The sequence below is a fragment of the Vitis vinifera genome, chromosome 11, assembly GCF_030704535.1.
Source record: "Vitis vinifera cultivar Pinot Noir 40024 chromosome 11, ASM3070453v1".
NCBI lineage: Eukaryota > Viridiplantae > Streptophyta > Magnoliopsida > Vitales > Vitaceae > Vitis > Vitis vinifera.
This window is the reverse complement of record NC_081815.1, coordinates 12,700,179-12,842,872: the sequence shown is the minus strand read 5'-3', so window position 1 is coordinate 12,842,872 and position 142,694 is coordinate 12,700,179. Positions and strand designations below refer to the sequence as shown.

The following is a 142,694-nucleotide window of genomic DNA, read 5'->3' as shown; positions in this document are numbered from 1 at the left end:
GTATCTGATTTCTTTCCTTGAATTATTTGTTGGAATTTTATGTTATTTCTATGATTTCATAAAATCTTTTAAAGTGTCATTGCATCTCGGTTTATTGCATTGAAATGTTACCATGATGTTGGAACTTATATTGGTATGAAGATTCGTGGGTTTGTGTTGTCGAAATGGTTTATGGTGTGATTGCATTGCAAGAAGGATATGGAATTATCACAGATCATATTCAGAGAATTTATTGGTGGCGAAGTGCTTATGTGATGCTACAGGCCTTATCATTTGATATATTGTTTATGTGGGACCGTGGGTCCTTGGGTGAAAGTCCCTAAAGCCCTCGAGGAAGACACTCCGATGTGGGTATATGGGGTTGGTCCTGCCCTTGGGTTTTAGTCCCTAAAGACACGGGGTTGGTCCTGCCCTTGGGTATGAGTCCCAAAAGACACGGGGTATGACTTGCCCTTGGGTGATGTCCCAGAATAGTCATTATTATATTGATCGAGTTTCTTGTGGAGCATTGTATCTGCCGTGTAGATTGTTGGGAGTCAGCAATTTATCAGTTGTGAAAGGATGGATGAGGAGAAGCAATAAGGAAACCAACAAACACATGCATACATGTTTGACATGATTACATATTTGTTAATGGTTATGAAATGTTTATCATGCATGTTCTTAAACGTTTAATTCAAGGTTTTTAAGGGTATACTTAGGATGGTTATAAACTTTCCTACTGAGTTGTGAACTCACCCTATTCCTTCCACCTATAGATGCAGGTCAGAAGACCTATGCAGGAAAGAATGCTTGAGCAATGCTTTACTGTGATTGGATGTTGTTTGCTCATATTGAAAGTCTTTTGAGGCCATGCCTTTTGTATCAAGACTACACCTTTTGTTGGAATGATGTAATGTATATATTTGTTAGATACACTTGTAGTATGGGCTACCCATAGTAAACAATGGGGTTTGGTATATGTAAATTAATGTTGTACAAGTTTCTTTTGTGAAACAAAACATATTTTGTTAACTTAATAGTCACAATGTTTAATACAGGATGTACTCTTTATAACAGGTTTTCCATATCCTCTTTTTGAACAAATTCAAGTAGGAACTCAACATTTAAATTTTTGAGAGCACTTATACTATATTTGAGTATCAATTCTTTAGTTGAAGAATAAATAATAATCATAAGAAGAAAAAAAAAATTGGGGTGTGACAGTATTGTTGGTGTTGGCATGAGGAGACCTCTGTAGATTGCTGGTATGACTGGAGAAGAACTGACCGTATTCAATTCAGAATCCATTCTTACTGGGTTTGAGTATATAATTTCATCAACAAAGGCATTTCATCCCAACTCTGGCTTCTCGGAGTCACAACTTGTATTGCTAGCAGGAACTTGTGGCGAAGCGATTAAGTCCAGTTCCAAATCAGATTACCTTGATGCCACTCATTCTCCGGTTTCAAATTTTTGCTTAGAATTTTGGTTTTCAGCCTTGTAACTAAAGAAACATCAATTCCTCTTTCCCACTATGTTTTCATCATTTGAAAGTACCAATATTTCTAGGTTCTCGCTCAAAAGTTCATCTGATTCATCTATTTTCTCACAATTCACTTATAGATCTTTCTGTAGCTCAGAATCTGTGTTTTCCGGCTCACCGTGAGTATACCTCTTCAATAGCACTAACTGATCAACTGTAGCTTGCATGAGAGAGCTCAACGATTGACACTCATGTAGCCCACTTCAGTTATTCAAAGATGTAGTTGTGGCAAGGGCGTTAATTTCTAATCCAAGATACCACTGTGCTAAAAAAGAGCTCTCAGCTCTGTCTTGTGTTGTTGGTGTCGACATTAAAACTAACTTGGTAGTAACAAGGCTCCATTAAAGATCACTTTCTTGACTTCTCTAACTCTACAAGATGTTTTTCAAGTTGTAGCTCAAAAGACCCATGTCTAGAGGTCTTATTGCCAGTTGTTGCTACTTGGCTTGCAACTTCAATAGATTGGGATTTACAGGATTTTTGCTACTGAGTGCAATTCTGTAGCATATTCAAAATACTGTCAGCAAGGTTCCTCATGTGCTCTGAGCTCTAAGTGCAACAACAGTAGGGAACACCTTCAAGATTTACAGAACGGTGTTGTCAAATGTTGGATTATCAACTCAACTGCACACTGTGTTCAGGATGGCTGTTAAGTAATGGTGTTTTTTTTTGTTTTTTTTTGTTTTTTTGTTTTTGTGAGCAATTGGATGCTTCTTGATTTTCACCAATGAATATAATCGGAAACAGGGTAACTTCTTGTCCTGAGAGGCACCTCCAAAAGGAGTTCAGATTCCTATAACTGTTTGCTCCTTCGCCCACAAGCTGTTGGATAAGTGCTTCCTGCTTTATGTAAACCCCGTAGGTTTCCATCTTCACACCCGAAAGCTTAGGAATTAGCATTTCCAGCCAAAACAGTGACTTTCTAGATACGCTCTTGGTAGCCATGGCAGAGGTATGGTGTTCAAGTTTCAACTGATTCAACTTCTGTTGGACGAACTTGGGACGGTTTTTTCTTGTAAGTAGTGGATCTTAGTAGCAAGAAAACTAGAGTGAAGGACTTTAATGCACTTGATCTATCAGCTGCAACTTTCTACAAATCTTGAACAGGTTCGAAAATGTCTTGATTAGGGTCATTCTTGGGTATAGTTTCTTCACTGAGAATCTCGCCAAGTGGTATCTAGCCATCAAAAGGAGATTGGTGCAATTTGTGAATTGAAAACGATAGGAGACATTTGAGACAGGGTGAAACTCTCTGTGGTGGGACTGAATTTGGATCCCTTAGCATAGGGCTTCATTGTTGACTTTTCTGGGGGAAACGAGCCCACCTATGAACTTGGACTTTAAACCGAGGAAACTTAGCATTTCCTCAGATACTTTATGGACAGAAATATATCTGTTCCATGAATTTCAGTTTCATGACCAACATAATTTTCAATACTTCCTCCACTGATTCCAAAACTGAGCCCATCTTTAGCGCAAATAGTCGCAAATTCTACATTGAAGATTTCTTTGCCATCATTAGTACATGTAGTCCTCCTTTCTTCTTGAACGGCTTTAGCAGCAAATGGGAAAATGAATGCTCTGCTGTGCTAGACTACCGTCATTAGATAATTCCAACTGCAATTCAATGATGATAAGAGTTTGAGTATTGCACTTGTCACTCCAGAACTTTGGCCACCCAACGAAATCCCATCTAGACCTTGACCTGTAGCTGCAGTACATGTTGCCTTTCTGAAGTAGATGGCATATTCTGGAAAACTGTGTTTCTCAACTGGACCAATTTTTCCCATTAGCCTTCGAAAAGGTAAACGACAATGCAAATCTACCTATTCCATTGCTAACTTTGTGTCTTATGATCACCTGTCATCTTCCTTGAGTGGTTTTGTAGCCTCTATAGATTCTATTTCAGCACCTAAAACTGTTAAAGAGGCCTTGAATCATCTTGGTTGGAAGAATGCAATGCTTGAAGAAATTCGTGCATTGGAGGACAATCATACATGGAAACTTGTTGATTTGCCTCAAGGAAAGAAAGTTGTTGGATGCTAGTGGGTCTTTGCGGTAAAAGTTAATCCTGATGGCTCTGTGGCAAGACTAAAAGCCAGGTTTGTAGCTAAAGGATATGCTCAGACATATGGAGTAGACTATTCTGATACTTTCTCTCCAGTTGCCAAACTGAATTCAGTTTGACTATTTATTTCTATTGCTTCTTCCCAACAGTGGATGATCCATCAGTTAGACATTAAGAATGCTTTTCTTCATGGTGATCTCGAAGAAGAAGTCTATATGGAGCAACCTCCTGGGTTTGTTGCTCAGGGGGAGTATGGGAAGGTTTGTTGTCTAAAAAAAGCCCTCTATGGATTGAAGTAGAGTCCCAGTGTTTGGTTTGGAAAATTTAGTAAGGAGATTCAAGAATTTGGCATGAACAAGAGCAAGAAAGATCATTCCATTTTCTATAAGAAATCAGCTGCTAGTATCATACTTCTTGTGGTTTATGTCGATGATATAGTTATTATAGGAAATGATCATGCAGGAATCTCTAATCTTAAGGCATTCATGCATTCCAAGTTTCATACAAAGGACTTGGGTGAACTGAAGTATTTCCTGGGAATAGAAGTATCAAGGAGCAAGAAAGTGATGTTCTTATCATAGAGGAAGTATGTGCTTGATCTGCTTGAAGAGACTAGTAAGATAGAAGCAAAGCCATGTGCTACCCCTATGGTTCCTAATGTACAACTTATGCCAGATGATGGAGATCCCTTCTACAACCCTGAGAGGTATTAGTGGGTGGTTGTAAGCTGAATTATCTCATCGTGACGCAACCAGATATTGCATATGCAGTAAGCGTTGTTAGTCAGTTCACATCTGCGCCTACAGTAAAGCATTGGGCAGCTTTAGAGCAGATTTTGTGCTATCTGAAGAAAGTTCCTGGTCTAGCCATACTATACAGTGGTCAGGGACACACTCGCATTGAGTGTTTTTCTGATGTGGATTGGGCTGGTTCTAAGTTTGATAGAAGATCCACTACAGGTTATTGTGTGTTCTTTGGTGGGAATCTAGTGGCTTGGAAAAGTAAGAAGCAGAGTGTTGTATCCCGTTCGAGTGCAGAATCTGAGTATAGGGCCATGGCACAGGCTACTTGTGAAATCATATGGATACATCAACTCTTATGTGAAGTGGGAATGAAGTGCACAATGCCAGCGAAACTTTGGTGTGACAATCAAGCCGCTCTTCATATTGCTGCAAACCTAGTCTATCATGAAAGAACCAAACACATTGAGGTCGACTGTCACTGCATTCGTGAAAAGATTGAGGAAAATCTAGTCTCTACTGGCTATGTGAAGACTGGAGAGCAACTTGGGGATATTTTTACAAAAGCTCTAAATGGAACTCAAGTTGATTACTTTTGTAACAAGCTGGGCATGATCAACATCTATGCTCTAGCTTGAGGGGGAGTGCTAGCTGTATATATTTGTACTCACCATAATTAAGTTGTTTCCTTACATGTAGGCTGATTTCTTAGGGATAATACCTTCCTAATTTAGGACTCTCAATTGTATATATATGCGTATTATTCCTCTAATAAACATACAGTAATTTCTCCAAAATACCTTAGTTGAATTACAAAAAGCAATATTGAAATGGAATATATGAATGAGTCTTTCAGATGGTTCTGTTTTCACCCAGTTTTGGACACTCTAAATGTTTTTGCGAAAATAAATTATTAGACGACTTTGTAAATTTGTTTTGATATTTTTCCTAAATTTGTGACTTCCTGAAAATGAATTTTGATACCTACAATATTGAAATATATGTTTTCTAGAGGGAGATGTGTTTTTTTAAAGTTGCATCCATTGTACATGATTGATTCTGGACAGCTAATGAGTTTTGAGTGTTTTAAAAATAGTGTTGAGTGCTCCTTGACCTTGGCTTTATTTTTTGTGTAATTTAGACACTTAAATGACATGTATGATTTTAGGAGACATATGCATGTTTTTTAAAATTCGGTATATGTATGTCATTGTTTTTTGCCCAATTCTGGACCTTTTGGAACTTTTGGGGGCTTTTGTTTAAATTTGTTATTTGAATGATTGCTTGGCCATGTGGATGATAGACTAGACATGCAAAAGATGTTCTCTGGAATTTTTTTCAATTTAATTCGCATTCTAGATGTATATATATATATATATTTTTTCATTTTTCATTTTTTTTTGTGAAAACTTCTATTCTGACAACATGCTAGAAATTTTGTATCGTGTTTAACTTATATTTTAACCTAGTATTGTTTGACATATCTTGACTTGATTTTGGCTTTTATTCTTTAATGTAGACATAATGAGGATGTTGTTTGATTTTTTTCATAACAAAATAATGTTTTTAGATATTTGTTAGGATTTTTTAAGTGAATACGGCTATTCTATCCCTTTACTGCATGTTTTTGTCTTAGTTACTAACTTTGATACTTATAGGTATCTAGAGCATTAGTTTAAATTTAACCATGAGTCCATATGCATGTCCTATGTGATAGTTGTTGTTTCTTTAAACTCATGCCATTTCATTTGAGTTGTATATTAGGGTTTATTGTTATAGTTATTGGTTATTACTTGTGAGCTAACCCTCTCTATCCACATGTAAGTGCATTGTAAGTTGTACATGCTATCTAGGTACGTCCCATACAACCTTTCTCTTTTTAATTTTGTAAATAAGCAAATTTTGTTTGTGAATACTCTCGTGTTTGATATTGTCTTGATTGCTTTGATTTATTGCTTGATTATTTGAATGGATTGAATGCATGAGGTATGTTGTATTATATTGTCAAACTAACTTTGATGTCTTGTGATAGCACCTAAGAAGCAATCCAAGTACACACCCTAAGTTTTCTTTATGATTGTGATTGGCTTTCTTGTTCGGCACGTTAATTTTGAAATCGTCTTAGCTTATCTAGGTATCCATAATTAATTAATTACTTGTCATATTTCCCTTGACTTAACCAATAGAGACTTCTTTAGGGTTAAGAGGGGTGTTATCTCTTTGAGGTACCTTCCCGATAGGTAACCTGATCTTCGGACTTCGACTCAGGCTTTTCGAAGACATACTTTTCCAAAACTATGGAGTCACATTTTTTTTAGGGTTTTTATTTCTTGTTTTATTTTTCCTTTTAAAATAAAATAAAATAAGTGGCGACTCCAATTTTATTAAAACTAATTTTTCACCATTAAAAAATAAGTCTCATCGACGAGTGGAGGCACACGTGAAAAATGTGAGTCTAATCTTATTTTCATTCTTTTGATAAGAAGATGGCGTAAACCAATCTTGACTTTTCTGGTTAAGTTTTCGCATGCCTTTGGACGTTAGGTTCAATATCTTCTATGATGACAAGGCTTGTTATATTGCTGATGTATTTGTGATGATGTTTTCATATTGACAATTGATATGTCGTGTTTTGTCCTGCTTGCATTTTAGACTTAGATTTTTTGTCAGCATTTGTTTTGTCCAGCATTTTGGTTTGGCTTTGTTAGCACAATTTTTCGTTTTCGTGATGTATGGTCCTATGTGGCCATTTGATGATTGAGGCTAGTTATTTTCATTGCGTGATTGTTGAGCATATCCTAAAGTGTCTTGTGTGGTGACATTCTCTTACACTAAGGCATACCCCATTTTTGAGTTCATCATATCTCTTATTGATTTCATGATCGTGCGATCTGTTTACTAATACTAGCGAGTCATTATACTGGGGCATACCTCCTTTCTCATTAAGTTCATCATCCTAGTCACTCATTCTTTCAAGGTTCTTCTGATTGTCTTTAGTTGCAAACCACATTTCTTGGTTCTTGTTTTGCTTTAAGTGTTCTTAATTACAAATCGCATTTCATTCCTATTTCTTTGAGTTTGATAAGGCATTCCCTTTCTGTCATTTTATTAAGGGCATCCTCCTTCCTTTAATTTGTTTAGGGCATTCCCCCTTCCTCTAGTTTGTTTAGGGTATTCCTTTTTCGTCAGTTTGTTTAAGCCATCCTCCTTCCCTCAGTCTATTTAAGGCATCCTTCTTCTATCAATTTGTTTAAACCCTTTCCGTTAGTCTGTTTAGGGCATCCCCCTTCCTTCAGTTTGTTTAGGGCATCCCTCTTCCTTCAGTTTGTTTAGGGCATCCACCTTTTGTCAGTTTGTTTAGGATATCCCCCTTTTGTCAGTTTGTTTATGGCATCCCCCTTCCGTTAGTTTGTTTAGGCCATCCCTTTTCCGTCAGTATTGTTTAGGGATCCTCCTTCCATCAATTTGTTTAGGGCATCCTTCTTTTTTTAGTTTGTTTAGGGCACCCATCTTTCTTCAGTTTGCTTTGGGCATTCCCCTTATGTCAGTTTGTTTAGGGTGTTTCCCTTCTTTCAGTTGTTCTCACCACTATGGATTGGACATCCATGGACACTTCAATTATTTCACTACCATAGATTAGACATCTATGAGCTTTTGAGATTGAGTTTATTCGCCATCATAGATTGGACAACTATGGGCTTTTGAAATTGAGTTTTTCACCACCATAAATTGAACATCTATGGGCTTTTGAGATTGAGATTTTCACCATCACAAATTTTTATCTGTGGGCTTTGAGATGAAATTTATTTACCACCATAGATTGGACATTTATGGGCTTTTGAGATCGAGTTTTTCACCACCATGGATTTCTGTCTATAGGCTTTTGAGATTGAGATTTTCACCACCATAGATATTCGTCTATGGGCTTTTGAGATTAAGATTTTCATCACCATAAATTGGATATCTATGGGCTTTTAAGATTGAGATATCATCACCAAGGATTTTTATCTTTGGGCCATTGAATATATCACCACCACAGATTTTTTATCTATGGGCTTTTGAGTATATCACCACCATGGATTTTTTATCTATGGTCCTTTGAGTATCACTACCATAGATTGTGTATCTATGGGGCTTTGATGAGTTTCACTATCGTAAATTTTCATCTATGGGCTTTCCAGTTTAACATTTAGAGCTATCTTTTTGGTTTAGCTTCCAAAGCCATTCTTTTCTTAGTTTAGCTTTTAGAGCTAGTCTTATCATTTAGAGCCACAACTCTTGACATTCATGATCATTAGCATTGCATGTCTTGTCCTCGAAGCATCACACTCCACCTCCTTCTCATTTTGTTACTTGTGCTTCTCACTTCATCATATTATTATGGGGTTTCTCCTCTTCCATTGCGCATGATATAGTCCTTTGAGCTCATAGCATGTGTTCTGGTCATATTGTTGGGTTCCCTACACCTTGTGTTCTTATATAGCACATGTATGGTTTTTGCCTTTGTACGTATTAGTTCCTATGTTCCTTGATGAACTGACTGCTACTCAACTTTGACATTGATTTTCAAGTCATTTTTTGAGACATTTTAAAGATAGTCTAGATCCATAGTGTAGCTTTAGAGGCACCTCAGGAGCTTCTTTTTCTTGCCCTATCTAGAGCCCCTTTTGTTGTTGTTTTGGTTTGACTGAGATCTATCCCACTAGGACACTTTTGGGGGTCTCTCCTATTCTTTGGTAGAGTTCACTTCATTCTACTCATTATTCGCACTTTTATTTCATTCCAATTTTCAAATTCCTTACACTTATGAGCTCTACCAAAGAAGGACATATTTGTAGACCCTTTCATTTGGCGAATTTTTAGGTCACACTCTTTTTTTTTTTTAAAAAAAAAAAAAAACTTATTATGCAGATTTGTTAACTAGAAGAGGGGAGTGGTTGTTTTTTTTTTTGCATAGGTTTCCTATAAAGCTGGTGTTTTTAGAGTGAGAGGTGAGTTGTAAAGGGGCAGTAGAGTTGGTGGGTTTGTTTTAGGGAGAGAAAGTGGTAGGAGAGTTGCTGGGTTTTTTAGAGAGAGAGTAGTAGAAAAGTTGATGGGTTTTAGAGAGAGAAGAGGAAGGAGAGTAGACTTTTTTGGAAAACTATGGGGTTGTTTCCCTGTAGGAGGTTTTGAGAGAGTTGTGAGCAGAGGAGATTCTTATTTTTTTTAGTTGATTCTTTGGAGTCACAGAGGAAGTTCAACGGGTTTCTTTGTTAGGAAAGGGAAAACCAATAGAAAGGGAGCATTTTTTATTTATTTTTGGTTGGTGAGGTTAGTTGAAAAAGGAGGAGATAAAAAAAAAATCAACAAAAAAAGAGAAAGAGGGAAACAGAGGATACAAAGAAGAGACATCAAAGATGGCGGAGGATATCCTTCTTCTAGTGCTTTTTGGTTCTGGGCAGAGAAGAAGGAGAGCAATTTTGGATTTTCTTAAAATAATAAATTTTCATGAGTTTTATTTCCATTATTATTTATTTAAGAAATTGGTTGTTGTCATTTGGAATTTCAAATTCCATTTGGGACTTTCCTTTATTTGGGTTAATTTTGGATATAGATTGGAGAATATTATAAGATAGTCTCACTATACACAAGATACTATGGATTCAGTACCAATCATTCTCATTTCTTGTACTCTGATGCCTTGTCGTAGTGGGAGGGTTGTTAAACAATTAAACTGATTTATGTATTTGGAAAGGTCTTTCGAGGCCATTCTAAAGGAACATGAGATCGATCCCATAGATTACAGATGCAGAGTTAGAATCCTTGTGATTCTAATGTATTATGGGTTCCTGCAGAAGCACCTAAAGTGATAAAACCCATAGGTGTAAGTTGGTCTACAAGAGGAACAAAGGAGTATATGAAAAATGTTGAGATTTATGTGGCTAGGTTGTAACTAAAGGTTATAGTTCGAAACATTGTTTCGAATATAGGAAACCTTTTCACCAGTAGCCATATTCAGATCTATCGTAGTACTCTTACCTATTGTAGTGTATCTTATTTATGAGATATTGTAATAGGATGTCAAGACATTGTTCTTAAACAATTATCTTGATATTAGCATCTATACGATGTAACCAGATATTTTCATAGCAAAGGGCCTTATGAGTACAAGAAATTGCAGGGAAGCATGGTGGTGTTTTAGGATCTTGTAAGTAGATAACAATCTACTCATTGGTAATGATGTAAGGTTATTGTCATCAATCAAGATCTAGTTTTCTACTTAGTTCCAGATGAAGGATTTGGGAAAAGCATAGTATATTATTGGGATTAAGGTCTTTAGGAACCGCAAGAATAGGAAACTAATGTTATCTTAAGCTACTTATATAGATAAGCTTTTGGTCAAGTATGTGATGTAGAATTCCAAGAAAGGTTTGTTACCTTTTAGGCATGGAATTCCCTTTTCTCAGGATCAGTGTCCTAAAACACTTGAGGAGAAAGAGCATATGCAGTTGGTACCCTATGCCTCTATTATGGGTAGCCTTATGTATGCAATGTTATGTACTAGGCCAGATATTTGCATTGAAGTGGGTATGGTGAGTAAATATCAGTCTAATCCAGGTCCAAAACATTAGATAGTTGTCAAGCATAAACTAAAGTATCTTAGGAGAATAAGGGATTATGTGTTTGTGCTCCAAAGTGTTGAGATAGTTTGGAGGGTGACATGATGGTCGACAAGATACCTTTTGTGGAGTGATTCGTGCCCAATTGGTGTGCCAGCTGATTTGTGTCCAGCTGGTGCTCCTTGAATGAGGGAGTAATCAACAAAATTTATAACCTATAACACCATATACTAGGATAGCAAAGACAAAGCTACTATAGTATAGCGGCTCTAGGATCGTTCACTGGGAAGGATTAACAAGCTATCAATGATACCAATTCAAAGTGAATTGGCCTTGTTTCATTTCAAGGTTAGCTTAAGAAGTAAAACACAAACTTTGATTGGTAAAGGTTTAGACTTAAACTAACTATCATAACAGAAGTTTGGAATAATTTAGGAAGAAAAACATTCCTTGGAGATTTAGGTTCACTGGGGTGGTTCCTCATGCAAAAGACATAGCTCCGGTCAGATGGTTCATTTTCTCGTGTTAGAGATTCAACATATAGTCAAATCTCTAACTGGTGTTGTACAGAGACTCCTTCAATTAGATTTCACTTTAATTCTCTCACTAATGCAACTTGCAATGGTTCATGCCTCTCACGAGCACTTACCATTCAAGATGATCTTTAACCTTGGACTTCCCTTCACAAACTCGCAAGAGATAACTAATGGATGTCTCGTTGGAGTCCAAAAGCTTACCAAGTGTTGGTAATTCCAGAAAATCCTACCTTAAAGTCACCTCCCAAAGGCTCGCAAGGGGTAAACTAGTGCATTTCCAAGGTAGGAAATCACTTGCCTTACCAAGTGTTGGCCCAGGTGACTCTAAGGTGTTTTAAGTTAACTAAAAACATAGAAATCACTAAAGGATTTCACTTCCTCTTCATTACTAGCTAAAACCACAAAGCTCTGCATTCTTGCACTTGGAACCTTCCCCGGCAACCTTAGCTCCAAGGAATTAGAGGTTTAGTTACTCATTCTCTGGGGAAAACTCCTCAGAGAATTCATAACTTAGAAATAAAATAAAAATACAAAGTGAGAAGGTAAGGCAGTAGAAAGAACTGAACTTTACTTGCTTACCAAAAACTTTACAAAAGGATCTCCTCCTCCTGAGAACAGGCTCCCGAGAGGTATATATATGAACATAATATAAAACTAATTATTACATAGATATTTAGTCTTTTTACTAACTTAAAAGCTAAGGAATCTTGTAATTGGTGGTTTACAAGGAGTATTTTGGGATTTAGACAACAAAAATCTAATGGAAAATATCTCCCAATGTCGGTAGCAAATATCGGGAGGCTTCAGGAACCATTTCGCAAGAGAAAATGGTGTCTGCGAGATTTCGCAGACACTCAAGAGGGCTGCGAAATATTTTCGCAACAATAAGCTAAACTCGCAGGGCTGCGAAGTTGACTTCCACCTTGAGGTTCCTAGCTTCCCTCTCGCGGTATATGTCGGGCAACTTCAGAAGGAGATGCATCACACTGTTCAAAAAGGCTGCGAAATCACTTCGCAACAAAAGGGTGATTTCGCAACACTTTGCAAAATGCTTCCTTCAGCTCGGAGTGATTGGATTGTAATGGCTACAACTTCTTCGTTTCAACTCCAAATTGCACACCGTTTGAAGAATTGGATTGTTGACTTCCTGAGCTTTGAAATGGTATATAGCATGCATCATTTGGACTTCAGAAAGTGCTCCAAAAGTGGCTGCTACGACTGTCATCAAGAATAGGCTTCATGGCAGATTCTCTTTGCTTTTTCTCCTTGCAATCCGAATTTACTCTTGGCAAATGACTTCTAAGCTTTGCCCAAGATTCCTCATAACTCTCCTCAGTCTTGACTTGCTTTGGTGATCAAATTACTAACAAAAACACCAAAACTTACAAAAAGTGATTAAAATTCCTTTCAAGGGTCCTTAACATGCCAATTGAGTTAAAAGGCCAAAACTACTACTCAAAAGTGTTTAAAAGGATTAATTATAGGCTATCAAATAACACTTTTTGAGTAGTAATCATGGAGAATCTAGTGGATCCTTTCACCAAGACATTGACAGGGAGAGTCTTTGTTGGTCATAGAGATAACATAAGTTTCAGATAAGTATTTGACATGCTTTATAGGCATGATGCTTTGAGGGCTAGTGGGATATTGTTAGTATAGAGCCCTTAAAAGCATGAAATGATGTAAAAAAAAATTGGAATTCATTATTTATTTAATGATGTTTCAATTTAATTTTTATCTATCTTTATTCCATGTATTATACTTTATGAGCATTCTTGCCTACATATTTTGCATTGTATGTGACTTTGGTGCATTAGCAATTGCACATAAGACTAAATCGTGGGTTTCTTGCAAATAGATGACTTGTTCATAGTCAGTTCATGGGCTTAAGCAACCCATTAGAGGCTATAGTGCACCACCTCCTAATTACAGAGATGGTTGGTCTTGGCTATTGGGATGAGTTTCCCATGGTGAGTGCACTAGTGTGTATGGTTACACATTGGACAAGACCTATGGTGAGTTATGACTTAACACTATCAAATAGTCATGACTCCACCAAGCTACTTCATTGTATTATCTCTCAATTTTGAGAGAATATTGAGCTTGTGCTGAAGTTAGTAGTGACTTTGACCTATGAATGAGATTGTAAGCTGATAATATATTCCCTATGGATTGGGTCACTATTAATGGAAGCTGGTAGCAATTTGTATTCTCAATATAGACACCATGATATCTCTTGGGATTTAAATAGTGTGTCTCTTTGGGTGATCCTAAGGAGGTGTGTTCATGGAAACTATGGTCATAGTAGTTTCTTAAGTAGAACTTGACATAGGCTCCTTGAGAGCTAAGATATGTCAATTGAACACACAATAAGAGGATTTCTAACTCAGGATGGTAAAGATAGTCTTGAAAGGCTGATAGCTTTCACATTGTTAGAGTACGGACACTAGTTTATGGGGAGATTGAACCTATAAATACCTCATAGGGGTTAGGGTTTCTATAGCTTCCACCATTTAGAGAGATTGAGAGATAGAACCTCTACCCTCTTTTCCTTCCCACTGGAAGTGTGCCAAGATCAAGGTTCGAGTCATTAAGCAAAAGACTTCGGGTTTACGAAACTTCTACGATTTTGATCTTCATCTTCATCATGTGGATTTGATTTGGGAACATCCGAATATGAGATATGGGTTTCTTTAGCACTTTATGAATCTTTTTAAAGTATAAAAATGTTATTTTTCTACTGTGCATAGGATTTAGAAAAAGTCTAGGATAGTTATGCATGTTCTTAACTTGATCTGGACTTGGGAAATAGAAAGATCCGGGTTTTTCCCTTCAATAATCACTTAAAACTTGAAGAAGGATGGGATTCAGTCGCAATGATCAAAATCACCTAAAATTGAGGAAGGAGATGGTACGTGGTGGCCATGATCGAAATCACCTAAAACTGAAGGAAGAATGAGACAGAGTCGTAATGATAGAAATCAATAAAACCAAGGAAGGAGACAAGATGTGGTTGTGACTATCCAAATCACCTAAAATTGAAGTAAGAACGGGACACGATCACGATTATTGTAATCACCTAAAACTAAAAGAAGGACTGGATGTGGTTGCTATGACCGAAATCACCTAAAACCGAAGAAGAAGACGAGATGCGGGAGCAATGACATAAATCATTTAAAAATGAAGGAAAAATGGGATGCGATCGTAATGATTGAAATCACCTAAGAAAGAAGGGATGCGGTCGCTATGACCAAAATTACTTAAGAAACGTGGGATGTGGTGGCAATGACCGAAAAAAACTAAAATTGAAGGAAAGACGAGATGCGATCAAAATCGCCTAAAACTGAGAAAGAATATAGGACGCGGTCGCAATGACTAAAATCACCTAAAACTAAAGGAAAAAAGCGAGACGTAGTTGCGATTATTGAAATCACCTAAAACTGAAGAAATGATAGGACCTGGTCGCAATGATTAAAATCACCAAAAATTAAATAAAGGAAATGATGCTTTCGAAATGACTAAAATCACTTAAAACGGATGAAGAATACAAGACGCGATCGTAATGATCAAAATCATCTAAAACTAAAGGAAAATGACGAGACACGATCACGATTACTGAAATCACCTAAAATTGAAGGAATGACAGGGCATGATCACAATGACTAAAATCACCTAAAATTGAAGTAAGGATAGGACGCGATTGTATTGACTGAAATCGCCTAAGAAAGAAGGGATGCGATTGTAATGATATAAATCACCTAAGAAACATGGGACGTGGTCGAAATGACCGAAAAAAGCTAAAATTAAAGGAAAGACGAGATGTAGTTGAAATGACTGAAATTACCTAAAATTGAAGGAAAATGATGGGACGTGGTCGCGATTACCGAAATGACCTAAAACTAAAGGAAGGATAGGATTCAATCGCAATGACTGAAATCACCTAAACTAAAGAAAGGACATGATGCTTTTGGAATGACCAAAATCACCTAAAACTGAAGAAATGACATGATGCTTTCGAAATGATCGAAATCACCTAAAATTGAGGAAGGATACGAGATATGGTCGCCATGACCGAAATAACCTAAAACTAAAGGAATGACAACATGCGTTCCCTATGTAAAGTAATATGAGAAATTAATTACTTATACAAATTTTAAACCAAAGTGCAACTAATTTTAAATATTATAATCAATTAAAATTTGTAGGAAGTAATTAAATATAAGAATAGTTCTTCATGTGGGTTCAACTGGTGTAACCCAATTTTAAATGAGTTTGAATAACACCTTTTATAATTTGAATTGAGTTTGGAATTTAGGTTAAGGTCTCAAGCAACTCGTAGTAGTGGAATTCGAATTAAGTATTTAATAATTTTATTTAAATAATTATATTTTATTATATAATTATATTTGAAAAAACCCACCTATTACCATTCTTAAATCTTAGGTTGAGATTGAACTCACTCTCAACATCATCCTCTAATACCCGACCCTACCCATCCAATCAATTAAACAATTCTAAATGGTATTGTACTACCACTTCATTTTATTAAATTTTTTTACTCAATTTGATTATATTTATTTCTTTTAATTTTTATAATTTTATAATTTTTTTTAAGTTTTTAAATTAACATATTTTCCACACCGTTAGACACCGATCCGGATGCTGAGATCAACGCACCTTATTGCAGCCACATCGGCACAATGGGTCCCCTCTTTGAGTTTTTATTTATTTATTTGTTGTCTTTTACCTTTTTAACAAGGAAGATGGGCTAAGGGATGAAAGGGCAGTGAGGAGAGGAAAATGAGGAGCGAAAGGTACACCATGCGGTTCACGATGTAGGTGGGCCACGTGATGCAGGTAATTTATTAATTCCAATGCTTTATTGTGAAAAAACATATAAGAAAAATGTGGTAAGAAAGGAAAGAAAAGACAAAAGGTCATGAAAGTGAAAGGATAAAAAAGTAGAAAGTTAGGTTTTAGGCTGTTGATGTGGAAAATATATGATTTTGATAACCTAAATATACAAAATATGAGATCCAATTATTAATATGTAAAGTAATATCCAAAACGTGCACTATCTACTGTTTATTTTTCCTCTTCCCAGATTGCCTTTAAATCTCTCCATTTCATCAGTAAATCATCCCATGTCAGCAGAACAATTTGAAACTTTCATTCTCAAAGCACAAAGAAACCCGACCCGAACAACTTTCCCTACCAATTTGGCCAGCACCACCCTCATCTCCTGCAACTTCTCTGCTCTCCCATTTGTTTCTCTCAAAACCCGCAACTCCAACTCCAGAATCTCATTTATCAGAACCCCAAACCCAAACCCTCCAATTCTCAGTAAACCCAAACACCCAATTTCTACATTTCAGAAAATGGGTGGCCTTCAAATCTGTCAAAGCTCCTTCAACACTCAGAATCCAGAAAATCCAGCTGTTGAAAATTGAGCTAAATTGGATAGTGAGAACGGAGATGGTGGGGATGGAGGAGACTGGACAACATCAGCTTTTCTTTTCGTGTTGTGGGTTGGACTCATCTACTATGTTTTCAACCTCACTCCTGACCAGCCATGGACTGCAACCATTTCATACTAAAGAGAAGTGTTTTTGTTTTGCTTTTGTTTTGCTTTTGTGTTTGTTTAATTTGATGGGATATGGTTTTGTTGTTGTTGTTGTTGTGCTTATTTCATTAATTTGGAAAATCTTGATGAGTACTAGGGCTAGAAACCCATTTCAAATTCTAGTCATAGTTCTATGGTACCAGTTATTTTATATGGTACACATTGAGGTATAATTGATCGAGTAAATGAATATACCTGCTCCATATGTTCTTTTTCGTTTTTCTTCCCCACTATTTGATCACTCTAAGAAGAGTGTAACACATTATTTTGTGCCTTTGTTAGTCAAGGGATGTGTATTTCTTGAAAAAGTTGCCGAATTTGAAGGGAGATGATGGGTTCAGGATGAATGATGTGCTTGTGTCTCTGTGGTACATCATGGGTTTGTGGCCCTTGGTGTTATTTTAGGTTTTAAAAAATAAAGGAAGTGGATGGGGTGATATGTGTTCGTTCTTTTCTAAGAATGATTTTTGGTAAAACTGAAGTGAAATTGTCAGCAACTAGATGAAGTACAAATATTTATCCCTTGCTGCCCATATGGGTACAGGTTAATTTTGAAACATATACATATTGTTGAAACAAGAAGTTTTTCATATTGTATATAATATCTTAGTGACCAAAATAATAAGTATTTTGCTTTCAAAATTTGACACGATTACAAGTCACTATTTTTCTACATAAACAAAGGAATTGCCTATTCTTTAGTTGCTAAAAAGTGTATTCAATCTAGAAAATGTTTTTTGGTACTTAGTTGTTTCATCTCTTTGAAAGAGAACTTCTGAATTTTAGGAGTTCATTTATTTCAATGATGATTGATTTGCAATGATGTAAGTTAGTTCCCATGATAGAAACCGGTCCAAGAAGCTAGCAAATATGTTAATAAGATTGCTTCCACTAGGGGAAAAATATTTTTCTTGCCTACATGTAAAATGTAGTATTAAAACATTGGTGTTGGACTTGTTGATAGTGTTGGAATGATATATGGTGCTGGTACTTACAAGATATTGTTGTCAAAAATGGTTTCTAGATTTATGGATCAGTGGTAGAGTAACATATTATAAGTTGTGATTATGGTTTCCATCAGGAGCCACTTGAATGTAAGAAAATAATGAAAGTGGATGAGTTGAGATGTGCTAGTTTCTTTGTTTGAAAGATTTTTAGTATAATTATAGTGAAACAAAAAGTTTGTGAATCTAGTTTATAATATCTTTTTGTATAAATATTATATTAAGCCTATCATACTGTCGATTTCTCTGAAATAATCATTTAGGGTGTAATTGTCTTTACATAAGCAAAGGAATGCACTACTCTTTAGTTCTCAAACAAATAGATTTTACTTAGAAAAGTTCATTGAGTACTTGGTTGCTTCATTTCTTCGAACAAGATAGGAAGGAAGAAAGGAAAAAAAAGTTGGTATAGATGTTAGGATGCCAATTTTTTTGGAACAAAGAAACTGGAATATGGGCTTTGTCCGTTATTGACCAAACTATTATTCTTTTTGTGCACTTAATACTGTTTCAGTAAGCTAAATGTGAACTCTACCTCTCCTAAGCCTCGGTCCTTCCTTTGTGACCCTTAGACCATGCCATTATGTGGTTTTCTTGAGTGCTCAAGTGGTCCACCAATGGTTTTTTGGGACTGTACCTTAGGTACTACCTTAAGAGCCCTTAGGTACTACCTTAAGGGACCCTAGGTACTACCTTAGCTGAACCTGAACCCTACCTCTCCCAAGCCTCAGGCCTTCCTTTGTGACTCTTAGACCATGCCATTATGTGGTTCTATTGAGTGCTCAAGTGGTCCACTAATAGTTTTTTGGGACTGTACCTTAGGTACTACCTAAAGAGCCCTTAGGTACTACCTTAATGGCCTTCAGGTACTACCTTAAGGGACCCTAGGTACTACCTTAGCTAAACCTCAACTCAACCTTTCCCAAGCCTCCGACCTTCCTCTTTGACCCTTAGACCATGCCATTGTGTGGTTTTCTTCAGTGCTCAAGTGGTCCACCAATGCTTTTTAGGGACTGTACCTTAGGTACTACCTTAAGAGCCCTTAGGTACTACCTTAGTGGCCTTCAGGTACTACCTTAAGGGACCCTAGGTACTACCTTAACTAAACCTCAACTCAACCTTTCCCAAGCCTCAGGCATTCCTTTCTAACCCTTAGACCATGTCATTGTGTGCTTCTATTGAGTGCTCAAGTGGTCCACCAATGCTTTTTAGGGACTGTACCTTAGGTACTACCTTAAGAGCCCTTAGGTACTACCTTAGTGGCCTTCAGGTACTACCTTAAGGGACCCTACGTACTACCTTAGCTAAACCTCAACTCAACCTCTCCTAAGCCTCCGACCTTCCTCTTTGACCCTTAGACCATGCCATTGTGTGGTTCTCTTAAGTGCTCAAGTGGTCCACCAATGCTTTTTAGGGATTGTACCTTAGGTACTACCTTAAGAGCCCTTAGGTACTACTTTAGTGGCCTTCAGGTACTAGCTTAAGGGACCCTATGTACTACCTTTAGCTAAACCTCAACTCAACCTCTCCCAAGCCTCGGGTCTTCCTTTCTGACCCTTAAACCATGCCATTATGTGTTTCTATTGAGTGCTCAAGTGGTCCACCAATGTTTTTTAGGGATTGTACCTTAGGTACTACCTTAAGAGCCCTTAGGTACTACCTTAAGGGACCCTAGGTACTACCTTAGCTAAACCTCAACTCAACCTCTCCCAAGCCTCCGGCCTTCCTCTTTGACCCTTAGACCATGCCATTGTGTGGTTCTCTTGAGTGCTCAAGTGGTCCACCAATGCTTTTTAGGGACTGTACCTTAGGTACTACCTTAAGAGCCCTTAGGTACTACCTTAGTGGCCTTCAGGTACTACCTTAAGGGACCCTAGGTACTACCTTAGCTAAACCTCAACTCAACCTCTCCCAAGCCTCAGGCCTTCCTTTCTGACCCTTAGACCATGCCATTATGTGCTTCTATTGAGTGCTCGAGTGGTCCACCAATGCTTTTTAGGGACTGTACCTTAGGTACTACCTTAGTGGCCTTCAGGTACTACCTTAAGGGACCCTAGGTATTATCTTAGCTAAACCTCAACTCAACCTCTCCCAAGCCTCACGTCTTCCTCTCTGACCTTTAGACCATGTCATTGTGTGGTTCTCTTGAGTGCTCAAGTGGTCCACCATTGCTTTTTATGGACTGTACCTTAGGTACTACCTTAAGAGCCCTTAGGTACTACCTTAGTGGCCTTCAAGTACTACCTTAAGGGACCCTTGGTACTACCTTAGCTAAACCTCAAATCAACCTCTCCTTAGCCTCACGCCTTCCTCTCTGACCCTTAAACCATGCCATTATGTGCTTCTCTTGAGTGCTCAAGTGGTCCACCATTGTTTTTTATGGACTGTACCTTAGGTACTACCTTAAGAGCCCTTAGGTACTACCTTAGTGGCCTTCAGGTACTACCTTAGTGGCCTTCAGGTACTACCTTAAGGGACCTTAGGTACTACCTTAGCTAAAGTTGGGGTTTACCTTTTCCAAGCCTCTGGCCTTCCTTTGTGACCCTTAGACCATGTCGTTATGTGGTTCTCTTGTGTCCTCAAGTGGTCCACCTTTTTTTATTGGGATTATTATTATCAATGTTGTTAAATTGAAAATGATCACTCAAGCGTTTGAAGCATAAGACAATTTGTTTGTTAAAGGTCACAACATAAGAGAAATTGAGAATTTTTGACATATTATAAGCTTTGGAATAAATTTTAGTTTAGATGTAAAGCTAACAACTATATTTAGGGAATAAAATTTTATCATTTTTCAAATTTAAATTAAAGCTAATATGTACAAATTTTGTCAATATAAGCTAAAATAAATGTCCAATTATTTAAATTATGTTAGTTTTTTTGTATAGAAATTATATTTGCATAATGCAAAATTAATGTAATTAAAAATTATAAAAAGAGAGAAGAAGGGCTAAGAAATTTTCTATATCTATAATTTATTCATGGACAATAAAATGATAGGAATTTTTTTGTCTTTATTATTTTTGTGTGAAAATTTTCAAAACCTTAAAAAAAAAAAAAAAGAAACCGAGAAAAGACGTCACTTTGGAAGTGAAGTCTATTTGCCATATCAGCATCACACGTCCGCATTTAGGGTTGGCCCCTCATGCCACTCCATATTCACCTCAGTTTTTACTAAATTTACCTTATTTTCCTTAATTTAAAATTTCATCAAGATGAAAATAAATTAAAACAATAAACAATATTCAATAAAATTTCAAACAAATAAAATTAAATGTATTTAATTAAAATTCGAGAAAAGATAAATGAAATTAATTCACATTTTTTTCATCTACCTTTTTTAATAAATATTAAAATCCCATGTATACTATGTTTTTATCATGGATTTGACTAAAAAAACAAAAAACTTTTGTGAAAACAAAATTAAAATATTGATTTAAAAAAATTAAATTGATATTATAAAATGTTTTTTGGCCCATGCAGGTCTCAAAGTATGATGTGAGTGGAAGGTTTGGTAGGGAGGGATACCACATTTTTGTCAAAAACTATAGTCATCTGCATATGTAATGAATAAATCATGAGACATCAACAATTCACTTTCATTACAGAGAATTGGAGGTCTTTTTTACTTTTTCTCTCATGAGTCCCATCCCAAGGACACCAGCCAAATGTATGGGGGAAGATGCAGTGAAAAGCACTATTTAAACTGTCGTTTGTAAAGCTCATGCCTAATTATTAACAACTTAATGCTCTTGTATCCTGTCAAAGAATCAGGGAAATTCCCATCATGAGAAACAGCCTTAGCAGAAAGCTAAAGCAGATAACAAATGAGAAAAAGACCATTTAGTTGGTGATCATACACCCTTCAAAGTTGGACTGTAATGAACTTAAATGCTAGCATGTTACAAGTTTGAATATATGCTGGAGATGATGATTGTCTCAAGAGCACAAGGATTGGATGGAGAACAAGGAGCATATAACCATTCCCAAATGAAAACCATAACACAAACAAAATGTCATTGAAATACAAGTAGTAATTAATACAAGAAAACTCACATTCTCATAGTTTCAGTAACATATGTAATCAAAAAATGGTTTGAAATCAAAGCAATGGATATACCCTCTTCATATAAATTAAAGACTTGACAAATCCTCTCTTATAAGAACAAGACCAGCCCACCTAAAATGGCCAAAACCAACTGGCTCCAAACACCTAAGCTGATTACCCTATAGGAAGAAGATGGGGTTGAAGATGCTCGTGGAGACCCAACCTCATCTGAAGCAGTTGGAGCATCAGCAGTAGGGCTGATGTTAGGAGCTGGTACTGGAGCTAGGGTAGGAGGAATGTCGGTGCCAAAGATTGCTTCAAGGAGAAGGACCTTATCAACTTCATACACAGCCACAGGATCGGTCGAATGCCCGCTGCTACTCACCTTGGTGTTAGTCCATCCTGAGCCAATGTGGACAGTCCCGGCGACATCTGTAAATATCATTCAAGTGAAATAAAATCAGGAATGCTTCAATATCTCTATAAAGACAAGCATAGTCACTTCATACCGAAAACTAAAACCTTAACCAGAATAGAAATAGCAGCAAAGAACTTCAAATAATCATGTCAACAACTGAAGAAACAAATAGGGGGAAAAAGAAGCAAACAATAACTGCTTTAGTTGCATGTATTAGGACATCACTATGAGTATTGTAGGCTTAAGCCCCATGCCACCTCAAATTTAGATAACTGCATAAATTATTCCCTCAAAAGAAATGTATTGGTCATGTGCCAAACTCTAGGTTTTAAGACTCAAATTAAAATAACTGAATAAAATTTCTGAAGCATTATAAAATTTCACACCAATCAATTGTCTGTCATAATTTAGTTTTGTACAAGTGGAATAGTTTCAGAAACGGAAGAAGAAAAGCATGTTCTAGAAAAATATAATATTTTATAATTAGAGAACATAGAAACCTTTTCCATTCTCCAGAGAGTACAAAAAATCAGTAAAAGAAAGAGTTATGAAAATATTGTTCTGTCTAGACATGAAGCTTTTCATGTCCCCACTAGCACATAGCTCAATAGTAAAAACATGAGATATGAAAAGATGGAGGGTTCACAGTGTATCATTCAATATCAGAGCTTTTTATGGCCCAGCCTATTGAGAGTGTATTATTATTATTATTATTCAGTTTATTGATAGTGTATTATTATTATTCCTTCCTCCTTTCTGTCATCTCAAGGTTCCTCCAAAATTAACACTCTTTTTGGCCTAGTTCATAGTCTATTGATGGTATATTACAATTGTTATTATTTCCTTTATTTAATCATATCAAGGTTCCTCCAAGATTAATGCTCTTTATAACCCAACTCACAATCTATTGATAGTGTGTTATGACTACACTCTGACTAAGATAGTTCCATTTCCATTTCCTTTCCTTTGGATAAGAAATTCAAACTTAAATGGTGGCAAAACTATGATTCAATCGATTGCATTTGTAGCAATGAAGTTCAAAATTGGTTCATACAACAGTCAAAAATGAGAAAGCACATTAAGTATCCCCTAAGAAAATAAAACAGATGATCCACCCTACCAAAAGAAAATAAAAAACACCACTTCTAAGAGTTACAAAAAGCATTCCAAGTGATCTACATTCCAAGCCAGAATTTTGAAACTAAAAATAAATAACAAATAAAATTCACTTGAGATATGAGGCAAATCCGAAACCAGTACTTAGAGGATGAGCACCTGTCTTTCCAGTTTCCACATATAGGAAAGCTTTAAGTAGGTGCTCACCTTGCTTTCTAGACACTTGCTAAGTCGCCTCTAACAGTTCAAAGTTGTTGCATTGTAGGTTGACAAAACTCCCACATTTAAATTTAAAATGTATCTAAACATAGAAGTTAGTAATTATCCATATATTGAACAACCCAAAAAATAAAAGATAGAAACACATACAACTATAAAGTAATTACCACAGATGCACTGCATGGACATTGTTATACACATCCATACTCAATGGCTAAATGACTAGCCCCAAAATGGGCTTCTATTGAATAGTACACAAAGAAATTAGGTATCATGATGTTTATTTCTAGGTAAACAGACTCCCACTAACTAAAAAATATGAAGGTTTTAACCCCAAATTTCCATATATCAGATCACCAACCAACAGGGTCCAAGGCTTAGCTCCGGATAATTTTTACTTTGAAAAAAAGGAGAACAAGATAAATGATGAGCTTTCAAATTTTCTCTTCTATTCCTCACTTTTTCTGTTAAAAAATGATTCCTTCACATCATTTTCACATTCAATTCCAACATGAAATACTAAATCTTAGAAGTCAGAATCACCAAACAGGAGCATATTAATAGATAACCACAAATGGAAACAAATAGAGATACAATGGCATTCATCAGATATTAGCTAACCTAAATAAATGACATTTTTTCAATATATATTTTTTTTCATTTATGGGAGTGCCAATTATTATTTTATCATGGGGTGCTGAAAAAAATTTAAAGATTATATCATCACAACCATAATTATTTAAAAAAAAAACTATAAAGTTCAATACTCTTTAATTTTTTTTCAGTGTCGTTTTTTCACAAATTTTTCACAGTGGATTATCAAAGTAGTAAACCAATGGCACTTTCTTAGTCTAACATTGCTATAAAGGACAAATCACTACGAGTTTCCCAATTAGTAAGCAATGATATGTGATTTGATACAAAACAAAATACTGCAAAGAGAAAATCAGGATTCAGTCAATCATATGAAAGAAAAAAAAATAACTGGAAAAGCTTGACAAGCAACATACAACTAAAGAAACAAAATCTTACTTGTTGGACTTGTGTCCGCAATGTGTCAAATTGAGCTTCTGTACAACAAACATTACCACTGATGGTTAGACACATACCTTGGATCTTTGATGAAAGCAGATCATCTGGCTGGGAAACATGAGAAAGAAAAGAATAGTCCAATCATCATATAATTTGAGTTGTTATTGATATTAAATGGAACTAGTCATACCATTCATATTTTGTTTCAAATTAACTATTGCTAAGAAGAATTTCCTGAATACACAATCCAAGCAATGGGGAAATATTTCTTTAAATTGTCTCTTATCATTCCATATATATTCTCAAGGAAGGTTGTGAGTTGCTGTTTAAAAAGAAAAGCTGCATATTTGGCTTCAACTTGTCTCAAGTCATCTAGTCCACCAAGCACCTGACCATTAAGAAATGAGAACCCACTAAGGTAGTACCTAGGGTCCCTTAAGGTAGTACCTGAAGGCCACTAAGGTAGTACCTAAAGGCCATTAAGGTAGTACTTAAGGTACAGTCCCAAAAAACCATTGGTGGGCCACATGAGCACTCAAGAGAAGCACATAATGACATGATCTAAGGGTCACAAAGGAAGACCCGAGGCTTGGGAGAGGTTGAGTTCAAGTTTAGCTAAGGTAGTACTTAGGGTCCCTTAAGGTAGTACCTGAAGGCCACTAAGGTAGTACCTAAAGGCCATTAAGGTAGTACCTAAGGTATAGTACCAAAAAACCATTGTTGGACCACTTGAGCACTCAAGAGAAGCACATAATGGCATGGTTTAAGGGTCACAAAGGAAGACCCGAGGCTTGGGAGAGGTTGAGTTCAAGTTTAGCTAAGATAGTACCTAGAGTCCCTTAAGATAGTATCTGAAGGCCACTAAGGTAGTACCTAAAGGCCACTAAGGTAGTACCTAATGGCCATTAAGGTAGTATCTAAGGTATAATACCAAAAAACCATTGATGAACCACTTGAGCACTCAAGAAAAGCAAATAATGGCATGGTCTAAGGGTCATAAAGGAAGACTTGAGGCTTGGGAGAGGTAGAGTTCAAGTTTAGCTAAGGTGGTACCTAGGGTCCCTTAAGGTAGTACCTAAAGGCCACTAAGGTAGTACCTAAAGGCCATTAAGGTAGTACCTAAGGAACAGTACCAAAAAACCATTGGTGGACCACTTCAGCACACAAGAGAAGCACATAATGGCATGGTCTAAGGGTCACAAAGGAAGACCCGAGGCTTGGGAGAGGTTGAGTTCAAGTTTAGCTAAGGTAGTACCTGAAGGCCACTAAGGTAGTACCTGAAGGCCACTAAGGTAGTACCTAAAGGCCATTAAGGTAGTACCTAAGGTACAGTACCAAAAAACATTGGTGGACCACTTGAGCATACAAGAGAAGCACATAATGGCATGGTGTAAGGGTCACAAAGGAAGGCTCGAGGCTTGGGAGAGGTAGAGTTAAAGTTTAGCTAAGGTAGTACCTAGGGTCCCTTAAGGTAGTACCTAAGGGCCATTAAGGTAGTACCTAAGGTACAGTCCCAAATTTCTTCTGGTTTAAAGTGCTTTGATCCAAAAAAAAAATACAAATTGTTCAAAATGAGGCCTGAATCCATCTATGCAATTTCATTATTGCAATATTCCATTATAGAATACACCTTAGCAAGGCCTTATCCCAATTACTAAGAGTTGGGAGCTGTAGGGCACGACTCCTTGCTAACACTCAAACTGAGATCTAAAACTAAGATAAAATCAGAGAAAAGAGACCAAAAGAAAGGGGATTGCATCCAAAAACTGCTATTATGATAAGCAAATCAGCAAGAACACCAAGAATTTCTCTTATCGCTATGATACTCTCATGCACAGGAGAGGAAGGGCACTACTTTGGGCAACTCTCAACTTGAGAAAACAGCTTTAAGCAACTCTTTCTCTCAAGAAAGGTAACAGTTGATTTTAGCAACTTTCTCTTAAGACTCTAGTTCTTCCCCTCATTGGGAATAAGCAACTAAATCCTGATTAATGGCTTAAAGGCACTTAAAACAGGACTTAAAAGGTTGAGCCCCCTACAAAACCAAGAGGTGGAAACCCTGCCCTCGCCCTCAAGACCCGGATTGCATAGAAATTGAACACAACTCAACAGATCAACAATTTTGAATTGGTAACCCATGGATGAAAATAATGCTAAAATTCTCAAATGAATAATAGACATTACCAGAAATTTCACAAAATACCATTGATGCATCCCAAACCGTAGTTCCTAAATGTTGCGAATTGGGATCCTACCACAAGAAGAAAAAATTGGCAGCATCAAAACCACAAATTGCAACACAATTAATAAAAGAAAAAATAAACAAATAGAAAAACCCCACAAGAATGCAATCAAACTATCATTCGACAATTTCGGAAATATTGTAAATCAACACCATTATCATTCAAGTTTCCAAAGTAACCCATGATAAGAGCAAGAAGATCATAAAACACTTCGAAAATAATCCATACCCACTGAAGAAAAACATGATTCACGATGACCCACATACCTCATGCCCTTGAAAATCAATGAAAGCTCAGCCGGGTTCGGGTCTTTTTTGTGATCGTCTTTCAGCTTTCATTTTTTTTTCCAGTTCACATATGAATCTTTACTAAATTACGTCTTGGCTGCTGACATGGAGTTTGGGCTTTTTAGGTTCCTGATGTGGACGTTGAGCTGGCCCAAGGGTAAGGCCCATTTTCGGTATGAAATAACACCTAAGACCAGAGTGCATGAAAAGGAAAAATTTTCTTCAAATAGTGGACATATCTTGGGTTATGCAAACTTGGGTTTTGAAAACAATATTACCTTGAAATGGGCCTCCCGAAACACAACTTTCCCTTAATTTATCAATATATGACGAGAAAGGTCCAGTCCTACAAATTTTCTACCGTACACTGAAAATTCTTTCTCAATAGGCCCACAAATTTTCTGATTTCCCAGTAGAAATATAGGATATTTTTAAGCACCACAACCTTAGTGATAGCATTTAAGATCTACAATTTTTTTTGGTACACTTAAAATGATTCTAACATCATTTCAACTACTGAAAGAAGCAACGAACTTATTCTATATTATAAATAATTGAATTTATTCCCAACATGTTTCTCCACAAACAAGTTCTTCCTTTTTACAATTCCAACACATAAATTTAACACAACCAAAACCGCATCCATTTCGACAAAACCCTAATTAGAATGAACCATCAAATCTTAATTTACAAACCCATCTCAACAATTAGATTCATCCAAGAAAACAGAGAAGTATAATTTTCACATAACATCCAAAGATGAAATAGATATCTACAATTGAATTTAATACGAGCAAACAAATAATAAAAAAAAATTAAAAGAAATAATACAAAACCTGTAGGAACAAGAGGAACAAAAATTAATATTGACGGTGTTGCCGTAGCCAATACCTCCATCACCACTCTCTTTCTGCAATTCAAAAAAGCAATCGAAAATTAATCAAACACCCACTTATAAATACGGAGAATAGAAAAACGGGTATCAAGGAGAACAGACCTATGTGGGGGAAATCTAGAGGAGCCGATTGGGGTTTGGGTTGGGGTTGGTGGTGGTGATGATGATGATGGTGATGATGCGGCGGTGGCTTTGGAGGCAATGGTGTGAAGAGATTTATGATGTCTGAGAAGAAGAGAAACAGAGGTAACCCTACCAGAAGAAACTGAACTTGATCCATTGGAAAAGAAGGTTGGGTGACCGAGTGAGTGAGACAGTGAATTTTTTTGGTTTTGTAGGCCTTCTGATGTGGACGCTGAAGTGGCTGAAGAAAGAGGGCAATTTCGGAATGAAAAAACACCTTATAGCAGAGTGCATGAAAACCCTAATTTTTTTATCATCAGTGTAGGTATTTTTTTTTGTGCAAAGTTGGGTTTCGAAAATGTTATTATTTTGGGATGGGAAGCCCAAAGCATAACTTTCCCATAAAAAAGAAAGACGGGTTACCAAAAAAATGGCTTACGAAAGGAAAAGAAGGATTAGTGGATTATTATTATGCCACGTGTCACAACTCCAGTGAGTAAGTGTAAGAAACTGAGGGATGAGAGCGGAGGAGAGCCGAACCCATGAGATCAGAAAATATTTGTCATCTAAAGTGTAATAGTAACAGTCACTCTGATTTTAAGACTAGGACAGCCTGTTATCACGAACTTGGAACAATCAGACACGGTCAACGTTGATCATAAGCAAATGGCCGCACCTTCGTTGGCTATGGTTTAGCTGTCATCATTCGAAACGACAGTCCGCTGTTATCCTAGCCAAAATTTCCTCTCCCTTTCTCTCTCTCGCTTTCCTGCATGTTTGACAGATTGTAATCGTATCATTATTAATTTTTCAGACACCGCTTCACTCCATTCTGCTGTCGAACTCCTAAAATCTCCACATCAGGTGAACATTTCCTTCAGTTTCTCTAATTTTCTCGACGGCCAAATGGGATGCATTCAGAATTCTCAATTTATGACGCTTTTTTTTTTATCACTTTAATTTTTTTTTTTCCATTCATTTCAAGGGTTCTTGCATTGCTCGGACTCTTGTAATTTTTTTAATTCTTTATTTTCGTAGAAGCCAAAAGATGCCGAATTTTTTGTCATTTCCTCTAACAATTAAACAGGCTGCATTGAGCATTCTGAATGTATAACACATTTCTTTCATTTAATTTTGTTTGCGATGTTGATTTTAAGCATTTTGAATGTTGGTTTTACATTTTGATAAACAGGCTGTATTTAGCGCTAGGTTTTGCATTGCTCGAAATCTTGAGAAAATGGGTTTTATTTTGTTTAGTTTATTATTTTTTTAATCGACTTTGTTTTTTCGCCGAAGCCAAGCACTGCCGAATTCTCTCTCATTTTGTTGCGTTTTTTTTTTCTATGCGAATGTTGTGATTAGGAGGAAGATGTGGAAACTGAAGATCGCGGAAGGAGGAAGTCCCTGGTTGAGGACCACGAACAATCATGTGGGAAGACAAGTTTGGGAGTTCGATCCCGATCTGGGATCGGCTGAACAGCGTGAGGAGATCGAGAGAGCTCGTGAGACGTTCTCGAAGCATCGATTCGAGAAGAAGCATAGTGCAGATCTAATCATGCGTATTCAGGTGTTTTACTTATCTAATTGTCAACAACATGTATTGGAGTAGTTTGTTTTGTATCTTTGAGTTACTTTTCTTGCTTTTAGAAGCAAAGTTCGCTCCCCTTTTTGCTCTCAAAAGCATCAAAAGGTTTTCATATCTCTTTTTATTTTCTTGTTGTTGCCAGTAATTAATTTGATCCTTTTTTTTTTATGTTCTTGGAAGCGAAAAATTGGTCTGACTTTTTGCCTCAATGCAACACAAGGTACTTTGAAAATGCTGAAAAGATTACCTTATGCTGAAAACAATTGTGTATGATATGCTAGAATGAGTTGTCTAGTTTGGTGAAATTCAGAAGTTTTACTTCTGATATTTGGATGGTTTGCTAGTCTTTGAAGAATGTGCTGAGATTCTGTATGAACAGAAACGGGGTTAAGTGATGTGATATGGTTTGTACTATGAATTTTTAACCTAATAAATTCAATTTTTATTTGGGTGGGAATTTTCTTCTTCTGGATTTGTTGGATAGGTTATGGTCACAGAGCAATACAGAAACTGGAAAACTTTTGACCTTCTCTAGAACTAATCAATTGAGCGTGTCTTCATCTTCAACCTTGTTTTAAACTGTTTAGTTTTTGTTGTTTAATAGTTTGGAAAGGTAGATGTTTCAGAAAGTAAATTGAGTTTATGCCTTAGGACTCTAGAGTCAACAACAGCTGCAACTGCCATAGCAACAACAATGACTACCATGTCCCAATAATAAATGTTTTTTAAGGTTGTGTAACTTATCAAAAAAATAAAATAAAATAAAATAAAATTTTAAGGTTGTTTTGGATTTGTATTGAGATTTTTGTGGGCACAAATGAGGTTAAGGGATGGATCTCGCTTTGGGTTTTGACCATGGGATTGCTGTGTTATTCACTGATTATGTGCTGCAAGGACGACATGAAATAATATAATAACCTTAATTTTTAATTCAAAGCTGTTGCTAGGTGGGAACTCTTTTTTGACTTGTTTGATAGGATAAGGTCAATAAAACATTATGGAGTAACTCCTAACCTTTTGAAGGAATAATCAATTAAGTGTGCCTTCATCTTCAACCTAGTTTTAGATAATTAATTGTTTTTTTTAATAGTTTGTAAAATTAGATGTTTTCAGAAAGTCAATGAAGCATATGTGTTAGGGCCTTAGAATAAACAACAGCAACAGCAATAACCTCACCAAAAATATCAACTACCATGATCCAATACTAACAAAATTCAAGGTTTTGTTGGATTTGTATGGAGATCTTCAATGAACAGAATTTGGGTTTAGTGATTATGCTAACCACTATGTGTTACCAGAGCTTAGTTTTATTTAAAAGCTGTTACTAGGTGGAAATTTTCTGTTGGATTTATTTGATAAGTTGAGGTCAATGGACCAGTATAGAAAAACTCCTAACTTTTTGAAGTGTCTTCATCATTAAATTAGTCTTTTTAGATAATTTGATGTTATTGAACAATAACTACCGCTGCAATAATGACAAAATTATTGAGGTTGTGTTTTGTTGCTTGGTGATGTGACATAGGAATTTGGTGGTTCAATTTTCAGGTCCTTTGTTTTTATTCTTTATATGAGTGGATTTGGAATTGAACTGAAATTCCATGTCCTCCAAAATCCCAATAAAAATTTTCCACATGAGAAGCAAGACTTCAAATTCCGAAGTTGTGATTTCAAATCAGTTCTAGTTTCATGCAGCTAATCATAGCCTAGTAACAATTCACAGTTTTTGAATTGTTCCCAAACTATTCTCTAAATATTGATGGCATTGTTATAGATTTGGATACTTATAAGATGTTGAATATGATTACATCGATTTCTTGATTCTCCTACAATTTAAGTGAGCTTTTGGTACCAAAAAGGATATTGTCTAACTCCATTTTGGTCCAGTAATAACACAATGTGAAGGACTTATTACACTTTTAAGCAAATCTAGCCACTTGCAAATAAATGAAACCATTCTTGATATTTGGGTATTGCTGTAATGTCTGAAGGATGCTTAAATCTTACTCTGGTTGGAAAGAAGTTTTATGCCTATGAGGAAGATGGCGGTGTGGCTGAAATCCTTCTGCATTTATTTTGGTGCTTATAGGAAAGGAACTAAAGGGTCTTTGAATACTTGAAGATGTTAAAGAGTTGAATCTGGAAAAGTCATCCTAAAGGTGTTTTTGTTGGGTCAAATGAGTCATTAGCAGAATCAAGTTTATATTTCCTTGTTAGGTTGTGGATGACCTAGGCCTTGGTGTAGTCTGTTGTTATAAACTTTTGTTTCTTTTGATTATCAAGTTGTTCGTTGCATACTTCTTGTGTGCCCATATTTGATTCATTTTTAATATGTCCATTCTCTTTGCCTATAAAAATGCACTTTTTAATGAGATATTAGGTTATGTACATATAAAAAAGCATTATAAATAGAAGTATATTAGTTGATAAAAAAGTATTATACCTACGTATATAACATATTAGATTACAAACAGAAATATATTTAACTAAAGAAGATGTTGGAAAAGTGGTGTCCAAGCTCCAAAATGATTTTGTAGTGGGTAGAGAAATCTTGGATGCTGTGCTGATTGCTAATGAGGCCATTGTCTTGATGTTGAAATGTAATGAATGTGGTGTTCTTTGTAAGCTTGACGTCAAGAAGACTTACAATCATGTAAATTGGAAGGGGTAGCCAAGGAGAGTTGTACGCTTGCTGGCAAAATGTTGCTTGCTGGTATCTAATATTTGACCTATCTAATATTTGAGCTTGATTCAGTAGCTGGAACCTTATTTTTCTCTATTTTGCCTGCCTCCTCCAGTCACTTTCCCATTGGAATCACCATGATGTTGGTGCAATCTAGTGAAATGCTGGTATTGATTTTGGAAACTCCATTCTTTCCAGCCTTTTCTCCTCCAGCTGTTATAATGAAACCTTTTGCAAATTAATATTAAGTAATTCTCAGATTGTGAGAAGGATCGAAGGGATGACAGCTTCCTCGAAGGGATGACAGCTTCCTCGGAGGGGAGAGGAGGTTTGAAAGGTGGAAAGTGTTGGTTTGCAGTAGAATCCAAGACGTTTGAAATCTCCATTGAAGTGGTCTAAGGTAAACTGAGAGGAATTATTTTGGAAAGGAGCAAAAGCTTTTCCTCTTGGATAAGATTTGGAGAAAAGAGCTTAAGCTATCTGTTGGAAGGTATGGAAGCTTGGTGTAGAGGAGAGTCAAGTTCGAGGTGTTTGAAAGTTTGGGAAGAAGGAGGAAGAAAGTTTAGGCTGGAGTGTCGTTCAAATGAAGCTGGTAGGTTTTTACTCTGTTCAGTGAGAGATTTGGAAGCTAAGAAGTATTGTCTCGTATTTCCAAAAGGAAAAGGCTTAGTAGAGGGTTGGTTTTTGTTGGCTAAGAGGTTAAGGGCCCTAGGAGTTTCCACTCTAGCTCTAAGCAAAGTTTATCAGGGTGTTCCCACCTCTGAAAAGGATGGGTGTAGTTTCAAAGGGAAAGAGAAAGGGAAAGGAATGTATGCAGAAGTCGTGAGAGTGAAGATAGGGGAACCAGGGGAGTCTTTATGGGTGCATTTAGGGGAATGAGAACTTCTTTGCAGGGAAGAGCAGCTAAGCCGTTGCTTGGTTGGCCGTTTTGGTGACGGTTTTGAGTTGGTTCCTCCGCTGTCATCCTTGAAGGGGTGGGTGTTTGAAAGTTGGTTTCTAAAATGAGGTTTAAAAATCTCCAGGTTGGGTGGGGCCCTTGTGTTGTTTGAGTTTGAAAATAAATGTGAAGTTGATTTGGTGCTTTGAAGGGGCAGCAGACATTTTAAGGAGAGAGAGTTTCTCTTGCAAAGATGGGGACTTGAAGTGGGGTGTTTTTGGAATGGGAGCCAAGCCAAGGAAGTTTGGGTGAGCCAAGCTAAGCCAAGGAGCTCCTAGCCGATGAAGATGCTGACGCTGGGGGGTCGCTTCCTGGTCGATTGAAGCTCACCGACGAGGTACTGTTGGATGAAGCATCCAGGTATCCCGTTTTACACAACCTCTCTCTTTTTTCTTTGGGGCTTCGGGGTTCTTCTTCTTCTACTCCTTTCTTGGGGCCTGATGAAGCTTTGTTGGTGTCGGAGGGGGCTTCCAGTGGATCGGAAGGGTCAGCGGAAGGGGCGATGGGTCAGGATCCTTTGCGAGTAGTGTTGACTGAAGATTTTTCGGTCCTAGATGGTCGGAAAGAGCCTCCTTGGGGTTCAAATGGTAGTGATAGTGCAACTGAGCTAGCACTTGTCCCAGTTGGATCGGGTTATGCAAATCCATTAGTGGAAAAGATTGACTTTCAACTGGAAAAGGGGGGGCGGGATGAAGGGTGGAACTCTAGCTGTCTTGCGAAGTTCAGTCGATGCCTCAGTATGCCGACGGAAGGGTTTGAAGTGGAAATTTTGTACCTTTTGAGGAGGATGAAGGGGAGAATTGAACATAAGAGGCAAGACGGGGCGTTTAGAAAGGTGAAATTAATGTTTTCAAAATCCAGTAGGGAACTCAAGAAGTTGGAATGGACAATAAGCTATAAAAAAGCTAGGGTGGATACCAATGTGAGTATTTTTGGAGGGGCTTCTGGGTCGGGGTGCAAATGAAGATAAGAATTTTATCATGGAATGTCAGAGGGGAAAATAACATAGATAAAAGAAAGATCATTAAGTTAGTTATAAAATCCCAAAGAGTGGATGTAGTTTGTTTGCAGGAAACTAAAATTAAAGAAATGACAATGAGGCTTGTTCGTAGTCTTGGGGTGGGAAGACATCTAGACTGGAGAGCAGTCAATTCTAGGGGTGTAGCTGGAGGTATTCTAGTGTTTTGGGATAACAGAATGTTTGAATTGGTTGATTTGGAAGAAGGGGAATTCTCAATTTTGTGCTGGTTTAAGAATTGTGGATGGGTAGGTGTGGGTGTTCATTAGTGTGTATGGGCCGGTGTGCAGTAGAGATAGGGAGGACTTCTGGGAGGAGCTTGGGTCAATAAAAGGTTTATGGAGTGACCCCTGGTGTGTGGGAGGGGATTTCAATATGGTTAGATATCTAGAGGAGTGTAGTAGGGGAGGTGGGCTTTCTGCATCAATGAGGAGGTTTTCAGAAGTGGTAGAGGATTTGGAGTTGAGGGACTTTCCTTTGCAGGGGGGTCCTTTTACTTGGAGAGGCAAGTTGAATAAGCAGTCTCATTTTAGGCTTGATCGGTTTTTAGTGACAGATAACTGAGACAGCCTGTTTAATGGGGCTATGCAAGGGGTTCTACCCAGGCCAGTTTCTGATCACTTTCCCATTCTGCTAGAAGGAGGAGGTATGAAGAGGGGACCTTCCCCTTTCAGATTTGAGAACATGTGGTTGGAGGAGGAGGGGTTCAAAGACCAGATGAAGATGTGGTGGGGGAGTTTAAATTTTAATGGGACCTCCAGCTTTGTTTTAGACACAAAATTGAGAGCCTTAAAAGATATTTTGAAGACTTGGAATAAAAAAGTGTTTGGTCTTATTGAGACTAAAAAGGGAGAAGCTCTCAGACAGGTTGTGTGTTGGGATGAAAAGGAGAAATGTTCAACTTTGAATCTGGAAGATTGTGAAGCTAGAAAGGAGGCTAGGGAGTCATATAAGACTTGGGTGTTGAGGGAAGAAATCTCTTGGAGACAGAAGTCTAGGGAGTTGTGGTCAAAGGAGGGAGACAATAACACCGGATTCTTTCACAGGATGGCGAATACTCACAGTAGAAGAAACTGGCTGTCCAAGTTGAAAGTGAATGACTGTTGGCATACGGAGGAGAATGATTTAAAAAATAGTATGGTGGGGGTGTTTTCAAAAGTTGTATTCAAAAGAAGGGGGGTGGTGTCCTTGTATTGAGGGGTTGTCTTTTATGGGGTTAGCTAGCAGTGAGGCCGAGGGGCTGGAGATTCCTTTTTCGGAAGAAGAGGTGTTTGCAGCGCTCTCAGATCTAAGGCAAAGACAAAGCCCCCTGTCCGGATGGCTTTACCATGGTTTTTTGGCTTTTTTGTTGGGATGTGGTGAAGGTTGAGATTATGGTTTTTTTTAGAGATTTTCATGAGTGGTGCAGATTTTTAAGGTCTTTGAATGCTACTTTCTTGGTTTTAGTCCCAAAGAAGAGAGGTGTAGAAGATCTGAATATTTCAGGCCGATTAGCCTTGTGGGCAGCCTCTATAAGTTGTTGGTCAAGGTGTTGGCTAATAAAATTAAGAAGATTATGGGAAAAGTGATTTCAGAGTCTCAAAATGCTTTTGTGGAGGGTAGACATATTTTAGATGCAGTTTTGATTGCAAATGATGCTGTGGACTCAAGGTTGAAAAGCAATGAAGGGGGTGCTGCTGTGTAAGTTGGATATAGAGAAGGCTTATGATCATATCAGTTGAAAGTTCTTGATGGCAGTGCTTAAAAAGATGGGCTTTGGGGAGAAATGGATGAAGTGGATAGAATGGTGCATCTCTACTGTGAAATTTTCTGTTTTAATAAATGGTTCTCCTTTCGTTTTTTTCCAAAGCTCGAGGGGATTGAGACAAGGAGATCCCCTCTCCCCTTATTTGTTTGTGGTAGCCATGGAGGTGTTTAGTTGTTTATTGAGAAGGGCTATTAGTGGGGGCTTCTTATCTGGGTGAAGGGTGAGAGGTAGGAGTGGTGAGGGGATTCTAATCTCGCACTTGTTATTTATGGATGATACATTGGTGTTTTGTGAGGAGTCTCAAGTCTAGATGGCTTATCTAAGTTGGCTTCTCATGTGGTTTGAGGCTTGTTCAGGGTTGAGAATCTATTTGGAGAAGAGCGAGTTAATCCCGGTGGGTAGGGTGCATGATATAGAGGACTTGGCCTTGGAGTTGGGATGCAAAGTGGGTGGTCTCCCTTCTTGCTATTTGGGTTTGCCTCTGGGCCCCCCCTTCAAATCAGCAACAGTGTGGGATGGAGTTGAAGAGCTATTTCGAAAAAGGCTTGCAATGTGGAAGAGACAGTATATATCAAAAGGAGGGAGACTCACTCTAATTCGAAGCACTCTATCTAGCATGCCTATATACTTCATGTCACTCTTTTACTTGCCAAGAAAAGTGAGGTTGAGATTGGAGAAGATTCAAAGGGATTTTCTGTGGGGTGGGGGAGCTTTTGTGCAAAAGCTGCATCTTGTTAGGTGGAACTTGGTTTGCTTAGAAAAAAGGAAAGGTGGTTTGGGTGTGAGAAATTTAACTCTGATGAATATAGCTCTCTTAAGTAAGTGGAATTGGCGTTTTGCCAATGAAAGAGGTGCTTTTTGGAAGCAAGTCATCAGTCATAAGTATGGTGAAGAGGAGGGGGGATGACGCACTCGGGCAGTAAGTGGGAGGTATGGTGTCGGGCTTTGGAAAACAATTAGGAAGGAGTGGTTGTTTTTAATGGTAGGTTAGCCTACCAAGTGGGTAGTGGGTAGAAAGTGAGATTCTGGACGGACAAGTGGTGTGGAGATGAGCCACTTTGTGAGTCCTTCCCTTCTTTGTTTTCCATCTTTTTGTCTAAGGATGCTTGGGTGTCAGATGTTTAGAACCCTGATGGTGATGGGGATGGTTGGGCCCCTCTTTTCTCAAGGGCGTTTAATGATTGGGAGATTGAGTTGGTGGAGCGTTTTTTGCATAAGATTCAAACCTTTAGGGTGCAAAGGGAGGAGGCAGATAGAGTGATTTGGACAGCATCAAAGTGTGGCGCCTTCTCAGTCAAGTCTCTTTATTCTATTTTGGAGCCCGAAGATTCTCCTTTGTTCCCTAGTGGTAGTATTTGGAGGGCGAGTGTGCCTCCTAAGGTGGCTTTCTTTGCTTGGGAGGTTTCTTGGGGTAAAGTCTTAACTTTGGAGCAACTTCAAAGGAGGGGGTACTCATTGGTAAACATGTGTTTTCTATGCCTATCTAAAGTAGAGATGGTGGATCACCTTTTACTTCATTGTGTAAAGACACGGGTTCTGTGGAATCTTCTTTTCTCCCTATTTGGAGTGGCTTGGATTCTCTCATGTTCAGTGAAGGAAACTCTTCTTGGGTGGCATGGAGCGTTTGTGGGGAAAGCTCATAATAAGGCTTGACAAATGACCCCCTTATGTATATTTTGGTCAATTTGGAAGGAAAGGAATTTGTTAGCTTTTGGGAATGAGGAGCTTTCGCTTCAAAGACTGACATATTCTTTTGTATGTTATCTTTGGTCTTGGGTTAGGGTGTCTATAGTTTTGAGCCCTTTTTTTCTTGTAAGTTTCTTTGATTGGTTAGGCTCTAAGTAAGGGAAGGTGTTGTGTTTTGTTTTGTTTCTATCCCTTCCCCTTCGGTTTGAGCCTTTGGGCTACTTATGTATACTCCCTGTATACTTTGAGGGCACTGTTTTTGGTGCTTCCTTTTTTCGTTTAATATACATCCTTTTATCTATAAAAAAAAAAAAAAAAAAAATTCTACAAAAGATGGCTTTTGGGGAGAAGTGGATTGGTTGGATAAAGTGGTGCATTTCTACAACAACGTTTTATGTCCTTGTCAATGGTACCCCAACTAGTTTTTTTAAAGCTCTAGGGGATTGAGGCAAGGAGATGCTTTTTTGCCTTGCTTATTTGTGATTGATATGGCGGCTCTTAGTTGCCTTCTTAAGAGGGCCAAGATTGGAGGTTTTTTGTTGAGTTGTCGGGTAAGGGGCAAGGGCAGTGTAGGGGTTCAAATCTCTCGCTTGTTTGCCGATGATAAGTTCATTTTTTGTGAGGCTTACCAAGATCAGTTGACTTATTTAAGTTGGGTACTTGTATGGTTTGAGGCCATATTAGGGTTGAGAATTAATTTAGATAAAAGCAAGCTAATTCCAATAGGGAGGATGGATAATTTAGGAGAGTTGGCCTTAGAGTTTGGTTGTAAGGTGGGTGCTTTTCCTTCATCTTACTATGGCCTTCCTTTGGGTGACCTATTTAAATCCATGGTGACTTGGGATGAGGTGGAAGAGAGGTTCTGTAAAGGGCTGATCATGTGGAAAAGGCATTATATTGTAAAAGGAGGCAGGATTACTTTGATTTGAAACACTCTTTCTAGTATGCCTATATACTCTATGTCTTTATTTTGCATGCCAAGGTCGGTCAGATTGAGGTTAGTGCAGATTCAGAGAGATTTTCTTTAGGGTGATGGGGCCTCTAATTGGAAGCCATATTTACTAAGGTGGGCGATTGTTTGTTTAGATTCAAGGAAGGGGGCTTGGGCGTTATATTTCTCTCAAAGCTCAACAAGAGTCTTCTTTGCAAGTTTAATTGGCATTTTGCTAATGAAAGAGGGGCCCTTTGGAAGCAAGTTATCAATGGGAAGTATGAGGAAGAAGAAGGGGGTAGGGATTGGGCCCTTGTGAAGTGAGGGAGGGTTATGGTGTTGGGTCATGGAAAGCCATAAGAAAGGATTGAAATATTTTGAGTAGTAGAATTTCTTTCACTGTAGGTAATGGACGGAAGGTAAGGTTTTGGAAAGATAAGTGGTGTGGAGAAGAATCATTGTGTATTACCTTTCCTTCTTTGTTTGCCTTAGCCATCTCAAAAAAGCAGTAGGTGACGGATGTGTGGAATTCTTTAGTTGGAGGGGGGAAGTTTGGAACAATTTCTTTTGGGACTTTAAGAGAAGAGGGTGTATAAGGATGAAGATCTGGTAACTGGATTGCTTTCACTCCTAGACGTGAACTTTTCATTTTTTGCTGGGAATTGAACTTGGAACCTCCCACACCCCCACCCAGAGCCATGCCACTTGGGCCAAGTCTCAAGGGCATGGGGCTTGTGTGTATTTCTTGCATTTTTGCATGGTAAAAGCCATATGATGGAACCTTTTAATATCTCTATGGATTGGAGAATAGTGAATTTACATTGTTAATACTTAATATAACTTTTTGTTTTCTTTTATATGAATCTTTTTATCTAACTTACACTAGTTAGTTGTCTCTCCTTTCCATTTCTTAGTTTTTGAAGGAGAATGCTGGTACTGTAGTTTTACCCCAAGTCAAAGTGAAAGATACAGAGGATGTTACAGAGGATGCAGTGACAAACACATTAAGAAGGGCTATCAATTTTCATTCAACTCTCCAGGCTCATGATGGACACTGGCCAGGGGATTATGGAGGTCCCATGTTTCTTTTGCCCGGCTTGGTAAGTGCTCATCTTGCAGGTGACACTTCTTTACATTTTGGAAGGCATTTTGACATGTCACAAGTTTTTATGGGGAGTGAAATGCATTTGAACCGTAATTACATCATACCTAATAAAATTTTGACTTCTGATATTAATGTTCACAATTTGGTTCAGTATAATTATGTGGCTTCTGATATTTTCTTGCATGGATAATGGATTAGATCATTACTCTTTCGATTACTGGGGCGCTGAATGCTGTCTTGTCAAAAGAACATAGACAAGAGATGTGCCGTTATCTCTATAACCATCAGGTAATCTACAACTATGAGAAATCAATCTATAATCCTCTTTTGCCATGTGCTTTTTTTTTAATTACTTATTATTTGTTAAAAATTTTCTTTATGTGATTCTTGCCTCTGGGGCTAGCAAACATTTTAATCATAAAGATGCATAATTGCAGAACAAAGATGGTGGGTGGGGTTTACATATCGAGGGCCCAAGCACCATGTTTGGTACTGTCTTGAACTATGTAACTTTAAGGTTGCTTGGTGAAGGAGCTAATGATGCAGATGGGGCAATGGAGAAAGGGCGTGACTGGATTCTGAATCATGGTGGTGCAACTGCAATAACCTCATGGGGAAAAATGTGGCTTTCAGTTCAGTGTATTTTCTTCTTTTCATTTTAAACAGTGAACTTCATGTTTATGGGCACTCCAGAGATATGTTTAATTTGTGTATTGCATAATGGTAACAGGTACTTGGAGTATTTGAATGGTCTGGCAATAATCCTCTGCCCCCTGAAATATGGCTTCTTCCCTATATCCTACCAGTCCATCCAGGTTGCTTCTCATTTTGTATTTTTTTTTCTTTCTAGAATATTGGACTGACTAAAACCTTTATACATCCTGTTTTGGATTTAAAGATTGGACTAGTCCCATACTGCATTCTAAGTTGCTAGTCCACACAATTTGATAGTTCACTTAGGCTTTTGATTGTTATAGCTTATGGTATGAACATTGATTGGCTATTAGAAATTCAGGTCTAGGAGTGAAGATTTTTGTTAGTATATGAAGTATAAATAGTTGAACAGAAAGATGGGATATCTGATTATAAAGCATTGATAAGTATAAGATATTTTTTCTTTGATAGGATTGATATCTCTATAATTCTGTAACTAATAAAAATTGATTGATGATGGAAGGGACCAGGATACATAACTAGAGTTTACTTTTTGAGGGAATGAAAATAACAATGAATAAGCCAGTCAAGTTCTAAGCTTTGACTTTGATGGAATCTCAGCTTTTTATTAGTGTATGTGGATCATGTTCCCCATTCTCTAATAGTATCTGGTATATGGAATTTGTATTTTTGTTAATCTGGTTAGTATGTGTGCTTACCTTGCTGAACTTAGTTTAAATTTTTGTTGGAATCATTGTACCATGTAACATGGAAGATCTGATTGCTAATTTTCTGAACAAGAATATGGTTTTCATCTGTTATTCATTACCATGTGGTGAGTGGTGACTTTATTTGGTTGGAAATTAATTAGTGAACTTGTAAATTTTCAAATTTTCCTACTCTGTCCAAGAAATGGAGAAGAATTTTTTCCAATTTGTGCAGGAAGGATGTGGTGTCACTGCAGGATGGTTTATTTGCCTATGTCATACTTATATGGGAAGAGGTTTGTTGGTCCTCTCACACCTACAGTATTGTCTTTGAGGAAGGAGCTCTATACTGTTCCATATCATGAAATCGATTGGAATCAAGCACGAAACCTATGTGCCAAGGTTGAACTTATATTTTTGTTGCTATCAAAAGTTAGGCTTTTAAGCTTTTAAATATATATGTTTTCCTTTTACATCCTTTATATCACCTTGTGCTTGGGCTTTCAGCATTTTTTAGAAATATGGAAGAAACCCTAGAGAGGTTTTAGATGTTAAACGTTGTGTACTAAAAAATTTACACATAATTTCATACTCTCTGCTGAAATACGTGAACCGAATGTTTGGAATCACGAGCCACTGGCTATATAGAGAGTCAGTGTAACAACAATGGAAGTATGAAATAGATAGCAAATTCAACAGATAGGTTTAAAAGAGTAGGATGTTAATAAAGTTATTGAAAAGGCTAGGAAGGATGAAAGTGGATGATGCAAGCAAGAAACCTTAGAGGGTACCCTATATGTTGCCCTACTTGTTTATAGGTAGATTTCCTTGCTATATTGTTGTTAGTATTTGCTACCATCTTTTTAGATTGAAATTGATAACATGATAATGTTTTACAACTGGTATTTAGTTCATATGAAATTGATGTAGGACAATCCTGAGGTAGTTGCCTACAATCAAATTAGGTGGGAGAGATTTTCACCCTTTTAGGATTAAGGAGGGGAACAAGGAGTCAAGTTATGGCAACAGGGAGAAAAAAGTGAGAAAGAAAAAAAAAAGATACGATAACTTTAGAGCCTTGGTAAGGCCTTTTTGGAGTCTCATTTGGAAGAGAAACAATGGAGTTTCACAATTGAAAGTTGCAAAGTTTGTAAAATGTGTGTTAAATCATTCTATTTATACATTCCTTACTTGAGTAGACCTCCGAGGCCTCATCCCTATTAGAAACACTTTACAGATCTTTTTAATACTATATTATTTGGTTTTGATTTTTGATTTTTATTTTTTGGCTATAACTTTTTAAATAAGCAACCACAAGAAATAGGTATTTATTGAACAATAAAAATAGTACAACAAGGAAGAATGAGAAGCCCTTCAAGAAAGAAATGGTGGTAAGCCACACCTAAGCAGCTTTCCACCCAAAATGAAATTAAATCAAGGAGGGTAATTGTTTTCCCCTTGCTTTAATGTTGAAGCATCTTTGCCAGGAAATCTGCTTATTATTCTTATTTAGGTCTGTCATCCTAGCTCATAACTCCTCCAAGCAATGTCTTAACATCATAGAGTTTTTCTTGTTGCATGGAATATTCTTTTGATTCAAAACCATACAATGTAAAATTCTAAATGATTTCCTTTGTACATGGTAAGAGTTCATTTTTTTTTTCTTCATTCTGTATCCATGTAAAAATTGTCTTCTGGTTTGTTGGTAACTAATTCTATTGATTGAGGACAACATCCCCATCATCTATAGACATCTAGATGTTATCATTTAGCTTCATTGTGAACAAATCTAAGACTTTTCAAATCAAAGTTCTATGCCTGATACAAGGTTTTTTTTTTTTTTTTTGATAGATAAAACCGCTTTCATTAAAAAATGAAAAGCGCCACTAAGACACACCAAAGTGCATGGGATGTATACAAAAGACAAGAAAGAGCCCTAGCAACAACACCCTCAGTTAACAAGAACCCAACCACTCAACAAAATCTAATAAAGACAGATCTATTCCTATGTACTTCTATACCCAAGTAAACAAATTTCTAAGAAAGAACATCTTCAAAAAATGAGTTGAATGCTCCTTATTATCAAATGACTGAAGATTCCTTTCTTTCCAAATCGTCCAAAAGATATATATAAAGGAGCTACTCTTCATACCTTTTTACCTTTTTTCCCACAAACTAACCGTGCCACCTTAAAAGAGCCTCCTTAGCCATAGCAACTTGCACTTAATGGATACCTATAGATCAGACCGCAACTGCCAAAGGCTCCTCACCAGTAAACAATGGAGGAGGATGTGATCTATGAATTCTCCCCCTTCTTTGCAAAGAAAACATCTATTGACCAGAGACCACTCTCTTTCTTAAAGTTGATCTAAAGTCAAAACTTTACCCCAAGAAGCTTCCCATGCAAAATAGTTAATTTTGGAAGGGACCCACGAATTCCAAACTACTTGCTTTGAAAATGCAACCACACCCCTTAGTTCAAAAATGACATTTATTATTGTACAAGTTCATCCACACCATCTTGTAATCAACTGCCTTTCCTCGCAACCTTACAAATAAATCCTTGACTTTGTCCACTTCCCAATGATTCAAAGGTTAGAAACAAGGGTTCCAATGGCCTCTCTCCCCTATCTAAACCCAAAGATTTGCCACCCATGCCTCTTTTAGAACAACTATAGCATATAAAGAACAGAAGGAAACATACAATGGTTCATCCCCACACCATATGTTCATCCAAAACTTCACCCTCCTCCCATTGCCCACCACAAAAGAAAAACTATCCAGGAAAGTATTCCGTTCCTTCCTAATGGATTCCAAAGCCCGACTCCATATCCATCTCTAACTTCATGGGACCACCACCCACCCTTTTCCTCCCCATATTTGCCACTAATTACTTGTGTCCAAAAGGTCCCTCTTTCAGTTGCATACCTCCAATTCCATTTGCACAAAAGCGCCTTGTTTAACAAAAAAAGATGCACACTGTGGACCACTTCACATGATGTAACTTTTTCTCCACCCCTCCACCTCCCCATAGGAACTTCTTCTGAATTTTCTCCATTCTCAATCTGATTGTCCTCAAAATATGGAATAAAGACAAAAAAAGTCTAGATAAAGTGCTCTTGATTAGAGTCAGTCTCCCTTTTTAGAGATGAATTGCCTTTCCACAAAAAGAGTCTTTTATGAAACCTCTCTTCCACCCTATCCCAAATTGCCATTGATTTAAACGGAGCACCTAAAGGCAACCCTAGATAGGTAGAAGGAAGACTACCTTCTTTGCACCATAAATCTGAAACCAACTTGTTAACTTGTTCCACACTACCAATGGGAATCTACTTGTTTTTCTCCAAGTTCACTTTCAGCCTAACAAGCTTCAAACCATGTGCAATGCAACCAACATAAATGAACCATTTGATCTTGGGAAGCCTCACAAAAAACATGAGTATCATTTGCAAACAACAAATGAGACACCTTCACCCCTTCATCGCCTCTCCTTTTCACCTTTACCCTTGAAATATACCCACCCTCCATAGCCCTTTTGAGAAGACAATTTAGAGTCTCCATATCCACAACAAATAAATACAAAGACAAAGGGTCCCCTTTCTTTAAACCTTTAAAGCTTTGGAAGAAACCTGTAGAGGAAATGCTCCATTTAATCCATCCTATCCACCTTCAACCAAAATTTATCTTTTCAAGAACTGATATAAAAAAATTCTAATTCACATGGTTGTATGCCTTTTCAATGTCTAACTTACCTAGCACGCTGGAAGCATTATCCTTTAGCAAAGAGTCCATGACCTCATTTGCTATTAACACTGTGTTAAGAATCTATTTACCTTTCACAAAGCATTTTGTGATTGTGAAATCACCTTGCCCATCATTAACTTAGTCTCGTAGCTAAGACCTTTGCTAGGACTTTATACAATCTACCTACCAAGTTTTTTTTTAGATAAGTAAAATGTGTGTTGTATTAAAGAAAAGGTATACACGATGTATATATATACAAAAAACCAATAGGGGTGATAATACAACTGCACCCTACGGGGAACCTAACCAATCCACAAATTCTATTAAAGAAGTAATGCTATCTCCTATGTACGCTCTAACCCAATCCCAAAATAGGTACAAAAAATAACTTTTAAAAGATTGATCTAAGCATTCCTTGTCCTCAAAAGCTCTCCTATTACATTCCCTCCAAATGGACCAAAAAATGCAAAGAGGAGCAACTTTCCAAGCCTTTTTCCTTTTCTTGCCAACCGGTACACCATTCCAACTTAGAAGCACCCCCCCTCACCGAAGAACGCATCACCTACTGTATGTGAAAAAGAGCACAAACCAGCTGCCACAATGTACTTGCTTTCAGACAATGCAAAAGTAAATGATCTCCCGTTTCCTCTTCAGCCTTGCACATGTAGCACCTATTTGGCATCTTCCAACCCCTCTGTCTAAGTTGATCTCGTATCAAAATCTTAGCTCAAGTTGCCTCCCAAGCAAAAAAGCTAGCTCTAACAGGGGCCCAAGAATTCCACACTGTGCCGTATGAGAAAGGCTCCACTCTTCTACTTGCCAAAGAGGAGTAAAAGGACTGAACTGAAAAATCACCATCCTTAGTCTCCAACCAAACCATGGTATCAAAAGTACTAGAATCGATGGAGTAGCTATGCAACCTCTCGAAAAAGGCATCAACCTCCTCTAACTCCCAATCATTGAATTGTCTAATGAACCTCAGTCCCTAACTATCCCCATCCCAAACATCTATCACCCAAGCATCCTTAAAGGAAGCTATAGCATAAAGACCTGAGAATTCATCTCTCAAAGACATCCCCACACCATCTATCTTTCCAAGATTTTACCCGATTTCCTGAGCCAACCTGAAACCTTGTTTTATCTTTGAAAACCTCCCACCATTTCTAATTGACTTCCAAACTCCTACACCATACCTCCCTCTCACCTCCTTAGTGCACCACTCCCCCTCCTGCATCCTATACTTACCAACAATTACCCGTTTCCAAAGAGGGTTCCTTTCCTTCACAAATCTCCAAGACCATTTACCTAAGAGAGCCTTGTTGAAGAGATGAAGACTTTTAAAACCCAATCCCCCATTATGCTTTTCCAAACACACAATCGACCAATTAACCAAATGAGGCTTTTTCTCCAACTCCCCTCCTCCCCATAAGAAATCTCTTTGAATCTTTTCCAATCTGGTCGCCACTCTTTTAGGGATAACAAAAAGGAGCATAAAGTATATGGGCAAACTAGATAAAGTGCTCTTAATCAACATCTGTCTTCCACCTTTTGACAAATATTGTCTCTTCCACAAAGCAAGCCTTTTTTAGAACCGTTCCTCCACACCTTCCCATACCTTACTAGACTTGTAAGGAACACCAAGGGGAGGCTTAAGTAAGTGGAAGGAAGAGAACCCACCTTACACCCTAAAACCTTAGCAAGCTCCTCCAAATTTGGAACCTCCCCAACAGGAATCAATTCACTTTTCTCCAAATTAATCTTAAAACTTGAGCATACCTCGAACCACATAAAAACCCAATTGAAATACTCTAAGTTTTCCTTACTTTCATCACAAAAAATGAGAGTATCATTTGTAAAGAACAAATGAGATACCATTTCCCCTGCAACATTCCTCCTTTTAACTTAGACTCAATGAAACCACCATCCTTAGCCCTTGAGATCAAACAGGAAAGAATCTCCATCACCAAAATAAACAAATAAGGAGACAAAGGATCTCCTTGCCTCAACCCTCTAGAATTGCTGGAGAAACCAGAAGGAGAGCCGTTGACCAAATAGAGAAATGAACCGTAGAAATACACCATCTATTCCAACCCAACCACTTGGAGCCGAAACCCATTTTATCCATCATCGCTATAACACAGTTCCAGTTAACATGGTCATACGCCTTTTCTATATCTAACTTGCAAAGCAAGCCTCTCAAGTTAGCTTTGAGTCTAGAATCTATAGCCTCATTAGCTATCAAAACTACATCTAAAATTTGTCTCCCCCTCACAAAAGCATGCTGAAAATCTGAGGCCAAAGAGTCCACCACCCTTTTGAGTCTATTAACTAGAATTTTTGCTAATAGCTTGTACAATCCCTCAACCAAGCTGATAGACCTAAAGTCCTTTAACTCTTCAGCGCCCCCCCCCTTCCCCCTTTCTTAGGCACCAAAACCATAAAAATAGCATTTAAACTTCTCTCAAAGCAACCTGACTCACAAAAGTCACCAAAAAAACCCAAGACCTTGTCTTTTACAACATCCTAGTAGTCCTACCAAAATGCCAAAGTAAAACCATCCGGATCCAGGGCTTTATCTCCACACAAGCTAGACAAGGCAGAAAAAACCTCCTTTTCAGAAAAATGAACCTCTAAGGCTGCTGAATCTGCAGGTGACAAAGAATTAAACGTCAACCCCTTCATACGTGGCCTCCACTCCCTTGTCTCAGAAAGCAACAATTGAAAAGCTCTTGCCACTCCCTCTTTAATACTATTCTCCCCCTCTAGACAAACACCATTTACCCTTAGCTTTTCCAAAAACTCTTCCTTCTATGAGCGTTTGCCATTTTATGGAAAAATATAGTATTTTTATCCTTTTCTTTTAGCCATATCTCTCTTGATTTTTGCCATCAGAAAATCTCCTCCAAATTTGCCCATTTTTTGAACTCATCTACCACTCTCCTTTTCTCCTCAAACTCCTCCACTGTGAGGGCTCTATCTCTTTCCTTTGCATCCCACTGACCTAATTGTTCCAAAGCCTCACGATTTTTGGTGGACACATTCCCAAAAACCTCCCTGTTCCACACTTTGAGATCCTGCTTCAGACTTTTGAGCTTACCTGCCAAAATATGACTGTGAGACCCTTAGACACTCTATCCCTCCCACCAGCACCTTATGAGGTCCTTGAACCCTTCCTCCTTTAACCACATATTTTCAAATTTGAATGAAAATTTTCCATTTCTAATCCTTCCCCCGTCCAACAATATTGGAGCATGATCAGAGGCTGGGTTTGGTAGGATTTTCTAAACCATTCCATTGAACTGGTCTTCCCAATCATCAGATACTAGGAAACGATCCAACCTACAAGCTGAACTGTTGTTTAAGCCACCACACCACGTATACTCGCCTCTAGAAAGGGTAAGGTCTTTAATGCCCAGCTCCTCTGTAACCTCTGAAAAACGTCTCATTGTAACTGACATTCTCGAAGAACCCCTCATTTCTGTTGGAAATCTTACCACATTAAAATCTCCTCAAATACGCTAAGGATCCCTCCACAGACCTCTAATAGCACCCAACTCAACCCAAAAATCTTTCCTCTCATTAACGAGAATAGGACCGTAAACACCCAAAAACATCCACACAAAACTGCCCTCACAATTTCTAAAACGGCACAACATTGAGAAGGCACCTACCTCTATCTCAAGAAGCTCCAACACCCGTTCATCCCAAAACACCACAATACCCCCTGCTTGACCTCTAGTATTCACTGCTCCACACCTAGGCTCCTCACCATTTTGGCTGTTATCTGTCGAACCTTAATTTCTTGAAGACATACTAGATCCGTCGAGTACAAGCGGATCAAAGATTTAATAATGCTATGTTTATTCCCCTCATTAATCCCTCTAACATTCTACGAAATAATTTGAGCTTCATTAACTTACCCTGACTAAATCCCCAAAAATTATCCTCTTTCCTCTCTCACACCTGTAATCGGTCTTGTAACTAACTGAGCATTCCAATTTCCAAAGCTCCCTCTCCAACTTTGAACTGCTCGCCTTAGCCTTTTTGGTCACCTGCCTTACTGTCTTCCCATTCTTATTTCTAATTTTTCCAAGAGGCTTAAAATTTCCTCTTCATAACCATCCACTGGAAGCCCTAAAACTTTGCTAAAAGCCATTAATCTGCTAAAGGCACTTCCCTCCCTTATAAGGTAAGTCTCTTCCTCCTTCCCAACTGATAGACTCAATTCCATTGCTACACAATTTGACTGAAGATTCACCCTCGACCCATCTTTCAAGATCATGGAAAGGGGACCATTTCTCACATCTTCTACCATCGACAAGTCATTGTGGACCCGCATTTCTTACGTGTGTCCCCACTCATCGGCGAGATTCGTTTTTTTATGGTGAAAAATTAGTTTTTGAAAAAGTCGGAGTCGCCACTTATTTTGTTTTATTTTAAAAGGGAAAATAAAACACGAAAGAAAACCCTAAAGAAGTGACTTCAAAATTTTGGAAAAGCGTGTCTTTGGAGAACTTGAGTTTAGGTCCGGGGATCAGGTTACTTATTGGGAAGGTACCTCAAAGAAGTAGCACCCCTCTAAGCCCTAAAGAGGTCTCTACTGGCCTAGTGGAGGGAAATGTGACAATTAATCAATTAATTGAAGGTACCTAGGTAAGCTAAGGTGATTTTGAAACAACATGCCAAATAAGAAATCAAATTAATAAAGAAGAGTTAGGGTGTGTACTCGGATTGCTTCTTAAGCGTTATCACAAGACATCAAAGTTAGTTCAGAAATATGACACACAACATGCATTTTTATCAAAGATAATCAAACAATCAAACAAATATCAAGACAGTCAAGTATGACACCAAGCAAGGGCAATGACATGCATATTTATTAGATTTTTGCAAGTGGGGTGGTAGAGAGCGTACCTGGACGGTGAGCTGAGCGCTAAAATGGGAAACAAGGTTAGTTCAGTAGCAAATGTAAAACAATCTCATGTATCACAAAGAGGAATCACAATCAATTAAATATCAAACAAACAATATTGAAGAAAATATCATGGATGTCGGGCTCCCACCAAGGCCTTAATTAATTTTGCATGAGTTGATTCTATGAGCTCCATTACTTGGAACCATGAAATTTATTCATGTCTGTTGAAAATCGAGAAAATCAAGAAAATAGTGAAAATGCATGCCCAAAGGAATAATGGCAGCAAAAGGTTATTGAAATCTGGATTTTATCACCTAAAGAAGGTCCAAAGGTGATTCTCTAAAATCAGGGTTATTTGGATGAAAATGATTTTGAAAACACAATTCAAAACATGTAAAATCACGAGGAAAACAATAGGGGTGCAAAAGGAAGAGGTTAGTGTGCACCAGAGTGGCCACTTTCAGAGTACAGCCTGGGGATGTGACTGTGACTGCATTATTGGTGATAGCAGGCGCTGCTGTTATTTTCTCCGAATTTACCCTTTCTGCTCTCTTGTGTGCATTCAAGTGCTTTGCATCACTGTGTTCCCGTGCCCTATCCATTTCCTTGAAACTTCCTGCGTCCAGACTCATTTCCTGCAATTTTGGCATTAATTCCTGTTGAACAGGCATAATTACAGTATAGAGAACCAGAAGAACATGTCTGTAGCATCTTGATCACTTGATTTGCAGTGAAAACTGTTTGTTTCTCATCTTAGAGGAGCTTTTAGTAGACTAGTGAACTGTAGTGATTGATCCATGAAAAGCAGCCAACATTTCATCTCTCTCAGTCGGAGTTGCAATTGAATTGATAATCTTATTGACGATGACACAAGCTTAGGAATTAAACTCTCCAATCTTTGGTGTAGGGTCACAATTACTGAAGTACTCTCAAAGTCTGTAGTTCCCGGTTTGGTGAATTCGAGCTCAACCTGCATTTCTGATTGATCAGCGACAACAAAGCAATTGGAACCTGACTTCACCAGAGAAAACATCATTGATCTTTCGGTTCTAATCCGTGTCTGACTCTTTGCTGCCACCTTGATTTGTTGCCTTGCCATTTTTCTGGATTTTCTCAAACACTAGTTATATGAGTTGGTGACATAGTCGGGTGTTGAGATAATGTGGGCACCCCAGACAGTGCATAGGTCATCAGAGTGTGAGATATTGTTGCTGATGCTAGCTAGGGAGATTTGAACTAATAGAGCAGCTGCAATTCCTGTTCCGTACATGCCTGGCATTTTAAAGTTATTCTCTAGTCTGAGAGTGGAGGGGGGCACCAATGAGATTGCTATAAAAGGACCAGTTTAGTCCTCTGGCTGATTCTGAAGCTTTCAGACATCATCCCTGAGTCTCTGATGTGATTAGAACAAGGAAAATAGCATGGCAGTCGGGCTCTCTGTAAAATCAGTGTGAGCATAGGAGTTCGAAATTGCACGCTTCAGCAGCCTACTATTGTTTCTCCCAAAAACCAATAACAGTAGCAGTGCCATGACTCCAACCATTTTAAGTTCTATTAGAGACCTTATTCCAGAACCTGTGACTATGCTAATTAATCTCAGTTTATGTGCTGACAATTGAACCTAGGAATACAATTTTTTCCTCTGCTTTTCAAGATTCGCTGTGCTGAAGGAGGCCCAACAGTGAGTTATAATCGTCCTCTTTGGCAAAAGCTCTCTTAAAAGAAGTGGGAAAAGGATCCATTTCCCCATCAAAAGCTCTACGGATCCCATAACAGTTTCAGAATTTTGAAGCAGTTGGTCTCTTGGCCGGACAAAAGAACAAAACCTGTATATGATTGATCACAGTGTCAGGTGCATCATCCTACTTGCTCACCACCTATAGCACAATTACAAAATCTCTTCTCATAAAAGGAACCGCAACTCTTGCTATCATCTTTCTTAAAATCAACCTGCTTGTATAACTCATCAATGCTGCGTCGGAACCTTTCGCTGTGTGGGAAAGATAGGTAACATGCTTAATAAGATTCTAGGCAATGTAGTCTTCCAGTGGTGCAGCGAATTTGATATATTTCTGTCTGATTTCAAGAGCATTCTGTTGTTCTTTGGGATCTTTAGTATGACTTCGTTAATTAGAGTTTCTTCTCTGAAGCTATTGGAAGGCCGTGCTGTGTAGATGCAGTCATAAAACTCTCAATAATGCATGTAATAGCAAACAGTATACCATTAGGCCCCATCATTGAATGACTTCTCGGTCTGCAGTGAGTGAGTAAAATGGGCAGTAGCTTTTCCGAGTTGGCCTTTTGCTTGACATAAAAGCCCTCTGAATCATGACTCTTATAGAGAGCCAAAGCCATGTGGCGTAGAACCCTTAACATGTCTCCAAAAATTCTACCCTTGATATTATGGAGGGTTTCTACTACTTATGCCCGAGACTTATCATTTGTATTCGAATACACAAGATTCTTGAGCTTGTATCTCAAGTGACATTCTTCCTCAAATTTGTAGCTTCTAAAACTGAACCTAGAACAGGACCCATGAATTTCATAATCTTCGATTCAAACTCATACGGTTTTTTAAAGTTCATTGAAAATGAGGGTTAGCTTGCATGCTGGCTATCAGTGACTTTCCAGAAACGGTATGTACAATAGGGCAGAATAGGGTATGAACCATGTTCACACCAGGAATTGTCGCTGCTCTCTTAAAAATCATAATCCAACAGCTTGCCAAACTTGGACATCCTAAAACTCCTGAAGGGTCATTGGCCTTGAGCATTTTCACTGTCATCAAAGGCCATCCCCACCACATATTGTTCAGAAGCAAATTCATGATCATCAGGACCATCAAATGGAGTCAAGGCAGTTGAAGGCAGTCCACGTGCTGCTGTTCCAAATAGCAGGGCCCTAGGAGAACCGTAGTGCTAACTCCTTCATCTTTCTTTCCTTCCATGTCATACTTGGCTGTGTCGAGAAAGAAGGTTGATTGACTTGATTCTGTTGATGGAAGACTTCTCTAGATTCAATGCTTTTTGATACTTCCAGCACACTTAAAGGATGACAAGATAGAACCAACTGAAGCCGTTCTTCCATTCTCTTATTCCCGTGATACTCCAATGTCAAACTCCACAACCATTTCTGCTACCCATTAATGATCCCTTGTCATGGGTCATGTAAACTGATCCATAAGAAACCCATGAAAATAATAGTATGAACATAACCTAGCTGCCTCTCAACATGCTTCACATTTCCCTTAGTTAAACCATGAACCACCTTCTGGTCTTCAAACCAAATAGTCTTCTCCTTGTATTCGCATGCGTTGGTCCTTAAATTAAATTCTGCACCCATTAAACACAACTCAGGAACAAGTTCTGGGATCCGTACCAGTTCCTTTGCAGAAGAGTAGTTTGAATTTGCCCTCTTCACTGGTGCACAAAATTGCCATTGTTGTTTTATGCATGAAGAACTGACTCCAGGCCTCCAGCCACAACATACCGTATCAAGGGTTCTTTAAAGGTGGTACGAATGCTCCAAAACTTGCCAGCATTGGTGCCAATCAACCAGGCTAGTGAGTTCAGCACTTTGTTGGGATTTGGCAAGGATTTTGGCCTATATAAGCTTTTACAGTAATGATCACTTTTACCATCAATCAGCTTGTCAGTAGAGTTTGAGTATCAGATTTTTCCTCCCCTTCATTTCTTGCTTTGCCATTGTCTCAATTTCACCTTCAATCTCAGTGCATGACATGAGAGCTGAAACAAAATCAATACAAATAAGGTCTATAGCACCTGATCTGCACAACTTGCTTATTTTCCGCTTCCTGCGTAACTCTTAATGGCATTGTGTAAACTGCTCTTTCCTTGATACTGATCAGCACAATTTCCCTATTTCTCCTGAAGTTTACCAATTGTAAGCAGGAAACAACCTGCTCCGTAAATGCTCCAAGTGTTTTCTGGATGTTATCTGAATCCTCCCAGGGTTCAAGTTTGAATGCAATCTCATGATTTTGCAAATTGTGCGATATTAATTATATTGCAGATAGCAACTCCATAAACAATTCTTGGCACTGATTTCCCATTACTATCTACTAAAGCAGCATAACCAGAGAGGGAACCACCAATACCCTTCATTGGATCAGAATCAGAAAACGTTAACCTGTTACCATAAGCATCTGTAAACCCAAAGACATCGGAGCCTGGAAGACGCTTCAGGACGGCTCTGAGGGCAATCTATTGGGATCTAAAGGCAGATAGCAACTGACAACTACCTTCTGTTTTAACTTTGTTGCATCCTGAAGTGCACCAGTCCAACCACCCCATTTGTTCCTTCCCAATTGCTCCATTGAACATCAAGAACCTTCTCTCATGGCCCACCAACATTTGGCATGATACCCCATACAAACTCCCATAGCTGTTAGATAATTCATGCATAGGAACTTCATTTTTAGGACTAGCATATTCATCTAAATCTCCACAGTTTCAGTAGAATCAACACCTGTAGCCAAAAACTGTCAGTTTCTTCATAGACCGATCTTCAGAAACTAGTTTCTTGGTCTGCCTTATATGTGAATGGACAAGACTTCTAGTATCCTCATAGTTCCAGTCCACACAGTCCTTCCTAGATGTGGGAAACGTGCTCGTGTCAATGAACTATCCGCCTTTAAATTTTAGAGCAGGAAACGAAACGCAACATTTTTGTTTGTGGATGCGGATTAGTGGGCTTGGGAATTCAGACATAAGAGAGGTTGGATTGCCGATGGCAAGATGGGATGCCATCTTTATTCCTGATCATGTCAAGTGGGGGTATGTGAACAAGTGAGGTCGTCCCAGAGGGTGTCCTGATTGGTTGATGGTTGTTATCTGAGGAGCATATTATAGAGGGAAAGGAAAGTGAAGAACTTGGAGGGAGTATGATGAGTTTGAAGTTAGAGGTAGGGGGTGCAAGGAGTGATTGTGGAGTATGGCGATGGGGGACAGACTGATGGTTCCACGTATGGTGTTAGAGACGAGTTGAGGGTGGCGGATATGGTGTTGGAGATAAGTTGAAGGTGGTGACTATGAAGGATAGGGAGTTGGTGGGCTTGTCCTGAGGTTTTAGGCATGAATTTGTTTAGCTTGGGATTTGGATTTGATGGAAGAGGGATTTGGATGGGGGGACTTTGCGAAAACTTCAGGTGGCCATGCATGCATGGATCATATACGTGGGGAGGACCTTCTCTGTGTTGTTCCCTATGCCCCAAAATTATGAACATGTAATTGATTTCATGGTCATCATGTTCTTCTCTTGGTTTGATAAACCTCCAGCTCACCAAATAGACAATAAACAATGTCTCCCGAAGACCATACCCTGCATTAGTCCTTGTAAGTGAATGACAGCTCTCTAAGTCAACCATCATAACCAACTTGCTCACCATGGCAGCCTTTAGTTTGAGCTCTATAATTTCCGGAAAACCCGGGGTGGATCAGATTTCCATGCTGCACTCCCAAACGCACCAGAACTCATGCTGATGCCTTCATTGGCATCAAAACTAATCAACCTCACTGCTGGCAGAACTTCTCCAAAAATTGACAAAACTATCCATGCTTCACCTCTCCTCTGCTCTTCCACCCCTATTCTACTTCCCACATTCTCCAGTAACAGATGCTTCGATCGGTGCCAAGCAATCTTTCCTATGAAACGGTAGTTGAATGAGAAACCACTGAGCCTACTTTCTTCTTCCAAATTTGGGTATCAAGTTTTAACAGCATTAAGAAGCCATTCCCTAGCGTCATCGATTAGTGACACACACATGGCTGGAAACACTCAAAATAACCACAGAAAACTGAGGAAAAACAGAGCACAGAGAAAATAAACAAAAAAGGAAGAACCAATGGAAGCCACATTTCATATTTTATTCAATGGACTCAAGTTGGTGGGAGGAGTATAAGCAGATTCAAATACAAAAAGAGAACCACAATCCTCATATATCGCACAGTAAATAGAAAAAAACAGAGCCTTTTAACCCCAAACCAGAACTAGAGAACTCCAAAGAAAGAGATCAACCACAACAACTATATAAGCAATCTATTACCAATGCAAACAAACATATAGCCTCTGTCATTCTACGCCCAAGCATCCAAACGAAACTCAAAATCCCAGCGAAGATTAATGTATAGCAAGAAGGTGATGGGCATGAAGGAGTCTACAACAAACGTACCTGGAAACGTCCCCTTCTGGCGAGAAGATCCCCACTGGTCCGTCGCCTCATATCTCTTCCCTTTGCTTTTCCCTTGGTTCTCCACTTTTATTTTTTTTTCTCACAGCCCCATAATCTACATCTCTCCACCTCCATCCCCGTGGACTATCTTTTCCTTTTTATTTTTTATTTTTTATTTTATTTTTATATTATGGTTGTAGAGAATATTGGAAGAAATAGGAAAGTAGGATTAAAATCCAAGAACGAGTATGGGAATATGGGGATGTGGTTGTGCATGGAGATTCTCTGTGCATGACTCTTCCTTTTTTCAATAGTGTGCCTCTCATACTTGCCAAATTTTGGGGAGTGCTATTATGGTAGATCGATAACAACTCTCTTTTGTTAAAGATCACAGATGCTCCCTCATTCAACTTAATGCCATCGGATTTTCATGCAAAACACCAAAAAGGATTACATGTTGGAAACCTTAAAATATAATAGAGAAAAGAAATCATGCAAACTTAAGAAAGTAAAAAGAAAAAAAATAAAAACATGCATATATAGGAAAAACTAAAAAAAATTAAATCTCATGCAATTTTCTAAAAATGAATAAATAAATGAATAAAAAAATATAAAAAATAACTAAATAAAATAAAATAAATAGATAAATAAATAAATAAGAAATCAAGCATATACAAACTATGCAGGCCATGCAACTATGTGAACCATGCAAAAAATGAGTTTGAAAGTGCCTAAGTGAGCTAGGATGAACTAAGTGGAATCTAACCTAAAGTGCGTCTAAGCAAAGCCTAATCTAAACTCGAAGGGCGGCCAAGGTCACAACAAGGGGCTAGATAAATCCTTCAACCGAAGTCTCCAAGATGACTCAGAAAAGGTAGGCTACATGAGTAGTAACGGGTCATAAAGGAATTGTTGTAAAGTATCAAATGAACATCTAATAAGACATGCGCTAAGAGGACAAAATGGAGGGTCTACAGTCATCCCTATCCATCGGCTACATATCATCCTTGCAGATCAACCCTACCTCCCGACGAGCCTTCCTTATAGCCCCATAGAAAGGAGTAGAAGATAGAGAGTCCCCCTCACTTCGGAAAAGAGATAGACACCTAACTAAATCCCTAGACATCATCTGTACTTTTGTTTCTTGCAAGCATATCAAGTCTGCTTTTTGAGATTGAATTAAGGACTTAATGATTTTCCTCTTATCATTGTCATTCACCCCTCACCCCCCAACATTCCAAGAGATACTTTTAACCTTCATTTACAAATTGGTATTAAGTCCCAACCTCCTTTGCCAGTCTCCTTCCCATTGCCTGATATCCCCAAATAATTCATTGTGCACTTCAGCTTTTTAATTCTTGTTCAAAATTTGGGATACCGCTTATCCCAAGTCGCCCTAGGGTGCCCGAAGCACATCCATTAAAGTTCAATTTAACCACTCCTTCAATTGGCACTAGCCGTACTTCTGAATTATTTTTGGCCAACCTCCTTGACTTGCAAAAGCTACTAGTCTAATAATATAAGGTTAGGCAAAAACAGAGGAAGAAGAGTAAAATAAGTCCCAAACTGCATCCATTGTCCTTCTAGTATAGGCAAAGATCATTGTATTCCTTTCCGGGCAAATTGGTCAAATCATACTAAGCCTTGCAATACCCTATGGCCTTTACATGATTTCCAAAGCCTTTGAAAGAAAGTAGTCATCATCTCTGTCATTGACATTCTTTAGCCAAATGCAAACAACTAACCATACTAACACCGAGCTTAAAAAGTAGGTAAGCCTTCATTTCCGACATGCTATCCATCACTTACAGTGGCTTTGGTTTATCGAGGAGAGGGATAGTTTTATGGCAAGCTTCGTGCATAACTTTAATTTGGGTTGTGTGGTGGGAGAGAAATGCGAGGATTTTTTAGGATAAAGCAAGGAATTCAAAGAATATTTGGGATTCTATTTTTTTCCTTACTTCTCTTTGGGTTTTTTGTTCCAAGGTTTTTAAGGGAACCCCCCTTATTGTGTTACAACTTGATTGGTTAGCGGCGTGTAATTCTGATGGGTTGGTTTAGCCTAGAGAAGTTGTTCGTTATTACAGTCAAGGATTGAAATATCGGTTTTTACGGATATATCGGTACTTCGATTTTACGGATATATCGGAAATATCGGAGAAATATCGGTGGATATTTTTTCACAAATATCGATAGAGTGAAAATTATTTAAAATTAATAGGAATGCTTGAAAAAACTTCAAAAAATGATAAAATAAGTAAAAATACACATTTTAAAGTTATCTTATAAGTGTAATTGACATATATATAATTAAGAAAAAAAATATCGTAAACAAAGATATATTGGTAGATTCGATATCTGAATTTTAAAAATAATATATATGAATTTTGAAAGTATATAGAGTTAGAATTGAGTTAAAAAATATTTGATTTTATTGAATAAAAATAATTTATACATAAATATAATACATATGATATTACAATAGTCCTTATATTAAGGAAAATATCAATGTGATTTCATTATATTGTTAGATGAAGATGACCCAATTTGTTGAAGATAATATTTATTTAAAATATTTTTCTTAAAACATGTTTTATTATATTTTAAATGAAAATTAAATTAATTTATATAAATATTTTATTTGAGATTTAATTTTTAAAATTTTATTAAAAATATATAGTAACAACTTTTTTTTATTAATATTAATTTATTTAATAATCAAAATAAAATTTGATAATTTATAATTATTTATATGGATAGAGGAAAATTGTTCATGATTTGGTTTTTTTTTTTACCTCTACTAAATCTAAAAATTAAAAGGGACACCACTTTTGAAGTTGCCCTCCAGCCAAGAGAATTCCCCTTTTCTCTTCCCTTTTCTGAAGTTGCCCTCCAGCCGAGAGACTTCCTAAAAAGGACCTATCTTCCTCTGCCACTCTCAATCCTCGCAGGTACTAATTGATATTATTTTTTTTTGCAACCCCCGTTTGATTTCCAAGAAAATCCATCCTCCATTCGATTTCCGGGAAAATTCATCCTCGTTTGATTTCCGAGAAAATCCATTAAAAACCCCCAAAGAAAACCAAAAAATTTGCTTTTCTTTTGCTCCCTGTGATTTCTGGATCTGTTTTAAGGGTCTCTTTGTTGTTGTGCCATTGGATTTAAATTTCACGAACCCTAAATCCACGATTTTTGAGCCAGATTTTGTATCCTGTGTGCGGGCTGGATTGGTAGGAAATATCGGGAAATTTTCCGAAAAATCTGTAAAAATACCGAAATATCGGCGATATTTTCGGCGATTTTTTTTAAATTCTCCTCCGATTGCTCCGCGCGTCAGTCCACTCGCGATTTTTCTCCGATAAATCGGTGCTTCACCGATATTTCGCCGATATATAGACGATTTTGTCGATTTTTTGCCGATTTTTCCGTCGATCGATAATCGGTGACGATTATCGTTTCGATGCCGCCCGATATCCGATATTTCTTCGAAATATCGGCGATATTTTCCGATTTTTCAATCCCTGATTACAGTGTATTTTCTTGTTTTCGGTTTCTTGTAGACTAGTTTTCTTTGGTGGGAGGATTCCTCATCCTTCTCTTGTACTTCTTTTTTCTATTAATATATTCCTTTGTCGTTTCCGATCAAAAAGAAAAAAAAGTAGGTAAGCCTTTTGTTTTAGGTAACTTTTGTATCAACTCCTTATTCAGCTTACCTATTGTATTGGTGATTGATGGAATTTCAGCAACTCCACTGCTTTGACAGCCGATTCCATCTTCTCATAAATATCTTGCTCATCTAGAACTACTCCTAACTTCATTATTGTCCTATTACATACTATAGCATGTTCATTGTAAGGTAATAGTGACAACCTGTTAGGTAAATCATGTGATGCAACATCTAAAAAATCAGACACCAACTTGGATTCTTCCTAAGATACTTCTTGAAGTGATAAAAGGGCTGAATCTTTGTTTTCTTTTGCAAAGTTATGACAACCATTACTATTCTCCTTGTTCTCTTTCTCAAACTCCTTGGTATGAACTAACAAAAACTTCTCTTGAATTTTAACAACATTTTTTGGCTTCTAGTTTTTATGTTTCCTCATTTGTTCCATACTCATAGGCTTCAAAACAATATCTCATCCTTGAATGTGAAAGAATATGTATTAGCCTTCCCATGGCTACACACATCTCGATTATAGAGGCAAGGTCGATCAAGTAAAAAACATTTAATAGTCATAGGAATAACATTTCACCATATAGAATCATTATAACATGTAGGAGAAATAAGAACCAAACATTCTTTGTTACCTGAATAAAAGTATTAATGATCCATGCTACCATGCATGGTTGAGGATGTGGCTTCCTTGACAACTTCAACCTTGCAACAGTTACTTCAGACACTACATTCATGCTAGTGCTTGTATTGATAATTAGCTTACATGCTTTATTCCTACAATGTTCTAAAATTTGGAATATAGAATGATGCCTCCAATCTTCACCAATTTGCTTTGGCGCAATAAGAATATATTTAACAACTCAAAGAAAAGATGAATCATTGGAGGAGTCAATATCTTCATTATTGTACTTCTCTGTCATCTCTTGTGTTTTAGGTACACAGATTTCTTTTTGAACATTCCAATGCCATATGTTTTCTTTCTCCACACTTAAAAACAATACTCATTGCTACCTACTCATCAATTATTACCCTGTAGGATCTTTGTTTTTTGAATCAATAACATTATTGACTTTAGAATCAATCTGCATTGTGGTTTTTCTCAATGCCCTCCCATTTTTGTTATATTTTCTTGTTGTCTCTTTGTATTGGGAATAAAACCTTGTAGTTAGGGGTTGTTTCAAAATTTTCTATCCTCAAAGCCAATGGAAACACTTGATTAACATCATAAAGATGGTGTGTTATTATTTGGTTGTGACTTCCAGCTCTCAATCCAACTTTATTGGGAAATAATTTTCCATTGATCTTTAACTCCCTTACACTGAATTTTCAGCTCTAACTTGTTTATATCCTGATAATTGTTATGCCTCCTTACTTAAGAGTGGTCAGTTGATCATAAAATTCATCTTGGTAATTATAAAGGAAGTGTTTTACTTTAACTTTTGTTTCATCTCGTTCCAATGAACAATTGGTGACCGTACCAAAATTTTAAGGTTGTTCTCTGCACGTGTTTACCAAATTTTAGCTTGTCCAAAAAGTTTCATAATAGCAAATCAAACTTGCCTTTCATCAGACCTGTCATATCGAAGTCCTAGCCTATCTGAAAAGGCTTGTGGATTAATTTTTCCAAAAAAATCTCCTACTTCTATGTTTGCTTTATGATATCACCACCCATGTTATGTTGATCATGCCTCTAATGCCCAATCTAACATAACATCATTTGCCATGTGTAAGAGGTAATTTGAGGCCTTTCAAGATGGCATCTTGCCCTAGGATTTCCTAGGAGGCAGATTTGAACCAGCCCCTTGCTCTACTTTCTCCCCAACACAAGATCCCTTATCCTTAGTGCCATTAGTTGCTGGTTTGGAAACATTAGTGGCTGAATCTTCAGTATTCTGAGGAATAATAACTTGTAGTTCTTTAAGTTGGGCTTCTGAAGTACCTTCTCCTTAATTATATAAAAAAAAATCACCATGTTGTCAATCAGTCAACTTTCACCAAAAACTTCAACCGCTTCTAGTTGTCATAGTGCTATGTCAAGCTTTGATACCAAATCTCATACAAGCTTTTAAAAATTTTAGTGCTATACCGGTTGTTTCTTCTTTGTATAATGACATGAAAGGTCCAATAAAAGAAAAAAAGAAGAAAGATAGATCTATAGCAATCATACCAAGGTTCCTAGGCAATCAAATTTAGGGTTTTCTAAGCACTTACAATTGAGAAGGCATCAATGACACCCTCAGAAAATGCATGATAGGTGTTGAAAACTTTTTATTAAAACTTGCCAGCTACCCTCTTTTCATTTTATTAGAGGTTAGAACTCGCCAAAAACCTTATTAGAAGAAAAAAGGGAAGATCTCTGCAGAAAAATTTGCATTTCCATTTTTCCATTACCCTTTTTATTTTGGTTCTTGTTTCTCCTATATTGGCATGGGGATTCATTGCATTAATTTTGCAGGAAGATCTGTACTACCCACATCCATTGGTGCAGGATATACTTTGGACATCCCTCGACAAAGTTGTTGAACCTATTCTAATGCATTGGCCTGGGAAAAAGTTGAGAGAGAAGGCTCTTCGCACTGTCTTGGAGCATGTACACTACGAAGACGAGAACACTCGCTATATATGCATAGGTCCTGTAAACAAGGTATATATTATGGGTTCTCAATTGTGTTTTACCTCTGTTAAGGTTCCTCTTTGTTCATTGGGAGGGCTAGAATGTTGTTGTGTGCAATTGAGTAGGAGGTATGATTATTTATCAAATTCAGAGTGTTAATCATCTTGATTATTTTAATGGAGGATATAGCCATGGATAGATATAAATGTGAAGATTTGTTAGTCCACTCAAGTAGGTTGGATTTAAGCTTTGTTAAGTTGTCTGAGTTGATATATATATATGTATTTAATTTCTTTCCTATGCTCAGGTGATCTTTAGACCTTTTCTTCATGGTCTTGAATTTTAATTTATTATTATTGTTTCGTTTCTTCTTGAATGAAGCATTAATTATTAGCTCTTTCTTCCCTCTTTCTGTTTCTATTTGAGAAATTACAGATGGGCTAGCTAACCCTATCACCTCTTTGCTGCTCTAAACTCAATGTATCCTGTGGCATACAGGTTTTAAATATGCTTTGCTGTTGGGTGGAAGATCCAAACTCAGAGGCTTTCAAGTTACATCTTCCTAGAATTTTTGATTTCCTGTGGCTTGCTGAAGATGGCATGAAAATGCAGGTCCAAAAACAATATCATCCCTATTCACGAAGTACCAACCACAACAACAACAAAAAAAAAAAAAAAAAAAAAGGGAAAAAAAAAAAAGAAAAAAAGAAAAAGAAAAATGAAAAACATTCCAAATGATTCTATATGTGTCTATTTACAAGTTCTATGTGTACATTGAAATTTCAATTATTTTTTACAGCTGATATAGTTAACATATTTCAGGGCTATAATGGAAGTCAATTATGGGACACAGCCTTTTGTGTTCAAGCAATTATTTCAACCGACCTAGTGGAAGAATATGGTCCAACTCTAAGAAAAGCACATGCATACTTGAAGAAGTCACAGGTGCTTTCATCACTTATTGGGATTTATTTAGAACTTTCTAATTTACAGATAATGTAATTCCCCAGTTTGATCTTTTTCTGGCTGGTGTTTGAATGTTGTTGAAGGTTTTAGAAGATTGTCCAGGCAATCTTGATTATTGGTATCGCCACATTTCAAAAGGTGCTTGGCCTTTTTCAACCGGTGATCATGGATGGCCCATCTCAGACTGCACTGCGGAAGGATTGAAGGTAATGATTGATTGTAGTAAAAGCACCATTTGCTTCTTTTTCTTCGTTGTAACTTCTTTTTCTCTCTTTGTTCTTTTTCTTAGGCTATTCTTTTATTATCAAAAATTCCATCAGAAATTGTTGGTGAACCATTAGATGCGAAGCAGTTATACGATGCTGTAAATGTAATTCTTTCCTTACAGGTAATCAAAATCTTGATAACTTGAATCGTATACTTGACATAGATTACCTGCCTATGGATCAATAATCATTTTCATTGGCACTTAAGGTAATCCATCCTTGAAAGTGATCATTACAGTATGCTTGTGTCTGTGAACATATAAAACAGCTTTATGGTCTAGTTAATCATATGCTTAGAATAATGATGAAAAAACTGCTAACTGTCCTGGATGTTTTTATTAAGAATTTTGATACTTCATTTTATTTCCTTTTGTGGAGAATAATGTTTGTTATTTTAGAGAGCATTATAAATATTCTAGTTATCTTTATTATTGCATTACACTTTTTGTCATTTCATTAATAGTAGTTTTGCCTTTTCTTCTTTAACTTAAATTTATCATCCAAATTTATTTCTTAAAAGTCATAGCTCTAGAAGAGGGTTTTTTTTTTTTTTTTTTTTAAATTCACTAAAAGCTCTTTTCTTGGTATTGCTGCAGAATGGAGATGGCGGCTTTGCAACCTATGAACTCACTAGATCTTATGCTTGGTTGGAGGTAGCCTCTATTAATTATTCAATTCTTTTATAAGCAAAACCTTTTACCTTTGGAGCAAGTTTTTGCCATGGGGCTAGCAACATGAGTACCTATATCTCTCCCTTAATCTTGACTGAATTTTAAATAAACACATCACCAACTGCTCTTGGGTTCTGCGTTTTATTCTTGGTTCTGCCTTATGCTTGGCTATTACTCATGCCACTCAGACAACAATACACCTCATCAATCTGCCTGTTTACTGTCGTCCAGTGATACCTGGACTCTTCCATTTGACCCAACTTACCTGTGTTAAGATATATTACATGGATCCCAGTATAGGATCCTTGTTGGACATATTTTGCTTTTGAACTAGCCTAATAATTGATTTGTTTTATTTTTTGATAAGCAAGCGAATATATTAAAGAAGGCAAGAAGCCGTGAAGCATACAGGAAGTATACGAGGCTACAAACCCCTTAAACAAAAAACGAAACAACCCAACCCCTACTTGGAGGCTAGCCACTCCAAGAAGCCTATTAGGGAATTCGACTCCATATCAATGTACACTTTAGCCCAACCCCAAAAATTATACACAAACGAAGTTTTTAACTTCTGAAAAGCTAACACACCCCCTTTAAAAGCTAGCCTATTCCTCTCCTTCCATATTGTCCAAAAAATGAAAAGCGGGATGGATTTCCACACTTTTTTCCTTTTTCTCCCCACAAAAGAGCCTTTCCAACTACTAAGGACCTCCTTTACAGAATTTGGAAATACCCACTGTACACCACACAACGCAAGAATGATATCCCACAATCCTTTTGCCACCGTACAATGAATTAAGATATGATTGATCGTTTCCTCTTCACATCCACACAAGAAACACCGGTTAGGGAATTGCCACCCTCTTCTCTGCAGCCTATCCAAAGTAAGAACCTTCCCCCAAGTAGCTTTCCAAGCAAAAAAAGCAATTTGATTTGTTTTATGCTTTACTACTATTGCTATAGAAGATCAGAAGTTGGTTGGGAACAGAGCATTTATGTGTAAATTTAGGGATACGATAAAAGATAAGGCTAGGTTTTATGATGAAGTGGGTGAGAAAAACTACGTTTATTTGAATCACATTTACTTATAAAAAAAACTACGTTTATTTGAAATCCATTTTTAAAGCAATAACACCTATAGGGAAAAGTCGCTGCAAGGATAAAGGATAATATAATAAAATAAGTCAACAAAATAAATCTCTATGATAGATAACAAATAGTTTACCTTTATATACATGTGTAAGTCTTGCCATAAAAGATAAATATTATTTTATTTGAAATTTAAATTTGCACAAAACATAAAAATTAAATATATCTCAATATTGATATTTCCTAAAATAGGCACATGAGAAATACCATGTCTTAATTCTTTCTGTTACATCTCTTACATTTCTTAGAATAATATTACTTTCATTAATAAGTTTGATGTTATGTGATGTGATACTTAGATAAGCTAGTTTAATCCCTAATCTTATAAATTTCTAACTTTTTAACCAAGTCTAAGTATCAGTACCTGCTACTAAGATCCTTTTCAGGCGACTTCCTATAGCAGTTTGAGAATTTGAATGATCAGTCACCTATACACAGCTACATTTTGACACCGCACCTGAACCCATGTGACATAAATGATGAGGATGGTGATGATGATGAGTAGAACAGGACAAAATGAGATTTGGGCTGATTCATCCAGTGAACCCATTCAACCTTTGTGAATATCCATGTAGTTTTGAGATTGACAAATGTAACTCAACATGGTGAATGCAACACATGTGAATAAAGAATGAGAAGTCAATTTTATAAGTCATCTATGGTGATCTTAGCAGAAAAGAGAAAGAAAGTCATCTATTGTAAATTATGTGGCAACAGTAAACATTGGCTTATAAAAAATGTGTCATGCACTGAATGCCCCTGAGTGCCCCATCCAATGCAACCACCCCCCATCACCACCCACCCACTCACGTTCCCCCTCTTTTTTTGTACAATTATATATTAAAAGCAATGTTATGGATACATGTTCTTTTAATCTACAGTTTTGGTTGAAAGCATAATTCCATTTCCTTTTCTATTTCAGTTAATCAATCCTGCTGAAACTTTTGGCGACATTGTTATTGATTATCCGTAAGATATTGGCACTTTGATTAATGCTATTTGCAATATTCTTTTGTTTATGCAACTTTATAGTTTATCTCTAACTAATATGACTATGTAGTTACGTGGAATGTACATCAGCTGCACTTCAAGCTTTGACATCATTTAATAAATTTTATCCGGGGCATCGGAGAGAAGAAATAGAACATTGTATTAAAAAAGCTACAATGTTCATTGAAAAGATACAAGCATCAGATGGCTCATGGTTTGTTTTTTTCCCTTACGTATTGTAGGACCAATTAAATATTAGTCTATGTCTATATACTTGGACACTCTTCAACTTCACTAAGCATATCCACGTGAAATGACATGCCACAAGTGTTTGTGTGAGCTTCTTGTGGGATACTCCTACTTTGCTCAAGAGATAATTGTTTGTTTTAATTGATTTGTTTTTTATTTTGGCTTTCTTAGTGGATAATTATATTAAAATAAGTATTTTGGAAAAGTGAACTCTTATAAATATATTTCAGGATAAGGAGTAAGAGTGATAGTTCTTATTTAAGACATCTTTACTTTTAATTAAAATTTGGTAATTTATTTATTTTCCCTTTATTATGCCCTATCTAAGTGTTCATACTTTTTATCTAGATCCTCTGTGGCAAAATCTATGTATATTAAAATTTGTAGGGGTGAAGAATAAGACACCTAGACACATAGCCATACCCAACACCTCCACTTGAACCCTGGCAACGTAGGTTTATTTTTTGTTAAGTTGTAGAAACAAATGTTATTCACTTGAATTGTATTAGAATACAATTTGTACATCCTATTTATACATAATTAGGGGATCAAATTCACCTATAATCTCTCCCATAAATCAGGAATCAGATTCACCTACCACCTACATGCTATAATCCCTCCCATAAATTAGATTCTATCAAAGAAAAAAGGAAAGAAATAAATACAATTGATAAAAAAATCATTATATTGACTAGGATCACAATCAAATTCCTAAGAATCTGACAAACCTCCTCTTGATGGAGAATAGATATTATCCATTCCCAACTTGCATGTAATTATTTGAAATCAGTGACTAGCCAATCCTTTGGTCAACACATTTGCAAGCTGCGGTTTTGTTGAAACATAGGGTGTGCAGATCAGAGCACTATAGAGTTTTTCCTTGATAAAGTGTCGATTTACTTCTACATGCTTAGTTCAATCATGTTGTATTGGATTGTGAACAATGTTGATTATTGATTTGTTGTCATGGCTTTGAACTTTGCTTCTGCACTTGATTAAGTCACCACGGATTACTTCTTGCTTCATATCACTAAGTTGCCACCTAAGAGTGTATAATAACCAAAGGTAGATTATGTTTTTGTCATTGATCCTGCCTAATTTGTATCAATGTATGCCTTTAGGCTTAGCTCTTCATTTTTTTTATAAAAAGAAAATTCCATTTTTGGAGTAGATTTCAAGTATCGTAGAATCATGTATACCGCCTCTTGATGAACTTCCCTAGGAGAATGCATGAATTAGCTTATGATGGTGACAACATAGGCTATATCTGGCCTTGTGTGGGAAATAGATTAACTTCCCAACTAGACGTTGATACATTACACATTCTACTATTGCATCATCTTAAACTTCTCCAGCTTATGGTTTTGTAGGGTTGTCAACAAGCTTACAACCAAGTATACCTATCTCCTTAGGAAGATCCAAAATGTACTTCTATTGAGAGATAAAAATACCCTTCCTTGAATGGGCCTCTTTAATCCTCCTCCCCTTCCCCTCCCCTCCCCACTATTGCAATTATGTCATCAACATAAACTATGACAATGGTAAGTTTACCTATATGCGAGTGTTTGATGAATCCACATCAGTCATGGCTTTTGCAAATCTGCCAAACTATGTTGGGGAGATTGTTTAAGGCCATAAAGAGTCTTTCTTAGTCTACACATATTGTTTCTCTTGAAGTCTTCATTGAAACTCGATGGTGTTTCCATATACTCTTCTTCTTCTAAATCATTATGCAATAATGCATTCTTAATATTAAGTTGCTACAATGACCAATCAAAGTTAGCTGCCTAGCTGCGAAGGATAGTGACATACGAATGATATTCATCTTTGCTACTAAAGAAAAGGTTTCTTGTACCTTAGCCATTGTCCTAGCGTTATATCTCTCCAATATCCCATCAGCTCTATATGTAATTGTGAACACTCATTTACATCTGATTGGTTTTTTTTTTTACCTTTGATAATTCAATGATTTACCAAGCTTGGTTTTTCTTAGGAGCTAACATATCTTCCATGGCTTTCCTCCCACTCCAACTTCTAAGTGCTTCTTGAACTATTTGAAGAATTTCAATGGTAGTTAATTGGGTAAGGACGACTTTATATTTTGGGGATAGATTTTCAATTGAAATGAAATTGGAAACCAGGTGTTCATGCATTTTTTTTGGTAGCTTTCCTAAGGGCAATTGGTAAATGGAGATTAGGAAACATTGCTGACAATGTTTTTAAAAGGCTAAAGACAGTCTTAAGGCATTTTGCCCAAATAAGGCGAAGCGTAAGCCTCAAGGTGGAACAAGGCATAAGCCTCAACTTAATAATACTAAAAATAAAAAAATCTTAAAAATCAGAAAAATACTAATAAAATCACATGAAAATTAAATAATAAGAAAACTATACAAGGTATAATAATCAAATTAATTGTATATCATTTTCAATTGCTTCTAATTTGGTTTTTTTTTTGTCTCTTCTAAAATCCAACTTCTCTCATGCATTTATCAAATAATCTTCAAAGCTGCCATCACTATGACTAGTAGGATCCTCTTATGAATCATAATTATATTTAATTGCTTCATTATCCTCTCCATCAATAATAATGTCAATCCATTTTTCTTCTTTATCTATTAATTAGAGTGATCTTTTTTCCTTTATCCATCAATAATAAGATAATAATTATATATATTGATGGATGCTCAGTCACCAATAATTCTTTTAATTCATCTTCCTAATCTCTTCCTTTCATCTCCATGGGTTAATTAGCCAACTAAGCCCTTATTTTTTAAAAGGTATAACACTAATCTTGGATGCAAAACAAAACTTATAAATTTATACTAAAACCCTGTAAAAGCACAAGTCACTACAAATAATAAATATTGAGGCTTAAACCTCTTAACAAATGTATATAAAAAGCCAATAAAGGCCTTAGACCCTTTAAAACCTTTTGAATATTTGAGGCTTAAGCCTCAATAACTTTGAGGCTTAAGCCTCAATAACTTTGAGGCTATAACCTTAAGGCCATAAGCCTCAATCAAGTGAGGCTTAAGCCTTGGTTACATAGCCTTGCCTTCAGGCCTCAATTTCAAAATATTGACTATTGAATCTTCGTTCTAAACAAACTAATCATGTGTTTTTGGTGAGAGCAACAAATATAAAGCAGTAGGAGAAATAACACTAGAAATAGAGTTAGTGAAGTTTGAGTGTTCATTGCCTGGTGCCGTTTCAAACTCTTGAGCTTGCATTCAATCAAGTCAGAACTATTTCTGCTTAGGATAAACCTGTAATGGCATGATAGTCGCGTTAACTCCTTGATCTTTTTCTAGTGAGAGTTCTTGATCAGGTGCTAAGGAGATAAAACATATAGGTGGCATGGATTTAGAAAGTTTAGGCAGATTAGGCAAATCATGAGAGAAAAACTTATCTTTGCTTAAGCTCTCCCCTTGAAGATAAGTATTAGGAAAAAATGATTGATTTTCAACAAGTGACATCAATGGTTCTAAAATTTTTTCGAGAAGCAATATGCTAACATTTATAAACTCATTTAGTTAGAGAATATCCCACAAACACACATTTTAGAGCTCGAGGATCAAGTTTGCTGCAATTTGGAGGATTGGTATGGACAAATGGCATGCAACCAAAGACCTTGGGAGGAAGTTTACTATATCTATTGAAATGTGGAAAAAAATTTGAGTGTGTCCAATGAAGTCTTATTTGCAAGCACTTTTGAGAATAGTCGGTTAATCAAATGAGCTGCGGTTAGGATAATTTCTCCCTAATATGATTTAGGCATATTTTTCTAAAAAAGTAGAGCTCGAGTGATTTCTAATACCACACTATTTTGTTATGGGGAATTAGTACATGATGATTGGTGTATTATCCCTTCTTTTTTTAGAAAAAGGAGATAACATCTGATTGAAGCACTTTTTCCTATCATAAGATGTAATGTTTTTTATCTTAACTTCGAACTATGTGCTAAGCATTTTGCGAAAGATAGGAAACACAAAACTAACATTTGATTTATTTTTCATGAGGAATAACCAATTCACCCTAATACAGTCATCAATAAAGGATATAAACCACATCACTCTAGAAAGACTTGGTATTCAAGAGGGACCCCAAACATCAATAGAAATTAACAAGAAATGGCATGTTGATTTTGCATTACTTGAAGGAAACAAAAGAGGATGATGTCTAGCTAAACATGCTACATGATGAAAACCGTTAACATCCAATTTATTGAATAATAAAGCAAGCATTGTTTTGAGCAAAGAAAAGGATGGATGCCATAGACGAAGATGATGCAACCAAATTTGGGCTTTATTCAATGAGAATTTTTCGAGAAAATGAGAGAGCAACATATGATCACCTTTACTAGAATAGGATCTAAGACCCTCTTCTTCCTTAACATGCCCAATCATACTCCTTGTGGCTCGGTCATGGATCACATAATAAGATGGGAAAAATGGTATAATTCAAATCTTAAATAATTTCATGAATTGCTAAGAGGTTAGTTAAAAGTTTTGGAACATGGGACACGAATTGTAATGTGAGAACCGAAGTTAAAGCAATTTTTCCTTGCTTGCCAAGGTGGCTAGTGTGCCATCAACAACACTGATTTTTTAATCCCCAAAATATGGATTACAAGAAGAGAAACAATGTGAAGAATAGGTTATATGATCAGTAGCACTTGAGTCAAGGACCTAAGTACTTGGAAAACAATCCTTTGAAACACTAAGAACATGATAAATGGGATGCTTACCAGATTGGGCGAGAGAGCATGAGCAATAGGCTTATCCATTGAAGTTAGAAGGCTACAGAGCCTCTCAATCTCCTTTTTGTTCAATCTACGAGCATCTAAATCATTAGAAGTCGAGATTGAACAATAATGGGCTTGACTACTCCCCTTTTCAAAGTATATGTATCCATTTCCATTTGTTTTTTACCCAATAATTGTGGCTTTCCTTGGAGTTTCCAACAAGTCTCCTTTGTATGCCTCGGTTCTTTGCAATAGATACACCACAAGCCATCTTTGTTGACTAGAGATCTAAATACTTCACTTCCTCTATAATTGTTGTTAGACAACATGGAGTTTGGCTTCATAGTGACAAGAGTTGAGTCTTCTATCATTGGAGTGTCAAACATAACATTCCTACTCTTATAATGGAGAAATCTTTCTTTTGGGAAGGTAGATTCCTTTCCAAGGACTTTAAACATCATGGCAACATCTTTGTTGCACTTTATTTTAATATTCTGATAATAATCTAATTTCGACCATAAGCTTTTCATGATATTATTGTATTTGGTAACAGAAAAGATACCTTGCTTGGTAGCACCAATCTTGGCCTTTATTTCATAGATGTGGGCAGCATCCCTCACTTTGGAGTATGTTTGTCTGACAATCTCCCAAATTTCCCTAGCCTTTTTCAAGAGCAGGCACTTCTACTGATCTCCAGATGTTTTGAATTTCACAACCACGGCATAATCATCGAGTCCTCTCATCCCACATAGTGAACTTTGGATCGTCTTTGCTTGGGACATGTCCAATTAGATGACTCAATTTTCATTTTCCCTTCAAAAAACATTCAGACTAGTTGAAACCACACTAGGTAATTGCAGTCATTGAGTTTGGCTGGATTTTGTAGATTTTGATATTGTGCTGAAGGGTTATTGTTAGTCAAGTTGAGAGTAGAGTTTGAAGATTGGATGATTTCTGATGAGCAAATCAGAAACAATTTTTGTAAATTTGAGATGGAGGAAAATTTATGATGCTATGCAAGCCAAAAAAATTCAAAGGAATGAGATGGACAACAAGTTCTATTGTTGGCAATGAAGTTCATACAAATGCAGCAAAATCTCAGCAATTAAGGTTGGGAACAGGAAAAACTTAGGGTGCAAAAGAGAGCTCTAGCTTTGATACCATGAAACAAATTCTGTTCCACTTGAATTATATTTGAATACAATCCTTTCATCCTATTCATACACAATTAGGGATCAATTCACCTACAATCTCTTCCATAAATTAGGGATCGGATTCACCTGCCACCTATCATCCTACAATATCTCCCATAATTCAGATTCTACCAAAGATAAAGGGAAAAAAATAAATACAATTAATACAAAATCATTTCTTTGACTAGGATCACAATCAGATTCCTAAGAATCTTTTTGCACTACTGTATTAGTTTTTTAGCTTTGCTACAAGCCTCTCAGGTGACTGTAACTATGTTTTCATTAGCTTTCACAAAAAGGTCGACCTTGTGTTTCGAATGTATTGTACACTTTAATAACTAGAATTTTTTACTAGGTATGGCTCTTGGGGAGTATGCTTCACCTATGCCATATGGTTTGGGATAAAAGGATTAGTGGCTGCTGGAAAGAACTACAATAATTGCTCTAGCATTTGTAAAGCATGTGATTTTCTGTTGTCCAAGCAGCTTGCTTCTGGTGGTTGGGGCGAGAGTTACCTTTCGTGTCAGAACAAGGTTAAGTCTGTTTTTATTTTTTTTTCTTATTTTATTTTTTTATAATATGAAACTTACCTTTCTTTCTTCTCAAGAAAATGCATGACATATAAACTCAATCTTGAATAATTGAACTCCACAAATCTTATAGTTGTAAAAATTTCTGTATCTCTAACTTTAGTTTCTTTTTATTCTCATTTCCAGTATATAAAATGCTTCTTCCAGGAAATACATGGAAAGCTACGCAACTTTTTTTTTTCTTTTCTTTTTTTTCGGTCTAATCTTTTTCCTGTTTATTGTTATTAGGGATAGGAAACATAATTTTAAAGACAAAACAATGAACCAAGAGTGAGGGGCAATATGCCTTTAACATAGAAAATGGAGAGTCAAACACAAGCAAAATGGGAAATAATTCTCCAATTATCAGTTGGGATAGAAGTACCATTTCAAGGAATTTTGAGCACTCATCCCTAACCTAACCCAGCAGGAGATCAGTTTCATCATTTGTTTCTGAGGCACCCATGTCTTGTTTGCTGCTAGCAACTTTGATGGTTTAAGTGTCTCTCACATAAGCTGCTGGCATCTCTAAGCTGTAATGGTCAAGCTAAAAAACAGTAGAATGATCACCTTCCACTTTGGCATCCCATCATTTGTCTGGCATGAAAAAAATATCTACATAATGTTTGGCAATATGACTGTAATTTCCCAATTTCACTTTGACCAGTTTCCCTAGGCTATGTTTGGTTCCAATAAAGTACTAAGGAAAGGAAAAAAATGCTAAAGAAAATGATTTTCTCATGTTTGGTTTACCACAAAAAATACCAAATAAAATCATGTAATTAAAAGTAATTAGAAGCTTATGCTTTTTCAAATTATTTAATTTTTATATAAATGAGAAAAAAAAAGTGAAATGAGTTTGAAAAAGTGTGTAAAACTAATTGATTAACTTTAAATCTATTTTTTATTTTCCTTTACTTTTTCTTTTATTCAATTTTTTCTTTCTATTTTCTTTCCCTTAATTTTCTGAGCACCAAACATAGGGTAAACATATCCTCTAGAGTAGAATTTGTTTCAACCTCACAGAGGCAGAATCCAAATTAATTATGATCATGCAATGAGACGTAGACATGTAAACAAAGTCTGAGTCCATAATAAAAGGAAACATAGAGATGCTTATGAACTTTCTATTTATGAAACCCCAAAGAAATTAACATAATTTTATTTATTTTATGATGGGGAACTGTTTCATCTTGCTTTGATATTTAATGCATTTGTTAATAAGCCTGTAGAACAAGTGGGAAATTTGCCCTCCACCTACCTAGGAATGCCTTTGGGTGCTCCTTTTAAATCTGTTGGTGCATGGGATGGAATAGAGGAAAGATTCCGAAAGATATTGGCTATGTGGAAGCGGCAGTACATCTCAAAGGGGGGAGGATTACATTAATTCGAAGTACATTGTCCAATCTACCGATCTATTTTATGTCCATCTTCCAATTGCCTAGGGCGGCTAGGATGAGACTGGAACAGATACAAAAGGATTTTCTGTGGGGTGGTGGGGCTCTTGAGCAAAAACTGCACTTAGTAAGGTGGCCGATTGTGTGTGAAGACAAAAGTAAAGGAGGGTTGGGGGTTAAGAGCCTTGGTTCTTTCAATAAGGCTCTCCTTGGCAAGTGGGTATGGCGCTTTGCAAATGAAAAAATGCCCTTTGGAATCAAGTGATTAGAAGGAAATATGGGGAGGAAAGAGGAGGGTGGAGATCTTGTGAGGCTAGGGAAGACTATGGAGTTGGGTTGTGGAAAGCTATAAATAAGATGGGACAGCTAGTAACCCCTTTTTTTGGCTTTGAGGTGGGGGATGGTAAGAATGTGAGGTTTTGGAAAGATAAGTGGTGTGGAACCACCCCCTTTTTGCAAGACTTTCCCTTCATTATTTGCTATAGAAATGTCTAAAGAGGCTTGGGTAAATGAAGTTTGGACAGCCGAGGGGGAAAGGAGGGGAAGTTGGACTCCTAGTTTCAATAGGCCTTTTAATGATTGGGAGATGGAAGAAGTGGGAAGATTACTTTGTTGCTTGGATGGGAAAATGGTTAGGGTGGATGAGGAGGATAGGGTGAGTGGGTGGAATCAAAGGATGGGGTTTTTTTGGTAAAATCCTTGTATAGGGCTTGGCAGCCGGTGTCTCTTGCTTCATTCCCTTCGAAGATTATTTGGAATTCTTGTGTACAGCCCAAGATAAGTTTCTTTGCGTGGGAGGCTTCGTGGGGAAGAGTTTTAACCTTGGACCGTTTGCAAAAGAGGGGTTGGGCTTTGGCAAATAGGTGCTTTCTGTGCCAAACGTGTGGGGAGTCGATTGACCACCTCCTCCTTCATTGTGAAAGAACAAGGGAGGTGTGGACGTTGCTCCTCTCTTTTTTTGGAGTTTCTTGGGTCTTTTCATATTCGGTAAAGGAAACCCTTTTAGGTTAGAGGGGCTCTTTTGTGGGCAAGAAGAGGGAGGTGGCATGGCAACTGAGACCGTTATGCTTGTTTTGGGTCATTTGGAAGGCTAGGAATTCAATTGCTTTTGAGGACGGTGTGCTGTCCATTCAAAAGCTAAAAGTTTCTTTTGTGTATTTACTTTGGTCGGAAACCAAATTGTGGATAAAAGATGGTCCTTCGACCTTAATAGATTTTATAGAATGGGTGTGTATGCGTTAAGGGAGAGGGTTTTTTTGTGTTTCCCTTGAGTTTTGGGTCCTTTTATATGGGGGTGAGTTGATCTATACTGTAACTCTATGAGCCGCTTCTTTAGCGCCTCTTTGCTATACAATTTTTGCTTATTGATAAAAAAAAAGATAAAAAAAAAGTCTGTAGAACAATGATTAACTCAGTAGAAATAATATTGTATGATGTGAATATACACTTAAAACCTTTATAATGGGTGAGAAGATTGAAATCTCTAATGCCATTTCTTGTGTAGTTCTTTTACAATTTTTCCTTTAAAGCTTTTGTTTTACAGGTGTATTCAAATCTTGATGGCAACAGATCTCATGTAGTAAATACCGCATGGGCTATGCTGGCTCTCATTGATGCTGGGCAGGTACACATCATATTTTACTACATGTTTGCTAATGTTGAAGAGGGACTCAGTTTTTGTTGTGTTTATAGTCAGTTTCCTTTTTATAGAATTGTTATCGTGCTATTATTGATTTTTATTAATTGCATTTTCTTGACATTCTTTTTTATCTCTGTAAACAAAGCAAACTAAATGCTGCAAGAGGATAAGAAATGCTTCAAAGTTATCTTCAATTCCTCATTTATCTTGAATGTGCACAGAGGCTTATTTGCTAAGCTGTCCTCCATAGAAGGCTTCTTCTCCTCTGGATAATGTTAATAGAAGTCCTTTTCTTTCCTCATAAAGTATATAGTTAGACATTCTCAATTTAAGCAGTGTAGTGTCAACGTATTGCTTGGTTATCCATTAAAATTTGCCTTCTTCCTGTGGCATATCCATAAATTACTGAGAAGTTTGGTACCTAGTAGTCATACATGATGGAGTAGTTATGTATGTTGTTTTACAAGCGACTAAATGATATCCATAAATTATGTTGTTTTACTAATGTTAAACAAAACGTAACTGATATGAGTTCCTTCAATAATGCCCATGCTATAAGGCACAATGCTAGAGCTAGAAGTGGCCCCTGATCTTTAAATCTGTAATCTCTATTATGCTGGCAACTTCATTCTTCCTATGTGGTACATGTGTATAGAAGGTATATCCCCTGATTGTTGGCTATTCTTTGGTGAATTCTGCTTTTGAATCCATCAGCGCTCTAATTGTTGGTAGTTGGGAATCTTTTCTTTTTTTATTACTATGACTATTCCACCAGGATTATGGTTTTCCTGATTTTAGTTGAATGGTTGAATGCAGTCAGTGACTAGGAGCAAAATAGATTAGTTAGCGTCATTCACAAATTGTGCATAGTGAGGTTTACAGGAGAGAAATGGAAGATGATGGATGGGGTGATTCCTTGATTAGTTGCATGGATGTTCATGCCCTTTTTTGAAGTAGAAATTAAATGTTGGAAAGTCGAAATATAAAATCAAAGTAGATGCATATCTATTTCATCAGCTTTTTAAGTGTATGACAGGTGTATTTAAGAGGTTACTAAAAAATGATTTGGTGCTTATCTGAATTTTGTGTCATGTAGAAATATATTTATATGTTTTATGAATTATACCTTTTTTTTTGTATAAAAACTTTGATGCAGGCTGAGAGAGACCCAACACCATTGCACAGAGCAGCACGAGTATTGATAAATTCCCAAATGGAGAATGGAGATTTTCCACAGGAGGTAATCCTGTAGAACTTCCTGTATGATATATTTGATTGTTATACATTTCTATTTGGCCGGAAAATCTCAAATGGTGGTCTTTAAACCTATTGAACACTTTCGAATGCTTGGATTAAAAATAAAATCTCAGAACCAACGATATAAGATAGATGCAAAAACAAAGTGAGATGATTAAGTGATTTGTATTATGCAGTTGTAGTAAGTTTCCATGGAAAAACAAAGTAAGGTACCATGTTTTACAAGCATGGGCTGTAATTTATGGGTATTGCTTAAAATGCATGAGTTTGCTACATTATAATTTTTGTTTTAACATGGGTATTACTTCATCATGTTTGATATTCATTGATGATTGATGCACATCAATTACATTTTGTTTTACAAGCACTTAAATGATACCCAACTTGATTCTCAATAGTTCATGCCACTGCCTCAAAGTTGATAGAAAATCTTGTTCTTTGTTTTCTTCTTTTTTTCCTTTAATTATGCATAATTTTAGTTAGTTTCCTTCTTGCACCCATCCAACTCACTCTCTTTCAACTTTCCTTTTTTTTTTTTTTTTGTTTCTTATACAATGCCATTTGTTATGTCCTAAACTCTTGAGTTAGTCCAGCTTCTGCATATGTCGATGTTTGAAATCCTCAAAGAAACTGGCCTAAACATGTTAAGAAACATAAAATAGAGGAATATGGGGTGAAGAATGGGTTTCCAAGGAATGAAAATATTCTGGGATATCTAGCTTCCATATTTTCACTTTTGTGAATGTGTGGCAGGGAGTGAAGTTCGTGTTTCTGTGAGAAAGTAAAGGTGGTGCAGATTCTTTGGATTCTCTCTCTAAGACGACTTTAGCAACTTTTGGATCTTGAAAAGTATCAAGGAGATGGGGTTGGAATAGTCGATTCTCTTGTTTAGTTTGTCATGGAAAATATAAAGGATTTATTGGAAGCTAAACTTACTTTTTATTTTCCTTTGCCTTTTCTTTTCTTCCTTTTCCCTTGTTATTTTCTTTCCCTTCTATTTTCTCAGGCTTTCCATGATCTATACAGAATCATACAAAGTTTGTATTGATTGAATGAATCTAATTTTTCTAGCAAAATTATAAGGATTTCATAATATTTCCCTATACATAGAATACAATTTCACTGAATTTAAGGTTATGTTTGAATCATAGAAAGTACCAAAGGAAGGAGAAAAAGTGGGAAAGATTCAAGTTCTCTTATTTGGTTTATTGTAGAAGTATACAGGAACGTTATATATAGTAAAAATTATTTGAAGCTTTAAATATTTTCAAAATTTTCATTCTTTATACAAAAGAAAAAAGGAAAATGATAAATTTGGAAAAGTATGTATGAAAATTTATTTAGTCACATTTTCCATTTTTGTTTATCTTTTACTAACAATTTAGTCATTGCTAAGCAAGAAAGTAGTACAAGGGGATTGGTTTGATAGTGGAGAGGAGTCACAATTGTTTGTCCTGGATTTGATTTGGTGAGGGGGAACTGGCTGGGTTGTAGGAGGGAGTATAAGCATGCTATGAGGGTAAGGCTAGCAAGCATTCTAGGTTGGAGTAGCAAGGAGTCAAGAGTTATAGGTTGGATCTTCGTAGCAATAGCGCAGGGAGATTTTTGTTGTGTACTATTTTCACAGCTGAAGAGAAAAGGTTCTCTTTTGTGTTTCCTAAATGTAGGGGTTTCCCAAGAGGATGGAAGACCTTAGCCAACAAGTTAAAGAGCATCAATGTTGTCTCTTTGACAAGGTTTGTGGGGGTTGCCCAAGTGACAATTGGCATATGAAGGTTAGTAAAGTTGGTGCCTCTCAAAAGGGAGCTTCTTATGTAGAGGTGGCAGGTAATGGAAACAGAAAGGTGGGAGAGGCTATCTAGGTTCAGTGTCAGATCCCATGCTGGATTTGAGTTCTCTGAAATCTTGGGTGAGATTCAATTGGAGACTAAGGAAATCTACATTTGGCTTTGATGGGAGAGTCCCTCATTCTGTTTGAGTTTGTGAACATCAATGATGCTGAAAGGGTTTGGAATTTGGAATCAAATTGTTTGTGAGGGCTTGCAGTTGGATTGGTGGAGGCCAAAAGCTAGTTGCTTTAGTGAAGGGGTCAGTGTGAAAGAATTATTGTTAGAGTAGTTGGGGTGCCATTGCACTTGTGGGGTAGGGATATAAAAGAATGGGAGATGCATGTGGTTCGTGGCTGTTGATACAAACACAATGAAGTGATGCCATCTTTAGTGAGCTAGAATCCTTGTTAAAGCAAGTGGATGGAGGCTGCCTAGTATTTTGCATGTAGTGCTTCTTAGTCTTTGTCATCCAACTTAGGTGGGAGTCTATCTCCACCATGGATTTCTTAGGTTGTTTTAAAAGAAAAGTGTGGTGTGCTAGAGGTTGGGGATGGTGGTGTGGAGGTTTCATGCACTTGCAGGAGAGTAATTATTGAGGAAGGGTAAAGAGTAAAAGTGGTAAACCAGGTATGTCCTCATAAGCTAACAGTGTCACCCAAGGAATAGAGGAGGTAACATTTTTTGGTTGTTGCTGAAAGGTGGAGTCAGTTGGGTTGACTAGGGAAGAGGTTAGGCTCACATTACTGGTTCATGCCAAGGGTGAGCCATCTTTTTTAGGCTCTTTAGTTCCTTTTAATGCTTGGACTGTCGGAGGCCCATTTGTATTAGGGTATTGTTCTTTTAGGCAATCTCGGGCCACCTAATTAGCTTTTCATATGGCTTGTTGAGCTAGCTTGTTGAAGGCGAGGCTACCCTTTCCTCAGGTCAAGCCTAGCCTTTTAAGGCCTTTGGTGTAGCCTTGGTAGTGGGCTAGTCCAAAGGTGACAAAAGGTTTCTTTCTTTATTGTTTAGTGTGGTAAAAGGGGATGGTCGAGAGCTTCTAGAAGACCCTTGTTTCTCGACTTCCTCTGCGAGCCGCATAGTGTTGGCATCACCCATAGATTTGGCTCTCTTTCTTGAAGCAGATGGGTTTAGAGGTATATTGTCATCTCTTGTGCTTTTGCTAAGGTGTGGGTCTTCTCCTTCTAGCTTCAATGGCAGATTCTCAAAGATGGAGATGGGCTTCATTTGGTTCCATGGAGGGGCCAGGTAGAGGAGCCTTTTGACGTCGGTAGTAGAAATGGTCCTCTGCTGATGGTTTCCTGTGTGTTGAGTTTTAGTGGATTTTCAAAGCTTTTTAATAGAATGGTGAGAAGTCAGGACCAAGCTTGGAGTAGCAAGGAGGTGGTCTTAGATAACTATAATCCTAGTCATGTTATGTCTGGTGGGGAAGGCAGCTTAGAAATGACCCTTGACAGGTTTGTCACATTTAGCACTTTTGTGGGTATGCCAATGTAGGGGCATGAAAAGGAAATTGTTGCTTTGTTGAGAAAGTTGGAACTTAAAAAAAGAGGAGTGACAAGGAACTTTGAAAGCTAGAGTGTTTGGTTCATTACTATCCCTCATATGGGAAAGAGAGAGGGATTGGATGAGTTGCATAAGTTGCAGGGAAGTGTTACTTGTTTGCCAATGAAATTAAGGATTCTGTCTTAGAATGTTAGAGTGATTAATGACCAGATGTGGAAGATAATCAAGTCTGTCATTAGATTCCGAAGGGTTGATCCAGTCTACTTGCAAGAAACTAAGCTGAAGCTTATAAATGTTCAATTGGTGAGAAGTTTGGGGTGGGAAGGCATCTGGACTAGGGGGTGCTAGAAGCCAATGTTTCAGCAAGAGGCATTCTGCTTTTCTGGGATAACAAAGTGCTTGAGTTCATTGGGATGGAAGTGGGGATTTTTCTTTATCTTGTCAATTCAAGAACTATGGGGATGGTTTCATATGGTGTTTTTCTAGGGTTTATGGTCGAGTTCAGATGGTTAAGAGTGAGAATTTTTAGGCAGTGTTGGGGGCGGTAAGGGGGTTGCGGGGTGACCCATGGTGTGTGGGAGGAGACTTCAGTTGTGTAAGGTTTTCAGGTGAAAGAAGAGAGTTCTAGGTTGTCCTTTGATATGAGGCGATTCTCTACGATAATTGATGAGTGGTTTTTACGAGATCTCTTGTTGGTAGGTAGGCCTTTTACATGGTGTGGGGGTCAATCAATTCAGTATGCATCAAGGCTAGGTTGTTTTTTGGGTGTTAGAGTGGGAGAATCATTTTTCAGGCCTCATCCAAAGTGTTTTACCAAGGCTAATTTTGGAACATTGCCCCATCATTTTAGATGGGGTTGGTATGCATAGGGAATGCCTTTTAGATTCAAGATTATGTGGCTTAAAGTGAAAGGCTTGAAAGATTTAGTGAGGGGTTGTTGGATGGGTTATGATTTTAGAGGGTCCTTCAGTTACATTTTGGCAATAAAGTTTAAGACTTTAAAACTAAATCTTACAAAATGGAACAAGGAGGTCTATGGTAATGTCAACACTAGGAAAGAGGAGGGCTTATAGTGGATCAATTTTTAGGACTTCAAGGAGAGGGAGTTTCCCTCACTGTTAAGGAGTCAAAGGTTAGAAGCAGAGCAATGGATAAGTAGAGCAATGTGGAGATGTTAGTTGCTTTCTTGGGTTGCGGGGTGGGTTATCTCTCTTCTACTTACCTAGGCCTTCCGTTAGGTGCTTCGTTTAAATCAACTAGGACATGAGACTGATGGAGGAGAGGTTTCAAAAGAGGCTTGCTTTGTGGAAGAGGCAGTAATTATCCAAAGGAGGGAGACTTACTTTGATTTGAAGCACTCTTTCTAGTCTCCCAATTTACTCCATGTCCATGTATGTTATCCCCAAAAAAGATGAGCCAAAGGTTGGACCGGATCTAAAGAAATTTTAGGGCAGGTAGAGCTTGCGCAAAAGCTATAGCTTCTTAAGTAGCCTATAGTTTGCTTGGACTAAAAGAGTGGAGGCTTAGGTATGAGAAACCTCTCTATTCTAAACACTTCTCTTCTTGGCAAGTGGTATTGGAGATTTATGACAGAGGGAGAATCTCTTTGGAAGTGAGTTGTTTCTTAAAAATTTGGGGAAGAAGAAAGGGGAGGGTATGTGGAGAGCAATAAAAAAAGAATGAGCCTCTGTCAAGGGCAGAGTTTGCTTCTCTATTGGCAATGGAAGAAGGGTCAAGTTTTAGAAAGATAGATGGTTGGTGACTCATCTTTGAAAATATCTTTTCTGTCATGGTTCTCTTTTGCCACAGGCAAAGATATGTGGGTAACAAATATGTGGGAGCGGTATAGGGAAAGTGGTTGGTGGAGCTTGAAGTGGTGGCAAGTTCTTCGTTAAATCTTTCTTCCTCTTTTAGTCTAAGGAAGAAGTGAGCGTCTCCCTGCATGTTGTGTTTGGAATTCCTAAGTTCCTATGACACTGGGTTTTTTTTGCTCAGGAAGCATCATAAGGCAGTCTTTTGACAAATAAGCAACTTAAAAGGTGGGTATAGAATATCCTGAATAGGTGTTACATGTGCAAAAGGGACGAGTAGTCAACTAATCATTTGCTCCTCTATGTACCCTATAGCTAGTATCCTGTGGCATTTAACTTTTTCTCTGTTTGGTGTGATTTGGATGATTCATTCCTCAATGAGAGGAACTTTGTTAAGCTGGCATGGCTCCTTCATGGGCAAGAAGGGAGAAAAGCTTGGAGGGCAACTCTAGTGTGCTGTTCTAGACTCTTTTGGATGGAAAAGAAACAGAAGGGTTAAATTATATGTTGATGTTAATCCCATGTCCATGATAAACTTTGTAGATTGGATTAGTTCTAAGTAAGGAGTGGGGGTGAGGGGGTATATTTTTTTATTCCTTTCCTCTTTCTTCTTCTTGCATGTTCTTTGGCACCATTTGTATACATTGCATGTAATTTGTTGCACCTCTAGCGCTAGCATTGTGCTTATTTCTTTATATATATATATTGGCTATCAAAATATTGAGTTCAAACCTAATTCTTATTGTCCTTTACCTTTTTTTTTTTTGTTTTTCTAAATTATTTTCTTTCCCTAATTTTTTTCTCAAACTTCTCGAAAATGTGGAGGGAAGTAATAAATATTTCTGAACTCGATAAAATTTTATCACATACATATCCAAATTTACTTTCCCCTATTATACCTAGTATAAAAAATTTGAAAATAAATTTTTATATAACTTTTGTTATTGATTTTCCTTAAACCAAACAAGAGAATTTGGACTCATTTTATTTATTTTCCTTAGTATCCATTTTAAATCTTGGAAAACTTGAGAGAAAAGAGGAGGGAAAGAAAATAGAATGAAAAAAAAAAAAAAAAGGAAAATAAGAAATAGGTTTAAATGGAATAAATATTTGTACATGCTGCTTCAAATTTATTTCTCATCCTCTCCAAAACAAAGAATAAAGAGGTTTAAAATGTTTTAAGTTTTTAAATAATTTTTAATCATCCTTCAAATTATTTCTCATTATGTCCAAAACAAAGAATAAAGTTTAAAATGTTTTAGATTTCTAAATAACTTTTATTATATTTAATTTTCTTTCATTTTTTCTATGAAAAATCAAATAATAGATGTTGAATTCCTTCCTACTTTTTTATGTCAGCTTGTAACGCAATGTTTGTGTTTTCTTTCATCCAAATAAAGCCTACGAGAATCAAAGTAAAGAAAATAAAGGAGTGGAGAACTTACCATGAATTGAATTTCGATATTATAATTTTGATGGAAATTCATATCTTATGAATTGGAAAAGAATGAAAGATCGCTTTCTTCATTGTTTCTGATCTTCATCATTCATCCATGGAACAGCTCAAAATAAGTACAATCTGGGTGTTTCATTGGAAATCCATAACATGGGCTTGAAGATTTTTTGGCTGTTTCTTTGGATTTATAAGGGCAATGGTTGCTCCCCAAAAATGAAATAATTCCTTCATCTTCTTATGTAACATTTTCTGTACTGATGGGAGTCAGGAATTTGGAGTCATTGGTAGTGATGATAGTATGAGCTAGTTTTTATGGTTTTGTGCCTTATTTGCTAGGGAAAAGTCTGAATGAAATGGTTCCATTTCTGTGGATTCAGGCATGCTCTTACACTCCAAAGTCATTCATGTTCTATAACTTGTTCTTTGATTGCAGGAGATCATGGGGGTCTTCAATAGGAACTGTATGATCACTTATGCTGCATACAGAAACATCTTCCCCATTTGGGCTCTGGGTGAATACCGATGTCGGGTTCTACGGGGTCCCTTGACAAAATAATGCAAGTAATTATGACTCATCTTTTCATATTGACTAGTAGCAATTCCCATAACTTGTTTAGCCTTTTCTCGCTGCCAATTTCAATAGTACTGTAGGTCGAGTTGCAGAAGTTATTAGCCCCAGATTAAAATACTTGACTCTGTATGTAACATTATATTTGATTTCAGTGCATGGACTGAAATAATCTTGTCTTATGCTTTAGCATTATCTATTATAACATCAAATAATAGGAAGCAAGAGAGTTGGTTGTTCATGAGAATGCTGCAGTGACTTTGCATCTGTTCTCCACCAGAACCAATTGGTTCAACTTGGATGGAATGCAAGCAGCATAACCCTACGGAAGATGTAAATATGTGGATCTGGAGTAGGTGAAAAACCGATTGCTGGCTGGACTGTAGTGAAATGCTTGCTATGACATGGACAATTAATTGGTAGTATACATTTTGAATACCTTCAGCTGGGAAACCACGGGAAATACTTAAAATATCAAAGGACATGGGTGGGAAAAATTTCACACTCCCATCACCAGTGAATGAGCAAGTGCAATCTGTGAGATTTTAAATTATTGTTAGTGAATTAGGTGCATTAGACTCAAGTCAGTCAAACTAGTTTTTAAGGTGAGATATCGAATTGCAACTTATACATGTATATGCCAGGTTTGCAGTTTCTGGGAATTAAGGACGTAGGCAACGATGACTTTAAATCATTGCTCCACCACGGTCTATATATATATATGACGAACAAAGGTATGAGTTGAAATCAAACTCCATAGGAAGGCTTCCATTTTAAAAAAATTTGGAAAATGGAAGCATATATATACGACTTGCTCCTTCAAATTATAATGGCAGCATTTGACCGGTAAAGTAAATGTTGTAAACTTATGGTTTATTTAGTTATTGTGCATTCCTCTAGCTCATTACAATAACTAGTGGTGTTTTTTCAATCAAAACATGAATCTCCAAAACTTTCATCAACAAATAATGATGGGGATTAGGAATTTGATTATTTTATTAGAAAAGCACCACCTCCAGGAAAGTGCCGTGATGAGGGGAGTTGGCAGTTCCCTTTTCACCCAGCGTGCTAATCCTAAACTTATGAAATGTACCATGTCAGTCAGTCCGGCTTGAATTCTTCCAAATCCTTGTTTATTGCCAAATAATTTCTGGATCCAGCTATAGACCCGGTCCACCATTTGGAATTACTTCATTACGCTAACAAGGTCAACTAAATACCAGCCCTGAACTACAAACAGGAAGGAAGCGGTGGGGGCATGGTTGCATAAACCATTTTGAATTTGTCTATTTCTACAAAACAAAAAAAAAAAACAAAAAAAAAGTGCAAAATGGTTTGGTGTACTACATGTCTATGTTAGGTTTCTTTTCCTTCTATCCATCAGTCAGTCTCGAAGACATGTATACCACATTCACACATTCAATTTGAAGTAATCTAATACATCAATTAGTATTATGTAGGGAACATTTCCCAGGAATTATCTTCAAGGACCCCTGTCTCACTCTTATGTAGGTAGCAAAAACTCATTAAAAGAACAAAATTAAATAAGTTTTAAAAACCATTTTAAAATTTATCAGTATTAAAAAAAATCACTATTTTAAATTTTAAAAATTTTGATCATAGTTTTAAAAATAAAAGGTAGGCCACTACTTTTATTATAATAACTTTTTTTTTAGACCCGTAATTTTGCTCAATGAGAATGATATTGATGTACTTTCACCAAATATATGAAAGAGCATCTAAATCTTCCAATGGTCACGCGTGAGACAATTAGACCACAATGGGTGCCATTGCTCCCCATCTTCAACGTAGAAAAATGTGATTTCTAGCTATGTGAATCATGATATTTCCTAAGTTTAAATGGAGTATGCTATGGAGGAGAAGCATACAAATCAATCAACTTAAGCCTATAGTGGAGCTAGTGCCTAGGAAATAATTATGGAAATCTATGATATTTGATGCAAAAATAAAGGAAGAAATTCTTAGAAATAGAAATGAACAAGGAAACAAGCAAAGTGAGGAGCAAGTGAATGGTTATGAGATGTGGATCGAAGAAGAGACATTTCATAGCTAGTATCAAAATAGAATGACACATTGTTATAGCAAAAAATAATTAATTTAACGCATGCATTATGAAAAACTCATTTAAAACCAACTATTTCTTCAATTAGAATGTAGTACATTACAACTTTAATGGGTTGCCTAGACTCAAACTAGTTCTAAACAAGTTATCTATTTGTAATAAACCTGTGTCTTAAATCTTTTGTCTAACTCCTAATACACACAAATCACGTATAATATAAAAAAGGTAGGCTAGAATGTTTATAAAATATAATGCATGAAATAAGGATATATAAAAGTATACTCAAAACTTATTAATAAATAATTAAATAAAAAAATTTATTATAACATGTCATGCTTTTAAGATTTCCATTATAATAATAGCATTCAATATTGTTTTAAAATAGAAGTAGTTTACAACATTAGTAGGAATGCATGCATCATACAAAAATCTTCTAAAAGTCATATCTATTCTCCAAATATTTTCTAAAAGTCATAATAGCATTGTTTTTTTATTTTTTGGCTATTTGATATTGTGGGATATATTTTGCATTTTTTGAACTTCTTCATATTCAAGTGTATCCCCTCCAAACTACTATTTCAGATTTGCAAACTCTTGTAAAAAAAATTTCATTCAAAATATAATATAAAGGGGAATCAATTTTCATGGTTTAATATCACCTGCTAGTTTTACATTTATGAATTCTCTTACATTTCACAACTCTTTTACAATAAAAACAAATGAGAACTTTACTTCTATTTACATATCTTTTTTTCATATAAGATTAGTCTTCCCTCTTATTAATGATGAATTTGTGGTTGAATTTCAAGTAGACGATCATGTCAAATTTGATTTCATTTTTCTATGACAAGGAAAAAAAAAACCAAAAAACAAGTAGTAAAAAGTTAGAAATTTTAATCATTATTTAAAAAATGAACAAAGAATGTGGCATCATGATGGTGGTAAACTATACATGTTTCTCATACAGCAAACACAACTTTTGGAGCTGATATTTTTACACACTATTGGATGTGTATATGCAAGAGAGACAGCACAAGAGCTTGGAAAAAAAAAAGTCCTTTACCTCGCGCTACAGCTTTGGCAAAGTGGGCTCGTAATAAGGACATTTCTGCAAGTCAGACTATTGCAGCAAAAGGTAAATGACTATATCCCCAGTGCAGACTCCCTTTTGCTAGAGACAAGCCATGCTCATCATTCTAATATTAAGAAAAAAGAACTTAAATCGGCACATCCAAGTTGAAATATAACTAGAAATGGGTGCCTGCAGATGCAGCCCACTAAACAATCATTTTGGTTTGGTTCAATTCACATATTTAAACAGAACCCTCCTGAGTAAACGGAGGCCGTGCAACACCCATGCACACGTACGTACATATTGTGGGTTTTCTTACTTGAGAACCAAGCCAACAGGAGCCTGGATCCATCCATCCTTTACATATATATATATATATATATATATATATATATGAGCTCTACAGTACGGATTTTTCCGCTTCATTCGTAGACTTCACTCGCCCATGTATACCTCAAGTTGTAGGCAACAAATCTTTAACATATACGGCCTTAAACACTCTGATAAGCTTTGACATAGTGAAATAGGTGAGAGTTTGAATATTTGGTTCAAACCCAACATACGTTACAAGCAGCGTTCCTGCAGCTCTTTATTTAGCTGCAGACACTACAGATACACAAGTATTTTCTTTATTTAAATAAGAGCACATGAAACTATATATATATATGCGCACAACTAGGCATCTGGCGTAGCTGCGAGGAAGATTAATGGTGACGAAGGCGAATGGGAAGTCCTTTTGCAGGCATTGGCATTGGATCCACTATGACATCTTCATTTGGATGCAGTTTATACCAACTGAACCGTCTCACAACATTGTGTATGAAAACAAGTATTTCCAAACGAGCATACTCTTTCCCAGGGCACATTCGTGGTCCTCCTCCGAAAGGAACATAGGTGTAAGGAATGGGTCCATTTCCTTCAAACCTTGAAGGATCAAATTTCTCCGGATCAGGGAAGTAGTCAGGGTTCTTGTGTGTTGCATTTGTGCTCCAGTACAACTGAAAATAATAAACAACAAAATCGAAACCAAACTTGTTAATTATGACCACAATTGCTTCTGATCTGAACGGAATGCATGCTTTTATACATGCATGTATATGTAAGCTTGCAGGATTTGGTTCAAAATACATAATATGCTTAACCTCCTCCCTCATGTGCAAACCCATACTTGCAAGTGGGGATCAGAGATCGATAGACAGAATTTGGATTCATCTCCAACATAAACAAACCAAGTTTTAAATTAATTTTCCTAAAACTTTAAGCGTGCAAGATTTGAATTCACTATACATATTATGCTCCTTTAACCTATATGACTGTTAACTAGCTGCACTTGACTACTTGTTATAACATACCTTCCACCCTTTGGGAATGGAGAAACCAGCATAGGTGAAGTCAGTTATGGCCTCTCGGAAACTACCTTGAAGTGGTGGTGCCAGCCTCATTACTTCATTTGCCACATTCCATGAATACTTCATCTTTTGTATGTCCTCCCAATCAAGCATCTCTCCACTTTTCTTCCCGGCTGCAACCTCCATTTGCTCTGCTCGCCACCCAACCAAAACGATTTCAAATTAATGTTGTTTAATTGAAGTACTTCAATATATAATATACAGATCAAATAGTAATATTACGTACCCTTTAAAACCTCATTGTAGACTTGTGGCAACTCTGCAAGATACTTGATGATGAAAGTTATGACAGCACTTGCAGTGTCATGGCCACCAATTAGCAAACCAAGTATCTTATCCGCAATGTCCATCTCATTCAAGAACTGTCCATTCTCATCTGTTGTGGTGAGCATATGGGACAGTATATCATGCTTAGAGGATGAACTTTTCCCCGCTAAAACTTGAATTTTCCTTTGCTTGATTATTGCTCTGAGCTCCTTTCTTACGGAATCCGCAGCCTTGATAGCACGGTTGAATGGGGTCCCAGGGAAGTTTATAGGTATTGACATGACCCCAGCAGCCAAAATATGAAATGGGTTAGCGAATTTTGCAATGTGCTTAGGGTCATCTATGCTCAAGAACAATCTACAAGCCACCATGAAGGTGTATTGCTTGGCAAGAGGGAAAACAGTAACGGTTTCATTCAAGTCCCAGTGGTTATCCAAATGCCACTTCGCTATGGAATCCATGATCCCCACATACTTTTGCAACGCCTCGGGTTTGAGAAAGGCTGGAAGCAACTTACGAGTTTTCATGGACTCTTCTTTGGTCGAAGTCTGAAGAGAAGAGGGAAATATCTTCTCCACAGAGCGCGGCCACCATGAAGTAACAAGCTTGTTCTCGTTGGAGAACAACAACTTGTTTCCAGCAGCCCCACACACAACTGCAGTTGGTTCTCCGAGTAAGCAAGTTTTGAAGATCTGGGTTGAGTATTTGGCCATCCTATCTTGAATGAACCTTTCAGGGGTTCCCTTCCTGCCCATCCGAAGGAATTCTAGACTTTCACCAATGAATGGAAAACCCATTTTCCCTGGAGGCAGGTTAATACCACTGCTTTTTTCGAGTTTATGGACAAAGAAGCGAATCCAAAAAGAGAGAGAGAGAGCCATGAGGAGGAGAAAGGAGAGGAGCAAGAGCTCCATGTCGCTTTGCTGCATGATCATCTGAATGGAAGCAATGGCACTGAATAATAAGCAGAAGATTAGGTTGCTATATAGGAGATCAAAAGAGACCATGAGGCACTTCCTTTTTCCTTTTTTTTTTTCCTGAGTAATTAATTGTTGCACGCTTGCTGTACGCATTCTTTGAGTTTGACATTCACTCGTTGGCAGTGCAAAACCCGCACACCAAACAAAAATTTCATACACAAAAAGTTATGTCATCTTTATTTAGGAATCTCTCCTTTCCATTATAACCCTAAAGATTGGATTCATGTTCCTCTTGTTTAGCTACTATTATTTTATTCCACTACACGACTAACAAATTTCTTTCTGTAGAGGGAAACTTAGAAAAATAACCTTACATTATTTAATTACAAGTGAAATTATTTGTTCTTTTTCTAGGCCACAATTTTCTTAATGCTGAACTAAATAATAGAGAAGGAACACTCTTTTAAACATCCCAATAATTCGCTCTCTCTCTCTCTCTCTCTACATATATATATATATTATTTTCTTTAAGATGCTTTTTTTTTTTTAGATTGTTTGTTCCCAAAAAAATTTGAAAGAAAATGTGAAAAAAAAAATAGAGAAGAAATGTGAAAGGAAAAAGAAAAAACGGGAATAGATCCAAAATCAATAAATAATTTGTATATATTTTTTCAAACTCATTTCACTTATTTTCCTCTATTATATAAAGATAAAATAATTTTAAAATGTATAAATTTTAATTATATTTGATTTTCTCTTTTATTTCAGATCAAATTTAGTCTTAATGTTCTATTCATTTATTTATTGCTTAAATTGAAAATGTATGAGACGTAGGTGGGCAGAGGAGCTAGATACTAGTAGCATATAAGGTGGGCGTTACAAAGGTTCCCCTAAAAAAACTTCAAATCTACAAGTCAACAAAATCAGATAGACTCTTGATATGGTTGATGATACCAACTTGTTTTTTTCCTCAACTGTTGATCTTGTGACAACGTTGGTATCGCGTCTATAGTCTTGATTTCACACACTACAACATTTCTTTATTTAGGGATGTTATACACTTGGGCAATGGCCTTCCATGGTTTGACCTCACAGGTAGGGCGACTACAGTGAATAACATGACACCTATACCAAACTGTCTAATATGCCAATCAAATCAATTTTTCTTTTTCAAACCTGTGAACCACTCTGGTTTCTTTTGCAGGCAATCTGCAACAACTGACCCATCGCAATGGAAAATAATGCTAATTACCTATTGAAAATTGTTGTAGGTCTGGCCAAACCTAATCAGTTTGATTAATCGTGGCTTAGAGATTGTCATCCACATCTAAATAACAGCGTAAACGATATGAGAACGTGATCTGTGGGTCCATAATTCATGATAGAGTCAATGAACAAGAAGGTTGAAACCACTTAGTCATGTTTGATATTATCACCAGATTGTGACCGAGGTAACGGGTTCATGCAAGTGAGGGTCAATACTTTAAAGTTGGCACCGAAATTGAGGTATAAGAATGTCTTTTATGAACCCGTTAAATCTGGCCAAAAAACGGGGGCCTTATTTAATATTTTATACATTCTCTACCTATTTTTAATCAACCACTATGTCACTTCTAATTTATTTTCTCCAAAATCTGATCTGATTGAAATTTATTCAATGCCCTTTAAAAAAATCCACATCATCAGATTTTACATTAATGTTATATTCTAAGACCTCGTTTGGATAGTTTTTTTTTTTTTTATCTAAAACTTGAAGTTAAAATTAAAGTCATAATTTGTAAAAAAAATAGCATTGATATTATCAAAATATTATTAAATATGAAATAACTTATTGTCTTGACTATAAAAATTGTTTTATTCTAGATTTTACATTAAATTATTTTTTAAGTATAAAGATTTTTTCTTTTAAAAAAAAACCAAATATTTATAAGAGCTCTTACTTTACTTAAAAAAAAAAAAAAAAAAAGGACTCAAAAGTTAAATCAAATAAGGCATAAGGACCAATTTAGACTAATTTTTAATTAGGAGTTGAAGACAAAGTTAAAATCATAAATTTTAGAAGGTCATAGTAATATGATAGCAATTTCATTTTTTATTAACTTGTGAGAAAACAAAAATTATTTTTAAACTCAATAAAAGCTTTATTTTAATTAATTCTATTTAATTCCTAATGTTAAAAAAAAAAATTAATATGAAGGTTGTATTATAAAAGTTCTAGCTGTTTTTGTTCATGTAATTTTTTTTTTTTCATATTTAATAAAATTTATTTTATAATGCCAATATTATTACTTTTAAAAGTTAAAACTTGACCTAAAGCTTCCCCTTTTAAGGTTTAAACTCTAAATAAATAAATATACATATAACACCTTAATAATTCTTAGTTTCTATATGTAATATTGTTTGATACTTACCAAAAATTTAAAATAAAAAAACATAAGGAGATGAGATCCATGAAATAGATGTCTGTACTGGTCCAAATAAAATAGAATTTGGACAGCTTGAGGCAACCACTTGAAGGGTTATGCCATGATTTGAGATGCAACCAATAAACATTACACACAGGAGCTAGGAATTGGGACAAAAGATCAATTTTGAAGGGAGAACATTTATCTCTTCAAGATTATCTTTTGGGCAGCAAGGCAGGCAAACATTAAAACCATTTGAGTGGAAGAAATTTTCAGTACTCTTTTGGGTAAAAGATTCCCAGCTACTTGATTCAGGCATGTTCACAAAAAATTCCTGCAAGAGTGTTTTAGACTGCCTCTACTTTTTTCTAAATCTTAGCAATGCCATTTGGTTTAGCCCGTAAGGGAAAAAACTCCAATATTCAAAATCAGCATCTGTAGTGTGGGAGATTTCTTTCACAGTTCCATTCGTCTTTCTCTTAAAATCAGTTATTTATTATGTAATTACATTGACCCATACAATCTGAGAAGACCATTTAGTGTAAATTGAAAGACTCCGTTCCAATGTTTTATACTTGATGGATGACTTTGGGTTTTTTCTCCATCGGATAAAATGCAAGGAGGTGAAACAAAAGATGTCGAGTAGGCCAATGGAAAATAAGATAAATAAACATTACTCATAGGTAGGTTGCCTTCAGGAGGAGGCATCACGTCCGTTGCAGAACTCTATTAGAAGTTGCAAGGTTACTATCAAGTTTCTTTTGATCGGGACGAACATTTATTGCATGAGGAGCAAACGCATGAGACAATGAAATTGCCTCCTTGATATCTCTTTCAAATGAATGTCAATTCCCTTTTTTCTCATTTGAGTAAGCCTAGGGATCTTACAGATGCCATCATTAGAAAATAAAGGTTGTCCTTCGTGCTCCACGGTCTCATATGGCATAAGTAAATGACATATTTCTTCTACCTAAGAAGTGCAATCACTAGAAGAAAAGCCATCAAGCAATGCATCGGTAAGAAGTAGAATCTAAAAAAGGGAAATTTATCATTCCCTAACATATCTATGTATACAAGGGAAAGCTAAAACCTTAGATCGGCTTATCATTATTTATGATTACTTATCCAAATCAAAAGGGAATTTTTATAAAGATTCATCTTGCTTTTCCATAATCAATAAACCTAATAATCTCCCCCTCACACGGGTCTTAGGTTTAGAGACCATCAACCCAATAGTATCTTCCAATCCAATAGTCGGATATCAGAGGATGAGGTCTCTTATAAAACTCCATTTTGATACCTATTATTAAGTGATTTTGGACATTCTCACCACAAAAACTAGCCCTAAGGATAAGATTTTCCCTCACACTTATAAAAAGTCACCTCACTCATTCCACAATCAAAGTAGGAAAATCTAAGAATACTTCAATCTCATTCCTTTATAACTTAAATTTTCTTTAATATAATTTGTTTGTCTTTTGATGATATTTATTTGTGCATTCATCCAATAATCTAGATTTTATTATACACATTGAACAATTGAACGACGAAAATTGGAAATTCAATTCTACTCAGTCCTTGATTTGGATGAAAAAGTTGGGAAAAAGATAAAAGCCATTTTTGATTCTTAAGAGAAATTTGAAACTGGGACTTAATTGAATGCTTTTGTAGCTATTGATGCATTCATAAGAAGCCAACAAAAAATGGTTTTACTATCAATTAACAGAACTGTAGTATACAAGCTAAAATCAAATAAAAATTAGAGCACATAATTATAAAAATCTCTTCCTTTTTTTCCCTTTAGAATGCAACACTCATATATTAATTTGAAAAGATGTACTAAATTGGTGAGGCAACTTGATGGCCATATCATATGCGCTAGTTGTGGTCGGCAAAAAGGACTATGCATTATATGCATAAATCCAAAAATTTCCAAAAGGGATGACAACCACACAATGCTGTGGACTTTGCATTTTTCACGTGTGTTCCCACTCAACGACAATACTCGTTTTTATTTATTTGGTGAAAAATATGATCTTTTAGAAAAGAGTTGGAGTCGCCACTTATTATTATTATTATTATTAAGGGAAAACAAAGTAAGAAAGAAAACCCTAAGTGTGACTCCTTATTTGGAAAAGACAATCTATGGAAAACCAAAGTCGAGTTCGGGAGTTAGGTTACCTATTAGGAAGGTACGATAAAATATCGTATTACCCCTCTAAGTACTTAAAAATGGGTCTCTATTAAATAAGGTGAGGTAAGTCTGACAATTGATAAGGAAAACAATAGATACTAATGAAATGATCAAATAATAAAACGAATCATGCATGAGAATAAGCAAAGTGGGAGTGAGATCGTACATTAGTAGCAAGTAATAATGTGCTTATGTCCCTCCTCTTAAATAGTAATCTTCTTCACTTCCAGTTTTGCTTTGGCCCCTCCATGAAGCTAGTCACCTTTCGTCATCGTTTTTTTGCTATTCTATCCTTTCCTCGTGACATCCCCTTGCTCCTCTCCTCTTCCCAGACTTCTTTTTCTCCTTCATGAATCTGCCAGATCTCCTCATTTTTCTTCTGGTCTTTTCTCCATTTTTTTTTTTCAACACCCCCTGACACCCAACTCATCCCTCCTCCCCAGAATCCTCTTCTTAGCTCGTTTTCTTCTCTTGCAACCTCTACCTGTTCCACTACTCCCCGTTCAACAAAAAGGTCTCTATCTCAACCACCACCATGGCAAGGTGGTCATGTCTTTGCCACATGTCCCATGCAGCCCCTGAACCTTTGTAGGGGTCGTCCCCCACTCCTCTAAATGAAAAAAAAAAAAAAAAAAAACTAGCTCCTCCCAGTCCAAAGAGGAGTTTACAAATATGTCCCTCTTCAATAGAGTTCACGAGTGCAAGGAATATGAACACTAGAGTGAAAAAAAAGTATGAATAGTGAGTGGAACAAAATGAACTCTACCGAAGAAAAAGGAAAACCCCCAAAGGTATATAAGTAGAACACAAACTCACTCAAACCAACAAAAGAACAAAAGGGGTTCTAAAATCCTAAGAGAAGGATAGCTCTCATAGTGCCTTTAAAGTTGCGCTATGGATCCAGACTCCCTGTAAGATGTTTCCAGACTCAACTCATAAATCAATGTTAAAGTTGAGTAGCATTCAAACCACCTAGGAGCATAGGGACGAGCACAAAAAGAAAAACCATACGTGTACCGTATGAGGACATAAGGCATAGGATATCTAACAATACAATCGAGATACATGCTACAAGCTCAAAAGGCTATATCACGCACAATGAAGGAGGACAAACCCTAGAAAATCACAATTCTGAATGCCTGAAATGTGGCTCTGAATGCCTCTGTGACACTCAAACTATTCATATGTAACGTCTATGTATATTTAGTATGTTTCTCTGGGCATTTCTGAGTTTCTGATACATTTATAAAAGAAGCCGCGTTTTATTTATTTGGTCGATGTCCAGAAAAATTTCAAAGGTGGTTGGCCGTGGCCCATGGTTTCTGCTTCCGTGGGAGCCAAAGTCTTAAAGAGTCAACACTACAGTGCTGAACTGCATGCAGAATAGCTTACATAAATGCACTTGTATAATATGTCGACCCATGAGCTTTTCATCCTTTTGATCAATTAATTCAAATAATATGGCTTCTACTTCTATTTTTTCTACCACTGAACAGTTACTACAACAAGGACTTATTCAAGGAATTGAGTAAATGTTGCAAACTCAATGCGAACTCAAGAAAATAATCTTGGTTTGGGTGAGGGTTTAATTTTGGGTGGGTCCAAGCTCCGAACCAATTCAGGCAAGTCCTACCTGGGTTTCATTAAAAGCTGCAAGAGCAGTTTTTATCTGCATCATTTTTTACCTTATTAATAAACTGTGTTTAGTCTATTATACTTTGGGTATTCTATTACTTGCTACATATTTTCAGTAATTAAACTAAAATAAATAAATGTCACTAAATAACACATAATACTCTATCAATTGCAATAGGAAATAGCCTAATAGTTTAGAAGGAGTTGGTATGAAGCTGGTCTAGAATCCTATTAGAGCAATTCGATCTAATGGCTTAAAGAAAAAAATCAATTAGCTCATCCGTATAGCATCAGACCTCAAGGAATTGCATAATTGCTTGTTGATTGCCTTGATGATCAAGTGGAAGAATATTGTAGGGAACAAGGCCCTTTAGGGAAATAAGGGAGAGTAGAAGTAAGATGTATGATAATTTGGGAATCTACTAACATTTGAACAATAATTATTATCATAAAATATTAAAGGAGAAGATAAAAGAGAACGGGAACCTGAAGACAAGTTGCATTTGTAAATCTTTGTAGTACTTCATACAAAACGGAAGCAATTTCACGTGCATTAGTCACCTTCTCTCCGTGAATATCTATATATATATATATATATATATATATATATATATTCCACGTTAGATAGTCAAAAATTAAAAATATCCAAAAAATTTAGACTGAATACAAGCAAAGTGGAATATCCATGAGGAAGTCTCAATTACCTATTTTGTAAATCCCATGAATCACTAGTTCTTATACTGACGATAAAGACATCAAAGTTCACATAGATCAGACTTTTCTTTCCTTTTTTCAATAGTAGTTACTTCATCCTATAAAACCAAAATATGGAAATATAATATGAGATCATGCATAAAGGAAAAAAATAGATTTAGAAATCGACCACTTGTCAGCTTCAATAGCCCTGACTTTTGGTAGGAAGACAAAAAGTTGTCAGGAAAACACAATAATAAGAGGGAGTTGTCACAATTACAGAACATGATAATACAGACAAAAATGAGATCAAAAGATACCTTGTATATTTCAAGAGGTTAAAGAAATAAAAGTTTACCACAATTTAACTAGGAAATTTTTATCACTTCGGTTTTTTGATTCATACAAAATGCAAATCACTCTCAAAGTAACAGAGTAGTACAATCTAAATTGCAGTCAAGAAAATGAAGGCATCGTCTTTAACCTTCAACTAAGGAGTAAACTTCTTCAACTGATCACATAACATAACTAATATGTGGAAGTTTATCAAAGTTTTAAGTTGGAAACAAAACGTAAATATAAGAATTAGGGTGTTGTAGTTTATAGGATGTTGCTATTTTCTTGCAAGTGTTGAACTCAAATCAAATAAAGATAGGGAAATGCTTATAAGTTGTGCCTAGAACTGGACAGTGGACAAGTTAGACAGATTTTGAAGTTCTTGTCACAGTCTGAAGGTAGCCACTTTCCCAGGTAAAAAAAAAAGCAAACCCATGGTCTGACATACAAAAAAAAGGATATATAGTAAAATTTCCTAATTAACAAATGGAACATAGCATTTACATTGATCAAACCCCAGCTTAGTTTGACCAATTTTGTAACTTAAAAACCAAGGTCTAACCCATACACGAAGATCTGAATTAACTCTCAATATCTACGAATTGAATGGACAAGACCATACAAATTCAAAAGATGTAAAGGACAAAGACAAAAGTATAGCTCCATACTATTTCCGGTTTGACAGTAAAAGGTCACATTATTATTTGATGGATGGAGAACTACCTTTGGAAGCCTCTAGAGTAATTTTCAATTGTTGCATATTTTATGTATTTCTGCAAATTATGCTTTTGGTACTCTAAGCATATGAGTTCATTCTTTGGTGAAATCAAAATTAGCTATAAAAGGAACAGGAAATCGTAATGTCGCGCATTCATTTTTGTGGAAATGCGGGAGGTGTACCACCACCAGCTATATCACATATAGTTGTTTTTTGTTCTAATTTTATTTCTTGATTTTATGATAAACTTTCTCCTAAAATCAAGGGTTAGATTTCTTTTTTAAAGGCAGATGACCATAACCATTCATGTATAAATATTGATGCAATAATAGTTTGAATAGGGTGAAAAAAATAAAAGAAGTTTTTTTTTTCCTCAAATTTCTTCAATGTTTTACTAAAATAATTGTTTCTATGGTCAAACCTTAAGGAGGTGTAAACTCTTTTACATGATATAGAAGTATTATAACTTGGAAAAAAAATATAGGAAATTTGACATGATTCATACTGGAAAATCGCAAAACTAAGTAAAAAGCATATTAAAAGAATACCATCTTCCAATTACGTGTAAGTGAACTAAAACTGAGCTTGAAAAGATGGAAAACCATATAACCAAAACATAATTACCATATTGACTATTGGTTAGCAAAGGTAATTAAGTATCCAATCAATCAAATTTAACATCAGACGTATTGGTTAGCAAGTCAGGTGACTTTTTCTAGTCTGGCTAGTATTTGTCGATTTACTTGGTCTGCATTGGCTTCCAAACTGGATGCCATCTCCTATAAATTTCTTCCCAATTTTTCATTAACTCGTGTCTACCAATATGAGCAAACCCCTTGTGAATTACTCCTTGTCCTTGTTATCCTTTCTGCATATATCCAAATGCTGGTTTTTGTTATCCTGTGTCAGTTGGTTTAGGTGGTCCTGATGGGCTTGAGTACGGGCCCAATGAAAGGGTCATATCAGTCATTGCGTCTTATGAATTAAAGCTGTCAATAGAATGAACCCTGAACTCATTCTCTCAATAAGATGCATTATTTGTTACCTCTTTTCGAATTATTAGATACGTAGAGAAATTATTTTCCATAGTTAATGTTTTCTATTAGTTTTTATGTCCACCAAAGCTGCTTTTGGTTTTGATTACAAAATCGTGTAGGTCAATGCTAGTTCGCAGTTTTGTGGGGTAGCAGAAATGGTTGGACCTGTAAATTTTGAGAAAGATGCAGAATACTGGCAGCAGGATAGGTGGAGTGGGTTGTTCCCAGTCAAGTGGCATATTATCACATACTAGTAGAAAATAATGAAAACAAGCCTGTTACTTCTTTACTACTCTCTTCCAACTGTGGGGATTGAATATGACTAAGGTACAAATAACCAGGTTAAATGTAAGATAATGGGACACGAATACATTCAAAAAAGAGCTCAAAACCCCTGACTGTCCAACCTCCAAAAGCAAAAGCAAATGATCACACCAATTTCCTCTTTCCATTCACCACAACATCAAGAAAACGAAAACGGTTGTCCACAAAAAGCTGAAAGCCATGCGTTCGCCCCATGCCCACCAATCGCACCCCCACCGCCTCATATACCCTATTCTCATCAATCCATTACACCATTCTCATCAATCCATTCTCCTCCTACTCCTACTCTTCCTTCTCTTCCTTCGTCGTCGTCGTCTTCTTCTTCGTCTTCTTCTTCTTCTTCTTTCCATTCACCACAACATCAAGAAACCCACCGCCTCATATACCCTATTCTCATCAATCCATTGCACCATTCTCATAATTCCATCCTCCTCCTCCTCCTCCTCCTCCTCCCCATGCCCACCAATCGCACCCCCACCGCCTCATATACTCCATCTTCTTCTTCTTCTTCTTCTCCTGAGCCTTTTGACAGTGAGCGAGTTCCTGTCACCATAGGAACTGACATTCGTGGCTTTCTTCGTGTTGAGAACCGGGTTGAACCCGATGACCCTCGTATTGCTAATCTCTGTGAGTGTTTTTTTTTTTTTTCATATCGCACTTTATCTTCATGCCTTATTTCCCTCTTTACATGATTGGTTGGACGCCTGGTTTCTGAAATGCAACTTTTAGGGTGTGATTGTTTTGCTGTTTTCTTAGGTTTCTGTACCATGTCACCTTGAATTTGTCTCCAAATTACCAAAATATTGGTTCATTTTTCTCATCTCTGTACCTTTTTCTATCAATCATTTGGTCGATTCTACGGAATCTTGCCAATTTTCCAGATCATTCATATGAATTTGCAAACCCAATAGATAAAAGTATTAAAATAAAAAGATTTCCAATTCTTTGAATTCTTGGATTTCTCGGACTATTTTTGCAACCGAATTTGGGGTTCAGTCTGAATCTTACTTTTTTCCTTGAATATGCCGATATTGGTTTACTTTTGAAACAGAGGTCACTAGCAAATATGATTTTGGGGTTTGTTGTAATACTGATATGGATGATTCAGATTAGATTAATAACCATGATCAAAAGTGAAATATGTTATTGGTTTTTTATCATAAATTTCCATCCTCAAGCCTACAATTTGACTTCATTTTCATGTTATTCTTTTTGTTTGGAGTAGGGGAATAGGAGAGATGGGTTTTGATTTCCAATCATCCATCTCTTCTTTTTGTTTGTAGTACTATACTTGTTTGACTCTTTTTTCTTTTTCTTTTTTAAATTATGATTTGGCATCTTATATCAAGAATCTTAATTATTTTTTTCTTACTTATTCCTTGCATCCAACAATTTGAGAAATGGGGCTGGGAAAACCCTTTTTTTAAAATGCAATATGCAAGTTCGATCTGAAGTTATACAGTGTACATCTACTATTGTTTAAATGGAACACAGGCCGTGTTCATGCTTTTAAAATGGCACATATCAAGGATAACTATTCAACTGGACGGTGTGTTTGGAAATTTAAAACTGCTCTTCTTCAGTGGCTTGAACAGGTAGTTAATGAAAATGAAGTCTGTTTCATACATAGAGTAAAGTTGGCTACAAAGTAGTCACATACTTCCATGTTTGTAACTTCTTGCATTTGTTAAGAAGAGTTTGGAACTGAAGTGAATCTAATGTCTTTCAACGTCTTCCCTTAGTGTTTGTATTATCTTCTTCCCATTGCAATTGTCTTGTATTTGATCCTCCTCTTCTTGTCCTTTTTCTTCTTATACTTTGCCAACACGTGGTCCTACCATATTATTTATTTATGAGCTTAATACAGCAATATGATAGTTGGTTTTAGCATGCCCCATTTAACAATCCCTGATCTTTGTACTTGCACTTGAATATAGTAATACATTCATTCATTCTTCTACTCAATGTGGTAATTATATTTTGGTTATATGGTTTTCCATCTTTTCAAGCTCATTTTTAGTTCACCTTGTTGTGTATGCTTACACATAATTGGAAGATGGTATTCTTTTAATATGCTTTTTACTTAGTTTTGCAATTTTCCAGTATGAATAATGTCAAATTTCCTTCAGAATTTTTCCAAGTTATAATACTTCTATATCATGTAAAAGAGTTTACATCTCCTTAAGGTTTGAACGTGGAAACAATTATTTTAGTAAAACATTGAAGAAATTTGAGGGAAAAAAAAAAAACTTCTTTTTATTTTTCTCACCTTATTCAAACTGATTATTGCTTCGATATTTATATATGAATGGTTGATGTCTCTGCCTTAAAAAAAAAAAAAAAAAAGAAATCTAATCCTTGATTTGGGATAAAGTTTAGGAAACAACTATATGCAGTAAAGTTGCTGGTACAATTGGTGGTACAACTGGTGGTACAGTTACAGCTGTATGCATAATTGTACCTTCCAAATTTCCACAAAAATGAATGCGCAATATGACGATTTCCTACTCCATTAATAGCTGATTTTGATTTTACCAAAGAATGAACTCATATGCTTAGAGTACCAAAAGTATAATTTGTAGAAATGCATTTTTTTTAAAAGTATAATTTGCAAAAACACATAAAATATGCAACAACTGAATATTATTCTAGGGGCTTCGAAAGGTAGTTCTCCATCTATCAAATAATAATGTGACTTTTTAATGTCAAACTGGAAATAGTATGGAGCTATACTTTTTGTCTTTGTCCTTTACTTAAGGCATAACATCTTCTGAATTTACATGGTCTTGTCCATTCAATTTGTAGGTATTGAGAGTTAATTTGGATCTTCGTGTATGGGTTAGACTACAAAATTGGTCAAACTAAGTTGGGGTTTGATCAATGTAAATGCTATATTCCATTTGTTAATTAGGAAATTTGACAATATATCCTTTTTTTGTATGTCAGACCATAGGATTGCTTGTTTTTACCTGGGAAAGTGGCTACCTTCAGACTGTGACAAGAACTTCAAAATATGTCCACCCTGTCCACTGTCCAGTTCTAAGCACAACTTTTAAGAATTTCCCTATCTTTATTTGATTTGAATTCAACACTTACAAGAAAATAGCAGCATCCTATAAACTACAACACCCTAATTCTTATATGTACGTTTTGTTCTCAACTTAAAACTTTGATAAACTTCCACATATTAGTTCTGTTATGTGAGTTGAAGAAGTTTACTCCTTAGTTGAAGGTCAAAGACGATGCTTTCATTTTATTGAGTGCAATTAAGGTTGTACTACTCTGTTACTCTGAGAGTGATTTGCGTTTTGTATGAATCAGAAAACCGAAGTGATAAAAATTTCCTTGTTAAATTGCAGTAAACTTTTATTTCCATAACCTCTTGAAATATACAAGGTATCTCTTGATCTCATTTTTGTATGTGTTATCATGTTCTGTAATTGTGGCAGCTCCCTCTTATTATTGTGTTTTCCTAGTAACTTCTTGTCTTCCTACCAACAGTCAAGGCAATTGAAGCTGACAAGTAGTGCATTTCTAAATCTCTTTTTTCCTTTATGCACGAACTCATATTATATTTCCATATTTTGGTTTTATAGGATGAAGTAACTACTATTGCAAAAAGGAAAGAAAAGTCTGATCTACGTGAACGTGGACATCTTTATTGTTAGTATAAGAACTATATTCGCCAACATAGTGATTCATGGGATTTGGAAAATAGGTAATTGAGACTTCCTTATGGATATTCCACTTTGCTTGCATTCAGTCTAGATTTTTTTTATAGATATTTTCAATTTTTGACTATGTAATATGTGGAATATATATATATTCACAGAGAGAAGTTGACAAATGCACGTGAAATTGCTTCCGTTTTGTACGAAGTACTACAAAGATTTACAAAGGCATCTTGTCCTCAGGTTCCCCTTCTCTTTTATCTTCTCCTGTAATATTTTATGATAACAATTCTTGTTCAAATGTTAGTATATTCCCAAATTATCATTCATCTTCTTACTTCTACTCTCCCTTATTTCCCTAAAGGGCCTTGTGGAGACTGACATATTTGTTCCCTACAAAATTCTTCCACTTGATCAGCAAGCAATTATGCAACTCCCTGAGGTCTGATGCTAATATGGATGAGCTAATTGATTTTTTCCTTTAAGCCATTAGATCGAATTGCTCTAATAGGATTCTAGACCAGCTTTATACCAACTCCTTCTAAACTATTAGGCTATTTCCTATTGCAATTGATAGAGTATTATGTGTTATTTAGTGACATTTATTTTTTTAGTTTAATTACTGAAAATATGCAGCAAGTAATAGAATACCCAAAGTGTAATAGACTGAACATAGTTTATTAATAAGGTAAAAAATGCAGATAAAAGCTGTCCTTACAGCTCTTCAATATCTGTGGTTTTCCTGTCATGCAATATATTCATAAACCTAGAGCTTCTATGGATTTGTTTGATTGCCTTTAGTGTTGGTTTGGAATGGTGAACTATCTTTTTGTCTATAGTAGAATTAGTTTGCTTTGGCCAGGATTAGTTGGCACCTCGGCTGAAATTCCCTTTTTATTAGAGATTTGTTTTGTAGTTTTTGGTGAAGGAAGTATGGCACCATTTTGGTCTATATGGATTAGAAGAATGCATGAAGTGTTATAGATTCTCTCTCATGGAGGACCTATGTGAAATAAACCCAAAACTTTAATTCTTGTTGGTAATGGTCATAGGACTAAATTTTGGCAAGATTGTTGATGCAGAGAAATTCCCCTTGATAAAAGTTCAAGAGTGACAGGTGTTTGGGTGGGGGAGAAACCACGAACCTTTGAACCATAGTTTCAAAAGGGCAGTGTGTGCTTGGGAGATAGAGACAGTGGGGAGCTGTTCAAGACACATCTAGGCAGTTTCTTTGCAAAAAAAAAAAGTATGGATGATAGGTTGGTTTGGAGGGTGAAAGATGGAAGGTTCCGTGTGAAATCTTATTGTAGCCTCTTTTTTACAGAGAAAACATGTCAGTTTCCTACCAAGGATGTGTGAGGGTTTGGTGCCCCTCTTAGGGTTTGCTTCTTTGCGTTAGTAGCTGTTTGGTAGAAGAACTTAACTATTAATCAGTTTTCGAAATAAAAAACGAGTCTTGCCGTTTGCGTGGGAACACATGCGAGAAATAGGGGGTCTACAAATGTACTTTTGTTTTTTATTTTCCATTCATGTGTTTTGAAGAGATTAAATTAGATTCTTTTACATTTTCTCATAAGCATTTTTCATGCTCCTATTTACAAATACTCAAAAGCATTTTTCAAAAAAATTCAAGGGTGTTAATAAGAGATTTAAAATTATATTAATGTTTAACATCATGCATCAAACTATGTTTTTCTTTTCATTATATTTTAAATGTTTGATATTATATACCAATTAATTTTTTTTCAATTTTTGATATTAGAGCATGGTTAGTAATTTGTTGTTTAATTTTTTTTTTGGTTAATTTTGGATATTAAAAGAAAAACCATGACTTTAAGTTATTAAAAAAATCTCTTGAAAATCATAATTGGTAAGTTACAAAAAAATTTCTCAAATATGGAAAAAGAACCATAATTTGATGTTATACAAAAATTTATTGGATATAAAAAGAAAAATCTTAGCTTGGTGTTATAGAAAAATCATATTATTATAACTAGACATTGTGAATAAATTATTTATTTTTATAACTCAAAATTATGATAACATGTTATAGACACAAAAGAGGTAACTATCTTGGAAATCAAGTCACACTTTAAGAGTTTCTAGTCAAAGTAACTCGTGTTAAAAATATTTGTCAAAGTAATGCATCCGTACAACATTAATTTCAAATTTATTATTATTATTTTTTTTCTTTTTAAAATCACAGTAGATAACTATAACTATAGTTTTATCTTTAAATTTAAAACCACGGACTTATGATTTTTAGAACCACTATTAGTAACTAGTTTTAAATTTTAAAGCTAAAAATCAATATCACCAACTATAATTTTTTACATTTAAAAAAAAAAGGAAAAAGAAAAATCACATGAATAAATATGTGATTACAAAGGTTAGAGAGGAGATCTATTTCTTTTTTCTTTTTTTCAAAAGCATTATTTTTACCTTAAACTCACACTTTAAAGTCAATATATCTATATATGTGTACACATCTACTAAAATTATTAGTTAATGAGTTTGACTTCATTGTGCCTTCTTTCTTAACTTAAAAATTAATATTACATTAACTTCTTGGAAAATGTAAGAGAAAAAAATAAAAATAAAGTATGGAAAAGGGTGCACTAAGAATGTGAGAAATTTTTGTGTGAAAAATGTTTATGCCTATAATAATTAGAAAATCTTAATTATTTACTTCCATAATTATTTTGAGAAGAAGGTAAGATTTAAGTTCTAAAATATAGTTTTTTCAAAATCAAACTCTTCTTTAAGCATATGCCCTCATAATTTCTGTAATATCAAAATCAGAAATAAAAATATTAAGAGTTAAATATTTCAGAAAAATAATAAATAATTATTGAAAAAATAATTTTAACCTCACTTTTTGAAATTAATATTTATTTATTTTTACGATTTAAACACAGTGGGATTATTTGAGTTTGAATTCAAACGTTTAAATCCGAGATCAACGTTGGACCATCCGGAGTCATCTATTTATCCGTTACGAATTCAGTCGACCGTGTGGACTCGTGCAGCTGGCTTCAGTCTTCACGGCTTTCACTCAACTTTTCGGTAACGTTATTTTCTTTGATATAAAACCCTGAGAACAAATTCAAATGAGCAGCCTCAATCTCAATTTCTCATCCTCCTTCTTCACCGCCTCTCTGCCCCTAACCCAATCCCAAATTCCAAACCCTAAATTTCCTCAATTCCAACATACTCTTTCAGAAATCAACATACTAAACATGCTGTTTCATAGTACCACATGCTAGCTTTTCCGATCTTCTGCTCCTCCCATTTGATATAAACCAGGTGAGTTTCAGAACCGATTCTTCTTTCTCTTCCGTGCGCCTCTCTTTGTTTTTTTGGAAAGCGTTTTTGGAGAATTTCTTTTCTTTCTCTTTTCTTTTACGAAATAATTTTGCTAGACGTGTTTGGAAAATGTTGGTCTTGATGATTCTTTGTTGGTTGTCTGTCTTCCTGGAAAATGTTGTCTGGGATAAGAAAATTATTTTGCTATTATTATGAGGGTTGGAGAATTTCTTTTTATTTTTATGGAAATAATTTTTCTAGACGTGATTGGAAAACATTGATCTTGATGAGTTATTTGTTTTCGTGGAAAGAATTTTCTGGTATACAAAAAAAATAATTGGTTTTATTATGGTGCTGGATAATTTTTTTTAAGAAAATAATTTTTCTAAATGTGTTTGAAAATTGTTGGTCTTGATGATTCTTTGTTAGTTGTTTGTTTTCGTGGAAAATGTTTTCTGGGATAATACTTATTATTTGATTTGTTATGTGGTTTGGAAAATTTCTTTATTCTTTTTTTCATGACGAAATACTTTTTCCATAAGGGTTTGGAAAATGTTGGCCTTGAGGATTCTTTGTTGGTTGTGATTCTCCTATGATCCATCTCTTCGCCATGTTTTACCATTTCAAGTTGGATTGCTGCAAGTTTTAATTGTTTCGATGACATATTCTTTGTTTTCCCGGATGGGTGTTTGGAAAATTTCTTGGAAAATGATTTTCCTAGAAAAATATTACTCCAAGTGGGTTTGGAAAAAGTTGGTCTTAACAATTCTTTGTTCATGAGGAAGGCTGTGATTCTCATATTACTTTGCAATGTTTTGACTATCTAGAATTCCAGGTGGTTTTTTTTGCAAATGACAAATTCTTTGTTTCTTGTATGGGATGTTTGAATGATTTTCTTTATTTTAAGGAAATAGTTTTCCTTAGAGTGGAGCGGGAGCCTCATGTTTGGAAAAGGTCTTTTAACACTTATTTGTTGATAAAGATGGTTTCAATCTCGAACTTTTTCCCCTCATGATACAAAATATTATTTAAAATATTCCTAATACTTTCCTCCTTTTAGATAAAATATAATTTTGTGAAGAAATATCAATATATGAAATATTCTAAATAATATTTTTTTACCAAAAGGATTATGTCTACTAAATAGGAAATTGAGACAATCCCAATAATCACCATCTAGATCTTTCTAGGTTAGCCTAGTATCGATTGAGAAAAACATGTTCCAATTTATCCAACCAAAGTCTTCAATTATTAAGCAAATACATATTAGCATTTCTATTCCCTTTTCAAGCATATTGCATATGGTTATTGTGTTTTAGTTGTGGTCCATGAGATGCTTTTCATGGTGGAAAATGATTTTTTTTTTTTAGTCCTTGATTTTATTGCTCTATGGACCATCCTTTTTTCTTTTATGGATCTTAATGCAAACACTAGTCAGATTGGCATGTCTATCACCTAATAACTTTAGCTTTTTAGTTAAATATGAATAATTTAACATGATATTTAGAGCCTTCCTTTTTGGGAGGCAATGAGTTTTAGCCTCAATGCTTGTTTTATTTTCCTATTTATTAAATCCATCTGCGAGTGAGGAGATTGAGACCTTATATAAGGCTATTAGGTTACGGGTGTTAGTGAACTTGATATAGATTGTTGGCAACTTTTGCTCATTTATGCTTTGCCAATTTGTGTAATTTTGCTTGATAGAATTTATTGACTGCTTTTGCTCATTTATCTTATGTCAATGGTTGACATGATATATTGTTCAGCTATTAGCTAACAGTTTTAACTTTTCAATGAAATTAGTAGTTTACGAATAGTATAATATCTGGATGGTTATCTTGTGTCAACAGGCTCCTAAGGAGGAATTGTTGCAAACATGTATTGCAACTCCTTAATGTGGGCAGAAAAGGAGCCTTTTGTGGATTGTGATGAAGCTTTTGTTCCATCATTGGCTGAACGAATATCCTTTGCAGCACTTCAACCTGTAACAGGTGACTGTGATCCTTTCCTCTTTTCTATTGCTTTAGAAATTTACCTGAGTTGTCAAGCCATATTCTTTGTTAGATCCTTAAAAATGGTGTTTCTCCTCACTGCCTTGACTAAAGCTTTTTCATCCTTTTTCTGCCTTCAATTCAAACCAAATTATGTATCTGGTGCACTTTAGTGAAACCAAGTTAGAAAGCAAGGGGATGGACCCTTTTGCACAAGGAAAGTAGAATCTTTATCATGCCAAAAATATGGAATAGAAAAAGAAAAACAGGAAAAGAAAGAGAAAATACAAGAACAACCTAAACTATTGATGAATCCATAAGAGAATACATCATGCCTATCAAACAACCCCAAACCAAAAATTGCATGACTAAAAAACCCTTCTTTGAACTTGGGACTGTCAGGCTCATCCCTCAATAGTTCTCCTGTCTTTGCCTTTCCAGATGCACTAGGTTACTAAGATTTAGTGTGACCAACTTAGCATGCAGAATTCTTTGGCGTTTCTAGTGAATCTCTTATACCGTTTTTTTTTGTTCTCTCTATTGTATCATTGTGTAAAATTGGACTGCGAATGTAGTTTCTCCTTGTCTCAATATCTGTATCATAGAGTTGAATTAGATCTGAATTGTGTTGCAAGAGGTGACTGAGTCAAATCCGTACTGTAGGTAGGTTCTATTTGTGCAGGCTGAACTGCAGAATCTTTAGATTTGTTTAATTGGCTATCCAAAAGATGGAGTGTAGCAACTTTCTTGCTAGCCTTCTGGTACAAAGTTAATAAGCCTCCATAGCAAATGGGTCTGCCTTGTGACTGCTCATAAGACCACTTGAAGCTTGTTTTCCTGTGGACAGAAACTTCCTTGAACTGCATTGAGATGGTAAGAAGAAACCAGTTAAAATAAGTACAAGAAAACTAGGCAAAAAAAAAATGTTACATGATTAAAGAGACGCTGCAGCCATAGATACAAACAGTCTGTGGAAGCCTCACTCTTTAACTACAAGAGAAACTTAGAAGATAGTTGCAAGATTAAAGAAAGTTGGGGGCTAAAGAGAGAAACTTCCTCTGTTTGCTTCTGTCAGTGCAAACCTGTGTCAGTTTGCTTCTGTTGTTTCCTGACAAAGGAAACAAATTTTGACAAAAACAGGGTTAAAGAGAGAAACTTTCTCTGAGTGAGTGTATTCCTAGCTCCACAGTCATTTTAGTCTGTTACTTATTTTCTTTTTCCTCTGTCTTTGTTTATGGTATTGGAGCCAGGAGAACTCCACTCGACCACAAGGCACAAGCTCACAATAAAACAGGGCAGTTCCAATCAATTAAGACTGCACAAAGGATACCAAGCCTTATGACCAATAGAAAGAATAACTCCCCTTTAGCATTCTTGAAACTTTAATAGTGAATATATATGGGACTTTTTGGTTTTTGTTTTGAATTTTGGGCAATTGTAATATTAAACATGCTCAGATCCATGATGAGCCATGTAGAGACATCTCCTTCAAATATTTCACGATTATCTTGGTTGGATGACCCATAAGGAAAGAGGGTAGTAAAGAGTTAAAAGGCACTATGAGTATGAGGAAAACCAAAAAGATAAAAATTAAAAATAGAAAATAGTTTTTGAGTTTGTATGAGAAGGAAATTAGATTGTAATTTATAGAAAACATGGTCTATAAGAGTGGACTGGTGGGTGGAAAAGGAATGGAGGCAACATAGTGGAAAAGAGAATGGTGGAGGGGTGGGGGGAGAAGGTGAGGTGGTCGTTTGCTTTTTAACATTGCATTGATTATATGTACCCTAAAGCCTGGTGTTGATACATAAGGGCTGCGCTGGAACTAGAGTAGAGGCTGCGCTGGAACTAGACTAGAGGTGGAAAGATAACAAAGAGGACATGTCATAATGATGTGAGGTGTTGTGATTTTCTAAGTGACATAATGAAATAGACACCAATAAAACCTATAACTTTACTCATTCGGATCTCTTGGTTGGTTGAATTTTTAGGTAGATTTCCATTAAGATTCATTCAAAAACTCTTCTCAAGTACTTACATCTTAATTTAAGAGCCCGATTTATGCATTGGAAACTCTTCATTCTTGTCTTGTATTCTTAGACTTATCAAACTTGAACATTTAAAAAAATAAAAATAAATAAATAAATAAATAAAAATAATAATAAGAGAACTAAACTAAACATGAGAACACTTGCTTGCTAACACCAAAGAACTGAACTGCTGCTACACACCATGAATCTGCCGAAAAATTTTATGTGTTTTACAAAAAACCCTAGGTTCAATGACATATGGTGGGATTGCTAGAGTTAAACAAAATTAAACAGCTCCAATGCATCTCCACTTGGTGCAGCTACCCCACAGGTAGGCACAAAAGGTTGACCTAGGGGCATCCCATTTAAGGCACCCCACCAGAAATGGGCACTCAAGGTGGCACAACAACCTTGTTTTGTGTTCTATGCTGCAAATCTTTGCTTTGCATTGCTGCTTGTCAATTCTCATTCTTGAGATTTTGTGCATTGAACCAAAGATGAATTCCATAACTTCCCATTTTGGTTGCTTGGTGATGTACCTGGAAAACATTGCAAAAAGCTCAAAGAACTTGAGAATACCCCACATTGGGAGATAACTTAAACTTGAGGAAATGAGACTCCACATTGGCATGCATCCTAGCACGCGTCCTGGCATGCGTGGTGGCACGCGTCCTTGCACGTGCAATGCAAGGACAATGGCATGCGCGGTTCACGGACGGTGGCACACATGGTGCACAAACAATGGACGTAAGCTTGCATGCGCAACGAAAGGACGATGGCATGCGCGGTTCACGGATGGTGGCATGTGTCCTAGCACGCGCGGTGGAAGGCGTCATGGCATGCACGGTGGCACCCATCCTTGCATGCGTCCTTGCATGTGCGGTGCACGGACGGTGCACGCATCTTGGCACGCGTCTTGCGTGGTGGCAAGCATCCCGGCACGTGCGGTGGCACCCGTCCTTGCATGTGCGATCACGGACGGTGGCACGCGTCTTGGCATACGCGGTGGAAGGTGGATCGGGCATGTGCGGTGGCATGGGTAGGGCACGTATCCTAGAATGCGCGGAGGCACGCGTCCTTGTACGCATCTTGGCACGCGTCCTGCGTGGTGGCAAGCATCCTGGCACGCGCGGTGGCACCCGTCCTTGCATGTTTGATTTCTTTGTTTTTTTTTAAAAGCTTAATGTTGTGTTTTTTATTCCTCATTTCTTTAGTTTCGTATCAGAATAATTTGATTTACTTTCAAGGACATTGTGGTTTTAACATTTGATATCTACTCCTTTCTCTACCTTGCTTTAAGAAGAATGGTAGAATTTTCAGGTTTTCCGTGGTAAAGAGAAGTTTATTGGGAATTAGTTCTTTAACCATTCTTTTTTTTTTTAACGGGTTCAAAAGTAATTTTCTCGTACACTCATACAGTAGACAGTGCAAAATTTGAGAGAATAGGGAATACGGAGGAAACTTATTCAAGAACTAATTTCCAATAAACTTCTCTTTAGCACGGAAAACCTGAAAATTCTACCATTCTTCTTAAAGCAAGGTAGAGAAAGGAATAGATATCAAATTTTAAAACCACAATGTCCTTGAAAGTAAATCAAATTATTCTGATACGAAACTAAAGAAATGAGGAATAAAAAACATCACATCAAGCTTTTAAAAAAAAACAAAGAAATCAAAGGATTGAAAATTAATTCTCTACTACACACAAGCGGTCAACAAATAACACTCAAACATAAAAGGGAATAATAAAGAACAATGCAAAATGGAGGAGAATAGGGGATACGGAGGAAACTTACCTGACAAGTATTTCCCCATAAACTTCTCTTTACCTCGAGAAACTTGAAAATTCTACCCTTACGCTTATAGAAGGTAGCGAAAGGTGTAGAGATCAAATGTAAAAACGAGAATTAGAAAATTAACTCTTAAGGCTTAATATGGTTGAAAGGAAATCAAATTCTGCCGGTACGAAACTAAAGAAATGAGGAATAGACAACGCAACATCAAGATAAAAAACAAAGAAAGAAATTATTGGATTCAATATTAATTTTCTAGAACACACATATATAGTAAACATATAACACGAAAACATAAAAGATAAATAAGAAGAACAACGCAGAATTTGAGAGAATAGGGAATATGGAGAAAACCTATCGAAGAACTAATTCCCAATAAACTTCTTTTGACAAGGGGAAACCTAAAAATTCTACCCTTACGCTTAAAGCAAGGTAGAGAAAGGAGTAGAGATCAAATTTTAAAACCACAATGTACTTGAAAGTAAATAAAAATTTTTTGATAACAAACTAAAGAAATGAGAAATAGAAAACACAACATAGAGCTCTAAAAAAAAACAATGAAATCAAAGGATTGAAAATTCATTATCTACTAGATACACGCAGTGAACAAATAACACTCAAATATAAAAGAGAAGAATGAAGAACAATGCGAAATGGAGGAGAATAGGGGATACGAAGAAAACTTACCTGACAAGTATTTTCAAACAAACTTCTCTTTTACTCGGGAAACCTGAAAATTCTACCCTTACGCTTATAGAATGTAGCGAAAAGAGTAGAGATCAAATGTAAAAATGAGAACAAGAAAATTAACTCTTAAGGCACAATATCGTTGAAAGAAAATCAAATTATGCAGGTACAAAACTAAAGAAATGAGGAATAGACAACGCAAGATCAAGATAAAAAACAAATAAAGAAATTAACGAATTCAAAATTAATTTTCTAGTACACACATACTTGTCAGGTAAGCGTGAAAGTAGAATTTTAAGGTTTCTCGAGGAAAAGAGTAGTTTGTTTGGAAATATTTGTCGAGTAAGTTTTCTTCGTATCTCCTATTCTCCACCATTTTGCATTGTTCTTTATTCTTCTCTTTTATATTTGAGTGTTATTTGGTCACTGCGTGTATCTAGTAGATAATGAATTTTCAATCCTTTGATTTCATTGTTTTTTTTGGAGCTCTATGTTGTGTTTTCTATTTCTCATTTCTTTAGTTTCTTATCAAAAAAATTTTATTTACTTTCAAGTACATTGTGGTTTTAAAATTTGATCTCTATTCCTTTCTCTACCTTGCTTTAAGCGTAAGGATAGAATTTTTAAGTTTCCCCTTGTCAAGAGAAGTTTATTGGGAATTAGTTCTTAGATAAGTTTTCTCCATATTCCCTATTCTCTCAAATTTTGCGTTGTTCTTCTTATTTCTCTTTTATGTTTTCGTGTTATATGTTTATTATATGTGTGTTCTAGAAAATTAATATTGAATCCAATAATTTCTTTCTTTGTTTTTTATTTTGATGTTGCGTTGTCTATTCCTCATTTCTTTAGTTTCGTATCGGCAAAATTTGATTTGCTTTCAACCATATTAAGCCTTAAGAGTTAATTTTCTAATTCTCGTTTTTACATTTGATCTCTACACCTTTCGCTACCTTCTATAAGCGTAAGGGTAGAATTTTCAAGTTTCTCAAGGTAAAGAGAAGTTTATGGGGAAATACTTGTCAGGTAAGTTTCCTCCGTATCCCCTATTCTCCTCCATTTTGCATTGTTCTTCATTATTCTCTTTTATGTTTGAGTGTTATTTGTTGACCGCTTGTGTGTAGTAGAGAATTAATTTTCAATCCTTTGATTTCTTTGATTTCTTTGTTTTTTTTTTAAAGCTTGATGTTGTGTTTTTTATTCCTCATTTCTTTAGTTTCGTATCAGAATAATTTGATTTACTTTCAAGGACATTGTGGTTTTAACATTTGATATCTACTCCTTTCTCTACCTTGCTTTAAGAAGAATGGTAGAATTTTTAGGTTTTTCGTGGTAAAGAGAAGTTTATTGGGAATTAGTTCGTTAACCTTTCTTTGTTTTTTTAACGGGTTCAAAAGTAATTTTCTCGTACACTCATACAGTAGACAGTGCAAAATTTGAGAGAATAGGAAATACGGAGGAAACTTATTCAAGAACTAATTCCCAATAAACTTCTCTTTACCACGAGAAACCTGAAAATTCTACCCTTATGCTTAATGCAAGGTAGAGAAAGGAGTAGAGATCAAATGTTAAAACCACAATGTCCTTGAGAGTAAATAAAATTATTCGGATACGAAACTAAAGATATGAGCAATAGAAAAAACAACATCAAACTTTTAAAAACAAACAAAGGAATCAAAGGATTGAAAATTAATTCTCTATTACACACAAACGGTCAACAAATAACACTCAAACATAAAAGAGAATAATGAAGAACAATGCAAAATGGAGGAGAATAGGGGATACGGAGGAAACTTACTGGACAAGTATTTCCTCATAAACTTCTCTTTACCTCGAGAAACTTGAAAATTCTACCCTTACGCTTATAGAAGGTAGCGAAAGGTGTAGAGATCAAATGTAAAAACGAAAATTAGAAAATTAACTCTTAAGGCTTAATATGGTTGAAAGGAAATCAAATTCTGCCGATACGAAACAAAAGAAATGAGGAATAGACAAGGCAACATCAAGATAAAAAACAAAGAAAGAAATTATTGGATTGAATATTAATTTTCTAGAACACACATATAGTAAACATATAACACGAAAACATAACAGATAAATAAGAAGAACAACGCAAAATTTGAGAGAATAGAGAATATGGAGAAAACTTATCGAAGAACTAATTCCCAATAAACTTCTCTTGACAAGGGGAAATCTAAAAATTCTACCCTTACGCTCAAAGCAAGGTAGAGAAAGGAGTAGAGATCAAATTTTAAAACCACAATGTACTTGAAAGTAAATAAAATTTTTTTGATAAGAAACTAAAGAAATGAGAAATAGAAAACAAAACATAGAGCTCTAAAAAAAGCAATGAAATAAAAGGATTGAAAATTCATTATCTACTAGATATACGCAGTGAACAAATAACACTCAAATATAAAAGAGAAGAATGAAGAACAATGCGAAATGGAGGAGAATAGGGGATATAGAGAAAACTTACCTGACAAGTATTTTCAAACAAACTTCTCTTTTCCTCGGGAAACCTGAAAATTCTACCCTTACGCTTATTGAATGTAGCAAAAGGAGTAGAGATCAAATGTAAAAATGAGAACAAGAAAATTAACTCTTAAGGCACAATATCGTTAAAAGAAAATCAAATTATGCAGGTACAAAACTAAAGAAATGAGGAATAGACAACGCAAGATCAAGATAAAAAATAAATAAAGAAATTAACGAATTCAAAATTAATTTTCTAGTACACACATACTTGTCAGGTAAGCGTGAAAGTAGAATTTTAAGGTTTCTCGAGGAAAAGAGTAGTTTGTTTGGAAATACTTGTCGAGTAAGTTTTCTTCGTATCTCCTATTCTCCACCATTTTGCATTGTTCTTTATTCTTCTCTTTTATGTTTGAGTGTTATTTGTTCACTGCGTGTATCTAGTAGATAATGAATTTTCAATCCTTTGGTTTCATTGTTTTTTTTAGAGCTCTATGTTGTGTTTTCTATTTTTCATTTCTTTAGTTTCTTATCAAAAAAATTTTATTTACTTTCAAGTACATTGTGGTTTTAAAATTTGATCTCTACTCCTTTCTCTACCTTACTTTAAGCGTAATGGTAGAATTTTTAGGTTTCCCCTTGTCAAGAGAAGTTTATTGGGAATTAGTTCTTCGATAAGTTTTCTCCATATTTCCTATTCTCTCAAATTTTGCGTTATTCTTCTTATTTATCTTTTATGTTTTCGTATTATATGTTTACTATATGTGTGTTCTAGAAAATTAATATTGAATCCAATAATTTCTTTCTTTGTTTTTTATCTTGATGTTGCGTTGTCTATTCCTCATTTCTTTAGTTTCGTACCGGCAGAATTTGATTTCCTTTCAACCATATTAAGCCTTAAGAGTTAATTTTCTAATTCTCGTTTTTACATTTGATCTCTACACCTTTCGCTACCTTCTATAAGCGTAAGGGTAGAATTTTCAAGTTTCTCGAGGTAAAGAGAAGTTTATGGGGAAATACTTGTCAGGTAAGTTTCCTCCGTATCCCATATTCTCCTCCATTTTGCATTGTTATTAATTATTCTCTTTTATGTTTGAGTGTTATTTGTTGACCGCTTGTGTGTAGTACAGAATTAATTTTCAATCCTTTGATTCCTTTGTTTGTTTTTAAAAGCTTGAAGTTGTGTTTTCTATTGCTCATATCTTTAGTTTCGTATCCGAATAATTTTATTTACTCTCAAGGACATTTGGGTTTTAACATTTGATCTCTACTCTTTTCTCTACCTTGCATTAAGCATAAGGGTAGAATTTTCAGGTTTCTCGTGGTAAAGAGAAGTTTATTGGGAATTAGTTCTTGAATAAGTTTCCTCTCTATTCCCTATTCTCTCAAATTTTGCACTGTCTACTGTATGAGTGTACGAGAAAATTAATTTTGAACCCGTTAAAAAAACAAAGAAAGGTTAAAGAACTAATTCCCAATAAAATTCTCTTTACCACGGAAAACCTGAAAATTCTACCATTCTTCTTAAAGCAAGGTAGAGAAAGGAGTAGATATCAAATGTTAAAACCACAATGTCCTTGAAAGTAAATCAAATTATTCTGATACGAAACTAAAGAAATGAGGAATAAAAAACACAACATCAAGCTTTTAAAAAATAACAAAGAAATCAAATGATTGAAAATTAATTCTCTACTACACACACAAGCGGTCAAGAAAAAAACCCTCAAACATAAAAGAGAATAATGAAGAACGATGCAAAATGGAGGAGAATAGGGGTTACGGAGGAAACTTACCTGACAAGTATTTCCCCATAAACTTCTCTTTACCGAGAAACTTGAAAATTCTACCCTTACGCTTATAGAAGGTAGCGAAAGGTGTAGAGATCAAATGTAAAAACGAGAATTACAAAATTAACTCTTAAGGCTTAATATGGTTGAAAGGAAATCAAATTCTGCCGATACGAAACTAAAGAAATGAGGAATAGACAACGCAACATCAAGATAAAAACAAAGAAAGAAATTATTGGATTCAATATTAATTTTCTAGAACACACATATAGTAAACATATAACACGAAAACATAAAAAATAAATAAGAAGAACAATGCAAAATTTGATAGAATAGAGAATATGGAGAAAACTTATCGAAGAACTAATTCCCAATAAACTTCTCTGAACTAGAGGAAACCTAAAAATTCTACCCTTACGCTAAAAGCAAGGTAGAGAAAGGAGTAGAGATCAAATTTTAAAACCACAATGTACTTGAAAGTAAATAAAATTTTTTTGATAAGAAACTAAAGAAATGAAAAATAGAAAACACAACATAGAGTTCTAAAAAAGACAATGACATCAAAGGATTGAAAATTCATTATCTACTAGATACACGCAGTGAACAAATAACACTCAAATATAAAAGAGAAGAATGAAGAACAATGCGAAATGGAGGAGAATAGGGGATACGGAGAAAACTTACCTGACAAGTATTTTCAAACAAACTTCTCTTTTCCTCGGGAAACATGAAAATTTTACCCTTACGCTTATAGAATGTAGCGAAAGGAGTAGAGATCAAACGTAAAAATGAGAACAAGAAAATTAACTCTTAAGGAACAATATCGTTGAAAGAAAATCAAATTATGCAGGTACAAAACTAAAGAAATGAGGAATAGACAGCGCAAGATCAAGATAAAAAACAAATAAAGAAATTAACGAATTCAAAATTAATTTTCTAGTACACACATACTTGTCAGGTAAGCGTGAAAGTAAAATTTTCAGGTTTCCCGAGGAAAAGAGAAGTTTGTTTGAAAATACTTGTCAGGTAAGTTTTCTCCGTATCCCCTATTCTCCTCCATTTCGCATTGTTCTTTATTCTTCTCTTTTATATTTGAGTGTTATTTGTTCACTGCGTGTATCTAGTAGATAATGAATTTTCAATCCTTTGGTTTCATTGTTTTTTTAGAGCTCTATGTTGTGTTTTCTATTTTTCATTTCTTTAGTTTCTTATCAAAAAAATTTTATTTACTTTCAAGTACATTGTGGTTTTAAAATTTGATCTGTACTCCTTTCTCTACCTTACTTTAAGCGTAATGGTAGAATTTTTAGGTTTCCCCTTGTCAAGAGAAGTTTATTGGGAATTAGTTCTTCGATAAGTTTTCTCCATATTCCCTATCCTCTCAAATTTTGCGTTGTTCTTCTTATTTATCTTTTATGTTTTCGTGTTATATGTTTACTATATGTGTGTTCTAGAAAATTAATATTCAATCCAATAATTTCTTTCTTTGTTTTTATCTTGATGTTGCGTTGTCTATTCCTCATTTCTTTAGTTTCGTATCGGCAAAATTTGATTTCCTTTTCAACCATATTAAGCCTTAAGAGTTAATTTTGTAATTCTCGTTTTTACATTTGATCTCTATACCTTTCGCTACCTTCTATAAGCGTAAGGGTAGAATTTTCAAGTTTCTCGAGGTAAAGAGAAGTTTATGAGGAAATACTTGTCAAGTAAGTTTCCTCCGTATCCCATATTCTCCTCCATTTTGCATTCTTCTTCATTATTCTCTTTTATGTTTGAGTGTTATTTGTTGACCGCTTGTGTGTAGTATAGAATTAATTTTCAATCCTTTGATTCCTTTGTTTGTTTTTAAAAGTTTAATGTTGTGTTTTCTATTGCTCATATCTTTAGTTTCGTATCCGAATAATTTTATTTACTCTTAAGGATATTGTGGTTTTAACATTTTATCTCTACTCCTTTCTCTACCTTGCATTAAGCATAAGGGTAGAATTTTCAGGTTTCTCGTGGTAAAGAGAAGTTTATTGGGAATTAGTTCTTGAATAAGTTTCCTCCGTATTCCCTATTCTCTCAAATTTTGCACTGTCTACTGTATGAGTGTACGAGAAAATTACTTTTGAACTTGTTAAAAAAACAAAGAAAATTAATTCCCAATAAACTTCTCTTTACCACGGAAAACCTGAAAATTCTACCATTCTTCTTAAAGCAAGATAGAGAAAGGAGTAGATATCAAATGTTAAAACCACAATGTCCTTGAAAATAAATCAAATTATTCTGATACGAAACTAAAGAAATAAGGAATAAAAAACACAACATCAAGCTTTTAAAAACAAACAAAGGAATCAAAGGATTGAAAATTAATTCTTTACTACACACAAGCGGTCAACAAATAACACTCAAACATAAAAGGGAATAATAAAGAACAATGCAAAATGGAGGAGAATAGGGGATACGGAGGAAACTTACCTGACAAGTATTTCCCCATAAACTTCTCTTTACCTCGAGAAACTTGAAAATTCTACCCTTACGCTTATAGAAGGTAGCGAAAAGTGTAGAGATCAAATGTAAAAACGAGAATTAGAAAATTAACTCTTAAGGCTTAATATGTTGTAAAGGAAATCAAATTCTGCCCATACGAAACTAAAGAAATGAGGAATAGACAACGCAACATCAAGATAAAAACAAAGAAAGAAATTATTTGATTCAATATTAATTTTCTAGAACACACATATAGTAAACATATAACACGAAAACATAAAAAATAAATAAGAATAACAATGCAAAATTTGATAGAATAGGGAACATGGAGAAAACTTATGGAAGAACTAATTCCTAATAACCTTCTCTGAACTAGAGGAAACCTAAAAATTCTACCCTTACGCTAAAAGCAAGGTAGAGAAAGGAGTAGAGATCAAATTTTAAAACCACAATGTACTTGAAAGTAAATAAAATTTTTTTGATAAGAAACTAAAGAAATGAAAAATAGAAAACACAACATAGAGTTCTAAAAAAGACAATGACATCAAAGGATTGAAAATTCATTATCTACTAGATACACGCAGTGAACAAATAACACTCAAATATAAAAGAGAAGAATGAAGAACAATGCGAAATGGAGGAGAATAGGGGATACGGAGAAAACTTACCTGACAAGTATTTTCAAACAAACCTCACTTTTCCTCGGGAAACTTGAAAATTTTACCCTTACGCTTAATCAAACGTAAAAATGAGAATAACAAAATTAACTCTTAAGGAACAATATCATTGAAAGAAAATCAAATTATGCAGGTACAAAACTAAAGAAATGAGGAATAGACAACGCAAGATCAAGATAAAAAACAAATAAAGAAATTAACGAATTCAAAATTAATTTTCTAGTACACATACTTGTTAGGTAAGCGTGAAAGTAGAATTTTCAGGTTTCCCGAGGAAAGGAGAAGTTTGTTTGAAAATACTTGTCAGGTAAGTTTTCTCCGTATCCCCTATTCTCCTCCATTTCGCATTGTTCTTTATTCTTCTCTTTTATATTTGAGTGTTATTTGTTCACTGCGTGTATCTAGTAGATAATGAATTTTCAATCCTTTGATTTCATTGTTTTTTTTAGAGCTCTATGTTGTGTTTTCTATTTTTCATTTCTTTAGTTTCTTATCAAAAAAATTTTATTTACTTTCAAGTACATTGTGGTTTTAAAATTTGATCTCTACTCCTTTCTCTACATTGCTTTAAGCGTAAGGGTAGAATTTTTAGGTTTCCCCTTGTCAAGAGAAGTTTATTGGGAATTAGTTCTTCGATAAGTTTTCTCCATATTCCCTATTCTCTCAAATTTTGCGTTGTTCTTCTTATTTATCTTTTATGTTTTCGTGTTATATGTTTACTATATGTGTGTTCTAGAAAATTAATATTGAATCCAATAATTTCTTTCTTTGTTTTTATCTTGATGTTGCGTTGTCTATTCCTCATTTCTTTAGTTTCGTATGGGCAGAATTTGATTTCCTTTCAACCATATTAAGCCTTAAGAGTTAATTTTGTAATTCTCGCTTTTACATTTGATCTCTACACCTTTCGCTACCTTCTATAAGCGTAAGGGTAGAATTTTCAAGTTTCTCGAGGTAAAGAGAAGTTTATGGGGAAATACTTGTCAGGTAAGTTTCCTCCGTATCCCCTATTCTCCTCCATTTTGCATTGTTCTTCATTATTCTCTTTTATGTTTGAGTGTTATTTGTTGACCGTTTGTGTGTAATAGAGAATTAATTTTCAATCCTTTGATTCCTTTGTTTGTTTTTAAAAGTTTGATGTTGTGTTTCTTATTCCTTATTTCTTTAGTTTCGTATCAGAATAATTTGATTTATTTTCAAGGACATTGTGGTTTTAACATTTGATATCTACTCCTTTCTCTACCTTACTTTAAGCAGAATGGTAGAATTTTCAGGTTTTCCGTGGTAAAGAGAAGTTTATTAGGAATTAGTTCTTTAACCTTTCTTTGTTTTTTTAACGGGTTCAAAAGTAATTTTCTCGTACACTCATACTAACAGTGCAAAATTTGAGAGAATAGGGAATACGGAGGAAACTTATCCAATAACTAATTCCCAATAAACTTCTCTTTACTACGAGAAACTGAAAATTCTACCCTTATGCTTAAAGCAAGGTAGAGAAAGGAGTAGAGATCAAATGTTAAAACCACAATGTCCTTGAGTGTAAATAAAATTATTCGGATACGAAACGAAAGATATGAGCAATAGAAAACACAACATCAAGCTTTTAAAAACAAACAAATGAATGAAAAGATTGAAAATTAATTCTCTACTACATACATGCGGTCAACAAATAACACTTAAACATAAAATAGAAGAATAAAGAACAACGCGAAATGGAAGAGAATAGGGGATACGGAGAAAACTTACCTGACAAATATTTCCAAATAAGTTTCTCTTTTCCTTGGGAAACCTGAAAATTCTACCCTTATGCTTATAGAAGGTAGCGAAAGGAGTAGAAATCAAATGTAAAAACGAGACTAAGAAATATGAAACTTAAGGCACAATATTGTTGAAAGGAAATCAAATTATGCATATACGAAACTAAGGAAATGAGGAATAGACAACGCAAAATCAAGCAAACAAATTAACGGATTGAAAATTAATTTTCTAATACACACATACAGTAGGCATATAACACGAAAACATAAAAGATAAATAAGAAGAACAACGCAAAATTTCAGAGAATAGGGAATATGGAGAAAACTTATCGAAGAACTAATTCCCAATAAACTTCTCTTGACAAGGGGAAACCTAAAAATTCTACCCTTACGCTTAAAGCAAGGTAGAGAAAGGAGTAGAGATCAAATTTTAAAACCATAATGTACTTGAAAGTAAATAAAATTTTTTTGATAAGAAACTAAAGAAATGAGAAATAGAAAACACAACATAGAGCTCTAAAAAAAACAATGAAATAAAAGGATTGAAAATTCATTATCTACTAGATACACGCAGTGAACAAATAACACTCAAATATAAAAGAGAATAATGAAGAACAATGCGAAATGGAGGAGAATAGGGGATACGGAGAAAACTTACCTGACAAGTATTTTCAAACAAACTTCTCTTTTCCTCGGGAAACCTGAAAATTCTACCCTTACGCTTATAGAATGTAGTGAAAGGAGTAGAGATCAAATGTAAAAATGAGAACAAGAAAATTAACTCTTAAGGCACAATATCGTTGAAAGAAAATCAAATTATGCAGCTACAAAAACTAAAGAAATGAGGAATAGACAACGCAAGATCAAGATAAAAAACAAATAAAGAAATTAACGAATTCAAAATTAATTTTGTAGTACACACATACTTGTCAGGTAAGCGTGAAAGTAGAATTTTAAGGTTTCTCGAGGAAAAAAGTAGTTTGTTTGGAAATACTTGTCGAGTAAGTTTTCTTCGTATCTCCTATTCTCCACCATTTTGCATTGTTCTTTATTCTTCTCTTTTATGTTTGAGTGTTATTTGGTCACTACGTGTATCTAGTAGATAATGAATTTTCAATCCTTTGATTTCATTTGTTTTTTTTTAGAGCTCTATGTTGTGTTTTCTATTTCTCATTTCTTTAGTTTCTTATCAAAAAAATTTTATTTACTTTCAAGTACATTGTGGTTTTAAAATTTGATATCTGCTCCTTTCTCTACCTTGCTTTAAGCGTAAGGGTAGAATTTTTAGGTTTCCCCTTGTCAAGAGAAGTTTATTGGGAATTAGTTCTTCGATAAGTTTTCTCCATATTCCCTATTCTCTCAAATTTTGCGTTGTTCTTCTTATTTATCTTTTATGTTTTCGTGTTATATGCCTACTGTATGTGTGTATTAGAAAATTAATTTTCAATTCGTTAATTTGTTTGTTTGTTTTTTTATCTTGATTTTGCGTTGTCTATTCCTCATTTCCTTAGTTTCGTGTATGCATAATTTGATTTCCTTTCAACGATATTGTGCCTTAAGTTTTATATTTCTTAGTCTCGTTTTTACATTTGATTTCTACTCCTTTCGCTACCTTATATAAGCATAAGGGTAGAATTTTCAGGTTTCCCGAGGAAAAGAGAAGCTTATTTGGAAATACTTGTCAGGTAAGTTTCCTCCGTATCACCTATTCTCTTCCATTTCGCATTGTTCTTCATTATTCTCTTTTATGTTTGAGTGTTATTTGTTGACCGCTTGTGTGTAGTAGAGAATTAATTTTCAATCCTTTGATTTCTTTGTTTTTTTTAAAAAGCTTGATGTTGTGTTTTGTATTCTTCATTTCTTTAGTTTCGTATTAGAATAATTTGATTTACTTTCAAGGACATTGTGGTTTTAACATTTGATATCTACTCCTTTCTCTACCTTGCTTTAAGCGGAAAGGTAGAATTTTCAGGTTTTCCGTGGTGAAGAGATGTTTATTGGGAATTAGTTCTTTAACATTTCTTTGTTTTTTTTACGGGTTCAAAAGTAATTTTCTCGTACACTCATACAGTAGACAGTGCAAAATTTGAGAGAATAGGGAATACAGAGGAAACTTATCCAAGAACTAATTCCTAATAAACTTCTCTTTACCACGAGAAATATGAAAATTCTACCCTTATGTTTAAAGCAAGGTAGAGAAAGGAGTAGAGATCAAATGTTAAAACCACAAATTCCTTGAGAGTAAATAAAATTATTCGGATACGAAACTAAAGATATGAGGAATAGAAAACACAACATCAAGTTTTTAAAAACAAACAAAGGAATCAAAAGATTGAAAATTAATTCTCTACTACATACATGCGGTCAACAAATAATAACACTCAAACATAAAATAGAAGAATAAAGAACAATGCGAAATTGAAAAGAATAAGGGATACGGAGGAAACTCACCTGACAAGTATTTCCAAATAAGCTTCTCTTTTCCTCGGTAAACCTGAAAATTCTACCCTTATGCTTATAGAAGGTAGCGAAAGAAGTAGAAATCAAATGTAAAAACGAGACTAAGAAATATAAAACTTAAGGCACAATATCGTTGAAAGGAAATCAAATTATGCATATACGAAGCTAAGGAAATGAGGAATAGACAACGCAAAATGAAGATAAAAAAAACAAGCAAACAAATTAACGAATTGAAAATTAATTTTCTAATACACACATACAGTAGGCATATAACACGAAAACATAAAAGATTAATATGAAGAACAATGCAAAATTTGAGAGAATAGGGAATATGGAGGAAACTTATCGAATAACTAATTCCCAATAAACTTCTCTTGACCACGGGAAGCCTGAAAATTCCACCCTTATGCTTAAAGCAAGGTAGAGAAAGGAGAAGAGATCAAATGTTAAAACCACAATGTCTTTGAGAGTAAATAAAATTATTCGGATATGAAACTAAAGATATGAGCAATAAAAAACTCAACATCAAGCTTTTAAAAACAAACAAAGAAATCAAAGGATTGAAAATTAATTATCTACTACATACATGTGGTCAACAAATAACACTCAAACATAAAAAAGAAGAATAAAAAACAATGCGAAATGAAAGAGAGTAAGGGATACAGAGGAAACTTACCTGACAAGTATTTCCAAATAAGCTTCTCTTTTCCTCGGGGAACCTGAAAATTCTGGCCTTACGCTTAGAGAAGGTAGCGAAAGGAGTAGAAATCAAATGTAAAAACGAGACTAAGAAATATAAAACTTAAGGCACAATATCGTTGAAAGGAAATCAAATTATGCATATACGAAACTAAGGAAATGAGGAATAGACAACGCAACATCAAGATAAAAAAACAAGCAAACAAATTAACGGATTGAAAATTAATTTTCTAATACACACATACAGTAGGCATATAACACGAAAACATAAAAGATAAATATGAAGAACCGTGCAAAATTTGAGGGAATAGGGAATATAGAGGAAACTTATCGAATAATTAATTCCCAATAAACTTCTCTTGACAACGGGAAACCTGAAAATTCTACCCTTACTCTTAAAGCAAGGTAGAGAAAGGAGTAGAAATCAAATTGTAAAACCACAATGTACTTCAAAGAAAATAAAATTATTTTGATAAGAAAGTAAAGAAATGAGTAATAGAAAACACAACATTGCACTTGTAGTGGCACTCGTCCTTGCACGCGCAGTTGCATGTGTCCTTGCACTCGTAGTGGCATGCGTCCTTGCACTCGTAGTGGCATGCGTCCTTGCACTTGTAGTGGCATGCGTCCTTGCGCCTTGCATTTGCAGTGCACAGACGGTGGTACGCGCGGTGCACGGACGGTGGCACGCGTTCTTGCACGCATGGTGACACTCGTCCTTGCATGCGTGGTGGCATGCATCCTTGCACGCGCAGTGGCACACGTCCTTGCACTCGTAGTGGCATGCGTCCTTGCGCCTTGCATTTGCGGTGCACGAACGGTGGCACGCGTTCTTGCACGCGTGGTGGCATGCGTTCTTGCACGCGTGGTGGCACGCGTTCTTGCACGCGTGGTGGCACGCGTCCTTGCACGCGCAGTGGCACACGTTCTTGCACGTGTGGTAGCACTCGTCCTTGCACGCGTAGTGGCATGCGTCTTTGCACTCGCAGTGGCATGCGTCCTTGTGCCTTGCATTTGCGGTGCACGGACGGTGGCACGCGCGGTGCACGGATGGTGGCACGCGCCGTGCATGGACGATGGCACGCGCGGTGGCACTCATCCTTGCACGCGTGGTGACACCGTTCGTGGCATGCGTTCTTGCGCCTTGCACCGCAGGGACGGTGGCACGCGTGGTGCACGGACGTGTGCAAGCGTCCTTGTACGCGTTCTTGCACGTGTGGTGACACTAGTCTTTGCATTTGTCGTGGCATGTGTCCTTGCGCCTTGCGTGTGTAGCGGTGGCATGGCACGAACGGTGCATGTCCAGTGGCATGCGCGGTGGCACGCATCCTTGAACTCGTAGTGGCATGCGTCCTTGTGCCTTGCATGTGCGATGCACGGATGGTGGCACACGCGGTTCCTCGGACAGTGGCAGATGATGGCATGCGTGGTGCATAGACTATGGCACGCACGGTGCACGGACGGTACACAAATGGTAGCTCGGGCGGTGCATAGACGGTGACACGCGTAGCACGTGTGGTGTTTTTGCATGCGCGATGACATGCGTCCTTGCGCCCTTGCGCCTTGCGTGTGCCATCTGGATGATGGCATGCGCGGTGCACAAATGGTGGCATGCATGGTGGCACTCGTCTAAATGCACGCTGTCACTCGTCCTTGCTTGCGCAGTGGCACTCGTCCTTGCATGCGCGGTGGCACTCATCCTTGCATGTGCGGTGACACGTCCTTGCATGTGCGGTGACACTCGTCCTTGCATGCACGGTGGCACGCGTCCTTGCACCCACGGTGGCAATTGTCCTTGCACCCACGATGGCAATTGTCCTTGCACTCGCAGTGGCATGTGCCCTTGTGGTGGCACTCGTTTTTGCATGCACAATGGCATGCGTCCTTGCGTCTTGTGTGTACGGTGCATGGACAGTGACATGCGTGGTGCACGAACGGTGACATGTGCGGTGGCACTTGTCCTTCCAAGCGTGGTGGCACTTGTCCTTGCATGCGCAGTGACATGTGTCCTTGCGCCTTGTACCGCATGGACGGTGTGGCCTGCGCGATGCACGAACGATGGCCTGCGTGATGCACGAATGGTGGCATGCACAGGTGCATGGATGGTGGCACGCGTGGTGCACGAAACTGTGCACGCGTCTTTGCATGCACGCGATGGCACACGTTCTTGCACGCGTGCTGGCACTCGTCTTTGCATGCACGGTGGCATGCGTCCTTGTGCCTTGTGTATGCGGTGCATGGACGGTGGCACGCGTGCACGAATGGTGGCATGTGCGGCACTCGTCCTTACACGCGTGGTGGCACTCGTCCTTACACGCGCGATGGCACTCGTCCTTGCGCCTTGCATGTGCGGTGCACGGACGGTGGCACGTGTCTTTCCACGTATGGTGGCACTGGTCTTTGCATGCGGGGTGGCATGAGTCCTTGCGTGTGTAGTGCATAGACTGTGGCACGTGCGATGCATGAACACCGCATGCACGGTGGAAGGTGTCTTAGCATGCGCGATGGCACGCGTCCTTGGACGCGTGGTGGCATGAGTCCTTGCGTGTGCGGTGCACGAACGGTGGCACGCTGTGGTGCACGGATGGTGGCACGCTGCGGTGCACGGATGGTGGCACGCCGCGGTGCACAGAAGGTGGTACGCCATGGTGCACGAACGGTGGCACGCGTGGTGCACGAAATTCCTGTTATATGTCTACTGTATGTGTGTACTAGAAAACTAATTTTGAATTCGTTAATTTGTTTGTTTGTTTTTATCTTGATGTTGCGTTAGCTATTCCCCATTTCTTTAGTTTCGTATCAACATAATTTGATTTCATTTCAACGATATTGTGCCTTAAGAGTTAATTTTCTTATGCTCGTTTTTACATTTAATCTTTACTACTTTCGCTACATTCTATAAGCGTAAGGGTAGAATTTTTAGGTTTGCGAAGGAAAAGAGAATTTTATTTGGAAATACTTATCAGGTAAGTTTCCTCCGTATCCCCAATTCTCCTCCATTTTGCATTGTTCTTCATTCTTTTCTTTTATGTTTTGAGTGTTATTTGTTGACTGCATGTATGTAGTAGAGAATGAATTTTCAATCCTTTGATTTCATTGTTTTTTTTAGAGCTCTATGTTGTATTTTCTAATTCATTTCTTTAGTTTCGTATCAAATTAATTTTATTTACTCTCAAGGACATTGATGTTTTAACATTTATTCTCTACTCTTTTCTCTACCTTGCTTTAAGCGTAAGGGTAGAATTTTCAGGTTTGTGAAGGAAAAGAGAAGTTTATTTGGAAATACTTATCAGGTAAGTTTCCTCCGTATCCCCAATTCTCCTCCATTTTGCATTGTTCTTCATTCTTTTCTTTTATGTTTGAGTGTTATTTGTTGATTGCATGTATGTAGTAGAGAATTAATTTTCAATCCTTTAATTTCTTTGTTTGTTTTTAAAAGCTTGATGTTGTGTTCTCTATTGGTCATTTATTTAGTTTCGTATCCGAATAATTTTATTTACTTTCAATGACACTGTGGTTTTAACATTTGATATCTTTTCCTTTCTCTACTTTGCTTTAAGCATAAGGATAGAATTTTCAGGTTTCGCGTGGTCAAGAGAAGTTTATTGAAAATTAATTCTTCGATAAGTTTCCTCCCTATTCCCTATTCTCTCAAATTTTGTACTGTTTTTCATATTTATCTTTTATGTTTTCGTGTTATATGTCTACTGTATGTGTGTACTAGAAAATTAATTTATGAATCCGTTTACTTCTTTGTTTGTTTTTTATCTTGATCTTGCGTTGTGTATTCCTCATTTCTTTAGTTTCATATCTGCATAATTTGATTTCCTTTAACCGGTATTGTGCCATAAGAGTTAATTTTCTTATTCTCGTTTTTACATTTGTTATCTACTCCTTTCGCTACCTTCTATAAGCGTAAGGTTAGAATTTTTAGGTTTCCCGAGGAAAAGAGAAGTTTGTTTGGAAATACTTGTCAGGTAAGTTTTTTCCGTATCCCCTATTCTCCTCTATTTTGCATTGTTCTTCATTCTTCTCTTTTATGTTTGATTGTTATTTGTTAACTGTGTATATGTAGTAGAGAATGAATTTTCAATCCTTTGATTCCATTGTTTTTTTTAGAGCTCTATGTTGTGGTTTTTATTACTCATTTCTTTAGTTTCTTATCAAAATAATTTTATTTACTTTCAAGGACAAGGTGGTTTTAACATTTGATTTCTACTCTTTTCTCTACCTTATTTTAAGCGTAAGAGTAAAATTTTTAGCTTTTCCGTGGTGAAGATAAGTTTATTGGGAATTAGTTCTTGGATAAGTTTCCTCCGTATTCCCTATTCTCTCAAATTTTGTAATGTTCTTCATATTTATCTTGTATGTTTTCGTGTATATGTCTACTGTATGTGTGTGCTAGAAAATTAATTTTGATTCTGTTAATTTCTTCGTTTGTTTTTTATCTTTATCTTGCGTTGTCTATTCCTCATTTCTTTAGTTTCGTATCTGCATAATTTGATTTTCTTTCAACGAGCCTTAAGAGTTAATTTTCTTATTCTCGTTTTTACATTTGATCTCTACTCCTTTCGCTACCTTATATAAGCGTAAGGGTAGAATTTTTAGGTTTCCCAAAGAAAAGAGAAGTTTATTGTGAAATACTTGTCAGGTAAGTTTCCTCCGTATCCCCTATTCTCCTTCATTACGTATTGTTCTTCATTCTTCTCTTTTGTGTTTTGAGTATTATTTGTTGATTGCATGTATGTAGTAGAGAATGAATTATCAATCCTTTGATTTCATTGTTTTTTTTTAGAGCTCTATGTTGAGTTTTCTATTACTCATTTCTTAAGTTTCTTATCAAAATAATTTTATTTACTCTTAAGAAAATTGTGGTTTTAACATTTGATCTCTACTCCTTTCTCGGCCTTCCTTTAAGCGTAACAGTAGAATTTTCAGGTTTCCCGTGGTGAAGAGAAGCTTTTTGGGAATTAGTTCTTGTATAAGTTTCCCCCGTATTCCCTATTCTCTCAAATTTTGCATTGTTCTTGATAATTATCTTGTATGTTTTCGTGTTATATGTCAACTGTATGTGTGTACTAGAAAATTAATTTTGAAACCGTTAATTTCTTTTTTTGTCTTTTATCTTTATGTTGCGTTGTCTATTCCTCATTTCTTTAGTTTCGTATCAGCATAATTTAATTTCCTTTCAAGATATTGTGCCTTGAGAGTTAATTTCTTATTCTTGTTTTAACATTTGATCTCTACTCCTTTTGATACTTTCTATAAGCGTAAAGGTAGAATTTTCAAGTGTCCCGAGGAAAAGAGAAGTTTATTTGGAAATACTTGTCAGGTAAGTTTCCTCTGTATCCCCTATTCTCTTCGATTTTGCATTGTTCTTTATTATTCTCTTTTATGTTTGAGTATTATTTGTTGACTGCATGTATGTAGTAGAGAATTAATTTTCAATCCTTTGATTTCTTTGTTTTTTTTTAAAAGCTTGATGTTGTGTTTTCTATTACTCATTTCTTTAGTTTCGTATCCGAATAATTTTATTTACTCTCAAGGACATTGTGGTTTTAACATTTGATCTCTTCTCCTTTCTCTACCTTGCTTTAAGTATAAGGGTAGAATTTTTAGGTTTTCTGAGGTCAAGAGAAGTTTATTGGGAATTAGTTCTTCGATAAGTTTCCTCCATATTTCATATTCTCTTAAATTTTGCATTGTTATTCATATTTATCTTTTATGTTTTCGTGTTATATGTCTACTGTATGTGTGTATTGGAAAATTAATTTTATATCCGTTAATTTCTTTGTTTGTTTTTTATCTCGATGTTGTGTTGTCTATTCCTCATTTTTTTAGTTTCGTATCAATATAATTTAATTTGATTTCAATGATGTTGTGTCTTGAGAGTTAATTTTCTTATTCTCGTTTTTACATTTGATCTCTACTCTTATCACTACTTTTTATAAGCGTAAGGGTAGAATTTTCAAGTGTCCCGAGGAAAAGAGAAGTTTATTTGGAAATACTCTTCAGGTAAGTTTCCTCCGTATCCCCTATTCTCTTCCATTTCGCATTGTTCTTGATTCTTCTCTTTTATGTTTGAGTGTTATTTGTTAACCGCATGTATGTAGAGAATTAATTTTCAATCCTTTGATTTCTTTGTTTTTTTTATGAGCTTGATGTTGTGTTTTCTATTCCTCATTTCTTTAGTTTCGTATCAGAATAATTTGATTTACTTTCAAGGACATTGTGGTTTTCACATTTGATCTGTACACCTTCTTTACCTTTCTTTAAGCATAAGGGTAGAATTTTCAGGTTTCCCGTGGTAAAGAGAAGTTTACGGGGAATTAGTTCTTGGATAAGTTTCCTCCGTATTCCCTATTCTCTTAAATTTTGCATTGTCTACTATATGAGTGTACTAGAAAATTACTTTTGAATCCGTTAAAAAAAACAAAGAAAGGTTAAAGAACTAATTCCCAATAAACTTCTCTTGACATCGGGAAACCTGAAAATTCTACCCTTATGCTTAAAGAAAGGTAGAGAAAGGTGTACAAATCAAATGTGAAAACCACAATGTCCTTGAAAGTAAATCAAAATTATTCTGATACGAAACTAAAGAAATGAGGAATAGAAAACACAACATCAAGCTTTTAAAAAAAAAAACAAAGAAATCAAAGGATTGAATATTAATTCTCTACTACATATATGTGGTCAACAAATAACACTCAAACATAAAAGAGAATAATAAAGAACAATGCGAAATGGAAGAGAATAGGGAATACGGAGGAAACTTACCTGACAAGTATTTCCAAATAAACTTCTCTTTTCCTCGGGACACTTGAAAATTCTACCCTTACACTTATAGAAAGTAGCGAAAGGAGTAGAGATTAAATGTAAAAACGAGAATAAGAAAATTAACTCTCAAGACACAATATCGTTGAAATGAAATTAAATTATGCTGATACGAAACTAAAAAAATGAGGAATAGACAACGCAACATCGAGATAAAAAACAAATAAAGAAATTAACGGATTCAAAATTAATTTTCTAGTACATACATACAATAGACATATAACACGAAAACATAAAAGATAAATATGAAGAACAATGCATAATTTGAGAGAATAGGGAATATGGAGGAAACTTATCGAAGAACTAATTCTCAATAAACTTCTCTTGACCTCGGGAAACCTGAAAATTCTACCCTTATGCTTAAAGAAAGGTGTATAGATCAAATGTGAAAAGCACAATGTCCTTGAAAGTAAATCAAATTATTCTGATACGAAACTAAAGAAATGAGGAAGAAAACACAACAACAAGCTTTTAAAAAGAAAACAAAGAAATCAAAGGATTGAAAATTTATTCTCTACTACATACATGCGATTAAAAAATAACACTCAAACATAAAAGAGAATAATAAAGAACAATGCGAAATGGAAGAGAATAAGGGATACAGAGGAAACTTACCTGACAAGTATTTCCAAATAAACTTCTCATTTCCTCGGGACACTTGAAAATTCTACCCTTACGCTTATAGAAAGTAACGAAAGGCGTAGAGATCAAATGTAAAAACGAGAATAAGAAAATTAACTCTCAAGACACAATATCGTTGAAAGGAAATTAAATTATGCTGATACGAAACTAAAGAAATGAGGAATAGACAACGCAAGATCAAGATAAAAAACAAACAAAGAAATTAACGGATTCAAAATTAATTTTCTAGTACACATATACAGTGGACATATAACACGAAAACATACAAGATAACTATGAAGAACAATGCAAAATTTGAGAGAATAGGGGAATACAGAGGAAACTTATACAAGAACTAATTCCCAAAAAGCTTCTCCTCACCACGGGAAACCTGAAAATTCTACCGTTACGCTTAAAGGAAGGTCGAGAAAGGAGTAGAGATCAAATGTTAAAACCACAATTTTCTTAAGAGTAAATAAAATTATTTTGATAAGAAACTTAAGAAATGAGTAATAGAAAACTCAACATAAAGCTAAAAAAAAACAATGAAATCAAAAGATTGAAAATTCATTCTCTACTACATACATGTAGTCAACAAATAACACTCAAACATAAAAGAGCAGAATGAATTACAATGCGTAATGAAGGAGAATAGTGTATATCGAGGAAACTTATCTGACAAGTATTTTCCAATAAACTTCTCTTTTCTTTGGGAAACCTAAAAATTCTACCTTTACGCTTATAGAAGGAAGCAAAAGGGGTAGAGATCAAATGTAAAAACAAGAATAAGAAAATTAACTCTTAAGGCTTTGGTTGAAAGAAAATCAAACTATGCAGATATGAAACTAAAGAAATGAGGAATAAGCAACGCAAAATTAAGATAAAAAACAAACAAAGAAGTTAACAGAATCAAAATTAATTTTCTAGCACACACATACAGTAGACATATAATACGAAAACATACAAGATAAATATGAAGAACCGTGCAAAATTTGAGAGAATAGGGAATACGGAGGAAACTTATCCAAGAACTAATTCCCAATAAACTTATCTTCACCACGGAAAACCTAAAAATTTTACTCTTACGCTTAAAACAAGGTAGAGAAAAGAGTAGAAATCAAATGTTAAAACCACATTGTCCTTGAAAGTAAATAAAATTATTTTGATAAGAAACTAAAGAAATGAGTAATAAAAACCACAACATAGAGCTCTAAAAAAAAAAACAATGAAATCAAAGGATTGAAAATTCATTATCTACTATATACACGCAATCAACAAATAACAATCAAACATAAAAGAGAAGAATGAAGAACATTACAAAATGGAGGAGAATAGTGGATACAGAGAAAACTTACCTGACAAGTATTTCCAAACAAACATTTCTTTTCCTGGGGAAACCTAAAAATTCTACCCTTACGCTTATAGAAGGTAGCGAAATGAGTAGATTACAAATGTAAAAACGAGAATAAGAAAATTAACTCTTAAGGCACAATATCGGTTAAAGGAAATTAAATTATGTAGATACGAAACTAATGAAATGAGGAATACACAACGCAAGATCAAGATAAAAAACAAACAAAGAAATTAACGGATTCATAAATTAATTTTCTAGTACACACATACAGTAGACATATAACACGAAAACATAAAAGATAAATATGAAAAACAATGCAAAATTTGAGAGAATAAGGAATAGGGAGGAAACTTATCGAAGAATTAATTCCCAATAAACTTCTCTTGACCACGCGAAACCTGAAAATTCTACCCTTATGCTTAAAGCAAGGTAGAGAAAGGAGAAAAGATCAAATGTTAAAACCACAGTGTCCTTGAAAGTAAATAAAATTATTCGGATACGAAACTAAAGAAATGAGCAATAGAGAACACAACATCAAGCTTTTAAAAAAAAAAAAAACGAAATCAAAGAATTGAAAATTATTTCTCTACTACATACACGCGGTCAACAAATAACACTCAAACATAAAAGAGAAGAATGAATAACAATGCCAGATGGAGGAGAATAGAGGATACGGAGGAAACTGACAAGATAAAAATGAAGAACAACGCAAAATTTGAGAGAATAGGGAATACGGAGGAAACTTATCCAATAACTAATTCCCAATAAACTTCTCTTCACTACGGGAAACCTGAAAATTCTACCCTTACGCTTAAAGCAAGTTGAGAAATGTGTAGAGAATAAATGTTAAAACATCAATATCCTTGAGAGTAAATAAAATTAATTTGATATGAAACTAAAGAAATGAATAATAGAAAACACAACATAGAGCTCTAAAAAAAAACAATGAAATCAAAAGATTGAAAATCCATTCTCTACTACATACACGAATTCAACAAATAACACTCAAACATAAAAGAGAAGAATGAAGAACAATGCGAAATGAAGGAGAATAGGGGATACGGAGAAAACTTACCTGACAAGTATTTCCAAACAAACTTCTCTTTTCCTCGGGAAACTTGAAAATTCTACCCTTACGCTTATAGAATGTAGCGAAAGGAGTAGAGATCAAATGTTAAAACCACAATGTCCTTGAAGGTAAATAAAATTATTTTGATAAGAAACTAAAGAAATGAGTAATAGAAAAACACAACATATAGCTCTAAAAGAAAATAATAAAATCAAAGGATTGAAAACTTCTCCTTTCCTCGGGAAACCTGAAAATTCTACCCTTATGCTTATAGAATGTAGCGAAACGAGTAGAGATCAAATGTAAAAACGAGAATAAGAAAATTAACTCTTAATGCACAATATCGTTGAAAGGAAATCAAATTATGTTGATACGAAACTAAAGAAATGAGGAATAGACAACGCACCATAAAAATAAAAAATAAACAAAGACATTATCAGATTCAAAATTAATTTTATAGTACATACATACAATAGACATATAACATGAAAACATACAAGATAAATATGAAGAACAGTGCAAAATTTGAGAGAATAGGGAATACGGAGGAACCTTATCCAAGAACTAATTCCCAATAAACTTTTCCTTCACCACGGGAAACCTGAAAATTCTACCTTTACGCTTAAAGCAAGGTACAGAAAGGATTAGAGATCAAATGTTAAAACCACAATGTCCTTGAAAGTAAATAAAATTATTTTGATAAGAAACTAAATAAATGAGTAATAGAAAACATAACATAGAGTTATAAAAAAAAACAATGAAATCAAAGGATTGAAAATTCGTTGTCTACTACATACACGAAGTCAACAAATAACACTCAAACAAAAAAGAGAAGAATGAAGAACAATGCGAAATGGAGGAGAATAGGGGATACGAAGAAAACTTACCTGACAAGTATTTCCAAACAAACTTCTCTTTTCCTCGGGAAACCTGAAAATTCTACCTTTATGCTTATAGAATGTAGCGGAAGGAGTAGAGATCAAATGTAAAAACGAGAATAAGAAAATTAACTCTTAAGGCACAATATCGTTGAAAGAAAATCAAATTATGTAGATACAAAACTAATGAAATGAGGAATAGACAACGCAAGATCAAGATAAAAAATAAACAAAGAAATTAACGGATTCAAAATTAATTTTCTAGTACACCCATACTTGTCAGGTAAGCGTGAAAGTAGAATTTTAAGGTATCCCGAGGAAAAGAGTAGTTTGTTTGGAAATACTTGTCGAGTAAGTTTTCTTCGTATCCCCTATTCTCCCCCATTTCGCATTGTTCTTCATTCTTCTCTGTTTTGTTTGAGTGTTATTTGTTGACTACGTGTATGTAGTAGAGAATTAATTTTCAATCCTTTGATTTCATTGTGTTTTTTTAGAGCTCTATATTGTGTTTTCTATTACTCATTTCTTTAGTTTCTTATCAAAATAATTTTATTTACTTTCAAGGACATTGTGATTTTAACATTTGATCTCTAATCCTTTCTGTACCTTGCTTTAAGCGTAAGGGTAGAATTTTCAGGTTTCCCGTGGTGAAGGAAAGTTTATTGGGAATTAGTTCTTGAATAAGGTTCCTCCGTATTCCTTATTCTCTCAAATTTTGCACTGTTTTTCATATTTATTTTGTATGTTTTCATGTTATATGTCTACTATATGTGTGTACTAGAAAATTAATTTGAATCCGTTAATTTCTTTGGTTGTTTTTAATTTTGATCTTGCGTTGTCTATTCCTCTTTTCTTTAGTTTTGTATTTGCATAATTTGATTTCCTTTCAACTATATTGCACCTTAAGAATTAATTTTCTTATTCTCATTTTTACTTTTGATCTCTACTCTTTTCGCTACATTCTATAAGCGTAAGGGTAGAATTTTTTAGGTTTCCCAAGGAAAAGAGTAGTTTGTTGGGAAATATTTGTCAGGTAAGCTTTCTCTATATCCCCTATTCTCCACCATTTCGCATTGTTCTTCATTCTTCTCTTTTATGTTTAAGTGTTATTTGTTCACTGTGTGTATCTAGTAGATAATGAATTTTCAATCCTTTGATTTTATTGTTTTTTTTTATAGCTCTATGTTGTGTTTTCTATTTCTCATTTCTTTAGTTTCTTATCAAAATAATTTTATTTACTTTTAAGTACATTGTGGTTTTAAAATTTATTTCTACTCCTTTCTCTACCTTGCTTTAAGCGTAAGGGTAGAATGTTCAGGTTTCCCCTGGTCAAGAGAAGTTTATTGGGAATTAGTTATTCGATAAGTTTTCTTCATATTTCCTATTCTCTCAAATTTTGCATTGTTCTTCTTATTTATCTTTTATATTTTCGTGTTATATGTCTACTATGTGTATTCTAAAAAATTAATTTTGAATGCGTTAATGTCTTTGTTTATTTTTTATCTTTATGTTGCGTTCTCTGTTCTTCATTTCTTTAGTTTCGTATCAGCAGAATTTGATTTCCTTTCAACAATATTGAGCCTTAAGAGTTAATTTTCTTATTCTTGTTTTTACATTTGATCTCTACTCCTTTCGCTACATTTTATAAGTGTAAGGGTAGAATTTTCCGGTTTCTCGAGGAAAAGAGAAGTTTATGGGGAAATACTTGTCAGGTAAGTTTCCTCCGTATCCCCTATTCTCCTTCATTTCGCATTGTTTTTCGTTCTTCTCTTTTATGTTTGAGTGTTATTTGTTGACTGTATGTGTGTAGTAGATAATTAATTTTCAATCCTTTGATTTCTTTGTTTTTTTTTTAAAGCTTATTATTGTGTTTTCTATTCCTCATTTCTTTAGTTTCGTATCAGAATAATTTGATTTATTTTCAAAGACATTGTGGTTTTAACATTTGATATTTACTCATTTCTCTACCTTGCTTTAAGCGTAAGGGTAGAATTTTAAGGTTTCCCGTGGTGAATAGAAGTTTATTGGGAATTGGTTCTTTGATAAGTTTCCTCCCTATTCCCTATTCTCTCAAATTTTGCACTGTTTTTCATTTTTATCTTTTATGTTTTCATCTTATGCGTCTACTGTATGTGTGTACTAGAAAATTATTTTTGAATTTGTTAATTCCTTTGTTTGTTTTTTATTCTGATGTTGCGTTGTCTATTCTCATTTTTTTAGTTTCGTAACAGCATAATTTAATTTCATGTCAACGATATTGTGTCTTGAGAGTTAATTTTCTTATTCTCGTTTTTACATTTGATCTCTACTCCTTTCGCTACTTTCTATAAGCATAAGAGTAAAATTTTCAAGTGTCTCGAGGAAAAGAGAAGCTCATTTGGAAATACTTGTCAGGTAAGTTTCCTCCGTATCCCTTATTCTTTACCATTTCGCATTGTTCTCTATTCTTCTCTTTTTATGTTTGAGTGTTATTTTTTTACCGCATGTATGTAGTAGAGAGTTTATTTTCAATCCTTTGATATATTTGTTTGTTTTTAAAAGCTTGATGTTGTGTTTTCTATTGCTCATATCTTTAGTTTCATATCCGAATAATTTTATTTACTCTTTAGGACATTGTGGTTTTAACATTTGATCTCTTCTCCTTTCTCTACCTTGATTTAAGCATAAGGGTAGAATTTTCAGGTTTCCTGAGGTCAAGGGAAGTTTATTGGGAAAGGTAGAGAAAGGTGTACAGATCAAATGTGAAAACCATAATGTCCTTTAAAGTAAATCAAATTATTCTGATACGAAACTAAAGAAATGAGGAATAGAAAACACAAGATCAAGCTCTTAAAAAAAAAAAAAAATCAAAAGAGTGAAAATTAATTCTCTACTACATACATGCGGTCAACAAATAGCACTTTAACATAAAAGAGAAGAATGAACAACAATGCCAAATGGAGGAGAATATGGGATACAGAGGAAACTTACATGACAAGTATTTTCAAATAAACTTCTATTTTCAAAGGGAAACCTGAAAGTTCTACCCGTACGCTTATAGAAGGTAGCGAAAGGAGTAGAGATTAAATATAAAAACGAGATTAAGAAAATTAACTCTTATGGCACAATATTGTAGAAAGGAAATAAAATTATATGGATACGAAACTAAAGAAATGGGGAATACAGAATGCAACATCAAGATAAAAAACAAACAAAGAAATTAACGGATATAAAATTAATTATCTAGTACATACATATAGTAGAAATATAACATGAAAACATACAAGATAAAAATGAAGAACAATACAATATTTGAGAGAGTAGGGAATTTGGGGAAAACTTATCCGAGAACTAATTCCCAATAAACTTCTCTTCACCACCGAAAACTTGAAAATTCTACCATTGTGCTTAGAGCAAAGTAGAGAAAGGGGTAGAGATCAAATGTTAAAACCACAATGTCCTTGAAAGTAAATAAAATTATTTTGATAAGAAACTAAAGAAATGAGGAATAGAAAACACAAGATCAAGCTTTTAAAAAAAGCCAAAGTAATCAAAGGATTGAAAATTAATTATCTACTACATACATGTGGTCAACAAATAACACTCAAACATAAAAGAGAATAATGAACAACAATTCCAAATGGAGGAGAATAGGGGATACGGAGGAAACTTACCTGACAAGTATTTTCCCATAAACTTCTCTTTTCCTCGAGCAACCTGAAAATTCTACCCTTACGCTTATAGAAGGTAGCGAAAGGAGTAGAGATCAAATGTAAAATCGAGATTAAGAAAATTAACTCTTATGGCACAATATTGTAGAAAGGAAATAAAATTATATGGATACCAAATTAAAGAAATGAGGAATAGACAACACAACATCAAGATAAAAAACAAACAATGAAATTAACGGATATAAAATTAATTATATAGTACGCACATACAGTAGACATATAACACGAAAACATAAAAGAGAAATAAGAAGAACAAAGCAAAATTTGAGAGAATAGTGAATATGGAGGAAACTTATCGAAGAACTAATTCCTTATAAACTTCTCTTGACCAGGGGAAACCTGAAAATTCTACCCTTACGCTTAAAGCAAGGTAGAGAAAGGAGTAGAGATCAAATTTTAAAACCACAATGTACTTGAAAGTAACTAAAATTATTTTGATACGAAACTAAAGAAATGAGTAATAGAAAACACAACATAGAGGTATAAAAAAAAAAAAATTGAAATCAAAGGATTGAAAATTAATTCTCTACTAGATACACGCAGTGAACAAATAACACTCAAACATAAAAGAGAAGAATGAAGAACAATGCGAAGTGGTGGGGAATAAGGGATACGGAGAAAACTTACCTGACAAGTATTTCCAAAAACACTTCTCTTTTCCTTGGGAAACCTTTAAATTCTACCCTTACGCTTAGAGAATGTAGCGAAAGGAGTAGAGATCAAATGTAAAAACGAGAATAAGAAAATTAACTATTGCGCAATATCCTTGAAAGGAAATCAAATTATGCATATACGAAACTAAAGAAATGAGGAATAGAAAACGCAACATCAAGAAAAAAAATAGACAAAGAAATTAACGGATTCAGAATTAATTTTCTAGTACACACATACAGTAGACATATAACACGAAAAGATAAATAGGAGAAACAGTGCAAAATTTTTGAGAGAATAGGGAATATAGAGGAAACTTACTGAAGAACTAACTCGAAATAAACTTCTCATGACCACGGGAAACCTGAAAATTCTACCCTTACGCTTAAAGCAAGATAGAGAAATGAGAAGAGATCAAATGTTAAAACCACAATGTCCTTGAGAGTAAATAAAATTATTTTGATACAAAACTAAAGAAATGAATAATAGAAAACACAACATAGAGCTCTAAAAAAAAGCAATGAAATCAAAGGATTGAAAATTCATTCTGTACAACATACAGGCAGTGAACAAATAACACTCAAATATAAAAGAGAAGAATGAAGAACAATGCAAAATGGAGGAGAATAGGGGATGCGGAGAAAACTTACCTGACAAGTATTTTCAAACAAACTTCTCTTTTCCTCGGGAAACTTGAAAATTCTACCCTTACGCTTATAGAATGTAGCGAAAGGAGTAGAGATCAAATGTAAAATTGAGAATAAGAAAATTAACTCTCAAGGCGCAATATCATTGAAAGAAAATCAAATTATGCAGGTATAAAACTAAAGAAATGAGGAATAGACAACGTAAGATCAAGATAAAAAACAAACAAAGAAATTAACGGATTCAAAATTAATTTTCTATTACACACATACTTGTCTGGTAAGCGTGAAAGTAGAATTTTCAGGTTTCCTGAGGAAATGAGTAGTTTGTTTGGAAATACTTGTCGAGTAAGTTTTCTTCGTATTTCCTATTCTCCACCATTTTGCATTGTTATGTATTTTTCTCTTTTATGTTTGAGTGTTATTTGTTCACTGCGTGTATTTAGTAGATAATGAATTTTCCATCCTTTGATTTCATTGTTTTTTTTTTATAGCTCTATGTTGTGTTTTCTATTTCTTATTTCTTTAGTTTCTTATCAAAAAATTTTTATTTACTTTCAAGTACATTGTGGTTTTAAAATTTGATCTCTACTCCTTTCTCTACCTTGTTTTAGGCGTAAGGGTAGAATTTTCAGGTTTCCCCTAGTCAAGAGAAGTTTATTGGGAATTAGTTATTCGGTAAGTTTTCTCCATATTCCCTATTCTCTCAAATCTTGGTTGTTCTTCTTATTTATCTTTTATGTTTTTGTGTTATATGTCTACTATATGTGTGTTCTAGAAAATTAACATTGAATCCATTAATTTCTTTGTTTGTTTTTTATCTTGATGTTGCATTGTCTATTCCTCATTTCTTTAGTTTTGTATCAGTAGAATTTGATTTCCTTTCAACCATATTGAGCCTTAAGAGTTAATTTTCTTATTATCATTTTTACATTTGATGTCTACACTTTTCGCTACCTTCTATAAATATAAGGGTAGAATTTTCAAGTTTCTCGAGGTAAAGAGAAGTTTATAGGGAAATACTTGTCAGGTAAGTTTCCTCCGTATTCCCTATTCTCCTCCATTTTGCATTGTTCTTCATTATTCTCTTTTATGTTTGAGTGTTATTTGTTG

At 35.6% G+C, this 142,694-nt stretch overlaps 3 protein-coding genes and 1 non-coding gene across 15 annotated transcripts; 2 read left to right on the top strand and 2 right to left on the bottom strand.

The window, feature by feature from the left end:
* Positions 1 to 22,086: 22,086 nt before the first annotated feature.
* Positions 22,087 to 28,892, bottom strand: LOC104880763 (fasciclin-like arabinogalactan protein 7). Of its 10 annotated transcripts, none has more exons than XR_009466902.1 (5): positions 28,456 to 28,885; positions 27,438 to 28,368; positions 27,113 to 27,179; positions 24,929 to 24,966; positions 22,087 to 22,575 (listed from the first exon to the last, which is right to left on the bottom strand). XR_009466902.1 is itself a non-coding variant. In XM_019223005.2 (3 exons), exons 2-3 carry the CDS (start codon positions 28,353 to 28,355, stop codon positions 22,253 to 22,255), a joined length of 384 nt encoding a protein of 127 aa, XP_019078550.1. In that variant the 5' UTR covers positions 28,356 to 28,368; positions 28,456 to 28,871; the 3' UTR covers positions 22,087 to 22,252. The 10 variants fall into 10 exon arrangements, 1 of the variants encoding a protein (XP_019078550.1); XR_009466900.1 differs by having other exon boundaries at positions 24,929 to 25,036; positions 28,456 to 28,883; XR_009466899.1 differs by having other exon boundaries at positions 24,929 to 25,036; positions 27,113 to 27,645; positions 28,295 to 28,368; positions 28,456 to 28,881.
* A 114-nt stretch (positions 28,893 to 29,006) lies between these two features.
* Positions 29,007 to 85,107, top strand: LOC100243389 (cycloartenol Synthase). 2 transcript variants are annotated; one of them, XM_019223004.2, is made up of 19 exons: positions 29,007 to 29,340; positions 29,846 to 30,043; positions 39,975 to 40,160; positions 40,364 to 40,453; positions 40,603 to 40,797; positions 40,896 to 40,980; positions 41,762 to 41,928; positions 62,507 to 62,695; positions 63,164 to 63,277; positions 63,488 to 63,610; positions 63,715 to 63,837; positions 63,921 to 64,019; positions 64,494 to 64,550; positions 66,640 to 66,686; positions 66,778 to 66,921; positions 73,249 to 73,426; positions 76,403 to 76,483; positions 77,655 to 77,738; positions 84,791 to 85,107. In XM_019223004.2, exons 2-19 carry the CDS (start codon positions 29,846 to 29,848, stop codon positions 84,911 to 84,913), a joined length of 2,283 nt encoding a protein of 760 aa, XP_019078549.1. In that variant the 5' UTR covers positions 29,007 to 29,340; the 3' UTR covers positions 84,914 to 85,107. The 2 variants fall into 2 exon arrangements, with proteins under 2 accessions (XP_019078549.1, XP_002264289.1); XM_002264253.4 differs by having other exon boundaries at positions 29,111 to 29,340; positions 29,839 to 30,043.
* Positions 85,108 to 88,564: 3,457 nt separating this feature from the next.
* On the bottom strand, positions 88,565 to 90,885 carry LOC100265713 (beta-amyrin 28-monooxygenase-like). The gene is made up of 3 exons (XM_002264607.5): positions 89,716 to 90,885; positions 89,433 to 89,620; positions 88,565 to 89,078 (listed from the first exon to the last, which is right to left on the bottom strand). Exons 1-3 carry the CDS (start codon positions 90,827 to 90,829, stop codon positions 88,785 to 88,787), a joined length of 1,596 nt encoding a protein of 531 aa, XP_002264643.4. The 5' UTR covers positions 90,830 to 90,885; the 3' UTR covers positions 88,565 to 88,784.
* An 8,921-nt stretch (positions 90,886 to 99,806) lies between these two features.
* Positions 99,807 to 114,629, top strand: LOC104880747 (uncharacterized). 2 transcript variants are annotated; one of them, XR_002031144.2, is made up of 4 exons: positions 99,807 to 100,645; positions 103,615 to 103,736; positions 103,851 to 103,932; positions 104,054 to 104,419. It is a non-coding gene; the product is annotated as an uncharacterized LOC104880747 (transcript). The 2 variants fall into 2 exon arrangements; XR_009466893.1 differs by lacking the exon at positions 104,054 to 104,419 and adding an exon at positions 108,846 to 114,629 and having other exon boundaries at positions 99,808 to 100,645.
* The last annotated feature ends 28,065 nt before the right edge of the window (positions 114,630 to 142,694 follow it).

Bases quoted from the DNA above. Each gene is read 5' to 3' on its own strand.
- LOC104880763 (XM_019223005.2), bottom strand. From the start codon at position 28,355: ATGGAGGTATTGGCTACGGCAACACCGTCAATATTAATTTTTGTTCCT. The intron at 22,576-28,294 runs GTTTTGTATTAT...TGATATTTACAG, and splicing joins TGTTCCTCTTGTTCCTACAG to ATGTCGCCGGGACTGTCCAC.
- LOC100243389 (XM_019223004.2), top strand. From the start codon at position 29,846: ATGTGGAAACTGAAGATCGCGGAAGGAGGAAGTCCCTGGTTGAGGACC. The intron at 30,044-39,974 runs GTGTTTTACTTA...TCCATTTCTTAG, and splicing joins ATCTAATCATGCGTATTCAG to TTTTTGAAGGAGAATGCTGG. The intron at 63,611-63,714 runs GTGCTTTCATCA...ATGTTGTTGAAG, and splicing joins CATACTTGAAGAAGTCACAG to GTTTTAGAAGATTGTCCAGG.
- LOC100265713 (XM_002264607.5), bottom strand. From the start codon at position 90,829: ATGCGTACAGCAAGCGTGCAACAATTAATTACTCAGGAAAAAAAAAAA. The intron at 89,621-89,715 runs GTACGTAATATT...GGTGGCGAGCAG, and splicing joins CTACAATGAGGTTTTAAAGG to AGCAAATGGAGGTTGCAGCC. The intron at 89,079-89,432 runs GTATGTTATAAC...TATTATTTTCAG, and splicing joins CCATTCCCAAAGGGTGGAAG to TTGTACTGGAGCACAAATGC.